At 43.3% G+C, this 121,896-nt stretch overlaps 17 protein-coding genes and 1 long non-coding RNA gene across 23 annotated transcripts; 10 read left to right on the top strand and 8 right to left on the bottom strand.

The window, feature by feature from the left end:
* Positions 1 to 1,266: 1,266 nt before the first annotated feature.
* LOC129596050 (uncharacterized) lies at positions 1,267 to 3,930 on the top strand. Its single transcript, XM_055493207.1, has 2 exons — positions 1,267 to 2,282; positions 3,145 to 3,930. Exons 1-2 carry the CDS (start codon positions 1,422 to 1,424, stop codon positions 3,766 to 3,768), a joined length of 1,485 nt encoding a protein of 494 aa, XP_055349182.1. The 5' UTR covers positions 1,267 to 1,421; the 3' UTR covers positions 3,769 to 3,930.
* Positions 3,931 to 19,225: 15,295 nt separating this feature from the next.
* LOC129595992 (uncharacterized) lies at positions 19,226 to 22,577 on the top strand. The gene is made up of 2 exons (XM_055493135.1): positions 19,226 to 20,232; positions 21,980 to 22,577. The coding sequence occupies exons 1-2, from the start codon at positions 19,581 to 19,583 to the stop codon at positions 22,420 to 22,422; spliced, it is 1,095 nt and encodes a 364-aa protein (XP_055349110.1). The 5' UTR covers positions 19,226 to 19,580; the 3' UTR covers positions 22,423 to 22,577.
* Positions 22,558 to 30,133, bottom strand: LOC129596026 (uncharacterized). The gene is given in 7 exon segments (XM_055493180.1): positions 22,558 to 23,059; positions 23,062 to 23,901; positions 23,982 to 23,999; positions 25,088 to 25,452; positions 25,511 to 25,994; positions 28,051 to 28,374; positions 28,949 to 30,133. Coding segments are annotated over 7 exon segments (3,129 nt in total). The 5' UTR covers positions 29,855 to 30,133; the 3' UTR covers positions 22,558 to 22,867.
* On the bottom strand, positions 23,914 to 26,472 carry LOC129595993 (uncharacterized). Of its 2 annotated transcripts, none has more exons than XM_055493137.1 (3): positions 25,511 to 26,277; positions 25,088 to 25,452; positions 23,914 to 24,645 (listed from the first exon to the last, which is right to left on the bottom strand). In XM_055493137.1, the coding sequence occupies exons 1-3, from the start codon at positions 26,082 to 26,084 to the stop codon at positions 24,598 to 24,600; spliced, it is 987 nt and encodes a 328-aa protein (XP_055349112.1). In that variant the 5' UTR covers positions 26,085 to 26,277; the 3' UTR covers positions 23,914 to 24,597. The 2 variants fall into 2 exon arrangements, with proteins under 2 accessions (XP_055349112.1, XP_055349111.1); XM_055493136.1 differs by lacking the exon at positions 23,914 to 24,645 and adding an exon at positions 26,287 to 26,472 and having other exon boundaries at positions 24,668 to 25,452; positions 25,511 to 26,154.
* Positions 30,134 to 30,292: 159 nt separating the features above from the next.
* On the top strand, positions 30,293 to 32,790 carry LOC129595991 (galactoside alpha-(1,2)-fucosyltransferase 1-like). The gene is made up of 2 exons (XM_055493133.1): positions 30,293 to 31,306; positions 31,887 to 32,790. Exons 1-2 carry the CDS (start codon positions 30,916 to 30,918, stop codon positions 32,630 to 32,632), a joined length of 1,137 nt encoding a protein of 378 aa, XP_055349108.1. The 5' UTR covers positions 30,293 to 30,915; the 3' UTR covers positions 32,633 to 32,790.
* A 543-nt stretch (positions 32,791 to 33,333) lies between these two features.
* LOC129595994 (uncharacterized) lies at positions 33,334 to 36,919 on the top strand. The gene is made up of 2 exons (XM_055493138.1): positions 33,334 to 33,447; positions 36,257 to 36,919. The coding sequence occupies exons 1-2, from the start codon at positions 33,342 to 33,344 to the stop codon at positions 36,658 to 36,660; spliced, it is 510 nt and encodes a 169-aa protein (XP_055349113.1). The 5' UTR covers positions 33,334 to 33,341; the 3' UTR covers positions 36,661 to 36,919.
* Positions 36,920 to 37,779: 860 nt separating this feature from the next.
* On the top strand, positions 37,780 to 47,465 carry LOC129596004 (DNA topoisomerase 2-binding protein 1-A-like). Its single transcript, XM_055493155.1, has 14 exons — positions 37,780 to 38,024; positions 38,085 to 38,210; positions 38,299 to 38,450; positions 38,792 to 38,930; positions 39,013 to 39,120; positions 39,565 to 39,744; positions 40,575 to 40,743; positions 40,817 to 40,942; positions 41,288 to 41,555; positions 42,351 to 42,596; positions 42,910 to 43,729; positions 45,106 to 45,381; positions 45,786 to 46,009; positions 46,931 to 47,465. The coding sequence occupies exons 1-14, from the start codon at positions 37,950 to 37,952 to the stop codon at positions 47,160 to 47,162; spliced, it is 3,141 nt and encodes a 1,046-aa protein (XP_055349130.1). The 5' UTR covers positions 37,780 to 37,949; the 3' UTR covers positions 47,163 to 47,465.
* Positions 47,466 to 48,853: 1,388 nt separating this feature from the next.
* On the top strand, positions 48,854 to 51,137 carry LOC129596057 (beta-1,4-galactosyltransferase 3-like). Of its 2 annotated transcripts, XM_055493214.1 has the most exons (4): positions 48,854 to 49,374; positions 49,631 to 49,729; positions 49,823 to 50,080; positions 50,251 to 51,137. In XM_055493214.1, exons 1-4 carry the CDS (start codon positions 49,053 to 49,055, stop codon positions 50,529 to 50,531), a joined length of 960 nt encoding a protein of 319 aa, XP_055349189.1. In that variant the 5' UTR covers positions 48,854 to 49,052; the 3' UTR covers positions 50,532 to 51,137. The 2 variants fall into 2 exon arrangements, with proteins under 2 accessions (XP_055349189.1, XP_055349190.1); XM_055493215.1 differs by lacking the exon at positions 49,823 to 50,080 and having other exon boundaries at positions 49,631 to 49,822.
* Positions 51,138 to 51,918: 781 nt separating this feature from the next.
* LOC129596013 (heat shock 70 kDa protein 1A-like) lies at positions 51,919 to 55,740 on the top strand. 3 transcript variants are annotated; one of them, XM_055493166.1, is made up of 3 exons: positions 51,919 to 52,058; positions 52,457 to 52,853; positions 53,257 to 55,740. In XM_055493166.1, the coding sequence occupies exons 2-3, from the start codon at positions 52,520 to 52,522 to the stop codon at positions 55,206 to 55,208; spliced, it is 2,286 nt and encodes a 761-aa protein (XP_055349141.1). In that variant the 5' UTR covers positions 51,919 to 52,058; positions 52,457 to 52,519; the 3' UTR covers positions 55,209 to 55,740. The 3 variants fall into 3 exon arrangements, with proteins under 3 accessions (XP_055349141.1, XP_055349139.1, XP_055349140.1); XM_055493164.1 differs by having other exon boundaries at positions 51,926 to 52,208; XM_055493165.1 differs by having other exon boundaries at positions 51,926 to 52,853.
* A 719-nt stretch (positions 55,741 to 56,459) lies between these two features.
* Positions 56,460 to 58,086, bottom strand: LOC129596044 (gluconokinase-like). The gene has a single exon (XM_055493200.1). The coding sequence runs from the start codon at positions 57,530 to 57,532 to the stop codon at positions 56,867 to 56,869; it is 666 nt and encodes a 221-aa protein (XP_055349175.1). The 5' UTR covers positions 57,533 to 58,086; the 3' UTR covers positions 56,460 to 56,866.
* Positions 58,087 to 58,750: 664 nt separating this feature from the next.
* On the bottom strand, positions 58,751 to 68,606 carry LOC129595984 (probable E3 ubiquitin-protein ligase HERC4). The gene is given in 19 exon segments (XM_055493123.1): positions 58,751 to 59,139; positions 59,273 to 59,428; positions 59,976 to 60,058; positions 60,061 to 60,308; positions 60,794 to 60,896; positions 61,090 to 61,249; positions 61,604 to 61,680; positions 61,814 to 61,985; positions 62,046 to 62,138; positions 62,482 to 62,736; positions 63,211 to 63,474; positions 63,958 to 64,471; positions 65,146 to 65,269; positions 65,593 to 65,691; positions 66,163 to 66,345; positions 66,810 to 66,845; positions 66,946 to 67,022; positions 67,252 to 67,411; positions 67,992 to 68,606. Coding segments are annotated over 19 exon segments (3,216 nt in total). The 5' UTR covers positions 68,248 to 68,606; the 3' UTR covers positions 58,751 to 58,983.
* A 220-nt stretch (positions 68,607 to 68,826) lies between these two features.
* On the top strand, positions 68,827 to 71,028 carry LOC129596054 (uncharacterized). Its single transcript, XM_055493211.1, has 4 exons — positions 68,827 to 69,382; positions 70,197 to 70,267; positions 70,399 to 70,488; positions 70,862 to 71,028. The coding sequence occupies exons 1-4, from the start codon at positions 69,138 to 69,140 to the stop codon at positions 70,990 to 70,992; spliced, it is 537 nt and encodes a 178-aa protein (XP_055349186.1). The 5' UTR covers positions 68,827 to 69,137; the 3' UTR covers positions 70,993 to 71,028.
* Positions 71,029 to 71,981: 953 nt separating this feature from the next.
* On the bottom strand, positions 71,982 to 73,892 carry LOC129596024 (uncharacterized). The gene is made up of 2 exons (XM_055493179.1): positions 73,194 to 73,892; positions 71,982 to 72,229 (listed from the first exon to the last, which is right to left on the bottom strand). The coding sequence occupies exons 1-2, from the start codon at positions 73,471 to 73,473 to the stop codon at positions 71,982 to 71,984; spliced, it is 528 nt and encodes a 175-aa protein (XP_055349154.1). The 5' UTR covers positions 73,474 to 73,892.
* Positions 73,893 to 74,564: 672 nt separating this feature from the next.
* Positions 74,565 to 75,991, top strand: LOC129595986 (mitogen-activated protein kinase kinase kinase A-like). 2 transcript variants are annotated; one of them, XM_055493126.1, is made up of 3 exons: positions 74,565 to 74,711; positions 74,798 to 74,972; positions 75,086 to 75,991. In XM_055493126.1, the coding sequence occupies exons 1-3, from the start codon at positions 74,682 to 74,684 to the stop codon at positions 75,736 to 75,738; spliced, it is 858 nt and encodes a 285-aa protein (XP_055349101.1). In that variant the 5' UTR covers positions 74,565 to 74,681; the 3' UTR covers positions 75,739 to 75,991. The 2 variants fall into 2 exon arrangements, with proteins under 2 accessions (XP_055349101.1, XP_055349100.1); XM_055493125.1 differs by having other exon boundaries at positions 74,570 to 74,972.
* On the bottom strand, positions 75,930 to 78,563 carry LOC129595985 (uncharacterized). The gene is made up of 3 exons (XM_055493124.1): positions 78,043 to 78,563; positions 77,312 to 77,974; positions 75,930 to 76,984 (listed from the first exon to the last, which is right to left on the bottom strand). Exons 1-3 carry the CDS (start codon positions 78,365 to 78,367, stop codon positions 76,149 to 76,151), a joined length of 1,824 nt encoding a protein of 607 aa, XP_055349099.1. The 5' UTR covers positions 78,368 to 78,563; the 3' UTR covers positions 75,930 to 76,148.
* Positions 78,564 to 79,039: 476 nt separating this feature from the next.
* Positions 79,040 to 82,543, bottom strand: LOC129596019 (uncharacterized). Its single transcript, XM_055493173.1, has 7 exons — positions 82,193 to 82,543; positions 81,823 to 82,076; positions 81,447 to 81,685; positions 80,904 to 80,983; positions 80,360 to 80,723; positions 79,877 to 80,279; positions 79,040 to 79,808 (listed from the first exon to the last, which is right to left on the bottom strand). Exons 1-7 carry the CDS (start codon positions 82,429 to 82,431, stop codon positions 79,141 to 79,143), a joined length of 2,247 nt encoding a protein of 748 aa, XP_055349148.1. The 5' UTR covers positions 82,432 to 82,543; the 3' UTR covers positions 79,040 to 79,140.
* A 22,072-nt stretch (positions 82,544 to 104,615) lies between these two features.
* Positions 104,616 to 106,129, top strand: LOC129596023 (probable G-protein coupled receptor B0563.6). Its single transcript, XM_055493178.1, has 4 exons — positions 104,616 to 104,761; positions 104,937 to 105,080; positions 105,169 to 105,403; positions 105,728 to 106,129. The coding sequence occupies exons 1-4, from the start codon at positions 104,616 to 104,618 to the stop codon at positions 106,127 to 106,129; spliced, it is 927 nt and encodes a 308-aa protein (XP_055349153.1).
* Positions 106,130 to 106,594: 465 nt separating this feature from the next.
* LOC129596063 (uncharacterized) lies at positions 106,595 to 107,527 on the bottom strand. The gene is made up of 2 exons (XR_008691380.1): positions 107,395 to 107,527; positions 106,595 to 107,214 (listed from the first exon to the last, which is right to left on the bottom strand). It is a non-coding gene; the product is annotated as an uncharacterized LOC129596063 (long non-coding RNA).
* Positions 107,528 to 121,896: the final 14,369 nt, after the last annotated feature.

The following is a 121,896-nucleotide window of genomic DNA, read 5'->3' as shown; positions in this document are numbered from 1 at the left end:
ACTGAGGATAATACAGGGGCTGCAGCAGTACAGGCCGAGCAGAGCAAGATCGAGAAATATCGTGATATCGGGCAGGACTACGTGTTTCGTGCTCTTGGATTTGAGACACTCGGACCACCCGGACCGGATGCTGTCCGCACGATAACGGAATTCGGCCAGATGATACGACAGGAAACCGGCGAAAAACGAGCCACGGAATTTCTTCGCCAGCGGATAAGCATCGAAATCCAACGAGGAAATGCGGCATCGATCTTAGCGACAGCACCACAAGGGGCAAATTTAGACCCAATTTTCTCTGTGATCAGGCCGCCTTTGTCGGTTGATGCTTAACGTGATCGTTTCTGAAGTTAATGTGAAATTTTTCTGTGAAATTGACAATAATAATAAATAGTCGCTACAGTAAAAAAACTAATACAGTAATAACAATGTCCATCGTATAGAAGTACGTATGCTAACAAACCGGAGACGGTTTTTACACGTACGACGTACTGTAAGTAAGTATTGTTAACTTTGTATCTGCAAAACAACCCCAGAAAATAAAAAGCTGTAAAGATTTTTGCCTGCATACAGGCAAAAAAACACCCTGTTCTTAAATCCCCGCCAGAATCCAGCTGATCAACAATAATAAAAAGTGGTCCTGACTAACTTCATCAGTCCCTACCAACAGTTTCTGACTAATTTTATTTTAAATATAAAAATTTTTAAACTATGTTTTTGGTTTTGACTCTGTTAAATAAAGTTAATGTTAGTTAATTAGGCACAGCCGCACATGCACTTAAGCATAATTAAGCATTTAATTCAGTAGCGTTTCCGCCTCTACTGCACGCCGCTGCTCCGGCTCGCGTGCAACACTAATTATGCGATGTACCGTCTTCTACGCAGCCCACGGATTAGGACATTCTTGCTGTCAGGTGAATAAGTAAATTAATGGCTGGAATCCGTTTTATTTACTGTCGAGGTGCGCAGAACTTTGAGTGTTTTAGAATTGTAAAGCAGAATGCCGAATGAGTTCGAGTTTGTATTAGTAGTTAGCCCATTCCATCGGCCGGAGCATATTTCGAGTAAGTATACGTAAGTTGTATAACTGCCGTATGTACCGCCAAAATTGTTGTTTCCAAGCTGCCAGTAAGCTGTAGCGGACCCGGTTCGGTGCGGCATATCACGGCACTAGATAACTGATTTAATATTTTAACGCTAATGGCATCTAGCGGTACTTCAGTACCACGCACTTAGAGCAACGCACATAAACAGGTACGGTGCCGTTTCTAGCCTTTTTGTACAATACTGAACTGCCGTATACCGACCCGCCATGCCTTCGCTCGGTTCAGTAAATTCATCTGATTATCGTTGACAGCTAGCTCCACTTAATTGTTGGCAGTCGCAACGTGCGTGGCAGTAGCAACGGTATAGCATCGCCGAACATGGCGTTTGTATCCAGCTCAGGAATAGCTCTATGGACAGTTGTGAAACAATCTCGGGCGTTTCAGATCATTCTCTTCATCCTGCTACCGTTACTGGTCATCCTGCAGTTCTCGTCGTATGACGTCACCGGTATTCGCAGCATTACGGTGCCGTTCTTCCAGTCCACTACCACCGTTAAAAACGCCGCGTACCAGCGCTTAATACAAGGGGATAGCGCAGCGGCAACCGGCTTCCAGGGCGACATGTCCCTGTATTCCTTGACGGTGTGCGCGATGGTACATAACGAGATTCCCTATCTCATCGAATGGATCGAGTTCCACCGTCTGCAGGGTGCAGATCATTTTGTTCTATACAACTATTTCAGCCGCGATCTCGTAGAGTACATTCCGTTGCTGTACGAATCCCGCAACGCTAACGTGACCATCCGGGTGCTACCGGCACGGTTTTTCGGGAAGAACCAGGAGAGTAGCGACTATTCAGGAACGTCCACATTAGCCATGGTCGACTGCTACATTCGCTATCGCAGCCAGTCGGATTGGCTGCTCTTCACGACCGCTGGACATTTTACTTATTCCAATAAGTATGACTCCATCGAGGAGTTTCTGGAGAAAGACGGTGCGGACGCCACAGCCATCCAGATCGCCAGCGTCAAGTTCGGCACTTCGGGTCAGCAAAATATCTTTCGCTCCTGGGTATCGCCCGATTCATATTCCGGGGGTGTGGATCTTTTATATGAGCCGTGGGGCAATTCTTCCGATACATATCCACTGGTTCTGACTACAAACACTCGGCGGGCACCGCATCGGAATCTGGATGATAAGTTCGAAGACGTGGAAGCGTGTAAAGACAGCGATAAAAAGGTACTGTCATACTGCCGGTTCCTTGATCGTGATGTAATGCAGGCCGCGAGCATGCACCGCTTACAAAGGGAATGCCACGCTACTGGGACGCAAATTCATGAGTATCTGCTAAAAATTTCACTTTGCGCACTTTGAAACACTTTTTTGTATCAGTGTAAAACCAAACGATTTGTTCACAACTTCACACTGATGGTGAAATATGGAGGATTAATTGGCAAACAGGTTTAACGCAGTGCTGTGCATCTGAATTCATGTATTATCCGATCCTTTTCGAACTTTGCTTCAATTAAAGGCACATAACAATGAGCTCAAATCACAACCAGAACCACATACAACTACATACAAGCACAGCGTTCTTCTAAAATGTAAAATGATTTTAAAATAGTATGAAGGCTGCTTTCAGATTTGAACCTTATTAAAAATACTTTTAAGCTGATTTCGATTCACATTTCAAGTGAAAGTGAAACGTCTGCTGTAGCAATTAAACATGAATTTGGTTATAATTTGTATGCACCGAACCTTTTCCCTTATTATCTTATTGACACTGGTATAAACCTCACCTTAATCGGTATAATTTTGACGATAAAGATCAAACTTGCACGAAAATAACATACGCGGTATGGCCTATACTTCCAACTTATGTGAAATTGAAGGACATGAAATTGAAGGACATCATCCGCAGTTTGAGGTTCAGTATAAAAAAGGCGCAGATACGATTCCCTGAATACTACGGTACACGTCCAGACTCCAGACCATACGTGGTATTGTCAACCTACCGCGAATGTATGAGGCTATAATACCAGGAAAAGCATTCCACTTTTAATTACATGAATATTTTTTGATGTTTTTTCTGTTTTGGCAGAGGCCCGTGGCATGTAGCGAATCGAGCAGTGTGACGTTGATTAGCGGTCGGCGCTACTGTGACCGCTCCAACATTACGGAATGCCTGTCGCCCCGGATGAATGTCCTCACTCCCAGCATGGACGCTCTGCGCGCCGACGATCACACATGGCGTTCCACCAGTCATGTCCAACGGTTGATCGAGCTGGGAGTGGCCACATCTAGCCAATCCCAAGTGCTGGACGACACCTGGTATTCTCGCATTCCCGACGGTCGAAAGAGTGAAAAATACGGCGCGAAGGTCGCCGAAGCTGTTCAAGCGTTGAAACCCAAAATCTTTCTGGAAGTAGGACGGGAGTGTGATGCCGGTGCCCTGCAGAGGGGTCAGCAGATGTTGTGCCCGGCGACACATCCCTTTCCTTACGGAATATTTGGTGTCCGGTACTTGCGGAACTGCTGTAAATTCGACAGGGATTGGGGAAACAATACCATGACCATACAGTCCGGAAGTTGCCTGAATGACTCACATATCGAGTGCAATGAGCCCGTGGGGACCACGCGGTGGCTGCATCGCAGTTGTTGTGTATATACCGAAAAGGATGCGCAGACACATCCCATCATCAGTGTTGAGAAAAAGACGCGCTGATGCCGCGCGATAATGCTAGCAATTAAGAGCATCTGATGACGAATTTTAACCCCGGTCTTCAGTAAACTGGTTTCGGGTTAGTTCATCTCTGCCCGGTTTGTCATAAAATATTTGTGAATACCCTTTACTTAGTTAGTAATTTTCTCCACATGGTAATTTAAGTACGCAGCTTTAAAATATAAATCCAACTGAATAAGCAACAGTTTCTATACCAGCCGATGTGCCCCCAATTTTCTAAAAATAACGTAAGTACAAATTATGCCATCATAAATATCATTCGGAATTATCTACGGAATTATCTATTTATTGATAATTACCAGTTTGTCATGGTAGCAGATAGCACTTGTACAGTTGTCGTGAGATCTGACTACAGTAACGTTTTATGTAACACTGTCTACCATAATATGTAATACTGTCTAAGTAAATCTATGTAGTCCAGAGTAAGTAGTACTAAGTACCACAAATCTGGAGTAGCTGAGTAAAGGAGATATTATGCGGAGCCCAAATACATAGTTATTGCAATACATCAGTCGGCGTTGTAGCTGAATCAGCCTGAATGGTAAGCATCACAAGTACACAGCATCAAAAATCACACACCTAAAGTGCATTACACCAAAGTTGATGTTTTAATAATAATAAAAATCAGACGCCGTTTGTAGAATCCACAAGCTACGAAATCGGCTGCAGTGGTTTTACTGCATAATGTACTCTATTTAAATAAGTGAATAATGATCAGGTGCATCTTCAACAAATGTTAATTCTTAAAATTCACGGAACACTCCGCAGCATACGAAGCGGTATGTGTACCTGGGGAAAAACTGTCATGCAATCCTTCTTATTTGGACGCGGTTTAAGGCACGGCCATTTTATAGCTGCCGCACCGTTTTTATACGCAGATCTTTCCGTTATTAATATCCCATAGCATAAATCCACATTTAATTACACCACACGCTGTATGCAGTCCACCACAATTATTTCCCGTTATTTTCACGCTTGCTTGTAAGGGTTCCCTTAGCCCTGTATCCGCTTCACTAGCGTCGGCGGAAGCGTCGTTGTAGCTATCCAGCAGCTTACGATTAGGATATTCATCCAATAATATCCGCAAGACTACTCGTATTTCTGCCGTTTTTCAAATTTTCTTTCCCACTTGCCACGGCCGCCCTCCTCCTCTAGATACACATTCCTGTAGAGCCCTCATGGGTGACGAAAATGGGAAATTAATTAATTTAGATAATTGGTTTTCATCTTCTTAACCTTCTACGTATCTGATCCGCGTAACCTTTCAAGACTCCGCGTCGTTTGCAGTATAAATTAGTGAGTTCCTTCGAGAAAGTAACGTAGCCTTCAGGTATCTGAAGTTTCTTGATAAGCGGTTATTCTTAATAATCTGGTCAATTCTTAATAATCTGGTTTCTTAATTTCTGCTGTTTCGAACAAACGCAGCCGGTTTGCATGTTTATGCGCAGTCTGTGTCCATCTGTCGTCAGCTTCTCCATTGTCGATGTACTGCATGTGCAACAGCGTTTTCACTGGTTCAGGTCTCCTTCTGGATTACTGCTGTCCGTTCGAAGGAGATTCCAGGAAAGTGCAATGATTTTATTTGGAGAGAAGTTACGTGTTGATGCAACAGCTATCAAGTCAACGGCATAGGGACGGCAAGATCAAGCTGCCGTATAACAGACTGGCCATAGTCCTTCCGAACTACCTTGTGGCTAATTAAGGATCGCGCGATACGCCTTCTTGCCCCCATGACTAGATAACAAAAGGACACTGCCGAAATCACCAAATTTTTATTGTTTTAGTTATCAGCCAGCGTTTTAAACATCACTTTCAAAAATACTATGAAACAAGGTAAACATTATTTAAAGTTAAAACTGCCAAAACGAGGAACAGTTGACGTCACAGAGAGCGTATTCCCCTGTTAAATTTCAGTGCTAAGACACTGCAGCAAGAACTCGAAAGATCGTCATTCTCCAGTAGCATCATTCGGTCGTGCACCCAGTTCATTTAAAAATTCCTTACATGCGGGGCCGGCAACACCGAAAATCTCAAAGCAAGGAATAAACCAAAACTCCAAAATATGTACATTTTGTTCTAACCACAAATCTTACGCTTGCATAAAGTTAGCGAAGTGTCGAAATTTACTGCAATGTTCTACCGGCAATAGTTTGATAATTTCTGCTACAGTTTATTATTCAAACAGAAAATTTCATGCTGCATTATCTTTAGATGCGTACATATTCTCTATCCGTAAAGTAAGTCTAAAAGTCTGATGGGTGTTAATTAAGCCTGCCGCCGAATGCAGGTATATGACCAAAGCCATAATAATCCTCTCCGTCTACAGATAGTACAGTATATAAATTTCCAGGAACACAAATGTTATATCACAGTCCCCAACCACAAGTAAGATAAATCGAATTTTACATTAGCCGGGTGGTGTACATGTACTGCTAATTTAGCTTAAAGATGCTACAGTGCCTTAACGAATGAGACCATCCACCATAGCAGAAAGATACAAATAACGTAAAAAGCTATACGGTAGGCAATCTGATCCGGACTTTCAGGATTTGCAAAGTCAAAGAGGCTATCAGACGTGCTGTTACCCCAGCGAGAATCGGAAGAATTCCAATCAAAATTCGTCAATTTTGTGTGATGGATGGTAGCCGTAGGAAAAGCATCCAATCTATCCAGTAATTCTTGGCGGTACGGCACCGTGGTATTATCCTCGAGAAAGGAAAACCATGCAGCATCAAAGTACCGGTACGCTGCGCCTTTAATCGCTCCCATCTGATTTTTCGGTTGATTCTCCATGTGCTCTCGCGAACGGAAAGCGTAGTGATTGATTCTGAGACCTTCCAACGGTGGATACACTGTCTTTCCAACTAAATCCGCTCCGCAATAATGAACACCGGCCATGCCGCATTTATCCGGCCGCCAGATCGATTTTCCGATTGCGTGCTGACAGTCAATGGCATTCTTGGTCGAGCCGCAAATTCTATCAAAGTGCTGCTGGAAATCCTTGTCAGCGTCGGGAAACGGCGCGCGCCTCGAGTTACGCGAGGTCAGCAATATATCCCCATTCAGAACGTCATTTGCAACAACAATCTGGTCTTCGAATGGGTCCAGCAGCAATCGCACCCGGTTCTCGTTCTGCACACCGCTTGTTCCAAAGCGGATGACCTTTGCACCAAACTGGCTGATTTCCTTGTCGGTTTGGCTGCGGAGAAATGCGGCGATGGTGTGGTGTTGCGGGGAGAACATGAACTCGTCCACATCGCAGACCAGCATCCACTCGCTGACACCGCGCATCCGGCTGTTACAGTGGTTCAACGCCTGCCACTGACCTTGGTCATGATCGGTGTAGGAGTGGTCGCCGGGCCGGCTGCGACGGCGAAAGTTCTGCGGGATAATCTCCACCAAATCGGGATAGCCCAGTGATTCGTACAACCGCGGCAGCAGATACACATCGTCGCTGCTCTCGTCTTCCACAAAGAAGAAGCGCTCAACCCCCTGAATGCGATGGAATTCAATCCATTCCAAAAGTACTTTCATCTCGTTCTTAATCATTGCACATGCAGTCAAGAAGTATTTCTTTTCTTCCGAGCCTGACAGGACCAGAGTACAAAAGGAAAGTAATAGCGTAACAGCAAGGAAAAGTTTTCGAATTTTGGTCCGAGCCATTTTCGAAAGATTCGGTATAGACAGACCACAATCAGTTCCTGCCTTGCGGCTGGTATGCCGGAGACGGTTCGGTTCAGTGTAGCGCGTTTAGTGGACGGATATTAATTATGCATATTGCAACATTGATGCAGGTTAAAACGCTAAGCAGGCAATATTGTGTAACGTTTTGCAGTGCACGTGGTAAGCAAGTAAGCATACCTTCTGTCTGCTTTTGAAGTGGTAAGAGATTTAAAATTGCATACGGTCACATGGGTTATAAAAATTTAATGCGGCGACGAACGCTTTCTGGATTGCTCAACTGCTAACAAATGTTTTAATCACGAAAAGCAGAGTCATCGATTTATTAATGAACATATAAGCGGCCTTCTTGAGGCAGCGTTTAAGATAGTGGAAAAAAATTTGAACTCTTGCTGGCGAATTAATTGTCATTCTAACGTAATTTATTATGACTCATGGTCAGTTTATGAGCGATGCTCGCCTAGGCTTACAGTGAATAACAGCGTGCAGCCTTGGTCCTTCGGCTGCAACTTTGTTCTGGGCGTTGCCTTTGGTTTTGTAACTTTAGTTTTGAACCACCTCATTTTGAGCAAAATTGCATACTGTCTAAACAGTTTCATTAGATATCTACCGCATTTTAATTAAACTGTAATCGGTCCTCCATACTTTACACCCTTCTAGGTGCAATGTTTTAGGGTAATGTTAATATTTTACTCTAGTACTAAAGAACTGCATTTATTCGGTAGCGGTCCGCTTCGGTGGAATATTTCCTGTTCTTCCAAACCTTTGTAATATATTTAGACAACTTTATTTATCTTTATTTCCTATTCTTCCAAACCTTTGTAATGACAACTTCTAAGCTGCCGCTAGTGGAGTGGGGTACACACGCGTACCACGTCGGTAAAAAGGCTCGATGATCCGTGGGTAATAACCCAGCTGATCTCAAGTACAATGGCAGAGTAGCACATAAACTCAAGGCGCGAATGCACGAACACAGGTTTAATCACCAGCGCAAGAGCTAGACTAAAAAAATTCCAACCATCTGCCGTTCGAGGCAGTACTGGGTCATCTCCTGATTTTACATCACAGAAATTTACAGAACATCTGAGGTACCTTCGTAACCAATTGGATTCAGGTTCCAATAGACTGTTCAGGATGTCTGTTTTGGTTGAGTTGTTACCAATGACAATCAGTAAGAATCAGATTCTACGGCGACACTACTGTCAAACTGTATGGTCGTATGGATATGGCTTCTTATTATTATTTCCCAACAGTCGTTTCGCATATGCCGTAGTGAAAATTGAGTTAATTATTTAAATAATGGAAATAATAAGGAAATGCTTGTGCAAAATAAAGACCGTCGGCCATAAAACGTACAAAGTTACGAACACGTCAGCGCATGAGGTACATAGTAGGGTAACTACTCGGTAGGGTTTGAGCAAAAACTCCGTTCTACTCGCAGTCGTAATAGAATGAATTATCATCTTCTGTTAAAGAGATTTTATTCGGCTTCGGCCAGCATACATAACAAATCGCCTGCGCAGGTTTACACTAATTAAAAGCATCAAATTTTTAAACATTAAAAAAACATCCAAAATCGTTATTGTCACTGTTAAAGATAAACAAAGCAGTAATGTCACTCTATGTTACGCTGACAAATGAATTTTGTTCCGCGCAGAATAGAGCCCACAAGTCGAGCCGGGGTTTCGCTACCCACAACGGCCACAAGTACTAGTATTGGATACAGCAGTGGACCACACGATTAAATGCAAGCATGTAAGCCACGGGGGTCAGTTATTAAAGGCTCGTACTGTTCTGGCTAGTTATATATACTCGTACATATGTACATATATTATATGTATTCGATTTGATGGGTTCGCAGTGTAGAATGGCAACGAACAGAAACAAAGTCTGCAATCTTGAAACAAATTTGTCTACAACGGATGAAGGACCGAATGCGGAATAGAAAACATTTGCGCACATTTGCTAAATAATGGATTTGGATATTAAATGAATAATGGACTGGATTTGAATACTTGCTGTTCAGGATGCCACGTGATCGGATAAAATTGTTCAGTAACTGGCCTTGGCTGCGGTATCCAGCATCCATCGAAGATATACATTCATGCAAAACTTTGGATGGATGCATATCGTCAATGGGCGCACTTGAAAGGATAGTACGCATATCTAAAGTAAAATTAAAAACAATTCGGCTGCCCTCCCACAAATTATACTACACAAAGAAATTTGTATTAAGGCGGGCTTTGCCATGGCAGTAATAAATACACGGGAAAATAGAGAGGCAAAGGAGCTGGACCTTCGAAACACCGAGCAGTAAAAACAGTAACAGTAAAAGTAACAGTAAAAACAGTAAAAGTAACGCCACACACTGGCTGGCAACAGTACATAAGAACCTAACAAGCATTGGTGTAATGCAAGCTGCTAGCTACCTGTTTAGTGCACATATTATGCTTAATCAGCTGTTGACCAAGGTTACATTTTTAACGGAGGAATGCCTTTGGCTCAAGTGCCTGATTTATTTCAGACCGTTAGAAGTACCTGTGACTGGTTTATTATACTGCTCATTATACGCTCAACACTTTGTCTGGTGCAGATGGAGTGAATTCATGAAGTTTATGACCGCGCATTATGTAATCCGCATCTCATAATATCAAAGGCACAGTCGTAGTCGTATTGCAACAGAGCGATAAATAATTATCGTAATTGTGGCACACGTACAATATGCGACTTAAAAATCGTGTGAATCAGGTAGGTACTTGCAAATCTGAGTTGTTTTTTACCTAATTTATATGCAAAACTGAAGTGGTTGCTCGACTGCCACATACACACCGTCCAACAGCGGTACGGTACGGGTATACAGTAGTGCTTACGTAAATTTACATCGCTTACAAGTCCTTGTAAATTTATCGCATCGCAGAATACTGGGCACTCAGTATTAGCTGACTACATCAGAATTAAAATCTCTCGTTTCTGAAATGGAGGATATTTTTCGCCTATAAGCGCAATGAGTACACGGCACAGCCTAATAATAATGCTCGAGCTCCACAACATTATACGTATAACGTTGCACCATAACCCTTGAACTTTTCTTGGGATCGAAAATCGGTCGGATCACCCCAGTGTAAAGGTTTGCCATGGTTTTTATTTCCGCAGACTGCGCAAGTGCGCTCAAGCTACGGTTATAAGCTACGATCTGCTCTACGGACCAAAAATGTATGTTTTGACCAGATACAATAAGTACAGAAGTATCGCAATTGTCTCCGACACCGTTGTGGCATTTATGATCGCTTCACTTAATAACGGAGATGCGGAAATTATCGCGCTTGGCATTCCAGCCACATCGGACTACAGGCATTCCATCCCAGTCCTCGACAACTCTACCGTGGTCGCTGCTTTATTCTCCGCCCATTTCTTACGCTTCTATGCGACATAGAAGCGCACGAAATGGACGGAAAATGCACTTCTCGCAACGATCAGGGTATCTGGCATCAGCCATAGCCTTAGCTCAAGCTGGATTCGTCGCCCACCACGTACAGTAAGTTTTACCGTCGATGGAGATGTAGAAGTGCATGTTACCTCAGAATACATGCAAAATGTATCATTGTAATCTTTTTTGAATTATGCACCCACGGCAAACCCAACACAGCTGCAGAAAATGCTGCAAATTTTTTTAAGAAAAGTGAACCTTCCCATCCATTCTTGACAGGTTTTACCTTCCGGCTATGATAAACTGATTAATATTATTAGTTTAAACTTAACAAACTTATTAATTTCAACAAATAACTATTCGGTGATGGAGCATGTGAAACAGAATACTTGTATTGTATACGGTTGTGCACTGTTTGCTAGAGTCTATTACTGTAGTTTTTATTTTTCCAGTTAGCCCATTTTGATGGCATGGATTTAGGACTGCATTAATCTGACTGACAAGTAACCATTGTCCGTTACAAGTACATCCAGACGGGCATGGGCCGCACCATGTGTCATCCAGAGATTGACACTGGACACCCGGAGAACAAGGATCTGTTGCACACTGATCCGGTTTATCCTCTACATCACACAACCAATTATTTTGGAAATACTCTTCCCGTTTTGGGTAGGGAAATGCCGAAGACTTGCTTCGTGTGGTTGATTTCTGTAGAAGCAATATGTCTGTACTTTAGTGCGCAGAGTATGCATTGCTCGATCATACAACGCAAATCCTGATATCTCCCTCAGAAGCAGCTTCATTTCGTGATGCAGATCGTTCGTATCCTTGTGCACAGCCTGCATTCCAAGGCGCGTTTCGGAAACTGTACTGGCCACTGGCCACTGATATAGAATATCAGTGGTTATATCGCAGCACAGTAAATCTTATTAATTTATTGACGTAAGGAAGTTCCAGTCGATTATGCGTATTTATTGCGAGTGCATTTTACCTTGCTCCACGCAATGGCAGTCAGTAAGTTAAAGATACGTATTACGAAAAAAATGTTATACGTAGTATGACAAAGCAACAAGTAACTTTTCCACATGAAATTGTAACTATTCCATTTTTTTCCTGGAAAATACAGCAGCACCAAAATACTATATCAAGCGTTCGCGTTGATATTTACATTCTGTAACGTACCCGCTCATTTTACATCCATTTTGGCCATGAGTGCGCCTCTGCCGAGTTCCGTTAGGATGGATACTGCATGGTCAACGGTGCAGTATACCAGAGGAAGTTGCGTGACGTCAATGTAATCGTTTACACTGTCGTCGTGCGGCTGGGATAAATCCTGGATGGTTCGAATGCTACCGTCTTTCTTTGGCCGTGCGTCGAGGGCGTTGCAGACAAAGTGCGGCAAGGGTGGGTCAGGAAAAGGACCGATGGTATGGCCAGCATCGACCTCTTTCCGTATGGTACGCGTAACCGCAGCGTGGTGCTTGCGTGTTGAGACGGCGTTTGGTGTGGAGCGTGCTTTCTGGGGACCGCTGTAGTAGATAGTGCAACCGTTTGTAAGTGTGGTGGATATAAATGACGTTAATGTGGAGTAAGGATGTTGAGCAAGCAGTCTGGCAAAGGCGCTAATTTGTAGCGGTGTGGTTGCCTTTGCCAGCACTGTTACTTCTTTATTTATCCAGCTTCGGGCAGGTGGCCGTCCGATGCTTGCGGTCATCACAGCTGGCGCAGGCGTGGACTCTCCCGGCGCGGCACGGTGTTGGGCAGTTTCCGTAATTATAGTTACGGCAGATTTCCCCGTCTGCGGCGGGAGCGGCACGAAAGGGCTGCCCGTATACCGGTTAACCTTTCCGCGGTGCGGGGCAGCTGCTGATGTAATGGTCTGTCCCTCCGCAGTTTCGGCAGCGATCGTCTTTCTGCTTCGGCTTTTCCGGGCGCGGGGACGGTTCGCGTTCGGCGTGCGATGCGTTCTGGATGCATTCAATGTACGTATCTTCGTGTTGATGGGTCCACTGGTCGAAATCGTACGGATGTCCAGTCATGTGCGCGCGGAACTGTCGATCGTACTCGAGCCAGTTGGCGGTCGGAACCCCACGCTCGACGTACGATGCAATTATGTCCATGTACTTGTAGAAGCGGGTGCTTAGTTCCGGTGCAATGTGAGAGCGGTAGCTGGCAAACACGCCGAAAGCGCGCATCCATGATGTGAAACAGGTAATCCGGACTTTCCCGTCCTCCGGCTTAATGGTGACCTTTCCGTTATCGAACACCATTGGCATTTTGTAATCCAGTTTCTTTGGTTTTTCGACGCGGTTCTTCAGCAGGAGTAAGTCCAGATCAATGTATTCAGTGTGGTCGAGCAGCTTCTTCACGAGCTTTTTGTCTTGCGACGGAAAATGGTGCGGAAAGGGGGGAATGGCTGCGTTTCCGGCGGCAGTTCCCCGCAGAGGCCCCAGTCGGCTGAAAACGTCTGGACGTCTCCCAAGGCGCTCGCCGGCCGGCAGACGTGCTGGTAGTGTGTCCGATAATTCACTGCTAACAGATGATTGCGAGCTGCTACGCTTACCTTTTTTTGGACTGCGTTTACGCTTGCGGTTAGTGGAGTGTCCGATGTGATCAGTCTGGTGCACGATTCTTTCGAAGTCGTCACCAATCTGGATCTGCAGGTTGGAGGATGGAGACAGTGTACGAGGTGCCGATGGATCTGGAACTTTCTCCGGTGCTGATGGCGGCAGAGCAGGTTCCGGTGCTGGTGGTGCTGGTGGTGCTGCCTGTGGCGGCTGTGGGGGTGGTGGTGCTAGGCGCTCCATTGCGGCGAGAATTTTATCCAGCTGTTCCTGATGCTTTTTCTGCTGCTGCGCGAGCGATTGCACCGTCGGTTCCGGAGCTTCCGCGTCGCTCGCTGTGGTGGGGGGCTTACTGGCGGCGGTAGTCCGTTTCGCTCTGTTGGATGTCCCGGGCGCGCTCTTCGCTGGCTGCCGTCCTCGGTTGCCACGTCCAGTCATTTTTGGGGTGTAAGAAATGACCGTTAAATTTGCTTGAGATAATCGGATGTGGGTTTGGGGATCAGAAGTTTTTTTCGCTGAAGGTCACTGAGTACTTGATTGATATGCTATTGCCTTAGGTGCGGTGTGCAAAACATCGAGCAATTAGTCAAGCAATCAGGTCGGAGGAAAATTTCGACTGAAAGTAATATCAATGGGGTTGTGAGCATTAGACAGTTGGCTGATGGATAGCTAGCGTGATACGTAAATAGGTCAAGACAAGGATCTGATCTGTTAAAGAATTGTTTGTCGCTGCCGAAATTGTTATATGTTCTTAGAACTTCTCCCTGCTGGCAGTATCCCGAAGAATTACGGAAATTCGACGATGTCATCCGATCTAAAGCGGAACAGCTGACCAATGTAGCAATTTCAGACACAGTATGGAACCAAGCATCGCTACCCACGAAATTCGGAGGCTTGGGACTAATCAGCGCAACGGAAGTGGCATTAGCTGCCTACACCTCATCAGCCCACGGTGCTGTCGACATGGTGTGTAATGTCACCCGCAACGAAGCCATCAGAGACCGGTGTAACCACCTGACAGACATATGGACATCCCGCTTCTCTACCGAACCCCCACGCACAGAAAGTCGCAGGTTCCAGTCCGCTTGGACTACACCACAACACACCCAGACAGCATCCCGCATGATGGAGAATGCCGACGTAATTACCTCTGCCCGCCTGTTGGCTGCATCCTCATCGGAGTCGCGCGCCTGGTTGTCAGCTTTGCCAGTATCACTCTTCGGAAACCTATTGGAGGAGGCCCACTTACGCATAGCCGTTGCGCGACGGTTGGGAGCCCCAGTCTGCCAACAGCACATATGCCGTTGCGGTAACGTAGTGGACAGCCTGGGACACCATGGCTTGGTGTTTAAGTTAGCGAAAGGACGACATGGCGTTCACGCCGTGTTGAATGATGTGACGAAGCGAGCCTTCAACTCTGCACGAATACCATCGTCCCTCGAGCCGCTGGGACTGGACAGAGGAGATGGAAAAGGACCAGATGGAGTTACCGCTTTCCCTTGGAAAAATGGGAAGCCGTTAGTATGGGATGTGACAGTGGCAGACACGTTCGCTCAAACGTACATCGCCCGGACGTCACGGGTGCCGGGAAGTGCAGCGGAAGCACGCGAAAACCATAAGCTGGGAAAGTACGATGGACTTGCAGACCGATATGTAGTACAGCCGATCGCTATCGAAACCACGGGCACATTTGGACCGCTCACAAAGAAATTCTTCAAGGAGCTGTCGCGAAAGATTTGCGATTGTACGGGTAATCCTCGGTCAGGAGAGTTTTTGCGCCAGAAAATCAGTATTGAGATACAACGGGGAAACGCGGTCTCCGTTCTTGGAACGTTTAATGACATGGTTTAATGACATGGTTGACAACGAGGATGTGTTCTTTGCTTTTAAGCTAGCTCAACGGGAGTAATTGTTCTGTTATTGCTTATGGATGTACTGTTGTCCAGCTGGAGCATGATATGATGATTAATGGAAGAATTGTAATAAAAATTCCGTGCTGCAGGATCTGATTACAATAGTGCAGTCTAGATAGAGAGGCCAAGTGATTGCGTCTACCTAATTTAACATCGATTAGCAAGCAAATCGTCCTTTAATTACACTCACCCCAGCAATTCTGAATGGCTGCAAATATTTTCGCTGTTTCATTGTTATTGTGCAACCTTGCTCATGTTATGCATCCTTTGTCTTTCCTGTCAGCACGGACTAGGAAAACGGGCTGGGATTAATGATATCTGGCTGGGGCTTCCCAACGTGTTTTACTCGGTTGTCATATCAATCACCATTATAAAATGACTGTGCGTGCAGTTGTTGATTGCATCATCTGCACTGACCGATAATTCCTCATAAATAAAGTTTCACCGGGTAATCTGTGCACCTGTACACTTTAATATCTCCGCCATTCTGGCTTGAAAATTACTTAAATGTTTTCCTCGCTTGTATTCATGAATGAATTACACATTTAGAATATATAACATATGCAAGAAGTGAAGCAGAAAAAATGCCGGAAAGCGTACCCGCCCAGAAACTATCCGCAGCAAAAAATAGAGAATTTCCTAGAGTAGTATAGACATTTCTTCTTTAGCTTGGACAAGAACCACAAAAATGCAACACTGCATACGATATAGACCGTGGCAATGTACACGCAACGAATCGAATTTCTGATGAGAACAACATTAAGCAGAAAACGTTTTTCCACATCAGCATTCCGCCCGAAGGGAAGCATTTCTCTGTGATACACTGCAGTTGTGGGTATGGCATTCAGTCTTTTGAGTAGTTCCTGCCGATACGGTTTGGTTGAGTTGTCATCGACGAGAGAAAACCATACGGAATCGAATGCTGCATACGCTGACCCTTTTATCGCTCCCATCTGGTGCTTGGGCTGGTTATCCATATGCTCTTTCGACCGGAACGCATAGTGATTAATTCGCAGAATGTCCAAAGCGGGATACGCTGTGCCTTCTAGCGGATCCACTCCGCAGGAATGCACGGACGCCAGTCCACAGTGATCCGCTCGCCAGATCGATTTCCCCACCGCATGCCCACACCCCTGACCTTTCCCTGTTGGAGCACAAATCTCGTCGAATCGCTGTGGAAAATCTGGGTCAACATCAGGAAACGGTGCCCGCTTGGGATTTCGTGACGTCAGCAGTATGTCTTCGTTGAAGATCTCGTGCACAACAGTGACGCGGCTGTTATACGCATTCAGTGACAAGCGGACGCGGTTCTCTCGCTGCACCTTATTGGACCCAAAGCGAATGACCTTTACGCTATACTGACTGACGTCGTCGGCTTGGCTGCGGAGGAAGGCAGCGATAGTGTAATGCCGGGGTGAGAACATGAACTCGTCCACATCGCTGACCAGTAACCACTCACTGACACCGCGCATACGACTGTTGCAGTGGTTCAACGCCTGCCATTGACCTTGGTCGTGGTCGGTGTAGGAGTGGTCGCCGGGGCGGCTGCGACGGCGAAAATTCTGCGGGATAATCTCCACCAAATCTGGATAGCCCAGTGATTCGTATAACCTTGGCAGAAGATACACATCATCACTGCTCTCGTCGTCGAAGAAGATGAAGTGTTCCACGCCTTGGATGCGATGGAATTCGATCCATTCCAACAGTACTTTCATTTCGTTCTTAATCATGGCACACGCCGTCAAGAAATATTTAGGTTTTATTTCCAGGGGCATTAGTTGTTTGCTGAAAGAGCTGCAAAGGTCAGCCATGCGCAATAACAGGTCGGCGGTAAATTGGCTGCCTGCCACTTGAACTTGTTGGGTTAAAACGGCATGCGAGCAGCTGATGTCGAGCTGTTTCAAGCAATGTCCGCTGTCGTTTAAGGCACTGTAAACAATTCTGTATTGCGAAGCATATTCTGACAAAAAAATACTTCTTTAATGTAAGCTAACAAATATTCCTCCAATTGTAACTGGGCGACATTTTAATAAACGAAAAGTAGACTTGGTTATTTACACCAATATGTGTACGTATCCACAAAAACGCGACATGATTACTGTACCGGCAAATTTTTCGCATGGGCAAATTTTTCGCGATTACTGTACCGGCAAATACGGTCGCGACCGTATGTCCTTTGTTCGTTCATCAGCCATGTCGGTAAGGCTTTGTTAGTTCCTCCTAGTCCTAACGATATTTGCTGCTCCAGTAAACCATCACACCGAGCCATGAGATCGCTGCATTGGTGGCAGAATACGGATGGTAAAACTATGCACATGAACATCCATTTACGAAGCGATAACGGGCCAGAACTGTTATGACTGTACAAATAGAGTCCGTCAATGAGTGTCCAGTGGAAGGTCATCCCGTGGGCAGCACTGATCTGGCAGCCACATGCGTATCACAGGATTAAGTTCCAAAAGTCTGCATGAAATCTAGGAAGATCGCCGACTCATGACGACAGCCAGCATAGCACAACAATACTTAAACTTTCCTTGATAACACATGCATTTCAGGCTTAATTTCAAGGATTGCTAAACGATGACCTTGAAGCAATTTTTCGGTGTTCCTGTCATACTCCTCCAGTGAACGGGAAAAATTAAGAACGGAAGTATGAACACACAGTCGTATGGAACGGATACCAAATCAACAGATTAATACGTCATAATGAACGGCACAGTGACTCACATTCACAAAGAGAATAACGGTCATATTCTAAACCATTGCAACTGAAATACGTTGAGTTATGTCCATTCAGTTATGTATAATATAATAATTATTATCAATTTAAATTATTTACAAAGACATGTATTTATAATTTGTACATGCAGACTACGGTAACAGGGCCACTTTGATGGACTGAACGTTGTTACACTTACTCCATACGTAGTAATGTTTGAAAGAATATTTACTAATCAAGGATCGGATTACCCCGTTCGTGATCTGAAGCGATCGAGGGGACAAAACAATCAGCGGCAGCAACGGCAGACTGAAGTGCAACCGCGCATAACGCACTCGTTAGTCTGATGTTCGCAGTACGAACTACGAACTAGAAGTCATTGGTACATATTACATATTATTGTGTGTAACACTTTAACAACGCACAGTGAGATTTCCGGAGTGCAATGTTTGATCTTCTTTGAAATGTCAAGGTACACTAATGGCTTCGTCGTCTCCGCTTGTTTATTTGCTCAATGGCATATGCCGTCGTGTAAATGAATGACCGATACCACGCTAAGTGGACAAGGGCGTGGCACTCTAGCAGTCTGCAATGTGTCATATTTGTTCACTGAACGCGTAAGCTAACAAAAACATTTACTGTATTACACTTCAGTGTAGTGTAACAGAAACATGCTAAGTCGGCACGACTTATACTTGTATATGCTCATTTTTTGATGTACCATGTGTACTCCGTGGTGGACGTTGTGGGCCAGCAGGGTAAAATGCCAATGCGCCGAATACAATTCGCAATCAACAGCCATGTAAACTGTTTGTACTAGCTTAAGGACACATGGTTACGCTACGATGTAGGCCATGCGGCATGCCGTATGCGGTCAGACGAGCGGCAAAGCTATGTCAACCATGTTCTGTTTGTTATATTTATGGAATGCCAATTCTTCACGCCACTATTGTTTGCGAGTAAACGAATTTAAAGGCAGTAAAAGTAGCGTCCATGTTTTACAAGCATGCGACGCGGTTTGGGCAAATTTGCCGCGATGTCCCAATTTGTGTAGTACTGCAGTTCAGGGTCGGCGTGCTTCATATTTACCGTTACTCCAGGGCATTTTACAATACCGGCAGTCGAGTAGCGGCGATTTGGCGCATTTAACTCCAATGATATGTCTTGGGCGTTAAATTATTTGGTACAGTTGGAGCTGTGATTGACCAAGATTTTTAGTATTATTTTTTTAACATTGATCTTAATTATCATATTTCATTTCCCAACGTATTACGCTACAGTTTATGGTTTTCCTGAGAAGATCTTAGTTATTCTAGTCATTCATACTAACAATAGGCGAATTTTCTTTGTACGTATGTACTTTTTAACTGATATACCAATCTTTGTGTTTGCAACCGTATATTATGCCTCAGTGCCGGTTCCCTGTTTGGATAAAGAGTCGCAACAAAATCTGTAACGTTTACAAAATGTTTATTCTGCTACTGGCCTGAATGCTAAAGCAGACAGCCAATATGCAGTCTAGCAACTGGATCGGTCATTTCATCAAAATAACCGCAGCACTCACTGCTGTGTTCATTCTGTGTGAAACCGTACTATACCTGACCAATCCGAATAATCGATGGACACTGGTCGCAAACACATCGCTGAAGGACGGAATTTCTAATTCCCTGGTGTACCCGGCATATGCCGTCGACGTGGCCTTCCAAGATGTGGAAGAGTATCCATTAACCGAGCCTCTCATCGTTAATCCTCTGCCCAACATTATTAACGACGTGGTTCTTCCGCAAAATGACACTTTCTTACCAGTACATCTGGTTCGCTTCTATTTTGGCCTGCCCCATGGTGACAGTCACAGTTTCTGTTGGATCGACTGCATTAGCATATTATCGATTATGCTGTACGTCAAACCGTCCAAGATTTACATCCATACCAATTACCCCGATTACTGGCCGTTCGGCCGTTGTGATATGATTACGGACTGGTCACTCATACAGCTGGTGTACACGAGACAGCGCTTCCATCTCAGTGGCCGGCGCATTACGTTCTACAAACACGAAGCGGATGTCACCAAATACAGTGTGGCGTATCAGTACGGCGGCATCGTGCAGGATAGTGACGTATTCCATTTGCCCAAGATGGTGGGTAAGTTGGGAAATGCTGTAAGTTGTTCAGTTACATTTTTCATAAAAATACATTATTTTTTTACTAGGAAAATGCACTTTGGCGTGCATTGGCAGACCGGAGCGCAGCTTAGTCGCTTAACCATTGTGTTTAAACTGATTTTATTATCCTTTTCCGTTATCCGTGAAAAAGTTCCGTCTTTTAATAAAAGTATTCTCATAGTGTCAAAACATTTATAAAGTTTCTAACTTCAGAAATGATTCCTAGTGATCATACATACTTTAATCTCAAAACTTAATTTTTCAAGGAAAAACCGTAATTTCTTACTAGTGCATGCTCAAGCAAAACGAAACCCTTTCATTTGTGCAAATTTCGAACACATTTCGACATACTCATGTGACCAGTAATAATGACCCCCCTCTTTAAAGAAAAAAGCTGCCGACCTGACATTTTCAACACGCTGCTCCTGTCACCATAAAAACAGTGACCTAACTTTTTTACCAGAGTGAAAATGCAGTTTCTCCCCAACGGAAATTACTTCTATTTATTCTAAATGAGATGCGCATTCATTTCACAAAAAGTCACTTCACAGCTTTTTTTTGAAAATAATTATTCTTTTAGTTTGGTGAAAGTTTAGAATTTTCTGAAATATGTAATTCCGAACTGTTATTGATTTTAGAAACTGTTATTCAAAAATTGTTCAGAATGGGGCGCAGAGACTTTTTGTACTACGCTTCCCTTTGGTCTAAGCGATTCTGCGCTTGTAGTGCCGCCACACTCATTGTGTGCACACAATAGCAAAAAATTGCGTTGTAATGCTACTGTAAGTATAAAAATGCGTTAAAACTTACTGCTTGGGTCGCCAACTCAAGCTGCTGTAATTTATTATATTACTCTTGGCAGCTTTGTCCCGTACGCCGAACATAGGAATAGAGGAGCAGGTAAACCTAGATTTTTCTGGGTCAAAGCTAAACAGGACCTACGATGTTTTTTCGGCAATAATATATCCACTGCCAGACTCATGCCCAACTTTTCAAAAGGGCAGGTAGCGGGACTAATAAGAAAGTGTATGCGGGAGATCACGAATTTTAAGGTGACTATTGCTCCTTTTTGGTTTGATGTGACCTTTCTGTGGAAATCATTTTTACTTCCTTATATGACGCAACTTCCGACTTCCTTATATGACATCATTTTACTTACTTCCTTATATGACGACATTACTTCCTTGTATGACGTCATTTCTTACTTCCGTAACGGACAGACAGACATCACCTTTTTAATTTTGTCTGAATTAGAGGACCTGAATTAGAGTTGTTCAGTTACATTTTTCATAAAAATACATTATTTTTTTATGATTATGAACATTTTGGACGGCTGTACCTGACGCTGTTTCCCGGATACTGAAACACAGAACACTTATGAAACATGCCCGTTTATCTTATAGTGTACGGTAGTTTGTTCTACTCTGTAAGAAACAAGACGTTATCGCAAACAAGTCGATTAAAAATAATCATATACATTGTAAAGTAAACAAAAAAATCATTTGAGTTTTTTAACGTTCAAAACGAACGCTAGTCTGAATTCAAAAACCACGAAAAGCATTTTTATTTTTACGGAAGCTACTGCCGATTGCCGAATAAAGGTTTAGACCAATATTCAATGAATTACGCGTACGCGGTTTGCTGCTTTTACGAAACTAAAGCGGATTGTTTTATATTACTGCAAAGTTTCCCTGAATATGGAATACAAAGGTCTCGTTTTTTCGCAGAACTGTTGCGGGACTGGAAAAACAAGAAGTACCAGTGCTTACTGACTCGCGAAGACCACTTCATGAACAGCGGATTCATCGCTTGCCCCAAAGGTCACCCGTATACCCATGACGTCCTTCTCCGCTATCGCGACGACTATCGTGACCCTCCTGTTCTGTACAACAGTGCGGATGTTCCGTGGGAGATTTATAACAAAAACAAGGACTATCAGAAGAACTTCTTTGTGGACTACCAGATGGGTAACCATTCCTGGGATTACAAGGGTCCTATACGCTACAAGGAAATACCGGCATGGCATGCGTATTGGCACGGCTGCGACGAAAATGAGAAAAATACGGTGCAGTTGGCCAAGAATTCCACTTACTGGGAGATGCTGCATTTCATTTTGGCAGAAGGCCGGAAGGCTTTGATCGCCGTATTCCCAACTACAGTTAAACCTTAATTCGAAAATATCTTGAAGTTGCAAACTTTGCCGATGACGTCGGTGTAAGAATATATATATTCAACGGGAATTCGGGTTATGTTTGCGCAAGTGCTACGCCTAATTTGATATATTTGTAGTTCACGAATTCTCTGGAATGTGGTTTTATTCATCGATCCCACTCAACAAAACACAGTTCAGTGCTAAATTATTTCAAGCATTTTTTGACAGTATCATGCACTATTCAACCTTTCTTGAGAGTACACTTGAAGGATTTTTTTTTGCCGTCGAGTTTTTACCGGGCCAATATCGTGTACATTGAGGGTAAGGGGCGGCAACGGATTTGGCGGTAGTGTCGTTAATGAATGACAATATGCTGGCCGCTGAAACGTACGAATATGGTCCGGGTCGGGTAGTACTATATGGCGCCGAAACGATAACCTTTAACCTTTTGATTCATCAGTCGTCAATCAATCACAGAAAAGTAGTACTGTAAATAAAACCACTCGTCTCCTCGACCGTCGAAATACGGCTTCGGGGTGATCATTTGGACGTTCTGCGGATAGCGCAGCGCTACAGCACTCATCACATTCTGGTCTTTTCCCGCGTTCAGGCCATGCTCTAGAAAGTACCTCTGCATTGCATAATAATGCTCAAAATCCATATCTCCCAGGCCGGTTTCGAGCCAGCAACGATGCCGCCACCGATGTGATTTCTTTGCCCTTTCTGCAGCATCGCCGACGGTACTCCGTTACCATCGACGTATTCCGTCCTGGCATTAAACGGACGCAGCATCAAGAGCGTGATTTTCTTCGGATCGGTCAATCGCGCCGCAACTACTTTTGGATCAGGAAAAGCGCGCAAGACGGGAAGATGCTCCGGCGCTCGAAACGATCCCACATCGCACCACAGAAAATACTCGGAGTGGAAGACGTTCTCTTGTATCGCACGTTGGACAAACCGCCATTTCTCATTCCACACTAGGTACAGCTCGGGCGTGTGGTAGGTCTCCGGATCGGTCCACTTAATACGCCGCCACATATCCATCTTGGAGTACTCCCGGAATTCGTGCAGCTCCATAATCAGCAGACGTGTGCGGTTCATATGGGGTGCGCGCAAGGTCAGCAATTCCGGCGCCGATTCGGCATCGGTGAAAATGTACAGAAAGCAGGGTATCTCCGGGAGGAAGTTGCGCATGTACTGCATGTACGTGGTCTTGTCCTTTTTGGAGGGTATGTGGTAGTAGGCCGTGACGACCGTTACCGGAGATGTCAAAGAAGTCACAAAGACGTCCGCGATGTTGGCACGGAATCGGCTGAGCGCTACCGCGAGAAGCGGGTCGGTCGGCTCGCTTTGGAAGTTGAGCAAACACAGGCAGAACATAGTTATCGCAATCAGCACCAATACAGTCAGCTTCTTTCCACGGACCAGCTCACAGAGTATTTGGCGGATGGTGTTGGGAAAATTCCGTTTATAACATGCCGCCGTCATTTCGGAAAAGGTTTACGAAGATAGCCGGTGTTTGAGAGCAGTGCACAAAATCACAAACTTCATGAGACGTTTATACGAATTCTGCGTACCTTTTCTGGTTCTCGTTTCTAGAAAGTTCAATCAATCGAATGAACGTTTAACGGTCTGTAGAGTAGTCCTTATGTGATTACAGCACGTACTGTTTAAATTACGCATGGATTCATATTGATACTCCACAGAGGACGGAAAGCGTAATAAGCATCCTTATCATAAACACAACGCTGGCAACAACTGCTAGAATAGTTGCCAGCGTCCCACTCGAGGATGTATCACCGGCAGACGGCTGCTTGTCTAAATTAAGGATGGAAAGCAGCTCAATGTATCCACCGCTCACACTCTCGCTACGATGTCTGCGTTGCGCGTTTTCAACGGGAACGCCCGTCGCCGGGTCTGATCACGAACGTACATCATCGCTTCCTGTCTGCTGTATTGATCCAGTACAAAAAAACCATGAGACCGTTACTAATTTTATGCGTTTTGCACGCTATAAATACATAGACGGAACTGACATCGTGCACGTTTGTCGTGAATGTGCTTGTACATTAAATTTTGTAATGTAATCATCCTGTATGTGAACTGGTTTATTCAAAATTCATGTCGGCGACCGCATGAAGATTTTCCAGAACGCTTTTCCCCGCCGCCCCAATCAGCATTCGGCGATGCGGTTTATACGCCACCGGTCTCTCCCACCCAATCTCCATCGAACCGTTTGGGCTGTAATTAAACAAGACTTGTAGTATTGTTCATAGTATTGTTTCCTAATTTATGATTATGTAACAGTTTGTGGTTCCCATTTACGGAATCAAAAGTTATCTTATTTGTTCATACAACGGGAATTTTCTTTGTACAAGTACGTGCAGTAGTCGTAGTATGTCGGCTCTTGGCGGTATAAGCTAGCACATGGAACAATCGTTACGTTCGCAACCGTAGTCACGGTACATGCCACTAATATGCCGGTTCCCTACTGGGATAAGGGCGCAATAAGATCTGAAATGTTTACAAAATGTCTACTCTGTTAGCGATTTAAATGTTTCGCAACAACTCTCAACCAAGTTTACACCACCGTAGTCTCTTAAACCCTGCTGATTTTCCTTTGACCGGCATCGTCTAGAATGGACACAAGCAACTCTGCAAAGCCTGTATCCATCTCCCTTGCCTTGGTAACGTTGTAAGCACAGTCATGAAGGAACGAATGAAATGCCGGCTTCATGCGCCAGTTAATCTTCAGTTGACCGCCGGTAAAGTGTTCTATAGTCTCCCAACCGGGATGGTTAGCAATTTCGTCGTCGACATAAACAGTTTGTTTGTACAATGGGCTTTCGCTGTGTATCCGCCAGGGAACCTCCCCGCTATTGTAAACCCATGCATCGGGATGGTAGTCTGTATTATAAGCCCGCAAAACATCAGCAACATACGACGCTCCGCGATGACAGGCAAGGAATCCAAGATTCATCTTCTTGACATGATCCTCCTCTTTTGAAACGATGCAGTCGTAACCATTCTTGAGCTTGTCTAGCAATTCTACAACAAAAAATCCTTTTACAAAGAAATTTTTTCAAACCCGTTTTACATCACTTACGGGTAACATTGGGCAAAAAGAAAACGTCAAAATCAACCGCGATTCCTCCAAACTTATACACCGACATGTATTTCACAATATCCGCTTCATGGGCAATGAACTTGTCACCCCGGTTCATGCGCACACCATTCAGAACGAATCTTCTCCGACTGTACACCAGCTTAACACTCCTCCAATCCTGAATCAATCCATCGCAAGTGTCAAACGGCCAAAAATCCGGGTAGTTAGTGTGGACGTAAATCGTGTATTGGGGAGCGTACAGCATAATCGATAGCAGCGCCACACACTCCAGCCAGCACAGACTGTGCTGGTGTTGCGTAGGGGTTTCCCTGTACAGGCGCACCATGTGAATGGAGTGGACATTTGGTATAACGACGTCGTCAACGTTGTTCTGGAGTATTTCGTCAAACGAGGTGTCCGAGGTATGGCTGCGTTCCGACCGGTTTAAGGGCTGTTCAACCATGTATCCCGAGGAAATTTCAGACTGGTTCAACGAAACACCGGTCAAGAAGGAATACGTCGCGACAAACACGATAACCAGTAGAAAAATCAGAGAAATTGATCGAGTGATCATTGTGGCAAATGCGCGCTTTCTTGTTGGCGGTTGAACGCTTTGTTAGGGAGATGTGACAGTGACCAGCTATCTGTATGGTAAGGACCGTAAGGTTTTGCTCGATACTTACGTATTCATACAGACTGATACACTAAACTAGCGCGCATCAGTCACTAACAAACATTTGTGAGACAGGCAAATTTGATTCCTTCTGATAACGTACCTTGCTTTAAAGTCTGCTTGACTGTAAGGAGAGATGCACATTTCCGTAGAGGACAGGTAGATGTCCGAGTACTTGCAGAAGTTTGCATAAATTCCAGGTCAATACCCGCTTCGCCCATAGTCGCGTTTATCTCGCTCGAGATAACATTATTCTACTTAATTGTTTACACAAATGAATGTCCTACTTATGTTGTTAGTAGTGCATACTTAACAGGTTTCTCGATGGAAAACTCAACGTGGCCCATGATGCCGCACTGTTCTGGTTGTGATTTGTGCGCTGCAAGTGCTCTTATCAGGAAGGGAGAATAGCCAACGCCAGCGCCTCATCACGACTCGTACATTAACGTAAGGTAAAACACATGCACAAGTACATGCACATTTCAATATAGATATTTGCAGTTTATCTACAGATACTAGTAGGCAGTTTATAAAAATCTTCGGCAGCCGATGTTTCGATCCAGTACTGGTACGAACAAGGTAACACCAGTACAATGCATCTTAATAACCGATAATATAAAACTGGACAGCCATTTCTGGAAAAACTTAAGTTTAAACTTACTTCCACGGCAGTTAAACTAGGTATCGTTTGGAGCTTTGGATGATACTATAAAGTATAAACTGCCGCATTGGCTATGCTATAATACTACCACGATATCATGCCATTCTGCACAACAGAAAAATCATGCCTTATACGTGCATAAACGAATTTGATAAAATTTATAAATTAACGCTATTGTGCAAAGTCACTGCTGTGCCGCATTTCTTCGTCGGACCTGGTGCAACTGGGTAGTAGCGTTAATTTAGGCGAGCGCATTGCAGAGTACGTTGCTAATTGCTGTAGAGTCGAACGCGGCAACCGACTAACAAAATTAACAAAGCATAACTATTCTGTCCCCGAAAGGTACCTCGAAGTGCTTTAAAAAATGCGCTGATCTTTAATTACAAATTAAAGTTCGTTGAATTCACCGAAAACGGGCTTGGCACTCTGATACGGGTATTAAGCTAGTTACTACCTAATAACGTTGGAAGGTTTTAAAAGTTTAGCATTTAGAGAAAGGAAGAGGCGCATATAATCGAGATTAAAATGCTACTTTGTGCGTAATGTAACTTTCCAAATAAAGCGAGAGTACTCTGTACCGAAATAATCGATTCAGGGTAATGTCACGACTTGAAGGTGGCGGTAATATCTTTAATACTAATCCGCCACTGAGGGCGCACAAGATCAACTAAAAATAATAATATCAATAACATGACAACACTTATATACTGCTACCGCAGGTGCCATGCTGGACACTCAGGAAACAGGATACAAAGGTCACCACAGACATTATATCTCGTGACATCTCATGCAATACGCCACACCCCCTTTACTTCTGAAGTACACACAAAGAAGAACAGAATCTTGATAGCACAGTAGCACTTGCCAGGTATAAAAGTATTTTTCAGATAAAACCACGTACAATTGTACAGGTACACGCACAGGTAACTTATTCGCCTGTTACATTGCCACGCGCCGACCACGCTATCCCATCCTGTTTATCTTTTCTTCCAGTCTACTTGTGCAGGGATGCCTTGATTGTTGAGACAATAAGCTGATTAAACAAATAAACAAACAATCTGCCAAGCAAAGTGTATATTGCGTATATCAGGAGCCGGTACTTGCCGTATGTATCAGATATCAGTCGATCACCCCGAAGCCGTATTTCGACGGTCGAGGGGACGAGTGGTTTTATTTACAGTACTACTTTTCTGTAATAATGTGAACATTCTGCGGATAGCGCAATGCCACAGCACTCATCACATTCTGGTCCTTCCCCGCGTTCAGGCCATGCTCTAGAAGGTACCTCTGCATTGCATAATAATGCTCAATCCATGTCTCCCAAGCCGGCTTTGAGCCAGCGACAATGCCGCCACCAATGTGATTCCTCTGCCCTTTCTGCGGCAGCTCCGACGGTACTCCCTGGTCGTCGACGTATTCCGTCCTGGCATTAAACGGACGCAGCATCAACACCGTCATTTTATTCGGGGCGGTCAGTCGCGCCGCAACTACTTTTGGATCAGGAAAAGCGCGCAAGACGGGAAGATTCTCCTGAGAGCGAAACGATCCCACATCGCACCACAGAATTACTCAGAGTGGAAGGCATTCTCCTGTATCGCACGTTGGGCAAACCGCCATTTCTCGTTCCACACCAGACACAGCTCGGGCGGGTGGTAGGTCTCCGGATCGGTTCGCTTAATCCGCCGCCACATATCCATCTTGGAGTACTCGCGGAATTCGTGCAGCTCCATAATCAGTAGACGCGTGCGGTTCATGTGGGGTGCGCGCAAGGTCAGCAGTTCCGCCGCCGATTTGAGTAAATAAATATAACCAGCTCAATAAAAATTAGTTTGAACTGGTTTATGCGCACCTTTTTTCTGCAGCTCGTACCTGACCGCGACTGGCAAAATGTACAGTACTGTAATTTCTGTGAACTGTACAACTGTACGGTTTATTTCTTCTTAAAAATCGTTAAATTTCTGGATGAACCAGAGTCAACAAAGCAGAATGCGAAGCATGCTAGAAAACATGACAGGCCGGCAACGCACTCTTACCCAACAAAAAATTACTACTAGTAAAACTGGTAAAACGCATACCAAACAGCCCGTAATCATGACGCCATCACAGAAAAATAGTACTGTAAATAAAACCATCCATCGCCTCGTCCGTCAAAATACGGTTTCGGCGTGATCATCTGCACATTCTGCGGATACCGCAGCACCACCGCGTTCATCACATTCTGCTCCTTCCCCGCGTTCAACCCGTGCTCCAGATAGATCTTTTGCATCTCGTAATAATGCTCAATCCAGATCTCCCACGCTGACTTCTGTCCCGCAACAATCCCCGCCCCGATATGATCAACCTGTCCTTTTTTCAGGACGTCCGAGGGTAAGCCCTTCTCGTCGACATATTCCGTCCTATCGAACGGACGCAACACCAACACCGTTATTTTCTTCGGATCGGTCAGCCGCGCCGCCACTACTTTAGGATCCGGGAAAGCGCGCAAGACGGGAAGATTCTCTGGCGAGCGGAACGATCCCACATCGCACCACAGAAAATACTCAGAGTGGAAGGCATTCTCCTGGATCGCGCGTTGGACGAACCGCCACTTCTCGTTCCACACCAGATATAATTCGGGACTGTGGTAGGATTCCGGATCGATCTTCTTCACCCGGCGCCACGCATCCATCCTGGAGTACTCCCGGAATTCTTCCAGCTCCATAATCATGAAGCGGGTACGGTTCAAATGTGGTGTGCGGAGTGCTCGCAACTCGGCCGCTGATTCGGCGTTGGTGAAGACGTACAGGAAGCAGGGTATATTCGGGAAGAAATTCTGGATGAAGTGCATGTACGCTTTCTTATCCTTCTTGGAGGAGACGTGGTAGTAGGCCGTGACGACCGTTACCGGGGATGTCAGTGCAGTGACAAAGACGTCGGAGATGTTGACGCTGAATCCGCTGATCGTGGCATCGATCAGCTCGTCAGGCTGCGCGGTTTGGATGTTCAGAAAATACAGGGAAAACACTGCCATCACGATCAGCAACAACCCAGTTAACTTTTTTCCTCGGCTGAGTTCACAGAGGTTCCGACGGACGGTATTGGGAGAATTAAGTTTATGATACGTAGCTGCCATTTCGAAGGCAAAAAGCAGAATCCAAGAAAAAAGCGCAGGAACGTGGACATCACATCAGTTAAATGAAATTCCACTACTGATATGAAAATTTGACGGTCTGTACGGTTTACGAGTACGACTGCTGTATATCGTACTTCCACTTGCCGCTGATAAGATAAATAAACGCTTATAAAAGCACAGCACGTACCGTATAAATTACGTATGCATCCAAAGTCCACAGAGGATATAAAAAGCGCAATCAGCATTCTTATCATAAACACACACAGACTTGCGATGATGCAACGCCGGTAGAAGGCAGCTCTTGTACTGTTACTCGTACACTTGTGTGGAGGATGTGAAGCAGCAGCTCATTGTGCCCACGCTCTCACTTGCAACTGCAGCTGTGTGTGCGGTTTAAACTTGAACCCGCGCTCGTCTGATCACGTTCGCTGGTTGGCTTTTCTGCCTTTCTGGACAACTACAGATTTTTATTGATCCATTTATTAAAATCCATCAGACCGTGATTATTTTGCCTGCGATGTGAACGCTGTTGTTTTTCGTCATATCGTTCCAAGATAAACCAGATCGAAATTTCTCCTTACGCTCTGGAACGTGCGAAAGCGATCTTGAACGTGGGCCGTTTTATTGGAAATTCATTGCCGTATTCTTTAAACAGGAATTTGGTGGAGTTGCTGCTTGTTTTATGATTTATCCATCGGCATAAATTTCTGTATCGCAACTAATAATTTATAAATGCGAGTCATCGACAGACCCGATTAGGACACTTCGGCGTGGTTTTGACGCTCTTTAATCTTGCAATCAGTTATGTAATCTCCGTATGCATTGACCGGTCTTTTCGCGTGATCATCACAGCTGATAAGCATGACGTAATCCCGGACAAACAATCGATATCAGTCATATTATCAGATGCTCCGCAGCGACGTTGCATTCCTTGCCAGTGATCTTTCCATTCCGTCAAAATGGTCTCCCGCGCATCCTGCAGTATCTCCTGGAACTACGTGATCAAAATCCTATTGGCCACCGGTGTCTTCTTCCTGTTCATCTTTATCATGCACGGCTACGGCGGGGAATCCGCGCCCGGTGCCGCCGCGCGGTTGTGTGCCAGCGCCGACGCCCGGCAGCGCTGTCGTTTCCATGATCCCGCCGCGCAGAAGACGGCGTTCCCCAGTCACATGTTTGACCGGCTGGAGCGGCGGGTGGAGGGACGGTTGCGTGCGCAGTGCGGGAGTGGATCGTGGAATCAGACGGCACGGGTGTTGGCGCATGATTACGGCAACTCGCGGGGATTGGGGAATTATATGTTTATGCTGGCGTCCACCATGGGACTGGCGGCCTCCAGCGGACGGACACGTGAGTGGAAAATGAAAATGTTTCATAAAAAATTATAATGTAGCGGTGCAGTGCGATAACGGTATAACGAATGATTTCTAATAATGTGATTTTTTCATCTTTTTGTTGATTAAAATTTAGTTACTTATTTATTTTAAATAAATTTAAATACTTATTTAATTTAATTATTTAGGATTCTTTATATAACTATAATTTTATTTCACGTTTTTTTTAATACATATTTATATAAACATTTACCGTTTTCACCGTAATAATGTTTGAACTTTGAACGAAATTTACCTTATGCGGCAGATTTTTAAGATAATAATTTTTTGCTTCCGGCCATTTGAAATTATAAGAAACACAACACACGAAAATTATTAGAAGTGTGTGTAGAATCATTTTTAGTATTACAGCATAGCGTTTCAATGATTCATGTTTAATGATTTTTAAACTATGCAATCTGCGGTTTGAAAAACACTGTCATCTAATCCAGATTTTCAGATTTGATTAGCCGCTATTTGCTTAATTATATGGCTACATAATGTCAGTAGATAAATGTGCTTTGGTCCCAAATTTATACGTTGCCGGTACTCTGCAGCGATTCTGGACGACGTGGGCGACCGGCTGAAGATGTTCAAGAACTTCTTTCCCCGCCGCACCACCCAGGACCGCAAGGCCGCCGCGTACGTCACCAACATGCCACTGTGCGGTTTCTACGACCCCGGGCTCTCCCCCCGCCTGGCCGCCAACACCACGCCCTCCCTCCTCCTCAGCGGCTACCTACAATCCTACAAATTCTTCCTCCCGATCCGCGACACCATCCGCTGCCACTTCACCTTCACCCCCTCCACCTACACGACCGCCGTCGCCGCGCTCAAAGCCCACCTGCAGCCCTTCCCCGTGGCGCTGTTAAATTCCCACCGCTTGATCGGCATGCATGTGCGCCGCGGGGATATCGTCCCCGGGACGGCGTCCCATAAACAAGGCCACACCCCGGCCTCCGACCAGTATCTCGTGGACAGCTACGACGCCCTGAAAGCGCAGTACCAATCCCGGACGATTTTCATCGTGTTGAGCAATGATGTGCGGTATTGTCAGCGGTTGTTCGACGGGAAGGGGAATATCGTGTACATGGAGGGGAATTCGGCGGAGGTGGATTTGGCGGTGCTGACGCTGATGGACGATATTGTGCTGACGGTGGGGACGTACGGGTGGTGGGGAGCGTACCTGAGTGATGCCGCCACGGTGCGCTATTATGATCTGTGGCCGCGGCCCGGCTCAGCGATTGCCGCGGAGTACAACCACACGGATTTCTTCCCGCCGCACTGGACGGCTGCTCATTGATGACTGATCAGTATACTAAATTTTTTTATTTTTTTATAATAATTTGTGTTTTATTGAAGTGGCGGAAACGCCGCACCTTGCTGATTGCGAATTTGTGACGATACTGATGATCCATGGGACCACGGTGTGCCAAAGAAGATGATAAACAAAAAGATTGAGCGGTTTGTGTGACCGGCTGTTCGTGGGTTTGCCCGAGGCGCTGTTCACTGATCATCACTGCAGTGTTGATTCTGTTGAAACAGTGTGTGCGGTATTAAAATAGACAGAAAAGACGCTTGATCAGACCGATTCAGACGGGCACCGGCGGAAAGTGTTCGCCAGAGAGAAGACGCTCTCTGGCCTGTGTCCACTGATCAACCGTCGGATGTTATTCTGGCTGGTGATATAATCGATATCCACTGGACCACTGTAATGTAACGGCTGCATGCTTTCACTCCAGTTCCCGTCCAAGCCACTTATATCGTGGAAGCATTTCTGATTTCTCTAATCAGAAAAATAGCACATGATTTTCTCTAATCAGCTTTTAAAGTTTAGTTTTAGTAATTTTCGCTGTTTGATAGCGCTTTTTACTGCTTACATACTACATCACATCACGTAAAAAAAATTGGCTTCCTTCGTAATTACTGTTTACTGACACAGTGCATATGCCATAGCGACCGGATTAACTGTTTTGTCAACGATAAACAATTAACTCTGGAGTCTACAAGAAATGGATAGCGAGAGGGATAAATTCGTCAGCGGTTCCAGGATCTTCATGGTATTCGGTGTCGTGGAAATTCTTTTTGGAATGTTCCTTGCCGCATTGACCGCAGTCTGTAAGCTTTTATACAATACAACTGGAGCTGTGAGGCATGCTCTGCTTGTAACACAATTTACCTGTACAACGTGCATACAAATAAGTAATCTTTTACTGGTTAGTAAATGCTGCATTTCATGGGCGGCAAGATTCGGGACATAGCGGGCGAAGCGCGTTCTATTGCTTTTCTCAAGAAGCGTTTTAGTTTGGCTGTTGTTAAAGGAAATGCTACGGCTGTTTTGAGTACATTGCCTTTTAATCCGAGAGAGGATAAGGATTTTAGTTGTTTTTTTAATGTTTAACTTTGAACTATTAAGTAGTGTACCAGCGCTTGCAATTATTGCTAGTTCAAGTTGGGTGGCTATTGCCAATAAACCAATAACTTAGTAAATATAGTCTATTATGCGTAATAGACTATTATGTATAATAGACACAATAATTGTGCATTAACCCACCAATCTAGAAAAAAGTAATTTTGGCTATTTCTGCGGTATTATGTATTGTCTGCAGTATTGTGTATGACTCTTTTTGGGCTGGACCCCCGTTTGTCTTAAGTCACTATACTACGATAATTCACGTATGCTGTCATTAATTTCTAACGGAGACGTTACGCCGGCTGGTATCCAAGATCGCCAGCAATAGGTGCGCTGAAGAAGCAGCCGGAATGTTCTCCCTGTGCAACTTGGGTTCGGCGTAAGAGGAGGTGCTGAAGCGGCCGCCCATGCTGTCAGAAGTTATGTTGAAGGTACCCATGCAGACGCACGAGTTATTGTGAAACTGGATTTTAGAAACGCCTTTAACACTCTGCGCCGGGATGTGTTATTGACAGCAGTGCGTGATAAATTCCCTGCATACTTCCGTTATTTTTGGCAATCCTATCGCTGTGCCTCTTATCTCTCGTGCGGCAAGATCCAGTTGTCATCAGATACCGGCGTACAGCAAGGTGATCCGGCCGGCCCTTTCGGTTATTGTCTTGGAACGCTGCCTTTATTCGAAAATTTAAGCTGCGATATAGCAGTGGGTTTCTTGGATGATGTCACCTTAGCAGGATACGCAGAAAAGTCATCGCAGCCATTCGTTTAATCATTGCACGTGGTTTTAGAATGGGACTAGAACTCAATCTGAATAAATGCGAAGTTTACGCCGTGGGTCAATTCACTGCTGATCGGTTGCATGCTGTTCAGATGGTGCTCGATGCCTTTCCCGAAATGGTGGTAACGAAAGAAGAAGAATTTGTACTCCTTGGTGCGCCATTGACAGCAAAAGCATGTGACGTTTTCCTGCGCAATAAATGTGAGCAACTGGAATTCTTCATATCCCGTCTTAAAATCATTCCAGCACATTACAGTCTATATCTCCTGAAAAACTGCTTGCTGATACCGAAGTTACTCTACGGGTTCCGCACAGGCAGATGTTATCAACATGTGGAATTGACCGAAACTATAGATAAGATCGTTCGTGGCGGTTTGCAATCCATTCTGAACATCCGCGTGAACGATGCACAGTGGAGCCAGATGACGCTTCCTATCAGGGACGGAGGAATGGGACTACGGAGTGCCAAGTCGCTAGTGTTTCCTGCCTTTTTGGCATCGGCGTACTCGGTGATCTCTTTGGTTTCAACAATCTATCGCCCTGCAACGGAAGAATCGCTCGATCCGATTGTGCAGCGCTGGATGGAAGAGACAGGCTGTGAACCCCCTGTTACAGAGCAAAGGAAATTCCAGTTTGCATGGGATCGGCCATGGATCGATAAAGAAGTGGTCTCAATGAGGCTGGCCATTACCGACCAAACGAATCGAGCGGTATTGTTAGCTGCGCAACACCGTGACTCGGGCGCATGGCTGAATGCGTTGCCTGCACCAAATTTGCGTACGTTTTGCGGGATGAAGAAGTTCGAATCGGTGTGGCACTTCGTTTCGGACTTCCAGTAGTAGAAGAACACGATTGCGTAAACTGCGGAAGCCATGTGGAGACGAATGGTCACCACGGTCTTTCTTGTACCAGCAGCAGAGGCAGATGGTCCAGACATACGGAACTAAATGCCGAAATAAAGCGGGCTTTGGAACATGCGGGGTATCCATGTCAAAGCGAGCCACTCGGACTGTCAGGCATAAACAACACGCGGCCAGACGGCATGACTCTCGTCCCGGTACGGGATGGTAAGGCGCTGGTATGGGACGCTACATGCTGGGACACGGTAGCCGCATCGCATGTCCGGGCAAGTGCGAGTGCATCCGGTAGTGTTGCGCATATGGCCGAAGACGTTAAACGCCGTAAATACGCTTACGTGGAAAGGATGGGTTACCTGTTTTACGCCCTGGCAGTCGAAACTTTTGGCACTTTTGGTTCTGATTTTATGGAGCTCATTCGTTTCGCTGGCAGAAAGATTCGCGACGTGACAGGGGAACCTCGTTCTACTGCGTTTTTGAAGCAGAGATTAAGTCTAGCTGTAGTGAAAGGAAATGCTGCTGCTGTTTTGGGCACCTTGAATATGCGTCCTAGGGTTTTTGATAGCAATAACGATTTTGGCTGTTTTTTTAACGTTTAAATTTGAATCATTTTAAGTAGTATTACGCGAATGCACTTTTTGTAACACTGATGGCCTTTGCCCAATAAACTTTCATTTCTAACGTAAGTACTGTGAGTGGCAGTGCTGTTTATCCGCAGACAGACGGCAGTCGACTCGTAATTCTGCACCTTGAAACTAAAAGCGGTCACTTACACGTATATACATGTAATTAATTATTGAAGCATTATTCACAAACATTCCCGTTAAAGTACGTACTGATAAAAAAAATTACTAATCAGCCTTTTTACTTCATACGCAGTACTAGTGCACATTCCCTACGGAAACAGCTGGATCCTGCACACCGTCTCACTGGTGGAGGCGGTGATGGTGGGGGCGGCCGGGATCTCCTCGCTGCTGGCCAGTCGCGGGCGTCACGCCCAGGCGTCCTGCTGGTGGTACTTGATTGTGCACACGGCCGTCGGGTGCGCCACGCTGATCATGCTGCTGCTGGACATGTGCCTGCTGTTCCCCGGCACCCTGCTGGACTTGGTTGCGGCGGCCGAGGGAGAAGAGAAGAACCCGATGGTCTCGGGACTGTACATCACCATCGTCACCCTGCACCTGCTGTCCTTCTGCGCCGTCCTCCTGACCGTGGCCGTGGGGGTCGCCAATGTATGGTGCCTGCGACGCGGTGTCTACCATCCACCCGCGCACTCGACGTAAAGGTGGCGGTGTATGGACTTCCGGCCGTTACTAATACGATAATGCTGAAGGGAATCAGTTACTAGCTTAATGGTTATTGCCTGTAAATTTATGATTTACCGTACGCGTTGGGTCGAGTGCAGTTGGTGTTACGAATGATAATTATGTTTTTGTACATGTACAAGTACAGCTGTATCCTGTATAATAATGCATGTGCCGACGAAAACTGTTACGATTAGTTGTGCCGTATGGGTTAACCGTTCTATTTACAGTGTATCGTTATTAATATCCGATATTTATTTCGCATCACAAGATTATGGTAACACTTCGAAGTACATTAATGTATTGTACAATACACACGATCATGTGCAGAATCTGATACCTGCATGTAAAATTTTTCTATAGATATCTACTCTGCAGTCTGTACTTACTCTTTTACGTGAACCTGGTTATGAACTTGAAATAATTAATATGCATTTTATACTCGGTGTATAATGTAAATTGTAGTGTTCATTTATTGACATCTTCTTTTGTTTGTTTGGGCGCCAAATAAACGTTTCGGTTCCCAAAATAGTGATTCTCCCGGTTCCTGCCAATTGATTATTATCACTTTTTAAAAAAAGGAATTCATTTTTATTCTAACCTAACACGATCGATGGGCATTTTCAGATGAACATAACTGGCAACAACTGACAACAATTAAGATGATTTATTTCGACATTCACATTCACGTTTTTGTTATCATTTATTATTAATTTTCACTTTTTCTGTTTTTCGTGTTCAAATTTATTCAGCGGCCTGCAGTGTGGCTGAGCTTCAGCAAAGATTATCAAACTGCAAACATTGAAGCTTTGTTTACGTATTTATTATTGCTGTCATACACAATTGTATCCACTTCAAGTTTAATAACTGTCAAGTGTCAACGCAGTTTGGACTCAGAAAAGTATACAAATAACTGAAATAAGAACAAAATTAAAATTAAAATAAATCCAAAAATTTTACAGCCACTTCCGGTAGTATTCTGTCGGTCGCAATGACAGCCACCTGCGGATGCGCTCTACCGCCCGAAATGTGTCAAATGAATGGCAGATTGTGTCAAAATTTGTGTGGTGTTTTCTTTTTCTTGTTTGAACATGAAAGTCCCGCTCGACTACTTTGTAGTTTTGAACACATTTTCGTGATTTTCCTCCTAAATTTTCTAGTTTTATCTTTTATTTTGAAGTTTTTTTGCCAGAGGATCAGGGTAATTTTGTCTGTACCTGGCACTGTGCCGCGGTTAAGGAACCACTCCATGGTGATTGTACGCGGAAATGGAAGTCGACATTAACCCCTTCTGCGACTACCGTAACGCAGCTCCCCCAACGGACAGTGGTAGCTGCACCTCTGTACGTTCCTCCCTCACTGAAATCCTCATTTCCATCTAGAAAACGATCTTTTTATCGTAGTCCCAACATGATCCACTGGAATGTCAGGATGAAGAGGACGAATCGAAGAAAATCACGGATATGCGGATTGTACAGCTGGAGAACCCGAGCATCGACGACAGACGGCTCCTCGATCAAGTTTACGAGGTAGCTTCATTATTATGCGTTGTCCTAAGGATTTCTGGGGCAATTTTGAAAATTCCGTGGAATTTTATGATTTCCGTGTACTGGGTAGGCTCTGCAACGTGGTAAAGTGTCGGGTGTACGCTGGATTCGTGAGCAGGATTTGTTGAGTGAACTGCAGAAACCCAATACGTTGAAGGCTGTTTTTGTCCTTCCGAAGTTCGAGGGGAATGCGTTCGATCTGATTCGGGGTAGAGGATGTTGGTGAGTGTTTTTGGAAAAATTTGGGGTTTTCGGTCCATCCAAATTGGCATTTGTTTATTTTTTCTTATTTTAAGAGGAAATAGAAAATTAGAATGTCGGTTTAAAATGACATTAATAATGATCTGTAATTTTTTTTTAGAATTTAAGTACTAAAAATTAGAATAAAATATTAGATTTATAATTACGGTAGTTGCTATAATTATTGTTAATTATTTTATTATCCGCATGCGAATGCATTTACTCTACTGTATATGAACGATCAGTTTTTCTGATTTAAATCAGTTAAATTTGATTTCTTATTTACTTGTTGGTGATGATTTTGTTATTTGTTTTTTATCCAGCAACATCTACGGTCCGCGCTGTATCTTGAGCTGTCTGGAGAACGAATGGCCCTTACCCATTATGGAGGGCTGGCCGGTAGCCAATATGGCGCTGCGCAAGGTGGAAGTGTGCTGTTCCAACATGGCTCCCGAAAAACGGGTTAGAATTTAGAGAGTCGAATAATCCTTTGCATCGCGGATGAATTGTTACGTAAATCATAACGGGGGTTTATTTGTGGCAGAATGTTGCGTACGCCAAAGTGGCGGCGATGGGGGGAAAGGCGCGGAAGCAGTTGGTGGATACGGTGACGCATCTGGTGACTCCCATTGTGGGCTCCCCGAAATATTTCGTAAGTTTCGATACGATCTGATGGTTTGTGAATCAGAATGTCGGGGGAATGCGAATTGAATTAAATATCCTTTATTTATTTTTTAAAGTCGCACTAATCAATCATGATGACTGCAGATACATAGATCAATATTCTGTCGACTCACAACGAAAAATTAAAGAAAGAATAATAAAGAAAAACTGCTGATTTAAAATTTGGTAATTTAACCATTGGTAATTTAAAAATCGGTATTTTGAAATTTAAACAATCGCCACCCGTTCAGAAAAATTCCTTATTAAAATTTTATACTTATACGATATACGGATTTTCTTGAAACATTATGAGTGCGTTCAGTGGATGTCAAATTATTTTAAACGCCGACGGAAATGAATGGATATTTAAGTTTTTGGATTTTAGAAGCTCGGTAATTCTAACAGGCACATTTCTGACGTTTGGGGGTTGCAGGCGGCATTGAGGAACGGGAAGTACGTCGTCCGTCCGGAATGGGTGGAAGAAATGTGGCGCTTATCCACGACGGGTGTTGAGACTTGTAATAAAATGGAAATTCTCTACAAACACCAGCTGGATATCTTCCAGGGTCTGGAGATCTCCGTTTCCCAGCTGGACACGGCGCAACGTTGTCGGGTAAGAATTATACTTACCGTCTTCAGAATTTCTGGTGAATTGATCGATAAAAGATTGACTGTTAATAACTGATCGTTAATAAATTTCCGCAAATCCCTGCGGATGCGTGCGTAACATGTCACTACGCGGGACAAAATACTTAAGCATGTCAACTGCTGCGCTGCTGTCGAACAGTCGAACAGTATTACAATTAAAATGAGAAACTTTTTTCGTTCAACATGAGGCAGTTACTGTGTGCTGTCCAAAAACGCTCGGGTGAATATTGCGCCTGAACTTCGTAATTCAAACGCTAAAATTAAAAACATAAAAAACAGCGACTTTCGCCAGACCTGGCAGGCTGGCATGCGATGTTTTACCAATTTTTGAAAAAAAAATGACTCACGCATTATCACATTAAATTCGATAGTGTCGCATGCAGTCGGCAGAAAAACGCAGCGATCAGCCATTCAGTTGTAACTCCGTTTTTGAATGGGAACACATAATTTTCAGCAGCGTCCGCGCACAGGTGATTAACATTTATTCCTAGCAGCAGCGAAGAGTTTTAACAGTTTAAAAAAATTGGCAAGTATTTCGGCTACGATCTGTCATTTTATGTCGGGTTCGTTGTGGCAGAACCAATAATCTCCGTCGTTTTGCCACTGTTCTACGCCTATTCGGTACTTATTTACTCGGCTCTGGGCGACGGGCGTATAAATTGATGAATTACGGTACAGGTTTATGCGAAGGAATAAGGATCAAAGAAATTTATGGAAATTGACGGAAAAAATGTGACAGTTTTACACTGATTTCCACTTGTACGTATTTCCTGTTTAATGGGGTTTATGTTATAGATCAAACGAGCGGTAACGGAGAATGGTGGTACTTTCACCAGCATGCTGAACCGGAAATCAACAAAAATCCTCCTTTCCACTTCGAATTTGGGTGATAAATGTCAGGCGGCGAGGAAATGGAAAATCGCCATCGTCAACCCGAAATGGGTCGATGATTCCGTTGGGAAAGGTATGTTTCCACAATTCCACTCATTCACTTTGGGCTTCAACAAGAAATGTGCTGCTACATTGTTTTTGATTAGGTTATTGCTTGGATTGGGCTAAATACCTCGTGGAACCGACGCCGCCCGCTCCCAAAACGCCGGAGCATGTCAAACAAGGTTCGAATGGGCTACGCGCCACCTCCACGCCCAACCACGGAGCAAAAGGTGGACATTAATGAATTTTTAATTGAAATCTTATTTAATTGTTCAATCTGAATTAGTCTAATTTTTTAAAAAATTTATTATGATTTTTTAAAATTTGTTTTTATAAATACTATTTACCGTGGAGCAGAAGATACGCAGTGATTAAATAAGCTTTTTATTCTAATTAAAATCATATTAAATTTTCTTTTAAACCTGTGGAACTGCTTGACGAAGATTTTGCATAGTAGACTGCGGGTCTTTTTTTGAAAAAGGAGACAAAAAATCCAGACCTTAGCTTTGTGGCCCTCACCGAACTTTCGGCGACGAATCCAAATCTTGTGTAAAAATGTTTTTGTGTTTGTGCAGGTACGCTGAACCATTCTCTGGACATTTCGGCGATTCCCCAGAAATCGGAGGACAAATCCCGCCTGTCACCCATCCCGGAAGGCGTGCTAAACGCTATCATTTTGGCGGAGGATACCGTGCAGCCGGGTCCGGGCACGCAGGCGGTGATGCGCCGACAGGCATCCGACGAGGAGAATATGGTCGTCAATGAGACCGCCGTCAAGCCGGCGGCCTCCGGGTCAGCTCCGTCCAATCCTGCCACCACGGCGCCGGAAGAGAAAGGCAGCAAGTAAGTTTAACTGTCAGAGTGTTATTAGCAGGCGGAGTGAGAGTCGATTAATCCATGGCTGTACGCTCAACAATTCAAAATAAGCAGTACAATAAAAACTTGCACCAACGCATTAGGGGAAAACCTAAGAAAGCTGAAATTACAAATCTCCTAGGTAAAAAGAAGATAATTAGTTTTTTAGTGTTTAAACTTTTAATTATCAATCAGTGCGACGGTGCCTTCTTTTTCGTTAACGGAGGTGAGTAGATTTTTAAACATAATTAATTTATTTAAAATTTTGTTTACGTATGTTAACTGTGTAACAGTGTGTCCGCGTTTGCACTTATTATTACATATTTTATGGCTATCGATACTAAAATCCTGGTAATACAGACAATACGTGATGTTATGTTCTTAAACAGCTAATGTTTTTGTCAAAACTTGCTATCAAGGATGTAACAAGTAATAAGTTAGCAAGCGGAGATTAGTGGAAGGGAATCGTAGTGTTGTGGCGCTTGGTCGTCGGGTGAAATTAAATAACGTACCCGTTAAGTATCGTATATAATTATGGAATGCGTTAACGTAAAATTTGTTGCATTGCGGTTAAAGTTTTTCCTTTGGGAGCTGATGATTTAATTCATTAATATTAGCGTGAATTTACATTTATAGACCAGAATTTGGTTAACGCGGATGAAAATGATATTACCTTCTTCCGTAATTGTGATTGTCAGTTGTTTCATACTGGCGACTGGACTGACTGGTCAACAAACTGGGCCGTTTCGATGCACTCTGAGAATAACTATTCGTCTTTGGCAGGCCAGCCAGCGTCCGTCTTCCTGTCGCCGGCGCTAAACCCGGCGTGCTGCCGCTGTCGAAGCGCATTCTCAATCTGGAACCCGATCTGTCGCCCGTGGCGCCCAAGACCCTCAAGAGCGTCACCAATGAGCTGCGCGATCTCATCTACCGCGAGAAACCCGTCAAGCCCGCGCCCCGCCTCCCCAAGGTCTTCATCAAACCCCGCTCGATTAAACGCCGCGGCCGGTTGGTGTGGAGTCAGGCCGAGTACGTTTTATTTTCTAAAAAAAACGCTATAACCTGGTAAAAAAAAATTTACTGTAAATTCTTTCAAATTTTGTAAGTAAACTCAATTTTTAATAATTGTGCTTTTTTTAAACAATTTTTAGTAATAATAAATTGATGATTGATGAAAATAGTTGAATCTGGTTATTCGGCAGGCCGATCCCGTAAAAACATTATTGTAAATTTATTCTGAATTTAAGTATTTTAATGACTTTAAAATTTGTGTAGTTATGATTATTATTTTTAATGATAATTCATTGACGAAGATTAAATGATATTCTGATTGATTTGGTAGGCCGAACCCGTTTAAACATCCTCGCCCGCGGGATGATGAATCCGATCTGGAAAGTGACGAAGGCGACGACCGACAGGAGAACAGCGATGGGGAAATAGACGAGGTGGCCGACGACGACGTCCAACCGGAAACCCCGGCCGCTGTCAAAACCGAACCGTCGGAACCGGTTCCGATCGAATCCGGGACCTCCGCGCCCGTCCCCACCAAACAGGATCCTTCCGAGCCCACTTCCGGTAAATCCAGCAGCTCCGGAACGGTTACTTCTGGATCCTCCGTCACGCGGAGCTCGGCGTCGACGTCGACCAAGTCCGGGACGTCCAGCGGTGCCTTCGGTCCGTCGGGATCGCGCTCGGCGTCCTCCGGGGCCATTTCCGGGCCGTCCACCCGCTCCGGGACCTCTGCGTCGACCAAATCCGGGTCGTCGGACGCCATTTCGTCCAAAAGCGGTTCCACGCGTTCCGGGATGATCAATCTGGGGGTGGCTCCCTCCCTGCTCCCCGCCGCGCAGGGTGCGACGAATTTGCTGGTGGGGAAGCAGAAATCTGCGGAGGAGATGAAGGAGAAGACCGCCACCGGGTTGATGTCGAAGTTTAAATCGGCTGATCAGCTGCCGAAGGTGGGCGCGGCGCCAGGAGCGCCTAACAGCCGCAGTGTGCCGGTGGTGCCGCAGCGGAATGTCGCGGAGAAGCCGGCGATGTTGGTGGGGAAGAATGTGGAGAAGAAGCCCGGGACGGAGGATTGGGATAGTCTGGAGATGGATAGTGCGCTGCTGGAGGGACTCCAGGCCGCCGAGAACGTGGTGAAATCGCCGGCCGCGAAGGTAACAGTTTCCCATAGTTCGAGTTTATTCATAAGCATAAGTTTTGATTTTTTAAAAGTCTCGGAAAGACCATGCATGGGTGGAAGATGACCATGGTATAATATTATCGCAGTGGGTGTCATATTTTCAGATCTGAAAGATCGGTAATTACTGACCGCATTTTAGGCGGTAAATTTGATTATGTTTTGAACTCCTTATTTAAGGTATCACGAGTCTACGACTGATGCGGTAGTTATTACGGCCGTTGAATCCAGATCGGTTTGGAGATAGTTCTTGTTTTGCTGTAATCAGCGAATGAGAGAAAGTGTAGTGCGGTGGCTAACCTGTAGTATCTCCTCTAACTTCCACAATATGGATGGGCGTTATGTCAAAAGCTGTGTTGAAGGCGGTTCAAGTGTGGTACAAGTATTCGTGATATCATTTTTTTGATGTGATGGATATTGTTGGTCTTGTGCGCCGTTCTCTCTGGAATCAGAGTGGGATGAGATGCCTGTGTTAGAAAATTTAGTTAAGAGATGCCTTACAAACCGGACTGAAACTAACAGAAACAGTTGAAGCGAACACGCGCGGACGTACTCGTACTACCTATTATAGAGATGTTCTCTGCTCTCTTAGTATTGAAATTATGACCTAATAACGGTCTGCCACTTTTTTTGCACGATTGAGGAAACACATTTTATCAGCGCCGTTAATCGTTATCCACAAGATCCGGGAGTAGGTTAAAGCAGCAGCACAGAAATGGATTGCTTAAATATTTTGCTTTGTGCCTTTGATGCACAGCATATATAAAAAACGATCAGTCGTAGAACATACCGTAATTATCGAATTTGAAGCCCCCCCCCGTAATTAGAGCCCACCCCCAAGGTTGTTTGAAAGTTATAAGCCCCCCCCCCCCCGAAATAGAGGCCCATGGGCTTAATTAAATACCGTAAAGCCCATATTAAAAAATGCCAAAAAGCTGGTTTGAAAAATGGCTGGCCCCCCCCCTAAATACAAGCCCATGCCCGTAATTGGAGCCCACCCCGTGGGTCATTTGAAATATTTGTAACCCTGGGCTTCTAATTCGATAATTACGGTAGTCACATACTATGATCTGGAATCTACAGTAGTGTATGAGTTTACGAGTCTTTTTCCACTGAGAATCTGGGAGATTGTAGACTGGCCTTATTATAGTAAGTCATTTTTTCCTACACGTAATTGGGTAGTTTTGGGTAGTTATAAAGTGGTGCAGATTGGAAGCGCCAAGTTTTAGTTGGCTTGAGTGTTATCGGTATTTTGTTTCGTTGTTATTCTATATTACGACGCAGGGCTGTTTTCTTATTGTATCTGTACGGCTGCAAATATAAATCGGCATTTAAAAGGGTTTCTTTGTACAGCCAATGACCGTGAATGTGCCACCACCTCCCCCGCCGGAGCCGGTGTTCTGCTTCTCCGGCCTGTCCACGGAAGCCGAGAAGCGGACGCTGATCGCCGCGGTGATGAAGCTCGGAGGGAAATACATCGATTCCGTCCAGTATGAGCCAGGCTGTACGCACCTCCTCATCAAGGTCCCCACGCGCAATGAGAAGTTTCTGGCGTACGCGGCGGCCGGTCGATGGATACTGCACATGCAGTACATTCAGGATTCCCTCACCACCGGACACTTCCTACCGGTACCATATCTTTTTTATAAAATACTCATTACCAGTAATTTTAAAAATTATTTTATAACTGATAAAAGAAATTTATTTTCACTGTTGTGTGTCCTCTGAACTTAATTCTTAAACGATCAAAAACTGGAAAAAACTACATAAAATTGAAAAAAGAGCAAAATAATTTTTTCATTAAATATTTCCTTTGTGCGGAAATTTGTTATTTGTTGTGGAGATAATTGTGGAAATTTTTACAATGCGAAGTACAGTATAGGCCGCAGTTTGTAATCTCTTTATTTCATGCATCAACAAATATTAAACCAAATAAAACCATGAGAACAGGCAAAAATAATTTAAAAAGTTATTGCAGCTGCGCGAAATGATGTTGGTATATATAATTGTTTGGATAAATTTGCGCATGGTAGGAGGAAATGTATGAATGGGGCAACATGGAGAAAGCGGCCAGCATCAACACCGCCATCAAAGCCAACGATTTGGCCGCGGCGGGATGCCACTGGCGGCGACATGTCAAGCGCACCGGCCAGGGCGCCTTCGCCGGCTGGAAAGTGGTCCTGGTGGCCGAGGCCGCCCGCGCCAAAGGCTACGCCCGCGTCCTGCAGGCCGGCGGCGCCGTCGTCCTAACCGACAAGTAAGCTCACCATAACGACGAAGAACATTGACTATAAAACATTCCACCGGTGGGATTAGTTTAATTTTCATGAATTTACCCATCTAACTTATTTGTTGTGAAATGTGAATAAACTAATTTCTTTCAACATTTGTTTTGGTAATTTATCCACCTTATTTATTTGCGGTTCAGGTTTTTCTTTTATCCAATCAACGATTAAAAAATTTCGATGTATTTATTTTGAACATTGTACAACGATTTCGCATAAAGTTTAAATTTCAACCAGTGCGTTCTTTGTTGGCAGATCAAACGTGCTGCACGGCATTGCTACTTGTCTACAACTTTCGCACGTTCTTGTTGTATTGTATCATTACGACAATTTTATTTTTATCGTCATTTCCGTTACTCGGCATGCCGTTTCTGTTTCATGTTGTCAATTTTCATTACTAGTACTTTTATCCACAAATATTTTATCTTCATCATTTCATTCCGCTCACGCATTACTTGCTTATTACAAATTTGTTTGCTTAGCAGTCGAATTAATTTGTATTCCGGGTACCTCGTATTTGTCTATAGTTTTTTACTCTTTGACAATTGCTTTATTTGTGTCTCCATTTCATTCACCTATCTCATTTAATTTTGCTAAGTATTTAATACAAAAATTTACTATGAAATATACATATTCTTATATTTTAAAGTTTGCTTTAAAATATGCGTGAGATGTTTTATATTTTAAAAATCTGCTGTAAATTAGCCGAAAGATGTTTTTAATATTTCATAAATTCGCTATACACTATACGTAAGATATTTTTATATATTTAAAAATTCGTGGAAGAAATTAACGACATGAAAGATGCTTTTTTTGAGCATAGGCTACAAAATTATGCGTTTATTTATTTTCATGTATTTTTTTATGTTATTGCATCCCATTTTTTGCTGCAGAGCGCCGTATGCTCCCTTCGCCAGCACGGCCACGCATCTCCTGCAGGAAACCAAGGGTCCGACGATGGATCCGGCGGAATTGGCGCGCTACAAGGCGGCCGGCGTGTCCTGTCACGCGGCGGATTATTTGGCGCATTTTCTCTGCAATCCCAACGGGGACGTCGCCAAAGGGACCAAAAGTCGCCCGGCTCCGCAGGACGAGGCGCCCAGTGCCAAACGGATGCGCCGCTGATGTTAACGATTGTTGTACTCCGTCCGCTCAGTTTTTGTAGCGTTTTTTTCTGTCCATTTGTGTATGCCATGTCTTTTTTGGTCCTTTCAAGTTTTGTAGTTTTCTCGTGGCTTTTCTTTATTCCTGTCAACCGTTGTGAGCCCTTTTGCTGGTAGTTTTTTTGGGGGAATTATAATATTACTTTTTGGATGGTTTTCCTCATCTTATATGAACTCCTGTGTAATATATTACAGTATGCAAAATATATTGGCTAAATTTGTTGTATTTTGTTTTTATGTCCAATTTAATAAAAAACTTATTTGAGATTTATTTTACAGCCATACTGCATGAAATTTCGCAATTTATCGAACCCTTTTTGAAGGCCCATGGATGCACTGCCACTTGTCTACGAATTTCTGATTGTCCATGCTGTCATGAAGACAAAAACTGAAACGAGAAATCCAATGCCGCATTTTAAATTATTTTCGTTAACCTAAGGGCAAACACCGACTGAAATAAAATCTGCTGGCATTTTTTTAGGGAAATTTTACTGTAATTAGTGTAATATTACTTTCTGGGTTTTTTCGTTCCTCTATAAACTTCTATGTATGTTACATTATACAAAATATATTGGCTGAATTTGTTGCACTTTGTTTTTGTTAATTTAATGGAAAAAACTTTAAAATTTTATATGGAGCAATATTTCATGAAATTTTTCGATTGAACGAAGATTAATGCGTTCGTTCTCGCAACACCAATGCGTGAATGCGGGATGACACTGACACTTGTCTACGACTTTCTCAGCATGTCGATGCAGTTGCCAGAAAAACACGAGTGTAAAAGAAGTCAGGTAGCAGCCCTGCAGTTTATGCATTTCAATTCATTTCGTTTAGAAACACACTAACTATAGTGAAATATAGAATATGACTGCATATAAAATAAAAAAAAATTGTAAAAATTAAAATAATTTTATACGAATTAAATGTTACACTACTGGGCATCTCCCTAAAATAAAAAATTGTGAGTAGGGTCAAATTCAGAGCACTGAGCACGATAATAACCAAAATACGTTTTAACACCGCTCGGCAAAGTGAACCGCGATAAGCCAGATCATCTATCGGACACTAACAATGTGAAACGCAGTACTGTAATTACCGGACACGTAACGAAATAAAGTTACCCAAGGACGCATACAGGACAATCGGCTATTTCCAAACCTCTCTGGATTCCCTCAAATGGAAGGATCTAAATTGGACTAAACGTTTTTTGCATATTGATCACCATAAATTGTTGTAAAATTTGAATTGAATATTTGTTTTACTTTGCGAAGTCTCGATCTTATCTTGGCTTACGGTAGTCTACCACCTAATGCAGGAACTTATCCTGATCGTTGTAGACGTTAAGCTGAATAAACAAACAAACAACAAACGTGGAAAATTTAAAGCATCATTAAAAACTGATGACGGGCAGCAGACCGTATATGTAGCAGAGAAATCAGCGGTGAAAAATAATTATGTTAAATAAAAAGGATTGTTGCTGACCATCTGCGAAATCTGTTACGGGGTAAGTGGGGTTCTGCTGACGACGTTGAACGGGTACAAAAAGACATGATTCGCCGTTTTGTCTGGTGAAATCATTTGCAACATACAGCCCGGTTCACTGCAGTAGAAGACCGGAAATAGGCTACAATGTATCCATTTTGTTGTCGCCAGAGCGCGAAGCCGTCATATTTTTAGTAATCGTTATTTTAGTATTTAAATAACCGTATTATTGTGTATCGATCATGATAAAAGTTATCATAAATCCTAATTGTAATAAGCATAATATTGTAATATTTTTAAATATTTTCAAATACTTTTATGTTTTATAGATATTTTTTAAATAATTATTTAGAAATAATAAATTCACAAAATGTTTTCGTCCTTTGAGCCAACGAAATATATTGGTTGGAAAGAGATCTCGCCTTTCGGCATTCTGATCGGACTGTTTGCGGCATCGTATTGGCTTCTGCTGATTATGACCCCTTCTTCGACCTTTGTACTGCCATTGTGCCCCTTCTCATCCCCTCATTTAAAAGGGCCTATCAAACCGTTATTGACAGTTTTATCGGACGAACAAATTATGTCCGCCAATCCGGCAGTGCAGCGCGGTGGCCGCTTCCGGCCAGCGGACTGCGAGGCGAGGTCCCGCGCGGCGGTTGTGGTGGCCTACCGGGATCGGGCTGCACATTTGCGTAAGCTTTTGTTTTCTTTTATTGATACAAGAAATATATTTTATTAGCATTAATAATTCTGTATATATATTGTAATTCTGTATATTAGCATTAGCTAGCAATTATTGCAATTAGCATGTACTCTGCATACATATAGTATACGATGAAAAATGAACTTTATATTAACCGATTTGTTAATTAATGTGCGAGCAATAATAAGTAATTTAAGCATTAACATTTACATTACCGTGTAACGTAAGATTGGCCGATCTGACAGAAATGCTTCTCAGCAATCTCCATCCAGTTATGCAACGGCAGCAACTGGACTATACAATTTTTGTTGTGGAACAAGCGGGAACCGGCATATTTAACAAAGGTACTTCCGCTTTTACGGTGGAATTGCGTGCATATGTATATATCTGTAGATACACTGGAGAAAAAGCTAGTACGGAAACCCGCGGTTTCTTAGGTACGCTGTTTAATGCGGCTTTCATGGAGATCAACGCCACTGGACGCTTCGATTGTTTTGTCTTTCATGACGTGGATGTGTATCCGGAGAACGACAGTAACTCGTACGGCTGCCGAGCGGAACCGACGCTTTTAGCGACCGCCATGAATAAATTCCGCTATAAACCGTTGTATGACCATTTTTTCGGGGCGGCGGTTTCGCTATCGGCGCGGCACTTTACCGAGATAAATGGGTACCCGAATGTGTATTGGGGCTGGGGTACGTAATCGCCATCGCGTCGGGTTTCAAATAAAAAACTCCACAACTCGAGTTACGAACACCTCACGGATCACATATCAGTTTTCTTTTATAATTATTTTACAATTTTGTTTGCAATTATGCTGTATGTGACATACATTGTACTGACCACTAGTGTGACCTTTTGGTAGGTGGGGAAGATGACGACATTGGACGTCGCGTACAGAGAAAATTCGGCAGTATTTCTCGATCACCTTTAAGTATCGGTCGCTACACAATGGCAACGCACAAAAGTGACGAAGGAAATCCGAAGAATAAACGGCGCTTCGATCTGGTCAATACGGCGCAGCGGCGCTTCGACAGTGATGGTCTGAACAGTCTGAATTATACGCTGCTCACGAAACAGTTCCGACCGCTTTACACGTGGTTCTTTGTGGATGTTGGATACCCGGTGGATTTCGAAGCCGATTAACTTAAAAATTTGCTTAGAGAACATACCATTAAAATACCAATCGGCCAATGTATCGTATAATCGCGCAATCGTATAAGTAAGGTACTTTATATCTTCAAAAGGCTACAATTATGACCGATGGGCACTATTACGGTAATTGGTCTTTCAGTGAAGATACAGCGGGAATTTTCGCGGCCTCAATTATGGTTACTAACGGCAATGCAGAGAGCGAAAAAGCTAAATGAACTTTTGCTGCAAATGACGTGATGAATGCACACTGCGCACTGGATGTGATCATTTTTAAAACTTTTTTTATAGAACCCTGGCTATTCCCACCACCTCACACCACCTTTTGGCTATTCGCACCACCTTTTTTAAATAATTTGCCAACAAAAGATTTCGTGACTGAAGGTCAAAGCTTCGCCGTTAGCAGCGCTCTTTCTTTACGGTTGGGGCCGCCGCCGGCCAGAAAAGTATCGAAGGAGGTGTAAAAAGGTGGTGTCAATAGCCAAAGTTGGTGCAAAAATATTTTTAAAAAAGGGGTGCAAATAGTCAAAACGTGGTGAAAGATCGTGAGAATAGCCAATTGCAAGGGAGGTGCTTGGGTGGCGAAAATAGCCATTCCTTTTTAATAAATCTTTAAACAGCGACCGACTGGCCGATTCCTCTTTTTTTGTCATACCTTGTAGGCTGTCCACTGGTGGTAAAATAAAAGACTGGGAACAGACCGTGGATCGTTGGTGTTTTACAATATATGGTCTTGTTGAAAGTGAGACTATTAAGCTGGGGCGGGACTTGTGGAGGAATATGAGGTCATATGATACAGCGATGATTTCAGATACAGTCATAATAATTATGGTATGGTGTCATCCGGCCGACCTAAATTACATGATGTTCGTTGGTCGGTTTCCGGTGGAAATGATGGTAACAATGCTGTTGTTACAAATACCTAGCATAATGCCAAAGTTACTATGAATTATTTGTTAACTGATAATAATGGCAAAATATGCAGTCTTTTAGGCCACAAGCTACATACCTGAAGAGATAAAGCACGGAACTAACGTAAACTATTCGCTGACTATCGTATCGTGGCTGATTGTGCTCCCTGACAAAAGCGTTCTGTGACGGTTGAGCTGCACGGTTGCACCACGGAGAGCATGGTTTACGGGAAAGTAATGCACGCTGCTCGATGTTCGGTGCGGCGTATGCGATGCCCGGCAAGGGGAAGGCATGGGCATGGTTTGGCAGCGGTGCAACGTGATTTTACGGATACAGTATTGGTGTAAAACTGCCGGGGCCGGGTTTATACAGGTGTCGCAAGATCGGCGATGAAGTCATTGTAAAATTACTTGTAGATTACGGATTAATAGGCAATGGAATGCAGAACATTACAGTAATATTCTGATTCCTCAATCGTAGTGTTGTTCTACAGTACCTCCTAGTAGCCTGCTAGTATAACAGCAATCTTTTGGGATTCTATGCTTTGCTTATTCTCGATGCTGTTTTCAGCATAATATTCGACAGAAAAATTATAAAACGCACGAAAAGGTACTGTAAACTTAGGCTGTAATATTATTAACAAAGACTGGGCAGACAGTACGGTAGGTACAGATGTACAGTCTACATGCCGTCCACATGTACTCTGTATTGTACAAGCCGGTCCGGATAAGCCTCTATGAGCAGTTTGAGCCCGTAAAGGTACGTACAGCAGCCACTACAGCTATAATTTCAGATTGAGCGCGCTATTTTGCGCTTAATAGCATGATGGCCACTACTGTGAGTCTGTGACTATACGACGTTCTGGCGTAACCCATTAATTTACATTTTTCGCTATATTTTATCTTAGTGCATATGAATAGCCGCGTATCACATACTTGTCTCTAGACAAGTATGTAATACGCGGCTTCATATGCACTACGATTTTATCGTGCTCATCATCCGGATAGGAATCTGACCACTGCATTAGATAGTACGGCGGTTCAGCAGAGGTGTGTGTTCCTTATTCCTGGATGGAATCTACGGATACAGAATCAATCTCATTTGGTGCCACGTGCGAATATCAGTACGAAATTCAGGGGCATATCGCTGGAGGAGCCTTTGGAAATGTATACGAAGCTTATGTTACAAAAAAGGGAAGTTTCGATGGTCCAGCAAAGGTGGCAGTAAAAGTGATCGTCAACACGCTTGACGAATCGCGTATTTTATCCGACGTCAAAAGTGTGGAAGATTGTCACACGCAATTACTGAGTCTAAAACACTGCAACCTTGTGACATTTTATAAATCCACAATTTTCCAAACACCAGGAGGACAGTCCGTTGAATTCATGATGGAATATTGTGGCGGTACGTACTGCCTAACTACGCAAAAAATCTAAGTTATTCTGAAAAACAAATATGAAATTGCTTTAAAAAGAGATTATACCGATTTTGGCCTCGTTTGACCATTCTCGTTGGCACAATGCGTGCGCGTTTGCTGCATCATTACACAATGATATTTTCACTATAGGTTTGAAAGTTTGAAAACGGGAAAACGAAACGGCAACGAAAAAACTTGAATAACTTATTTTGTTGCCACCTAATTTCGGCGAACTTCCGCCCGCTGTACTGTAGATTTCGCTTACCCTTCTTATGGTTAGTACAACTGTAGAATTTTGAAAATCTCGTTTTCGATCTTGCTACCAAGCTGTAAATTCTCCTCACTCTGTTTTGGGCACTAATGCTTATTTAAGCATAATTAAATTTGTAGATGGAAATTTGGCGGCCTTAATTCAGAAAGTGCGCAACGGTACGCTCAACCTTGGGATAACCTCGATTGTTCGTTGCTCTGTTCATATTGGCAATGGACTCAGCTTCCTCCATTCCAAGCAGATCATCCACGGGGACTTAAAACCGGCCAACGTTGTCATTAATTATTTGCATACCAAGCGGGAAATCGTCAAAATATGTGATCTTGACAGCTGTGTGCAAATGCGACAAAACGCAACTGTTTCTCAGGATATCACACACGGAATCGGCACTGTCCGGTATATGTCGCCTGAAATGCTGAGAAAACATCTTGGCCTGAGAGATGATGGCGAAGTCATTGGAAGAAAAACGGATATCTGGAGTCTCGGTTGCATTATAACCGAACTACTAAACTGCAGTGCTGCTCTCCAAGACCGGTTAATCAGCAGCACTGAGGAGGTCATGGACATTCCAGCTAAAATGTCGGGCGTGGTATTTGCAGGACTGATAGTGAATGGATGGATACCATTTGTACAGTGTGCAGATCCACCCTGTAACCGGGATACTTTAAGTGCCTGTATACGGCGCTGTCTCACGCCCATCCATGAGAGAATTTCAGCGGGTGACCTTACCAAACAGTTACAGGAACACTTTTTTGCTATCCAACACTTGTACAACTACGACAATCAGGTTGCCTTTCAAAGCGCATGGGAAAAACACTGTGCCAATTTTCGTATTAACGGCGTGGGTTGTCGCGCGTCATACGATCTTACAAATCCTAGTCTGCCGAAGCGGCTTCCCGTAGGCATCAGCATGGGCGCGACGTACAGTTGTATAGCGGTTTATCGGGAGGGAAATGGATGCGTGGAGGTCATTGAGAACGACCGTGGACAGCGGTTAACACGGAGCGCCGTAAGATTTGACGGAGAAGATAACCTGGTAGGCACGGCGGCTACCGAACACCGACGCATCTATCCAGATAACACTGTGGATGGCGTAAAGCGCATACTGGGGCGCAGCTTCCACGACCCGCTGGTGCAGTCTGATATGCTTAGATGGCGCTTTACTGTGGTCGATGACAATGGCAAGCCCTGCATACGTATAGTTGATGCTGGCAGTACGACGTTAGTCACACCGGAGAAAATAATAGAAATTCTCTTAAAATATTTGAAAAACGCCGCCAAAGACTTTCTGCACTCGGAGGTATTTGACACAGTTTTAACTGTGCCGGCTTATTTTACCGACTATCAGCGCCAGGCAATGGTTGATGCCGCGAAAGGTGCAGAATGGAATGTCACGCGGATAATTAGCGAACCGGTAGCAGCCGCTACTGCGTGCGCGATGGCGATGTCGATAACTTATCCAGTTGGACAGAAAATATTGGTTTTTGATTTGGGCAGCAGTACACTGGACATATCCATTTTGTCTGCCGCGCCGAGCATGGAGTTTAGAATACTGAGTGCGTACACGGATCCGCAACTCGGAGGTCAAAAATTCAATGATGCCCTAGCGGAGTTTTTGTTAACAGAATTCACCGGGAATAACCACCTTCAGAAAACGGACCTGCAATCAGATTCTGTCCTACAATTAAACAGGGCTGTTCAATTATGTAAAAGAACTTTAAGCTTTCGTGAGGAATACTTGATCCAGGTACCCAAATTTCATGGAAATCAGTTATACCAACGAAACGTACACCGCGCAGATTTCGACCACATCTGTCGAAACATTTTTGACCGCATTATTTCGGCAGTGGGAGCCGCACTAGCGAAATCCGGTGACGCTGCTTCCAGTATCGACAATATCGTGTTGGTGGGTGGATCAAGCGTAATTCCTAAAATCAAAGCACTGCTCAAGTGCTTTTTCCCGGGCAAACCTATTTTGCAAGAAATATACCCTGCTGAATCGGTGGCTCGTGGAGCAGCAATTTATGCGGCTGGAATTAATGGCCAAAGTGCGCTAGCACCTGTTTTTTAAAAAAATTCTTTTCGCCGAGAAAAACCGGTATTTTGAATGCTACGAGTTGGTGTGCGGTTGCGAGCCGTCGCGCCATCGGACGCTCACAATATGGAAACGGGACTGGCGGAATTTCCAATTCGGAAGTATGCATTTTTGAAAAGTGGATACCTTTCCATACTGCATGGTTGAAAAGTTGGAAGTTACTGACTCGGCTCGGCTTTCCATTCGTCGTTAAATTCGAGCGTTAACTGGAAACGAGTGTTTTTCTGCTTTTCATAAGTAGCGTTATATTCTCCTCTACTCTAGCTGACAGTAGCTGTTATTAAAGCAAATGCTGCAATGCCACAGCTGCTTTGTTATGTTACTTTTACCCCCACTGGCCCCGAAGATAGAAGACGTTGGTTATTTGTTATTGTTAAAATTTTAATAATTATCAAGTAGTTCACAAGCGCTCGCAGTTTTACTTACTTTTACCATTATCGTTCTTATCTATACATGTATTTCGCATCCTGATTCAAGGCTGTATATTCTGACAGCACTAGTACGGAGAATAAGGACTCTAAACACGATGTTTGCAAAAATAATGCGATGTAAAAACCGAGAACGACCGTCCGCTTGCCCTTAGGGCGTCTCTACTATAGTTGTCTAATTAATTGTGCAGCTGTCACTCTGCCTGTCAGCAGTAAAGTCTGACTATCTTGAATATTAAAATCACACCACTTACTTTGGTAAGCTTTATAGCTGCGCAATTCAAGCTAACGACTCAACAAAAGGTCACTTCACAGTCTTGCAGCCAAAATAATTTATGTACTTCAGAAGTATAAAATATTTTCGATGTGGCACGGTTCGTACACGTGAAGTTTTTCAGGGCATGTTTTTTGTTTTGTATGATTGCATCCATGTTGTATTGGTATCCATTCCGCAGTATCCTTTATTTCCCCCCTGTAAAATTATCCGGATGCTTGAAAGACACGGATACGGTAGGAATACGTTTAGATGCGTTGGGATGCTGCAGACTGCAGTTAATTGTGACTTCAAAGCTATATATAGCAGGATACATGGAGGATATGTCAAAGATACTGTGAAATGTGAGAAAACGATGTGATTCTGTTGCTTTCAAAGGTGGTACACATGTAAACATCTCTTGCTATCCTGGTACTTACATTGTTATTGTGGTCGTTCTTTTTAGTTTCCGACGTTTTCCTCGTTTCCTTGCGAGTAGATTTTCTAAGCCACAGTATCCTTCCTGTACACTTTATATGTCCTGCCAATTTCTTAGGTTTTCTTAGTTTTTCTTACAAAGTACTACGCAGTTCTTCTTAGTGGAATACATATGGGACACGTAAAAGATACTGTACAGAAGCATTAGAATACGGCAGCGAACAAATGGAAATCGTGAGTACATGGGGGATGCCGGATACGCGAAGGATACCTTGTGGTAAGGAAGGATACTGCGGATATAATTAAGCAAACATGCCTCAAAGATTTAACGTGTAAAGTCGTACGTATCTACTGTACGAAGTCGTACGTCTCTACTCGTATATGTCGTTTTCGCCCAGAGTTTGCACTTTACAATCTATTTGTAAATCCGTTAACGAATTCCCCATTCTAATGTGCGCATACAAATAAGGCAGCGAAATTTCAGACGTCCAAGGTGGAGCAAAGTACAAAAAAAACTACGAACAAGGTACTGCAGGCTCTTTCAGTTTACGGACAATCTCATCAACCGTTTGCTCCACCGGCCCATCATCCACCCTCACCACCACTGCGCCCTCATCGGCACCCGGCTCCTCCAGTGTCGCCAACTGACTATCCAGCAACCTGGCCGGCATGAAATGCCCCTTCCTCCTGCCCATCCGTCCTTCCAGCAACTGCCTCTCCGCCTGCAAATACACCAGCCGCACATTCTTTCGTTCTCCCACAATCAGCTCCCGGTAGGACCGCTTCAACGCCGAGCATGTGACGACACCGTACGGATGGGTATCGATCCACTCGGCGATTTTCTGCAGCCAGGGAAGGCGGTCCGCGTCCGTCAGGGGGGTACCGGACTGCATTTTGGCGTGGTTGGCAGGTGAATGGAGATCATCGCCTTCTTGGAACGGCCACTGTAGACGATTCGCTAGGGCGGAGGCGATAGTGGATTTGCCGGAGCCGGAGACGCCCATGATGACAATGACACAAGGAAGGAGCTCCATAGGAAGGGGATCAAGTGGGGAAGACATTGTACACGTACCGTCCAAATGTGTGTCAATAAATATCCCTATGCGATGTTTTCCTAAAGGCTCTTCATCCGTTCGCAGAATACGAGTTAACGCTTTTCCACGGCTAACAACCAACTTCATAATCCTCCGGTTGGACCAACGGAGATGTTAATTACTTGCGTAGAAAAAAATTATTACGGGCGGGTTGAAGAGTTCTGAAATCGCAGGGAATGCTCTTCCATGCAAACCTAAAGAAGCACCATAAAATTTGCTAGCGATCGTGGTCGTAATAACTCCTTTGAGTCTTGTTATGCAGTACAGCTGGAGTTCTACGTAGATGTTGCTGGTGAATGGTGCTCGGTAATCTTGACCGTTGTGGCTGGGGTTCTGCTATCAGATGTCATGGGAATCAAAATGGATCATGACAACAAAACTTTATTAAATTTTACTACACAGTTAGTCGAGTACTTACTTAACTGAACTGACTGCAAAGAGAAAAGGCACATGTCAATCGTCGACAATCGATACGAGTACAGAGTACTGTACACCTGAATGATTTCTCGTGCATTACTGTACATACTTATCTACAGGCTACAGTATGTATCGTACAGTATTGTATACTGTGCAGTAGCCGGTAAATCATAATATGGGCAGTAATAAGAAACAGGTCTGGTACACGGCAGCAACAGCTGTTCGCCTGCTCCATTTTCGCACACTTTGCAATTAAAAATTAATAAGTCTCATGGTCGTGAAATTCCTTCTCATCAGCTGAAATTACTGATAACGCTAGACGGACGGTTATCGGCTTTATAAACACGGCTGTACAAACTGCTTATGTAACTGGTACAGTAACCGCATGTACAATTTAAAGTACTCGTACTGTCGTACAGGCTGACAAAACTGGAACTAACAATTATTGTTGTTAATAGTTTAGCGGTGATTTATGTACTGGCAGAAAACAGAATCTCACGATTATCACCGCATTGTTCATCCACTGCAGACAAAAAAAAAACAGTGTATACCAAAATTTGATGATTGTTATAAGTCACGCTGGGATTTTAGTGATTTCGAACAGCCATGCTATCAGTCTTTGATTTATGATGCAGTTCGCTAGCGAGCTTGTTCAGATGCTCCTGTTAACTGCACAGTGCAGTTAACACTTTAAACAGCATTGATTTTATACTTCGCACCAGCGTAAGTCAAGAGTCTCCAACTGCCACACGCATGTTTCGATAAGGACGGTTTCACTTACTTTGACCTGTTCGCTTAATTTCTTGCCGTTTTTATTTTGTTGTGCTCACCACATATATTTTCTCGGCCATTTCTTGCATTCGTTAATTTTACATTTTGTTTTCTACAAAATTCTTTTATTATATCCCTTTACGATAGGACAATTCCACATCACCGAATCACGAAGAAAGAACACATAAATTTGCACCCTCAAAAAAGGTTCAGCCTGTCCAAGTGGGCCGGTAAATAACTATCGGTACAAACAAACGGGTCAAAGAAACAGAAATCTGTAAAACTAGGTAAAAGTTTTCTTATCATAGAAAAGTAATCCGGCTTTTTTATCACTCATTCCGATCAACAGTCTAAGCCAAGGCGAATCCCTGCGTCTGCTGCATGGCCAGCAGCAGTTTGTCCCGCAACGCCCGCTCACTGGTGTACTTGGGCAGATCGAGGATGTTGAAGCAGGTGTGCGCTACCGGCAGGTAATTCTCCCCGCCCCCCGCCGGCTGGATGATGATCTAAGCAAAAAAGCCAGAAGTTCAATATTAACAAGGAAAATTTGCTAAAAATACTACAACTACATACGAAAAACACACTAAAAGGAAAAATCAAACATTCTTCCTATTCGAATTACGTAAGCAATTGACGTACGCGGACGGCTTTCATTCCCAAGATGGGTATGCGATCACAGCCGGTGAGGAACAAGAGGAACTTTTTCTTCTGCTCCAGCTCCAACGAATGGAAGACGCGCCAGAACATCTTGATGGTCGGGTGTTCGGCGGTGAAGTCACCTTTGTACACGGCAGCCTGCACAACACCGAGAAACCACGGTCAACCACGCACACCAACGGTTATTCAATGCAAGATAATAAAACATGCGTCAACATGCTTTTAAAAAAAGCTAATCCGGTCGGTGTTTTTATTTTGGTAAACCCTGTTAACCGCTGTTTAGCGTACGATCAAATATCTTCAGATCCCAAGGAAGCTCGATGTTTGACCGCTACACTACGATATTTACCCTAATGGCACGTTAATAAAAGCGCGCCAAGCTTGTATACTGACGAAAACTATTCGGCATTCGAAAACAAGCATGCAGAAATGGAAATCGCAACATCTAAATTCCAAATCCAATAGTGGCGTGTAGCGATGCACTACTATGTACTTACTACTTACGAACCAACTTACGAACCAAATAATTATAATTTTCTAAATATTTTTCCAACTCATGTATTACAAGAAGATCCCATAAGCCTCCAAAACCCAACATTACCGCTCATCGTTAATAAAACGAGTTGCAGGAGAATTTTTAGTATTAGTTGATTCATACAACGGTCAACGGGGCACGTTTGGTTACCTCCTGTAGTTCTTTCCAGTCGTAATTCTCATTGCCGCACACCATGGCCATGAGCTCCTGTGGATGGAACAACTCGAGGATCTTCCACCGCAGACGCGATGAAACCCTTCGTAGAACGCCGCGAATTGTCCCTCCACGGCTTTGTTCAGCACATAATCCACGTACAAATCCACATACTCCTGCCGGTTGTCCTTTGTAACGGCAATATCCTCCCCGTTCGGCTTCAGCGGCACGATCGCCGTCTCCCCGAAGGATTCCTGAGAGATGGTGAAGTTCAACGCGAAGATCTCTTCCCACCGTTGCCTTCGTCTGCAGTTCAGCTGTTCCAATATATATCAACGACATCGGTACTTGACGGCATTGAGAAAGAAACATAGAAAACTCGGAAACAAAACCGAACAGCCGACTGCCATATGGCGCCTTAGTCGTTATACAAGCCAACCATCATCTCACATCAAATTCAATTTCCTCAACATATACAAATTACAGATACCTGCATTCTAACGTTTTACTGCACTTAAAAAACAAACCACCTAACCCATAGCGAAATTCAGATAAATAAGAACACATGGATGAAATCACGCAAGTCTTGGGGTTTGCCACAACACTACGGTATCAACAAAAATGTGGGTACACAACGGTCAACGAGTTCCGTAATCTCACCGAAGACGCGTTTCAAAAGCTAGCAACGCCCGACAGCCAATACGGCAGTGAAATATCACAAAACAAATTTTCTGTCCTCGTACTGAAGAATTTTAAAGAAACCACAAATCCTAACATTACATAAACTAAACATTAATATCGCTTATTAGCCTTACCGGCGCACAGTGGGCATGAGGCCGTCGAGATCCTGCAGAATAGGCTTAATATTCAGTAGCTTCTTATACAGCACCAGCGGGAAATTCACATCCACAATCGTCGCTGCAAATTAATCGTTAAACCTTTACTGCTGCAGTACTGCTGTTCGAGTTGTACAAAAAATTGAATTCTTATTTCGCGGCAGGCAGTGATTTTTAACAGCCGGAAATCAATGCGACTGCACAATCGTAAGAAAGATCCAATAAGTTACTAGCGTGCCTTTATACTACAACATTCCCATATCGGAAGAACATACCGTTATAAATGGCCAATCCGCAAATAATGCCGACCATATAAAAGCGATCTTTGCTCTCGAAACTGTTGCCGTTGAAGTAAATACTCCGTGACTCTTCGTAGTAGGTGAACATGCCGTATTTCGGGTCGAGCAATTCGCGCATCAGAAGCATAAAAAATTCCTGTAAAGATTGTCAATGAAATATCAGGACAGCGTAGTAAATCATACGTCCAATGCGCGGTGAACAAAAAATGTTATGCGGAATATTACACGAGTAACAACCACGCAATAAATTCGAAATTAAAATACATTTTTATGCAGCTATATCCTCGTTAAAAATCGTCATTCACTAGTACAAGGCCATAAAAATAATGTAAAAATGTTCGCAAGGTACATCGATTCGCCAATACATAACAAAATACATCCTTATGTTTTCTATATGGTTCAAAAACAGCGCAATAACCCATTAATGGTTAAAAGTGGGTGAAATATGATAAAAACGCAAAACGTTTGTAAATCAGGCAGAAATTCGCACCTTTTTAACACCGCCGGCATCCTCCGCGTCTTCACCGGTAAACCACACCTTCAGCGGACGTTTCAGGTCGCCTCGTTCTAAAAACAGAACAACCTAATTAATAAAATCGGTTTAAAGTCAAATTCACCTGATATCAGCACAAAAACAAATTCATTAACGAAACCGCTTTTGTCAAATGCAACCACGCTACAGCAAACTGCATTAACACACCTTTGAAACTCCAGATCTGGTCCAGCGTGTCCTTGAGCAAATCATTGCGGGAGACGTACAGATTGAGAAAGACCACCTGTTGCGGATGCATGGCCGCGCCGCTGGTGCCCTGCGCCGCCGCCCGGATGAAGTTCATCATGAAATCCGAATGGTTCATCGAGTTCACCGCTTCCTGTAAAAAACAACCCCGATAAACCGCACACTTCTCGCCAATTCCACAAAAATTGCTCACCTCCATCTGCAGCATGGAATCAGCCTGCAGCAGCATCGTTTTGGCTTGCGGATCAAAAGTGAAGGCGTAATTACAAAACGATAGTGTCATTAACTGAAAAACAACAACAAAGGAAGATAAAGAATGGCTTAATATGTTCTCTGCGACGAAGATACACTAGCAGAGAAATTCTTTCTCCGTCGAGTTTTATCGTAATGATCTATGCCTTATACTAATATAAAAGCCAGCAATTTTAGTAAGTTTTTATTGCAGTTTATTAAATTTTTTATCGATAGGCACGACTGGAATAAACGAACAAAAATTTCCAAATATTATTGACTGATGCGTTAATTTAGCACACGGTAATTAAATAAAATTATTTTTTTTAAATGAATAAAAATTGGTATTTATTTGTAATTCAGCAACCGCCGAAGGCCTGTATCCAAACCATCCTCACCCGTGTTCGTTGATCGGCATGGTACCAGTTCTTGTAGTCCATCATGATGTTGACCTTATCCGTGATCTCCGGTATGTAGAATTTCTCGTACATCAGCGCGCCGAACTCGTTGACGGCTCGCAGACGATTATTGGCTTCGTACAGCACCGTCAAGGCGTCGAGAAGACTGTGCATGCCCCGCCAGTAGCGCTCCTTCTGGATCAACTCGCCCACTTTCGGCATCAGCAAGATCACCACTACACTGTCTTTGTACAACTACAAACAACCAGCCAACACGGGTGTTCATAAAAAATCCAGCCGCATTTTGATGGATAACAAGCTCTGAATAGGGCTACTACCCGGTTCGCAATAAACAGCACTTTTACGATTTTTCCATCCAGTAAGAACAGCGTAGAGCGGTGGATACATACTTGAACGCAATTCTTTGCATCTACAGAGTACTACAAACTGCACCCACAGAACAAAAGAAAAGTTACTAAAAAATCACTTTTTATATTTTTCGTCTCTAATCCACCGTATCTTCCAGGAGAACTCGTTTCTCACATTGCACATTTCAAATTTTACGAAAAAAAACCTAGCCCGCTATTGATTAACCGAAAAAATTTATTTGTGTACAACCACTTCGCGGTCAACTTGAAGCATCAGTCAGGCAGAAAACCTGTTGAGTGTCTCCTTTTGCAAGAACCGCTGAAAATCCTGCCAACACAGAAAAGGAAAGCAGTGCCTTACCTGGACGTATTTTTCGAAAATTCCTAGCGGAACAATGGACATCCAGGAACGCACGACGCCTTTGGGTATGTCGCCGAGACTGGCGAGGGCATGGGCAAAGGGGACGATGTACTCCAGGACACGGTCGACGCTGAGGGAGGCCGTGAAGACGGGGAAGAGCGGCAGCAAAAGGAACACGCGCAGGCACTCCATGTTGGCCGGATTAGTCGACAAGTTTGGCAGGACTTTACTGCGGATCTTGTCCATAATACTGTCGCGCACAATCTACAAACAGAAACAGAAGCATCGACCGCCAAATGCGCCACTCAAGCTCATTCCCCACATCAAATTCGGTTTATTAGGGAATCGCGTTCCATGTTCCCACTTGCAACAACAAAATTTAAAGAATACTCGCTTTTCAAAAAAGAAAGCCATGCAATTATTTCACAAGTTTGTATCATTATCAGTAACTGAATCTCGCTCAAAGTATCGAGACAGCCCCTCCACTACGTTCGCCATCGATATAAAAAAAAGCTTTCTCCAAGCATGCATTTCAACCATCTCGCAGCGGAAACTTGCAGATACCAGTGAAACTAAAATCTACATTTTCCGTAAATAAATAAATTCAGCGAAGCACTTCAGTACAATTAATTTAGTACAATAATTAAAAAACTGTAAATCCATTTAAATCTGGTAAACTGTAAATTAAGATTCGTCCATGAATAAATAATTTCCTCAGTCAAAGTGGCGCATACCACCCCCACCCACCGGTTTCATGGCGGCGGCCAGCTCCTCCAACGCTCTCTCCGCCACGCTCATCGCCACGCCGCAGTTTTTACTAGATAAAAAGTAGTGCTCCTCCCCCGGACCGAGGAAGGCCCCGTTCCAGGCCGCCACACTGCCGCACATCACCTCCAACTCGCGCTGCTCCGTCTCCTCCAGCATCTCGTCCTCGCCGGATAACAAGCTCAACGCTTTCACCAGCCGCTCCACCACCGTCTCCGTCAAGACTAATAGACCGCGCGGCGGACGCTCCTCGCGGAAGTCGACGGGCGGGAGGGGCGCGGTGCCCATGGTGACGCTGGCGAAGGACTGGTCGCCACCGGCGAAGAGTTCATGTAACGTTAATCCCGAATTGCGCATCAGGTCGAAGGCGCCGTGGCAGATGACTGGGTGCTGGTGGTTGACGCGACTGCCAGTGCCCATGCCTAATTGGCCGGAACCGCCTTTCCCGAATACGAAGATCTTGCCGGTGGCCGCCACGTACGTCATCGTGTGGAATCTACAGTCACAGATTCAATAAAAAAACTCAATGCTCCAGAAATCTAGTTAACTCAATGCTCCAGAAATCTAGAGAAATCTAGTTAACTGGATGTACATATCATAAATAAGATTAGTGCACTACCAGACACTAGAACTGGGCTATAGTACGAGTACAGTAATTTCCTTGTGGGCATAGGTGACACTGCACTAAAAAAATTCCCATAGTGACGGATTTTTAAAAAATCATGAAAGGCGCTACCACGTCCCAGTGGCAGATGAGCAGATGCTGATTATTTTGACAAAAAACACAATTATCCCGTCGTTGAGATCTGAAATGGTGTTCTTAACTTGAACATTCTTAAAGCAGAGTTTAAGGCCAAACGATCTTAGGGTAATTGCACGCAGTTGACACTGTACTACGAAAAGTCCCTGAAACAACCTGACGATTTAGCAATTAATTTGTGCATGACAAGGGGATTAAATAACGCGAACATAATCAGCCCGACGGCACGCTATCAGCCTCTCCCAAGTACATTCGCAAAAAAATTTCCAAATTATGCGGTTTCCGGGGAAAACCCCATTCACTCAGCTATTACATCAACCGCTGAATTCTCCGCAGACAAAGCAACCTTAACTTGGAAAGGCGACAGGAAATCAACCCATTCGTTCCACAATTTAATGCGACCAACGTACCTGCCAACGCAGATCTGCGTGACGTTACTGCCCATCAGCTCGAAGACTTTGCGCGGATTGACCTCGCTGTGCGTGGGTCCGTGGCCCAACTGCCCGTGACCGCCGGCGCCAAAGGTAAACACACCTGCATGACACAGCGGTTCTAAATTGTACGGCTGTTAACCTTACTTCCAATAATACGCGAATTAATCCAACGCATTCGTTGCCCAATTGTATCCAGCAAAGTGCCAAATACCAAACGTGTTGAAAACGTAAAGGCGAAAAAAAAACACCAAAAAAGACAATGAATTAAATTGGTTTGGTGCATCACGAAATAAATTAGATACTCGTATAAATTTACTTATTCGCTAACTGCTACTACCAAATTTTATTTACAAAATACAAAATAAGCTTGTATTTTTTGCGGACACTTTAAATAAAAATAATACAGTCGGCAAGATAACCAACCTCCATCGGCTGTCAGCGCCACAGAATGCTCTTCACCGCAAGCCAGATAGCAGACGCGCTGATTCTTGAATGACTTAATTTGCGAATAATTGTTCCGATCTGAAAACACACAAACGCTAGTGCAACCAACCAGCTTTCGACAACATACTGTACCTACAGTACTAAGCAACAAACCGAGAAAAGCAAACCCCAAGATTCTACCATACAGTGAGTTCGCTTTCTAGCCGCATTTCGAAAAATACGCAAGTTCACATCCGGATGTCAAAAATCTACTCAATGCCAAGACGGTCACAGAAAAATGCAAAAAATGTTTTACGTTCAACAAATCTAACCGAATTACAGTCGTCCTTGCTACTGCCGCTGTTACGGCATTAACCGCCAACCCACTATTAAGCCAGCACACTACGATTCAACTCCACAGCGATACCGTAGATCACACTAACATACAGTACAGTCATACACATTTCCTACATTAAATCGACAAGCGCGCGTCAGATGTCGCTTTGTCAGATATTAGAGACAGACACCATTAACTTCCGTTCAGTTTCGCTGAATAATAATGCCGCTTACCATGCTGATCGCCGATGCCCAGCTGTCCAAAATCGTTTTTCCCCGTGGAGTATGCCGAGCCGGATTTCGATAGGACGACGGCATGGGAGGCACCGGCGGAGATCTGCTGTATCGGCAGACCGACCAGGGATTTCATGGTCTGTGGTGTTGTTACGCTGTCCTTATGTCCAATGCCTAGTTGACCTACTCGTACGACAGAGAAGTGGGGAAAACGTCAGCACCAATAAATGCACCGCATCTCAAAGTTTTTCTTACAGTGTAAATAGGGCTTATTTTGTTAAATCAAATTTATCGTTGACCAAATTAGATTTCATTTATCCTTTTTGATTCCTCGCGGTTTTAAAAGAAAAAGAAATCCCAATGAGCCGAAAGTGACAGCATCGACGTGGCCAAAATATATCCATTATCGATACAAAAAAGATGAATAAAAATCATCGGTACAAGAAATTTCATCAACCATTGAAAAAACGGCGAAAATAACAGCTTGTAACTAACGCAAAACTGAATAGCTTATCAAAAGACAAAAAGCAACATTCTGAAGCATCAAAATAATGTGACAATCGCAGCTACAAAACAATGTACCTAATTAATAAATAATTATGTATATAATGGATATGGATATGCTCCTATAATTATTAGTCTCTCACCAAAGACATTCTTCCCCCAAACGTAGATATTTCCCGCTGCAAAACGAAGGTTCGATAACAAAAAACGCGGTGGATGTTCGAATTTTTTATAGACAAACGTAGTTTGTCTCATCATTAGTACAAACGTAGTTTGTACCATCATCCAGTGCCATGGAAAATTCGTCTCCGCAGCAAATTTGCACGATGTATTCATGGGCCAGATACCGTATCAATCTGCGAGAAAACACTCAGAAAATTAATCATCCGGTCTATACGCATAAATCGACGCTACCCGAGCAATAAATAACAAAGCACAAACTGCAACTTCAATTAAACAAAACTGAATCCAATAAAAGCCCGATACAATCAAGCAAAATGAACGACACAATTTTTCACAATTAGCCGGAATGAGCCACACATATACAAGTCCGTGAAGGATTAACATTCAGTGTACCAAACTCACTTGGGAGTGCGTAGTGCGTCGGGATCACTGTCGCGGCCACACTGACCGGAAGCGTTCCAGCCCCAGCTGAAGATCTGGCCGCCGTCGCTCAGGGCCAACGAATGGCCCACGCCCGCCGCTGCCTGTACAATGTTGTGATGCTTCAGATTCTCAATCTGACCTAGAAAATTGAAAAAGAGAATCATCCACCGCTTGGCTAAAAGGCCAAAGAAAAAAGCGGATTGGATGGTGCATCATGATTTTAATCTTTCAAACCGCAATTAATCACGTACTAACCCAGTACAACTGAAAACAGCCAGAAACGCACAAATTTCCATGAGGAATTTAAAATAAAACAAAAAAGAAAATTCAATATTTCACATTTTACTGTTTTCGATTTCAGTACTAATTCTGAATTAAAATATTTACGCTTATCAGACTGCTATCAGCAACAATTTCACAGATTCTGGAAAGCGTTAAATGGTAAATTTTTAAAAAATGGTAAATTTTTTAAAAACGTGGTAACGTGGTGAATTTTTAAAAAATAACTGTACAATAATCACAGCAAACTATTATTTTAATTTCTACGGTTTAACCAATTTTCCACCGTTGTTGAAATTATAATTATTGTACTGGGAAATGGGAAGTACAGACTGTACTCCTCGCGATTCTTGTTATCACAGGTAAAAAAATCGTTTAAATTAATGGACAACAAAGCAACAACGTAAATAACATCCCTGCAGAGAACGGATCAGTCTTACCAGGTTTCTTGAGCGTTCCCCCGTTGTACTCGCGTCCCAGCTGGCCGTGCTCGTTCGTCCCGCACGACCACACACTGCCGTCCACCAGCACGAACAGCGTGTGCTTCTGGCCGCAGGCGATCTGGCTGACCTGTAGATTCTGCCGCTGGAAGCAGTCCAGCACGCGCGGCCCATTGTCGTCCACCTCGGTGGAGGCGCCCAGTCCCAGCTGGCCCTCCTGATTGTTACCCCACGCCAACACCGTCGTTCGCTCCATCGAAAATATCACAGTCAAAACATACACATATCACGGCGATAAATTTTCCGGAGGTAGCGGATAATCACAGCATCACAATGAGTCCATCAGACAGAGCGATAAAATCCCAATAAAATTATCAAGGAACGATCGAGGTAGGGTCCCTCAAAAAAATTAAAATACATACTACTTTTCCCCGAATCTGGTATCACAGAACGGCTAAGACACTCCTGTCGTGATTGGCACAACGTTTCTACTGGTTTTTAGGAAAAAGTCGGGAATCCAGAAATTTCTTTTCTTTTAATTTAAAGGCGCTTAACTGTGATGAATAAGACGACTGACTGATCATCCCGTTTTGACGTAATCGCTGCAGATGCGTTTGTAAGATTGTTTGCAAAACATGAAAACAAGTCATGAAATTTTGCCCATTCATTCGCGATGTGAGCGGAGTGACGGGCGGCTGTCCCTGTCTGACGGTATCCGCGGGCGGTCGAGCTAAGTATTACTGTAGATATGGTGAGCCGCCGAGCAGCAGTTGACAAACCGGAAGACGAAACTTGAAACAAACGGCAAAACTAAAAGCTCAAAATTTCGAAACTCCTGCTCGAAAACAGAAAACCAGATAAATGATTTATAAACTAATAAACATTTGTTTTTTGGTGTTCTGATATACCTACGTGTAGTTTTTTTTATTCCATTTTAATTTTTACGATGCAGAATTTATAATTGCATGATGGTTACAGGGTAGCTAGCGTCTCTGCAGAACTGTGAAGCCATTGGATATTTTGTCATTTGGATTTAAACTGCTTTTTGTTAATTTATATCTCGCTTCGGAGCGTTTGTCTGGGAAGCCCTGAGCGCCCCCGAATTGTGCCAGCTGGATTGGGATCGATGAAGTAGGAATTGTCGATATGATGTCTGCCAAACGGCATTCTCTGACGGAGACGAACGCGCCCGACAGCAGTCCCTCGCGATCACGCAAGCGCCACGGTTCCCGCGACAGCTCCGCCGAACGCGAACGCGACGACGATGACGACCACGACGAGCACGCCGCGCATGCTAAACACCACAAAAAGGAACACCGTCCTTCCTCCCGCAAAGAGGCATCGCCCGATAAGGAAGCACAGCAGATACCCGTCAGCGACAAGGAGAAACAGTCAGTATTGCATTTTAGCCTGGAATCAGTGGAATGCCCTGCGTTTTAATTAATTTCCTTACTGTCGTTGCTAGTCTTTTATTGGCTTTATCAAAAGTTTGAGAAAGATACGGTCCTTGATGATAAAAATAATTTTTTCGAAGTAATAGGGTTCCTTACGAGTAAATTAATAATATGGTTCTTTACTTCTTTTGAAAATTAGTGTTTCACTTTATTCTTTAATGTAAAGAATTACTGTTTCACGCGAATATGCGAATGATTATGTATGTTAATAATTATGTATACGCGAATGCGTAGCCTTCAAGAATCATGAGAGCGAAATCGCTATATAAATAAATTCGCCTGCGCAGGTTTACGCTAATTAAAAGCATCAAACTTTTAAACACTGAAAAAACATCCAAAATCGTTAGTGTCACGCATGATCTTAGGACGTGTGGTAAGTGTACATAAATTAACATAATAAATTATTATCTTGAATAGAAGGAACAGCACGTATGACGTATGTATTCGTGCGAGAGACGATTGTCGACGAAACGTAGTGAGGTGGCACATTCCAATGTAGAAAGCATTTTAGCGATCATAAGCAGCAAGCAGTACGAACAGAATATTATATTCAGTAGTTGTAATATATCCATTGTAATTCGTTCGGTTTTTATTTTTAGTTTTTATTATTCAGTATTTCTGTGGCGGCTTTGGATGCGTTTTCGTTTTGTTAGAGTCTTATTATCCAAACTCCCGGGTTCGATGGAAATATGTGTTTTTGATTGACAGTCATGCCGGCATAGTGGTCACGATTTTGCTGTTGTTTTTGTAGATTGGTTGACTGGGTGTCATCGCGTCTGGAAGAGCATGCTTGGTATTCCACAGTCAAAGATGCATTTAAAAGTAAGTTGCAAATTGCTCTGAAATTCTGAGGGCAATCTCCGAATGTTGTCTGATCTCTTGCAACATTGTTGGAACGTCTGCGTATTATTTTCTCTCGATTGCAACCATTAAAATTATGTTTTATTTGGCAGATAAACTAGCCACTTATCAGAGCGGGCAGCTGCTGCGACCGGATCGAGTGGCGAAGGATCTCATCGAAGAAATTGGGAACGGTCTCCGTTGTAAGTGAATTTTCGTACTGGTATATCGCGTTCCGCGCGATATTGTCCTTTTATCGTAATAAACTCATTTTAATTTTCCCACGTTTTTATTATGCCACCAGTTTTTGTTGTACGTTTCTTATTACGCTGCTTTTTTTGGCGAGAGCGTTTTTTTTGCCACCGGAGCAGTTATTTTTTGGAACTTGAGATGCACATTTGGGATGGAAATCTTTTATAATGCATTTTCATTGGTTGTTTCTAATCTCTAAGCGTGGATTTCTGAAAATGTGGCGTGCTTTCTTAAAAGCATGCACGTGATTTAAAATTTGGATGCCATAGTTTTATTACCGTGATATTCTCGCTGGCTTACAATGATTCGATGTTTCTCATGTAGCTTCGGTTCCGGATAAAATCAAAAAAGACTTGTTGGATGCGGTGAAGGATTATCTGCAAACGCAGCCGGATAAAGTGCTCCGCCAACTGGATGAGACGAAACGGCGCACGGTTTCCGCAATTAAGCAGTGAACTCTTGTTGTTTATCTCGACTCTCGACCATGTCATAATGTGACTTTTGAGGGGGGTTGTATAAAATTAAAACTGATTCTGGCTTGTGGGTTGGGGGAATGGTTGATTGTGAAGCAGCGAAACTATCCGAAAATTGACCCGCTGGGGGGACAGAGATTTTGGTTGTTTTTTCAATGTTAAATTTTAACTGTGAAGTAGTGTGCCCGCGCTTGCGAAACTGTTTAACAAATATACCGATGCGATCAGTGTCTAGCCGACTCTAGCGTTACGAATGCACTGTAGTGTAATGGCTTTCCCAATTGTAAGTCCGTATACGCGTAGAAACGCCAGGCAAACGATGATCTACGATAATATCTCGAGACTCCAAATTTTTCTATTTCTCCATCGTAATGCTGGACGATCCAGGATGGCAGTTTGTACAGCAGGTGTCGTGCGGATATTAAATGACATTTTTTTAAGAACCCAGCACTAATAAATATGAATAAAAACCATAAATGCAGAAATACCATTATCCAAAATAAATAAATATCATACATGATAGCACTTACCAAATAATAATTTAAATAAAATCCGCTTGTGAGTAATAATTAAGTTTCAAGTTTTTCATCAGACTGAATGCAGATTTTGGTATCGCACCGGAAGCAACAGAACAACACAGTACAACATCGAATCTGTGGATTTTAATCAAATTTTATTAACCACACCAATCTGTTGGTATTCCCACTGCAGCTGTCAGTTACTGCATCATTCAGCATTTTTTCCAGATCATACAACGCACAACCACCTAACGGCACTTGAATTAAACACGACCTTACAAGCCAACCTGAATGCACCGATAAGTTGCAAAATCTGTTACCGAACGACCAACCACATCACTCATTAATTAACGGCCCTCGAGGGTGATATTAATCGGAATGATATATAATCTGTCATGTCAACGCCAATCCTGTCAATCTCCGGCATTGTTCGGCGGAAAGGCCGAACGCCGTTCAAGCAGTATCGCCGTGTCCCTGCTCGACCAGCGGCGTCGTCAACGGCGCGCTGTCCGCCATCTTCTCGTCGCAGGACTCTCCGCGGGACGCCGAGCGCTCCTTCTGCAGGGTCAGCAGGAGATCCTGGGCCTGGGCGCGCAGCGTATCCAGACGGCCCTCGAAGTCCGACATGGCGTTCTCGATGGCGCTCAACTCCAACTCCAGCTTGTCGAAGTACACACCGTTCAGGATCTCCCCATCCAGCCCTGTTGCCAGAAGAAAATTAATAAACCTCTGTGTTCTTGTATAACAGTGCTAACCCGCCTACATGTAGGCGGAAGAACAGGATTAAAATTTTTAACATTGAAATTGTTATCAATGTTCCAACCGGAAATACCACAATACCTCTACATTACTAGTTGCCACTATAATTTTGCAAATACTACCATGTAATTACGAATTTTACGTAAATTATTACGTAGAACTGTAAAAACTTTATTAATTCCTGCCTGAACAATTTGCTTAATATTCTTGCTAGTAAAAATCAATAGTAAAAAACGAAATATAAACGAATCAAGGAGGCTATTACTGCGGTACAAAACCAGTGCAGTCCCGAGTTACCGAGTATGACAACGGTAGCGTAGTGGATGGGCCACCAGTCTGGTCTGGTGAGCGTTCGTAGAAACGGGCGCCCGTCCGTACGTCAATTAAATGAGCCCCGGCAGTTCAGTTTTCAACTTTTTAGTACAGTATCACATTCGTGTGACGACACCATAAGTTTTTGCCAAATGATTTTTACTTTTAGTGGTCTGGTTACAGCTAACGAAATAATTCTACTCATTTTCATTTCCAAAGCTAAGAAAACAGGACAAATAGTATTAAATTAGAATATTAGATTATTTTTTTTCAAAGCAGCCGAACAAGAAAACGTGTTCAGTGTTGGCCAAAATTCGTAAAACAGCAAAAAAATTAAATAAAAAAATACACCGTTCACACAAAAAAACAAGCAAAAATTCCCCAAAAATAACCGAATAACGCCACACGGTGACCCAGGCAAGTCAGAAAAAAACAGTGCCCACAACTCACAACGAGAAAACAAATCGAAAACTGAAATCGCTAAATAAAACGAAAGAATCTCTAATAAATGCTATATAACCTAGGTATGCGAAATTTACAAATTAATGATATAAATCTGGCAGAAAATTCACGGGGAAAAAACCCACAGCTCACCTTCGGCTGAGAATTCCTCGGATGTCTCGGCTAAACTGCTGCTAGACAGCATATCGTACTCCTTCTGCAGCAGCTCCAGATCATCCGTCCCGCCCGTGGAGAAGGACTGCAGGAGGTTGTCGGGCAGCTCCCCACCCTCACCCTCCTCACTGCTCTCCTCCGTACTGGAGGAGCCCTGTCGCGCCAACTCCTCGTTGCGCAGGGATAAGCCCTGGAAGGCGCTGTTCAGGACCGGATCACGGGATTGCTCGCGACGCTCCGCGTTCTTCTCCTCCTCCATCCTGCGCTCCACGATGTAACGAAACGCTTATTACACAACAAGCTGCTGTTGCACGTGATGCGTGCAGCGATGGGGTTTTCACACGGTGAGAGATCAGGTGATGTTGACACTTGGCAGTGATATTACGCGCAATGAGATCGCTTGAGAAAACGCAGATTCCGATTGGTAAAATACGGTATTGCGGTAGACTGATAGGTAAAATACTGTTAGCTGCTCAATAAATATTTTAAACTAGATCTATAAAATAAATGGCTGACTATGCCCAGGAGATCAAAAATGGAGTTTCACTGTTTCGAAAACTAAATTGTCTAAATAGGAAAGAATACATAGAACGGAAACTATGCTGTTTGGATTTTTAGTTTACCAAGCAACGAAGCCAGTTCGATAAACAGAACGAACATAGTGGGGGCGCGTCACTGGTACGGTAACGTAAAGTCGTTCTACCGGAAATTCATTGTAATTATACATGCAGCAATCACCGCTCTGGTGGCGGTGGCATATGCGTTGTAACTTGTAACTACCAGTGCGACGCAAAATTACTGATGTAGCACGACTGTACGAGTACTCTGTACAGCGTAAAAATTACAAGTGTATTAACTGTTTTCAATATTTTGCCACACAATTAAATAACTTTATCGGCTTGCTGCAATACTCGTAACATTACTGGTGAAATTTTATAATCGCGTTCATGTTGCTGATAAACCGGGATTCATTCATAATTATAGTGCTGTACTTATGAAAATCGCTTTGTGCATTGAATTATAGCACACCCCAATTAATTACTTGCCGCTGCGGCATCGTCGCGCAAGATAAAAAGCAACAGATAATCAATTATGTTTTGAAGGTGGTTTCATAATTAGTGAGTATGTATTTATTTGAAGGCAGCAGGTACTGCGCAGACTGTACCCAAACCCAGAAGAAAATATAGAAGTATTCACAGATAACGAATATGTACATATGCAGTGCTGTATGTAGATATACTATATAATGCAATACTAATGTATCTGTATCTAGAAATTAGCCGATAAACGGGTGTAAGCGATAACACCCCAAATACTGAAATTATCGAACAGTGTGCAGTGTTCGCTAACTTAAGCAGTATTTCACGAAGTAGATGAAGGTTCGCGTTACAAAAGTGGATTATTTGCGTTGTGTACACTGTACTGAAATGGGCCGCCAGGTATCTGACAATTACACTCTCGACGGAAATGTCTTCACACCGGAAAAGATACTTGGAGGTGGGGCTTTCGGAACCGCCTACCTGGCATCGAGGAACGACAATCCCAACGACAAATACGTTCTGAAACGGATTGTCTTTTTCCAGAACAACGCGGATCCCGCTACGCAGAACCAGGTGGCTGTCAAGTTAGTAGCGCAGTGGAGGAAAGCGCTTACATTCCATCATGTCAACTTAGTTCGCTATTTCCATGCCAAGGAACACGATAACGAGTTCATACCGACTCAAAAAGAAGGAATACTCATCCTGGAGTTTTGCGAAAGTATGTTACTGAAAAAGCCACCATAAACGAAACATAAATACGTGTAAAGCATATTCGGTCTAAGATAACCAAGATAACCGTAACTAAGATAACCGTGACCTTTGTACACATAGTGGGAAATCTGGAGGCATATTTGGCGAATAAGCGGCAGCAAAACGTGACGCCTCCGCTGCCACTTGTCGCTGTGAAATCCTGCGTACACGATATCCTGCAAGGACTGAGTTATCTTCATGCCGACGAGAACAAGGTCGCCCACACCGATTTAAAACCGGCGAACATTCTCTTAACAGTGAGGGATGGCGTGATCGTCACCAAGATCGCCGACATCGATGATCACGTCGCGATCATTGCCACGATGACCCGCTCCGAAGTGAAGGACACCCGAGGAACGGAAAGGTATCAGTCGCCGGAAATCCTCCAGGCCAAATATGACTTACTGCGTGTAGGACGCAAAACCGATATCTGGAGTGTGGGAGTTATCGTTGTCGAATTAGGACGGGGGAGTTTGCCGTTTAAATTAATCAAGATGGATGGGGTACGCCCAGTGAGGACGGATTATATGATTGTTGAACAGCGGTCGCTGCCGATGCAGGTGCGCGATTTCATCGTGCAGAACGGAGTACCGGATATTCCGCAGACGGAAATTTTGAAAGGATTCACTAAACTGGAGCAATGTTTTAAACGATCTGGGATGGATAGGCCGAAAGCGGTGGAGCTGCTGCAGGATCCGTGGTTTAAGGGCGGGCCTTGGCAGTGGCGTGCTTAGCCACTTGATACTGCCGTTTTTTATATGTAATTCTGCCGATGAAATATGTTTTTCTATACCAATCATAAACCGGATTACCGGGAGCCTTGAGTTACTCGAAGGCGTACCACAGTTGCATGATGCTCTAGGTAAAATAATAGGTTGCATGTTAGACGAATAATTATGAATTCTTGCGGGTCGTTTATGTGCACGACAGCTGATAGACAACATGTTAATAATGTTCTATTCAATTAAAGCTTAGGTGTACTGGCAATCTGCTTCAAGGTTCAGGCGTAAAGCGTAAAGATCAACCAAACGCAAATCAGAACTATGATTTTTAATGTCACTGCTTATCTTATCGCTGTAGGTTAATGTAATTAAAGAGCATGAAGACCTCTCATAATTAGCGTTATCAGGATAAGCTCGTACTGCTATTCCGGTTTCTCATCGATCAGAACTCCCTTCTTAACACGATAGATAATCTGCCCCGGTTCGTAGCCAGACAAATCGAATGCTTCTTTTGTCAGCGGATGAGAAGATTCCCAGTTAGCACACTTTTTAAACCGCGCATACGACATCTCTGTATTCTCTCCGTCAGGATATGTCATCCACAACCTATCGGGTTCTCCGTTAGGCTTCGCACCTGTGTACCCGCGCAGAACGACCGCATGGAAATTGGGGAAAGTCGTTGGGCACATCGCTTGGTAGCCGGTCAGGGCGGCTGCCTGCCTGATCGTATCGCTAAACTCCAGATCACCCAACGACATTTGTGCGATAACCGGTTCATGACGATCCAGCAGCTGCTTAATATCTGACCAAGTAGCGCGACCTTTGCACACGTACTGGTACTCTTTCGTGTATCGGTTCATCCATCTGGCCACATCGGGAAACGACGGTCCGATCGTCGGCAGCATCAGCGTGATCAGCGCTGTCAGGCGCGGTGAGTCAACGGACAAAAGGAATGACCCCAAGGTATTAGCCAGCGTCGCCCAGGGATTCTGCTGAATGGCTGTCGGTGCCTGACTCTGCTGCAGCCATTTCAGAAGTAACCGACGATACTTCTCGTCCACTGGCTGACCGGGGTCGATGTTCTTCTTCACTTGTGCCACTTCGGTGGCGTAGCAATGGTAGGGAAAATGCGTGTGGGGAGTATGGTGCATCAGCACTCGCGCGGCACAATTAACGCCACAGTCCCATATCATCTCGCGACTGGGTTTGGGGATGAAGGCTTTATTCCTCAGGTCAAATTCATTTCCCCCGTTCACTTCTGTAAGCGAAAAAACAATTGTTTGTGTCGTCATGCTGATACTGACGCTTAAGGTTGGCGTAATGTACGTGCGCATTTTTCACTTCATTAGACTCTCACGTGTAGTAACAGTACAAGTATCGAAGAAACTCAAGAAACCCTAAGAAAACCTTCGGGATGCGTGCACTTTATAATTACGTGTTTTTAAACTTTAACATGCTAACGGTACCACTGATATGATTTATGTACAGTATACAGAGTACGAGTACACCCTCGATTATGCAGATCGATAAAAAAGTTTTATCTTTTTACGCTTGCTTTGCATAAAATCTGCTAATACTAGCTTACCTCCTCTAACGGTACCAGGTTTTGGAACATACGGAGCATCTGCATTCTCGAACCACACACTATGCAACATATCCACTGGGCTCATCCGTTTAGCCGGATCTCTTTCGAAACACTTCTCCATCATCGTTCTAGCCACATCTGGTATTTCCAGGGGAAGCTCGGGGATTCCACCACTGCGTACAAAATTTTCGATGGCGCTCGGTAGATTAACTTCGTCAACCAGCAAAACGGTTGCGGGATTTGGCATTCCATTTATCGTCTGGACGAAGCGAAAGGGTTGGTTATTACGGTACAGTTCCACGATTATGCAGCCCATACTCCACATGTCGGTCATCCTCCCGATCTGGTACTGACCCTTTCCCAGCTCCAGCATTTCGGGCGACATAAAGTGCGTCGTGCCCTTTAGGTTGCTGGTCACTTCCTTACTTTTTGTAACACTGGCTTGCAGGGCATAATGGTCATCAAGGTCGGTTATTTTGGCCACCAAGCCATATCGTGAATGCCGGTCATCGTGAGCGAGGACAATGTTAGCCGTCTTCAAATCCATATGGATCACATTATGGGAGTGAATGGCTACTAGGCCGGTTAAAATTTGTCGTATAATGTCTTTGATCTCGTTGTTTGATAACATGGTTAGCTTGGCGTAGGTTTCCAAATCTCCAACTGTACAGATAAGTATCAACTAATACACATAGTGTATGTATGTTTATTTTGGTTTGCCAGTGACTTACGTGGGCAGTACTCCATCACCACCACTGTTTGTACAGAAGTCTCTATACCGTACACGAACTTATCCACCTTAGCGTGATAGTACTCGGTAACATTGGGGCTTTTAATCCGGCAAATACGCCGCAGTTTTTTCTCTATGGTTTCCAGTACTTCGTCACTCGTGTTGGCGCAAAGACTTTCTTTTACCACCACCGGCCGCTTGGACACTTCCCCATCAATGATCTCTGTCGCTTCCGATACGGTCCCACCGCCACCACGCCCGATATGGCGGATAATGTCGTAGTTGAAGGTTCGCGGTCCATCGGCAAACTGGTATGATTTTGACATTCCTAACACTGATATTGTAACAGTCAACAGACTAACAGTACAAAACCTGGAATATAACACGGCATAACTATAGAACAAAATCGAAACACAAAACTGGAATCTGTTGTTGCAGCGGGCACTCCAAGGGGACGCTTAACCAAGGCCTTAACCAGCAGCAGCAGTCATTGCATGGACTGTCGCTACGAAAGCTAAAGAGCGTTTGTTCTGCAAGGTGTGCAGTGTTTCTTTTAGATGATAGCTGTAAAATTAGTAAGATAGGCAGAATAACGAGAACAATCGATAATCAGCTCTGATTACCAGACCATTCAAGGCATTTGCAGTGCAAATTTTGCACTCAGTTTTAAAGTGTGAGTTAACGTAATCTTGCCGATTGTAGGTTTAATCGTTGCGTGAACGCCAACACTAACGGTTATCTGTCAGGTTGAATTCCTGTTGTTGCTCGTAAACTTTGCCTTGTTTGCGTGAGAACGAACTGCTCTCTTAATGACCTACATGTAATACAACAAATGTAGTTGCCCACCACCTCACTGCATATCTGCAAGTGTACGAGTAGTAAAAATGCAGGAATCGGCTGCTCCTCTTGGCATCTACTCGGGTAGCCTTGTGAAAGCGTTTCAACTTCCGTTACGACAAAAAAATTGTAATACAGTCATTTTTGTTTCTGGAGTTTTATTAGGAAGCGTGCGGGCAGACCCGCTTTGCAGAAGAAAACAGCAACAACTTTCTGTAGGCCCTGTACGCTAATTATTGTACTTAATCTAGGCAAACAAATATTATGTGTGACCAGACAACGCAGAAACTCTGAAATAAGGAGACTGTCTGACAGTCGAAGCATCATTCCGATAAGCTGGATCAAAAGAGAAGCATTTATCTAGGATTTCGCGCAGGCGTGGACTGTCAATAGCGTCATAATCCAGATGACCTTTTGCCATGACAATCTCGGGAACACCTCCAGGGCTACAAACGACACAATCTTTGCCGTTTTTTATGAACTTGATCCGAAAGTTTCGGCGGCTGTGTTTTCTGTCGAAACTGTATCGGAATGTGTCTGTCAACAGATAAACCATGATACACCCGAAGCTCCACATATCGGTTTTGCAGGGGACGGCTTGCCGGTCAGCGGCATCGGGCTGTTTAAAATCGAGAAGGCTTTCCGGTGACATAAAGGCTTGCCACAGAACTGGATCCATTTTGTAGGTTACTCCGAGTATATTGCGCTGGACACTGTCTAAGTACCCAAAAATTTTGATCTCGTGAGCATCATTAACGAACACTGTTGTCAGATCCAGTGCGCCGTGAACGATTCCTTTGGTATGCAAGTACGCTAGTCCGTCCAGTATCTGGCTACCGTAACGAATGACAACGCTTTTTCCCGGTTGGTTCGCTATTCCCGCGTCCGTCAATGCATGCTTTGTTCCCATCGGCACAAATTGCATAGATTCTACAAAACGTTAATGCAAACAATTACCGGCACGATAAATACACAGCGACCCAAATAAAGCGGCATACCGTTCCATTTGTTGGTTGAAAACCGTAAGATGGACTGTCCTAGCACTGCCGTTTTGAAAAGAAATTCATCTTTTAGCATGACGACATGTTGACAGCTTCTGTCGTTAAACATTGCTGCAAATTCCCTCAGGCGGTCGACATACACGATGACCTTGTCACGATGGCTCGTTATATCGATCTCCTCGATGGTATGGTTGGCTGAAGTCACGTTCCACGTACGACTTCCTGAATTTGGATTATTGTGAAAAATCTGCTTGTCTTTCTCCAGCAATTTTACAGATGCATATTTGGCGGCCAGTACGAGAATTTCAGTGATAAAGCATACGAACAAATTGGCCAATCGTCCAGATTCCTCCCAAAACGACGGATTAATTTTAATGCACAAAGCGTAAATTGCCGATAGCTGAAAGTAAACTCCAGCGTTAAGAAACCACGTGTCGAACACGAAAACCAACAAATAATAATGTAATGTTCATTGCTAACCTTTAGTACTATCCAAGCAGTCGCATAATACAAAGTGCTTTTTGTAACGCCACCCGCTGATACACTGAGCCATTTCGACCACCACTGTTTTGACAGAAAATGGATGTCTTGTTGCTTGCTCGGCACTGCCAAAATGGCCAATAGGAACAAGACGGAGATTGGTGCATAGACGCTCTCCAGCACTTTCATCCAGTCAATGGCATAGAAGACGAAATGTTGCACTGGCGCAGTGTCCACTAAAGTCTCATTCCTCATACCGAAAATGTCCAAGCCACCACTCGCTTGTATGATCCCAGCAATCCATTCCTTGTAATACGTGATATTCACGTTAATTCCGGGACTATTCCTATCGCCGGACGTTCCACTACAATTTAGCCAAACTGTGTAAAACAGCGGGCCTTTTGTTCGAAGGTTGTGCCCTTATATTATCATCGAGCTGTCTCTTTGTAGCAAAGGCTTGAAAATGTCGTGCGACCATAGGTCATGTCTATGCGGAAACCGAATACGTACGTACGTATTGTACTCGAACTCGTAGTAACCTTACTTGAAACTACTGGAAATAACTCCTATCAAAACTGGTTCTTGTCCAGGAACTCTCAATATGACCGGGCCGCCACTGTCACCCTGCAAAAAACGTGTCAGTTAAAATTTTTGTGATTACAATTTATGCAAACATCTTGATCACAATTGGTTAGCTGTCAGAGGGCCATCTGAGCGGATATTTGTATTGTCATGCAACTAGGACGTCCGGATCCATGCCACCCCAAATGTTGCGCTATTATTAATGCTATTTACCTTACCGGCCGGAAGATTGTTTTAAACGCGGTAATTAATGATTGTTTTATGCTAGGCTATACATAAAAGCATGAAATGATTAGATTACGTAACATCAATGTATCTCTCTATGGTTTTGATTAAAAACATGGTACAGATAGTCATTATCCTTCCTCTACAGGTTTGCCTGCGCAAACAGACCCAGATATCGCCTTCTCCAGATAGAGCTGAGCCCGTTGACTGGGCACCAAAGGAGAAAGCGTAACTTGTAGTGATAGTTATTACAGGTACGTGTTTAAAATAGCAACCGTACTTTCGCGGAATCAGCGGGATGGTTGTTCACAAAGCCTTTGGTGCAAAGTTGTCTTTCCTCGTAATACTTCAGTGTGTCGGCAAATGTTTTGTGGTCATCGTCGCCGGCGACCTCGCCGTCCCTCCCTGGACTGGACGTTAAGTTCTGGTACGCATGAACTGCATCGCGGCACTCGTTCGGCGGCACCACTTCCGTCTCTACTGTACGCAGAATAGTGCTCATACTTTTGCCACCGGGAACTGCAAACCATTCGCAGATTATGTATAAAGTTGCCCGGCCAGCCGGCCTTATCACTGTCCACAACAGTAAAAATGCTTTATATCTTTCACACGACTGATAACCGAGATACTGCCAGTCTGCCACTGCTGTACTGTACCCGTTGCACCCCATCCGACCAACTCCACGCGCTGACTGGCCCGTTCCTCCCAAGGTATGGAGCGCAGGCTAATGGGTTTCACTGGAAGTGGAGTGTAGAGCTCTAACAGTGCAACATCATCGTTGGGTATTGCATAAGCGAAATTTTTGCAACTGAATTCGGGATGGACATATACGTTCAAGACCGGCTGGAGATGGGAGAATGCTTTTTCAGACCAAATCCGTGCATGCTCGGCGGTAACTACGGTAGTTGGACTGGGACAAAAAGAACACGAAAGCGTCAAATTGACAAGATATTTCACGGGAACTCGTATTTGGTGCAACCTGCAGCACCGGTAGCGTAACACCAAAGGCGTACATCCAGTACTTACCACGTGTCGATGAATTCGTCTTCCTCACAGAAACAATGTGCAGCCGTTAAGACAAACCAGGGACTGATCACCGTACCGCCGCAATGCAGTTCGGATTTCCGCTTTACCAGAGCCACCAGAAACGAGTGTTGTTGTACTGACTCCACATCGGATCCACCGATTATGCATTCGCAGCTTGGAAAGGAAACATAAACCATCCAGAACACATATACTGTATAAACACGCGCATGAAAAGTCATCTTTCTCGTTTTTTATGACATTTATGAGTTCATATCAACACCGTAACGGAATTATGGAAGCAGTTCAAGATGGTGAAGTTAAAATATCAAATCAACCAACCGTAAACTTACCACAGTAATAATTATTACTCTGGTATTTGTAGACTTGTAGTCACTGTTGTATGGATATCTTATCTTCAGCCGAGTGATGAATCGCGAAAACGGGAACGGTTAGCTGTTAGAACTGTGCATCGATCGTTTGCTTTGACTAATACTGATGAAATGGTGTTTCTTATCACTTCGTTATCGTTATGTTGATGACGACTGGTGATCGGTGGTGAGTTCGATCTTGGCCTAACCCAAGACTGTCCAGTACCCAAATGAGTGGATATTGTGCTGCGAAATGCACATTAGATTTGTGGTTATCCACAGGGCCCGGAAAATTTTCTAAAGAAGGTTTGCTTCTAAGGAACACAGGTTTGCTTCTACATACTAAGTATTATGGTGATACCAGCCATACCGGCGCGGCATTGGGAATGCACTTAACAGAAAATAAGTTCCCTGGATCGGTTCATCTGTACATTTTCAGTGCTGAACGTGGGCGTCAGACGCGCACGCGGGTTACTCTTACTGTAATAGTAACACGATTATGTCCTGACGATTATGTTGTCAGATAGCGTAAAGCTACTGATGGTTTATGGTGGCGAATGACCTTTACTGAATAGCTAACTCAGATGCGACGCTAACCCAATCGACCTGACCACGTTGACCTTTATTAGTTAATCAAAACACAGTCATCACTGGACTACTATTAGACTATAGAAAAGCTTCCATAGAAAATATTCCACTATCCAACAGTTGAAGGTGATAACTAACTCTCTTCAGACTTGCTCTTCTTCCATCACACTCAACAGTGATCTTTCATGCATTTTACAAAACACACAAATGACACGCCTCTAAAATAATATGTACTCATAGACAAAACATTGGACAAGCTTTTATCGACCACTTTTAGAGATTAAAGTCCACTTAACACGATGTTAATTGGTTGACACTTTCTGGCCACTTCCTTGGTCTTTTCCTGTGGTTCTCATAGGACAATCTCAGCACCCATACATATGTACTCCGATTATTGCTGTCTGTTGTCTGTCCACAATGTACTTATACAAATCGATAAGGCAATGATTCATACACACTGATCCTTCCGGTAATATCACGATATGACTGTCCATACAAACTGTACTTCAACCAGTCATACTCGTGACACGCTCCTTCTCTGGACTGTGACGTCCTCGGCACAACAATCCACATACGATGCATCCAAGGAAATACAATGAGCAATAAGAATGAGCACATTACTCGTACCAGAAGTCAATCGTGACGGTGCATCGTGCGCCGGTAACCAACACGATGTGCCACAACCAACTTTTGAAACATCAGGCGCCGGCAGCCAACCTGATATTTCTCCAAATTAACTTCTAACTTTATCCTCGATCCAAGCGGGCGCTTGAACCAACCCGCTACTGTCCAACGGGCGCTAAATTACCAACCCGTTAATCGAATTCCAGTCCCATCTTGGCGTCCTGTATCTCCTTCCACTCCGCGTCCGCGTCGGTCCAATCCAAAGTCTCCAGTGTCGCACTCTCCTTCCCAGTTTCTTCTCCCTCTCCCTTAACGGCGCTGAAGAGTGCAGTAAGACGCTGCTCGTCCATGGGAGGGTAATGGCATTCCCCTGGGATATTCCAGTCCTCACGCGACAACCTTTCAGTAAACCAGCGATACGGAAAAAAGTACCGTGGATACTCCGGCACTGGACGAAACTGATCCTTTCCCATATCGCGATAAACAAATCCACGCCAACATTCGCGACGCATGACTCCATCAGAACCCGTGTATGAAATGTAATGCTGATCTTGGAATTTATCGAAATCTTCAAAGAAGATGTATTTGATTTCCCACACATTTGGCCATCCATCCTGACGAAATACCGCTCCCTCAGGCATAAACATTTTGGCATCTTCTCGCGTTGAACGTATCACTCCCAACATACTGAGAATTGACTTCCGACGAGGCCTCATCTCTTCCGTCCGAATGCCACGCTTGAGGATAGCTTCTGCCTTCGCCAGCAGGTGTATAACTGCATCACTGTCAGTGATTGTACCCACAGACGCTGCACCAGACTGCGCTAAATCACTAACAGTTACTAGCATCGATCCGTCCTTTTCCTTGACCCCTCGACGCCCGTCCAACCCAAATTGTAGGAGGCTACTCCAATCGGGAATAGTCACAACGCTCCGCACCTGAACAACCTGCTGCTCTGGATGCTGCTGCATGAACTCTTGAGACGTGACCCAATGTGGTCGTCGCCTCGCCGTCCTAGCTGCCCGCTTCTGCTCACGTGGAGTCATCTGATGAGACTACAAAGAAATCCACCCAACCTTGGCGCTTCGTCCCGCACAAGGCGCTTACCAGTACAAGTGAGATCACAGAAAGCCGTTCGCGCAGAGAAAAATGAGTAATAATAAAATTTAAGCAAAACAAAAGTAAATTGTAATAACTGTTACTTCTGAAAATTCCAACACAATACAAAATAAAATTTGTAAACAAAAACAAAAATGATCCCTGAAAGTTCCATAACTAGTATGCACGAGCTAGCATGCAAACTTAAAACGTAAATAAAAGATAAGGGCAAGACGGTCTGACTAGAGCAACTCCAAATTTCATATGGCAGCTAAATATTATAAGTAGTAGTTTTTTTTTAAGATTTAGTGGTTTAATAAGTTTGATATAATTTTGTTCATACAAAGTACAACCTTGGACGTACCTATAAAATATATAGCTTTGTACATATTTACATATTCATTTCCATTGAGCTATCCCTCAGAGCGAAGTCGCACGCCGCACTTCATTTAGTGCACCGTGACTCATACCCTGGGTGCTATCACCCTTCTGATCCTCCATGACCACCTCAACGTGGTCACACTCTGGTGACTTCCGCTTTTTGCACATGATACGTGCACAACAACGACAACAAAGTCTCACCAGTAAACAAATTGCTCTGGCGGTGCACTGAAAAAACGGAGTGTACTTAAACAAGAAGAATGCCAACCCAGCTATCAGACTACAGCTGACAAACGCGCTCAACGTTGCCTGCACTCTAGATAATATCGAGTGACGTTCCTTGACCTCCGTCGTGTTAAAAGCGTTCCCAAAATAGTTAGCAACCGACTCACTTCCGGATTCGATAACAAGCCCATTAAGTTCACCCATAAGCTGAACTAACTCCATGGGATCGGCTCTAAGACCGTGAGAAAAAATGCTATTGCTGTTATCCTGAACTGCCATAAATTTTGACCGAACATGGAGAAACTGAGACTGGCGAGTTGGCTCCACTCGCTGCCACCTGCCATTACGGTATGTATGAATGATTCCACCAAAATTTACAAAAGAGTCGCGGAACACGCAAACCCCACGTTTTGTTAAAGTTACACCATCCTGGCTTAAAGTGAAATTTTTCCACACTGGCTGATGACCACAATGCGGGTTACGAGTAGCCGAAAAGTTAGCTCTCACTTCTTTACACTTTGCCAGGATACCAGTAGGGCCGTAAGAGCGCAAAGAGTAGCACGGCGGATAATTTAAAAATTTTGCGGCTAACACTGAGCTGAATTTCGAAAGTAACATTACAAACTGCATTCTCATCATATCTACCACACAGTCAATCTCCTTGATCTCATCTTGTACATGATTTAAATGTTTCACAGTTTGGTCTTCATAAAAATTAAAGTGTGCTGCTAGATATGCGGCAATTGATGGCAATGAATCATTACTTTTGCTAGTAAAAGGTTTAGACGCAACTTGAATGTACACATGCGGCTCAGACTCAACTGGGAAAACTGTTTCTTGACATTTAATTAATTCGGGAAGCAGCTTGAAATCCATTTGTCCTCTTGCGTCATGCAAGTAACTTGCATTATGACTGTCAGTATGCAGCTTCCCAACCCCTTGATACACGGTTTGCAAATTGCAGTAGCTACTGCCATGATCTGACGTTTTCGGCCAAACAAATGTTGTGCCGTGCTGCACTGCGAAACCTTGCAATCTATGACTTGCCAATTTACCGGTGGGACTCATTATGGACAAGTCATTGTAATGCTGCTCGAAAGTCATTTTTTCATAGAAGCAACACGTTACTTCCGTTTGAATAGTTCGAAGATAACTTGACTGCGCCACCGGCGTTATGCAAAATTTATGCACTTCATTTTCTATCGTCATCGACTGGCCTTTACAGCGATTTGTAAAAACCATATTCCAGCAGTCGCCTGCACTAACCTTGAGTTGGACCTCTTTACCTACTGTGTCAGTGCCGCCCGTCCAGAAAGACGAAACAGTTACCACCTTCAGGGTCATCCGACATGCATACCCATGAATTAGTTCCGCCTCTGGTTTGTACTCTATAAGTCTATAATGGACTAAGGACGCGTTTAACCTGGGTTTTGGAATCCCACAACTGTGAAAATTATTTAGCTGAACTGTGCCTTTGTATTCTGGATTGCGGCAGTCACATGCCGTCATCAAAACTGCTTGACAATCCGGAGGCAACATAGCCATTAGAAGGCCTAAAGTAAACATAGCCGCCAACCTCTTTCCTTTACCAGCAGGAGCTGGTTTAGGCGGCAACTCATCTTCCGAAGAGGACTCTGAAGATGACTCTAGAAAAGGCGGCGCTGTAGGTACGACCCCTCCTGACTTTTCCTCAGACCATTTACAACCGGTCTGACATGCGCAAACGGAAGTATGCGAAACCAAAACCGCCAACCGTGCAATAGCGCGTTGTTCCTGCACCGGTAATTCAACAAACTTCCCTTCCCGATCATTCAGACAACTGCAGGCCTGTTTAGCTGCAATATGATGCTTTTCATCTGTACAGTACAGAGATATTTTCCGACACTCTGGGCAGCGAAAATAATGCGAGGTGTAAAAGTTCTGTCGCCGCAACTCTTCGATGTTCGCCAAATCAGCACGGACAACTGTACATTTTAGAATAAATGCTTCTTTCCCACGATTATTACATGGGTAATGCGGACAGCTATTAAAGCAACGCTTATGATACGCGTGATACAACTTATCACAATAGGTGACATCGTCCTCTGTCACCCATGCGTTCATCTGCATTATCCCGCAAGGACATGTTGTATGATAATGAAGCGCACACACATGCTCTGGGCAGAAGTACTGCTTATACTTCAATTCTCCCACATAATTCGGAATTCTGGTATACATAGCTACCTGCGAAGCCTCAGATGTACATTCCTGGTTTTCACTACGTGCATTGCACTTTAAAGGAGGACCGAACCGCAAAGTTATTACATTCCCATGAGGTGATATCATACGCCTCCTGGAAAACGCCGCACGGGCAAGCAGGGGCAGCTAATGCCTGTACACGAAGTCGTTCCGCTACATCAGAGACACCCGGCTCTCGTACAGTTTTCTGAAGTGCATAAATAGCTAGCAAACCTTCCAACGTCTTCTGACTGTCTTCTGTAAAAAACTGCTTGAGATATCGCCGAAATTATTAGCATTGCCAACTCATCTGATTCTAGAACAGCTTCCATCTGATTTTTAAAAAGATTATTTTTAAAATCAGAATAATTCAAAATATTCCGAATTACTTGAATTAACTGATCGTGATTATTGATCTCGTGCACGACGGTTATTTCTATCGTGTCCTCACTTGTCCTGTTCACTTCTCTCACTTGGTTGAAATGAATACGAACGGTTTGATGAGCTCCGGCCGGTGCGAGCGCCTCCGAAGAAGCTTGACTGTCAGCATCCATGTTCTACAATATTTGTTATCAATGTTACTGATCCTGCATCATGCTGCATATATATAGATAGCCCGTCACCGGAAGAAAAAACTACTACAAACGATTATAAGTCCGTCACCAAAATAAATGACAGCAGCATGCAATTTTTTTTTTTTTTTACGCTTTGTACTGTGTTACTGAATAATTTTGTTTCTACAAATACACGAAGTTGTTTTATCACTGCCAAAAACTACCGGTCTGACATGTCCTCACCGAAATATTATATTTCTACTGGCTGTATGGAACCAGTCACTACCGGCTATGAAGTTTGGCAAATTCAAACGTGCAATCGCATACGATGCCCGCCATGGGGTATTGTCGAAGAGCGCAGCAGCTGCGCGGCAACGGTCGGCTGCTTCCACCGCGCTGCGCATGCTGGTTGGCTGGAAAGTATAGCACTGTCGTTCCGGCTGACTTCCACAGCATGCCCCACGGTATAACAATCACAGCCCTACAGGCACGGTGCCATACACTACAGTATTTCTGTATTAGCCGCCGATAAACTTCGCCTTTTAGTCAACCACTCCATGTACCGCAGCACGACTTCGCCAGCAGTTTCATTTTTATTTTTGCTTTCTGCAAGGAATTCGTGTCTGTAGACTCAAAACCGAACCCTGGTTTTTGACGATGTCGGCATGAAGATACGTCATTGACTATCAGGGTTTCGGGCATCCCCCACTTGCAGCCCGTCTGTCATGGACTCTTGCGAAGGGGTAGCGAGTTTACTGGGCACCGCGCGACGGTGTTCCTGCCATCCCGAGTATAGAAATTGCCAGTCAAGCTGCGCCCCGGCGCCATTAGCTTCTGGCTTTTCATACTGGCAGTCGTTTTCCTGGGCAGTTACTAGTGTTGACAACGAGTTTTGCGGACTCTTATACCTGGTACAGAAGTTAGTACAGCTTTGCTCTACACTTCTAGCACTTTTGTGCACAGGGATAAGATAACCTGAACTCGGACAAAACACGACGCCGACACGTTTGTCACGTCAACACTAGGCACATAACTGTCAGTGATAAATACTTCAAAATCTAGTATATATTCTCTGTTAACGGTCCAAGCATATTACGACACCAAGGACGGCTCCTTTATTGTGTCGAAACACTCCACGAAGAAAAGCTCTCATTCGGTTTGTACTCGATTGACTGTTCGGAATGTTATTTACCGTTTGCATAATGGTGTTTATACCGTAACATTTCGAAATTCATCTTATGTATATTGGTAAGTACTTGCCTTCGTATCAACGATGTAATGTACCTTCTGGTTCATACTTTTAATCAGCCGGCTTTATAATACGTTTGATACGGGTATCTTACTCACGCTTGGCATTGTGAATTCAAGTACAGTAACATATAACATAAACTCAGTAAACTTGAATTGAGTAAACAGATAACTATGTACTGTACATGTTATGCAGTCGCAGATAGGTATTACATGGCGTACTTATACACCAACACCTGCTTACAGTCTTTCATTTAATTTGCTAGTACTTAGTTTATTGGACAATGTCATGCGTCGATAGATTAACTAGTTCCTATACTGAGGCGATCAAGAATTCTCAATCGAACAACAACGTTTTATTCTAGGTATTGTATATGGGACTAGTTTCAGCGCTGTATTTATATACTGGACTGAATAAGCTTTGTATAATGGTAAGTACGGACAGTGTACCTTGCAGATTGGACACCATACGGTTTTAGCACACTGCTCATGGAAAGCCGTATTTCTCCACTCTTTTTACATTCCTTCGCGGTCTAGATAACTCAGCCTCAGGTTGATTTTTTAGTAGTGTAGCATTCTTTTGAGCTGGTATTTCTGCCTCATCAAATAAACCACGCACTGCTGAATCGTTCTCTTCAGTATTGACAACTGGCTCTAATAACTCCGGATCACTTTTCTCATTTTCATCCCGGGAGTGAAATAGTTTTAGCTTTTCAATGTGAGCTATAAATGTTTTCTTTTTGTTACCAAGTTGTTGTAATTCATAATTCACATCGGAAATTTTATTTACAATTTTAAACGGACCTTTCCATTTAGCAATAAGTTTGTGTGCCACGCCTTTTACCGGTACACGCTTATTTATTAATACTAAATCACCTATGTCCAAAGACTGATCTGATCGTTTACTGTTAAAGCGCATAACTTCATGTTCATATAAGTCATTCGACCTGATTTGAGCAATCTCCCGGGCTTTTACTATCCAGTCCTGTTTCAGATCTATGTAGTCTTTCAAGTTTTCTAGATCTTCTACTGAATTATAGTTTAACGCTATGTCCAACGGTGACTGAGGTGATCGCCCATAAACGAGCTCAAACGGCGTATATTTTGAAGTTTCATTTCTAGACGTGTTCATGATAAATTCTATAGGTGCCACCAAACGGTCCCAGTTTTTTTGATTGTCACTAACATAATGAGACAGAATTTGTTTGAAAGTTTTGACAGCTCTCTCTGCTAAGCCATTGCTCTGATGGTGAGCGGTCGTGCATAGCATATGGTTTATACCAAATAACTTAAAATTTCTTGAGTGAGGGATCCTGTAAAACAGGTACCTCTGTCAGTTACCACTTCCGCACAGCACCGTGTACTAACAATATTTTCTCGACGACAAAATGAGCAACATGAGCCGCTGTCGCAGCTGGTATAGCCCTCAGCATGACAAACTTTGTGACCTGTTCTACGGCTAACACTAAATACACGTTTCTACGTTTCGTTATGGGAAACGGCCCTGCGAGGTCAATGTGGACCCGCTGGAAAGGCCCTGCAATATCCATGGGCTGAAGATACCCTTTCAACTTGCCTGTTGGGTCTTTTATTGCCTGGCAGCCCGGACAAGAAGCTACATACCTAGCTACTTGTTCTAGGCAACCCGGCCAATAAAACTTATTTTTTATTTTGTCGTATGTTCTACTAATACCCAAGTGGCCTCCCCCAATAATACTGTCATGAGCTTGACGAAGAATATCACGTTGAATGCTTAGAGGAGCAACTAACAACAACACTTGAGTGCTTTCTCTTATAACACGCCGGTGTAAGACTCCGTTTTTAAGTACGTAATGCAAAATCTTTTCCCGATACACTAATGACGTGGGATCACCCTGTAGAATATCGATCAGTTTTTTACAGTACATGTCTTTTTGTTGCAGTGCTTTTATGTCATATTCCTCTCGAAGAAAAAAAGCATCTACAGGATGTCTTGACAGACAATCTGCTACTACATTTTCTTTTCCCTTACGGTATTTAACTTCGAACTGATATGGTGCTAGTCTGAGTAGCCATCTGGCTAACCTTCCGTTTAAATCTTTTGCTTTAATTAAGTAACCGATTGCTGAGCAGTCCGTTATCACTGTAAACGGGAGACCGCCTGCTAAGTAAGTATGAAACTTTTCAATAGCATATACGATCGCTAGCAGCTCTAAATGCGTGGCGGCATAATTCCTTTCACACTTGCTGAGAGTTCTGCTACCATAAGCAATTACTTTAAGGGTACCTTCTTGTAGCTGCATTAGTACCGCACCCAATCCCACGCAACTTGCGTCCGTATGCAGCTCTAGAGGCAACGTAGGGTTGAAAAAGGCTAATATTGGTGCTTGCACTAATCGATTTTTAAGAGCCTCAAAAGCCGCTAACGCGCTTTCACCAATAACAAATTTTTCGTCTTTACATAAGAGCCGCGTTAACGGGTCGGCAATAGTGGCATAATCCTGTATAAATCTACGGTAATAACCGGTTAGACCTAGAAAGCTTTTGAGTTTTCGAACAGTATTAGGAACCTGCAACTCCTTAATAGCTTTTACCCTGTCCGTGTTTGGCTTTATACCGTCGCCGGAGATTTCATGACCTAGAAAATTTAACCTAAAATATCCAAATGAGCATTTTTCTATCTTCAGTTTCATTCCTGCCACCGCAACGCGCTTTATTACTTCCTCCAAATGCTCAAAATGATTTTCCAGTTGTCTATCATATATCGTAAAGTCATCAAAATAGGGTAAGACAAAACTTCCCGCTATATCCGCAAACATGGCGTCAACGACGCGTGCAAAGGTGCCGGGAGCCCCTTGTAGACCAAAAGGCATTCGTTTGAACTGGAATACCCCGCCTTCCGGTCCAGGAACCCGGAAAGCGGTTTTTGGTCTGTCTTCTTGTTTTACCAGAATGTTCCAATAACCACTGCATAAGTCAAGTCCAGAAAAAACTTTAGCCCCTAACAATTTGTCAAATAAAGACTGGGCATTTGGAACTGGATACTTGCATGGTTTCGTTATTGAATTTAACGGTTTATAATTAATTGCCATCCGCCAACTCAGTGGCTGGCCCGGTACTGGTTTTTTCTTAACCAGTACTATGTTGGAGCTCCACTCTGAATTAGATGGCTCCACTACATCCAACTTCAACATTTCTTTTACCTGTTTGGTAATTTCGGCTAGTTCCCAATTAGAATACCCCCTTACAGGAGATGTTACTGGTAGACTATTTCCTGTGTCAATTTCATGAAATATATTAAGCTTGCAGCAGCCCAAAGTGTCTTCCCCAATTGGAAGAACAGAGCGATATTTATTAAGAATCGACTTAATTCGCTGTTGTTGCTTCTCGGTCAATTCATTATTAATATTAACCACCTGCCATACCCTGGCATCTGATTTGGGCTCGTCACCGTTATCGACCGGCCAATACATCTCGGGTTTATCTTCCTCTTCGTTCAGGTTTTCATCAAATTTTATTAATTCCTTTGATTCCGTTCTTTTATTCCCTTCAGTAACTTTATTGTCAGTTACTTCAACCATTTGGATTTCTTTGACTTTGCTGGCTTTTCCCGGTACCTCCTGACAAAGATCAATCACAGGCGTCCCCATGATAAATCTGTCTTGAGAACTGGTGGCACTAGATATTATCTGGTTGACAGGCGTCCCCATCCACCAGTTTCTTACCACATCGTCCTTTGAAGGTCCAATCGTGGTTACTAAACCATTAAGGTCACTTAAAAAATTTTTATTTAAATCTTGTGAAATAATATTAGTTGGGTCTTCTGCGTTGACGATAATTGCCCGATCGAAGCACACCCAAAAAGGCGTTGTTGACAAAAAGTCAACACCCAGTAAAAGGTCATGCGGAAAGCTATCCAATACCACACATCGACCAACAAATTCACATCCTAACATATTGATTACCAACTCACACTTTTTTGTAGCCGATAACACGGCTCCGTTTACCATTTTCAGCGCAGGGCCCTCGCTGTCAACAGTATCTATCTCATTTTTGCTAACAAATTCGCCGCTAACTACTGAAATGCTGCTACCGGTATCAATAACAGCCTCTGCTACTATATTAGCATTTACTTTAACATTACAACATACGACACCTCGCAGTAAGTAAATGGGCAAAAAATCGTCCTCGCGCCAACTGCCTGCCCCCCAATTGGGCGCTTCTAGTTTAACGGAACTTGTGCCGAACTAGCCGGCACATTAGTCTGAGTAGGTTGCGGCTGTATATCCTGCACATATTGGATAGGTAAAGCCGGTCTATTCATTGTTGGTCGTGCCGATTGCTCATACGACATTGGCATATACCTTGGCTGTTGGTACGAATAAAGGGTGGCTGATTTCCATATCTACCCTGCTGTCCCCACTGAGGCCTCGGTCTATAATTATGTTGAAAACTGTTACCCGCCATAAATTGCCTGTTTACAGTATTATTCATTCTGCAATTTCTCATTAAATGCCCCTGCCTTCCGCAAAGATAACAAGACCTTTGGTCAAATACAGCTCTGCTATTGCCGAAGTCATTACGGTTTGGTCCATTACCTCTGCGACCAAAATTATTGTTTCTAGGTTCGAACCGTTCCTGTACCGGTCGCCTATCCTCTAGTCGCTTATTCATGTCACTGAGTTCTTGGCCCATGCGATTCACTTTTGCCGCCAGTTGACTGTTATCTTCTTGAGACTGAAAGTAAATCTCGTTTTTACCACTGCTTTGCAAAGATTTTTCCAGCTTATTAGTAAAATTCTTATCAGCAACTGACAAATATTGCTGTTTTCTTTTGACGTCCTTTAATTTTTCAATAAATTCATCTACAGTGTCCGGCTTATTCTCAATTACTGCAGCTTTAAGCTCTGGTGGAAGATGTTCGAAAATCACTCGAACTTTCTCCTGCTCAGTAGCTGTAGGATTGGTAATGTTTATATAATCCAGAATTTCAAAATATAACCCAAAGGGTTTTGGTTGGGTTTTAGAAATATCCAACTTTTGTAAATCTAGATCGTATGCGCTTTTTCCAAATGCTTTGATGAATTCTGATTTCATATCATTCCAACTTCGCAGTTTATTTTTTATTAGTGGTAAACCACTTTATAGCATCTTTGTTCAAGCACATCGGAAATATTTCCTTAAACTTGTCATCATCCCATTCTAAGTATTCTCCAAATAGATTATACTTAATTAGGAATTCTTCTGCAGATTCGTGGGATTGACCCGAGAATGTAGGTAAATCTTTTAGATGAAACTTTTTCTCCACATCTTTGGGCTCTAATTTTACTAAAGCATCCGCCAATTTTTTTACCGCCTCTGCATCCATTTTAATTTTGTACGTCTCTATTTCACCGTTTAATGCTTCTTCATTAGCCTTATTATCCGCCACATTAACTACATCTATCTTTCGCAGCTGAAAATCTTGAGTTTGCAAATTAAAAAAATCTGATTGAGCATCCAGAAAAGTGCTATTTAAATCTTTTGTGTCCGATTTAGAAGAACTTGCTGGTTCAGATGTGCTTCCTGGTTTAATCTTATTCTTTCTCTTAATAGCTGCTTCAGATTTATCAATAAGTTCTCTGTGACTTACGTGTGTTAAAGGCGCTATCTTTCTTGTATCTGGCATAGCCTTTGATAATACACATTGTATCTTCGATATCAGCAAATAGAAGAGAAATTATTTATAAGACTATTTACTGACTTGTAATCAGCATTGTAATTAATTAGTCTTGCCGCAACTTAATTTCCGCCGCTGTTTTCATGATCTCCATAATTACTCTTTTTTTTTAAAATCGGAATCACAAAAGCTGTTGACAAATACGAAATATGCCGGTCAAGATCATGGTTACGAAAGCAATTAAAATGCCACAGTTTCAAGAATAATATTCATGATTGAGACAGAACTTCTAAACGTTATGCCTGCATGACTTCCTGATTCAGTGGATACATTGTTCTTACTGTTCCATCTGAACTGACAACTTCTACTCTACTCACACGAAAAATATGCACACACACTGCTCACATAACGCACTAACTGTTGCGGTCCGTTGCAGCTCACTTCAGTTTCTATCTTATCACGCCACTCGCCGTTATTAAGAAAAACCTCAATTTGTACAGCACTCGCTGGCGTGCCATTGAATGTCACGTAAAACCAAAGATAAAAGTGAGAATCTTCATGCAGAAAATAAAGCAACATGCAAAACAACACGACCCGGCTCCTCACAGACAGAATGACTCATTTGACTCCGAAACGTGAGAGCATGCTGGCTAGACGACAAGTATTGATTTCTGACTTACACCATCCATCATGGCTGACGCTTTTCTTCAAACAAAGAACCCAACTTGTTTGCTTTGCTGCGATCCAAACCGAGACCGTCACACTGAGAAAACCCAGTGGTCAACCGAATCTCGCTCGCTGACGTGTGAAACAACCCGGTCCGACGTACGGTGGTATCCAACCGAACACCAATGTGCAACAATATGGCAAAGGTCACCCACAAAACATTGAATCACGTCGAATTAAAACAAATAAAATTTGCGACTCTAGCAAGGAACCATGCCACAACTTCACCACCAAATGCCCTCCATGTCAGATAGCGTAAAGCTACTGATGGTTTATGGTGGCGAATGACCTTTACTGAATAGCTAACTCAGATGCGACGCTAACCCAATCGACCTGACCACGTTGACCTTTATTAGTTAATCAAAACACAGTCATCACTGGACTACTATTAGACTATAGAAAAGCTTCCATAGAAAATATTCCACTATCCAACAGTTGAAAGGTGATAACTAACTCTCTTCAGACTTGCTCTTCTTCCATCACACTCAACAGTGATCTTTCATGCATTTTACAAAACACACAAATGACACGCCTCTAAAATAATATGTACTCATAGACAAAACATTGGACAAGCTTTTATCGACCACTTTTTTAGAGATTAAAGTCCACTTAACACGATGTTAATTGGTTGACACTTTCTGGCCACTTCCTTGGTCTTTTTCCTGTGGTTCTCATAGGACAATCTCAGCACCCATACATATGTACTCCGATTATTGCTGTCTGTTGTCTGTCCACAATGTACTTATACAAATCGATAAGGCAATGATTCATACACTGATCCTTCCGGTAATATCACGATATGACTGTCCATACAAACTGTACTTCAACCAGTCATACTCGTGACACATGTTACCAACCTTCTGGAATATGCACATTCAACGTCCAACCCAGTTTAACGGCAAACAAATTTTTAACCTGCGTTATACTTCGTCGGATCACAACACGCCGTCTTCAGAACGGCATGTTTCAGTGTACAATAAATATGGAGTCCATTTTCAAGGGCATTTTCACGTTTAAAGTACATGGTTACGGAACTATATAAGGTCCTTTTAAATAGTACTTATTTAGCTTAAAAAACACCTTTTGGATGAACACCTGAAACATCTTTTGGATGAAGAAAATATGAACGTTATAGTTTGACTGGACTGTTGCTTTACAATTTTGAAAGTAAAATTAGTAAGCACTAACAATTTCAGAACCTTGTAGTAATCTGGAGTTTTGCAAACAAAACATATGTATTCATCGCACATTACCTAGAAATACGTACAACATTAAAAATTATGAAATAATTATATTTGTAAGGGCATTGGGTGCTAGATTAACAAATCTGCATTGCCTTAACAAATTTCGGCGACGAATTTCCGGGCGCATAGCAAATCGACTACGCGCCAAGAAATTTCGGGGCGCATATCAAATTAACTATGCGCCCGGAAACTTTCCGGGCGCATAGAAGTGACCATTTTTAAAATGTAAATATATTTCTAGATACTCAGAAAATATTAATTGGTATTTTCGATAGGTTCTGATATATATAATTATTTCTTGATACAATGCTGAATGTTTCATAAATATACTAATTATGTTAATAATTATGGCATGTCCAATTTTATCTAACCAGAACCTCTACGTTTCTACCCTGCTGATTTTGTTCAGCAAATTACTTTGTGTAATGCTACTGCAGAAATAAATTCGAACACCACTTTCAGAATAAATTTCTGGCAAAGTATAAGTCAACATGAGTGGGTCGCCGTTAGGCGCTACCTTCGTATCCGCGTAAAATAACTGAATAGATATTCGGAAAGGTTCGCGGGTAAAAATCCTGGCACCCACACGCATACGCCGCTTGCCTCACCATTTCGCTGATCTCGACATCTCCCAGGCAGACTTGCGCAATAACCGGCTCCCGGCGATCTAACTGCTTCTTAATCGTCGGCCAGGTGGCGCGTCCTTCACACACGTATTCGTATTCATGGGTGTACTTATTCATCCATGCAGCGACATCAGGATACGACGGCCCGATGATCGGTAGGAAGAGGGTAAGGAGTGAGGACATCCGGGGCGCTGCAGGTGCTGCCAACAAGAATGTGCCAACAGAGCTCACCAAGGCTGCAAGAGGATTCTGTTGGGCCGTTGCTTGGCCTTGCTGCAACCACTTCAGCAGCATGCGGCGGTACTTCTCGTCCAGCGGCTGACCGGGATCGATGTTCTTCTTGACCTGGACCACTTCAGTAGCGTAGAGGTGATACGGGAAATGCGTGTGCGTGTGTGGTGCACTAGGACCGCGCGGCACAGTTTACACCACAGTCCCATTTCATTTCGTAGTTAGGTCGTGGAATTGATTCTCCACATCGCAAACTCTACATTCACTGCTGTTGTAGCTGTAAATGATAATAATACGGTATGTCAGCATGGGCACAATGACACCTCACATAAAGTAAGTATGTACTCATGTAACAATATTAGTGATTTGTTGTAATCAGTGCTGTCTAATCGGTTTATCATGTAGTGACTAGGTGGCTGCCTATTTAGGCCAGCTTGCCGCGGATTAAGCGTAGGATGGTCAGAACATGACTCTAGAGTAGTTATTATGCTTGCCTTTCCTACGTACGGGGCAACCAGAACGCGTAATAGACAAAAGCGCGCTCTAAAGTAGTTTCTCGATCCTGGTACATAACTGCAAAATTCACAACTATTGCTGCTTTTGTGACCCACATCGCTTCAGTCGTCGGATTTTACTCGAAGAGCTTAATAAGCAATTCGAGCTGGGATGCTCTATCAGCTTTGCTTCTGTATTGTAGTGAATCTTTAAATTTCAGGTAATATTTTACGTAAGTAACCGACCTTGGCGGGTGTCGGTTCCCCTGCCTCTCGAAGGGAATTTTCGTTTTGAAACAGCTCCATGTAGTAAATCCGTGCGCTAGGCCGCTTACGAGGATCCTTCTGGAAACAGTTTTCAATTGTTGTCCTAACTACATCGGCAAGCTCCCAGGGATTTCGGGAACTCCTCCTCAGCGACAAACGCCTTGATCGTTTCCGGGTGAGCTCTATCCACTAACAGCATATCGGCCGGATTCGATCTTCCGTCAATGATCTTGAAAAAGCGGAAAGGCGCCTGCTTTCTGTACAGTTCCACAATGATACATCCCATACTCCAGATGTCGGTCTTCTTTCCGATGGCGTAACCGTTTGTACCACCGGTTATCATCTCAGGTGACATGAACATAACTGTACCTCTGCAAATACCGGCTGCTTCGTTAGTCTTCGTTATGGTTGCCATCAGAGCAAAATGATCGTCCACGTCGGTGATTTTGGCGGTTATTCCATATAGAGCACCACTGTCACTTGTCAACACGATTGCGGTTTTCAGATCGGTGTGGATGACCTTATGGTTGTGAATGTCCATTAAGCCGTTGAGAATTTGCTGGATTAGATCTTTGATTTGGTCATCTGGCAAGTTTGGATTTGCTTTGATATATGATTCCAAGCTGCCGACAAAAACATGCAGGGCATTGTGACCTTTCAAAAATACAACTACTGTTTTCTGTTATTCTGTCTGTGTATAGCAGTTTGCTTTTACATTTTCCGGCAACTCAATCTTACCATTACAACTACCGTAGCACGTAACACTTTTCACAGTATTCCATGACTATGACTGTTCGGATGAAAGGTTGCATATCAGTCGTCAACTGCTCTAATTTGGCTTTGATACACTGTAACGTTTCGGCTTTTAATAAGACGAATATTTCGCAGTTCTCTGATACGCTTCCCAAAATGCTTCCTGTTTCCGGCTCTTTGTGAGTGTTTCCTTAACGGCAATACGTCGGTTTGTAGAAGCGCCATTTTTAAGTTCGGTGGCTTCCGACACTGTACCAAATCCTCCTCGACCAATTTCACGAACTATACTGTACGTATAGGTATGCGGACCCTCAGTGAAGGCGTAATTACGTATCATTATTAGAAACTGAAACTGCAGAGGCTCGAACGACAGTCCACTACGCACAACCGCAGACAAAGAGCAGTCTCAGACTGGAATTCGGTAATTAAAGCTTTACCTTATACTCTAAAGAATGCATCTTTACTTGTGCGAAGTTGTTTGATCAGTAAGTTTTACCAATGGTCGCGTTGGCATGGTTGCTCTTACGGTATCGATAACTGTTTATACAGTACGTAGATTACAGGAATATGGTTGGAATACCTCCGTTGAATGAAGGTCGTATCGCTTTTTCGCTGCGCTTTAGCTTGTTATTGCACGCACATAAAGCAATCTTATCAGAGCGTGGTTAACTAAGGTGACGCTGAGGAGTTTTGTGCTGATGATACAATGGCACAGCTACGACTCTTGCGATAAGACAGACCATATCATTTTTACCTAAAGGATCACGGAAAGAATTATAGTAGGCGACGGTACTTCTTACTTACTTCTTACTTGTAAAAAGCATGGAGACTGCTTACGATTAATTACCGAAATAATACTACAGCATGAGCAGAACAGCAGGTAATAAATTCCAATTTTAAATCGTTTGTAGTAATCGTTGGAAATTGTTTTGGTGCGCGCTCGTCAGCACGGTTTGTGGTCAAATTAAAAGTATTATTTTATGAACAAACCAAAAGATAGAACCTTAAAGCTAAACAATCTGATACACCTATCCGATTCTTGCGGCTCAGTCCTAAAAGCCCTTGCATTTCATGCGCTTCACAGGCTTCTTTTCCTGTAAATTTGGCTGGACGCGGAGCACCGTCGTGAACATCGCCCACTTCGTTTTCCATGACGATACTGGTTTGTAATGGCATTGACGTAGTATAATGGGGCATGGTTTCTGAAACACCTATAAACGGATCACTGAGCAAAGCATCCGCAGTCGGCCGTTGATTCTTGTCCCGCACCAGACATTTGCTTATAAATGTCTTGAGGTTGCCCATATCCGTATTCGCTAACACGGTGTAATCCGGCGAAAGTCCATTCGTTACATCGTTTCTCACCGGTAGAATCAAATCCATGAGGTCATATCTGTTACCCCTTCAACGGAACCGGCGCCTTTGCAAGATCACTGAAATCCCGCAAACGCTGGACTTCACCTCTGCAGGCCGCTGATAAAAGCAGTACCCCAAAGCTCCAGATGTCAGTGCTCTACCCACTTCCACATCGGATTCGAAGTACTTTGCACCATCTCCGGGAGCGGTATAAACTGGCACTCCGCTGACTGGAAGGAAATATCGTGTACGTTGGTTTGTTTGTCCAGCAACTGCTTTGCGGTTCCGAAGCCGATAATCTTGACATTTGATATCCGCTGGTGAGGTTCGCTTGGTCACCGGTAATGACGATATGGGTGTCGTCGAGGTTTCGATGGACGTACTGTTGCTGGTAAAGAAACGACAGTCCACGAAGGATCTGTCGACCGATTTCGCCAGTTCCATTTCTGTCAGCGGCCGTCCATTTGCGATGGTTTGCAAGGTGCTGCCTGGATTGCAGAAAAATCTCAAATAATGAAGTATCGTACGATTTAAATAAATATTTAACCAATCGAAAATTCTGTCAAATCATAAATTTCTTTGGATTTGATTTAATACATTTTGCAAAGTTTTTTTTTTAAAGATTTTCCATTAGTCTCATTTTTATGTTTCAAAATAAAACCTCGAAAAGTTTGCGCGATATTTGGTATATGACCTTTAAGACATGCCCAACTGTTTCACGTAGGGTTTGATGGCACTCGCATCTAAGTAGCAGCATGAAAAAACTACAGCTAATGTATGCATACCTGTTAAGTATTCCATTCTGATAGAAACTGCGGTTCTTCCAGGCGTGTCCCTTCGACGACCTCAACACCATAATGCTTAACGATGTTCTCGTGGAATCGCCGCATGCCGCCGGCAGCAATTGCCCTTCTTGCAACTCTCCCGGATCTTCCTCAACTAGTGGATCCCCTGGCTCTTGGTTACATTGCACAAGCACCCTTTCTTGGTTTCTTCTGGGTCCGGGAATCAGCGCCATAAAACGAAGGTTGAGCTGGTTGATGAGTGCGTTCGAGTGTTCTTCCATTGGTAGCTTAATCTGCTTCAACGCCACGTTTCTTGTTATCCAGTAATTCTGCGGCGTAAACAGCACTGGATTATTTGGAGCTAACGAGCTGTGTTAGCGCGTAGTTTCCCTTGAAAGCTGTGATTCCTTCCAGTCGGAAATCGCTACACGCCCATCATTGACCGTTGTAATCATTGACTCATTATAAGCAAAACTACGCTTTTGCCTGTGTCGCAGCACTTGAAAACTGACCGTGCACGAAAGCAGATTATTAACCGTCGGTAATTTCTCAAAGCCAGTACCAAAGTAATGAGCAGATCGTAAATAAACGGTAAATATTATAAGAGTTAACCGTTTACATACAGCAGGACCAATGAAACGCTAATCAGTGAAAATAGAGACTCATATCGATTACTGAGCCCTTTATCAGCGGCATAATTACCAACGATCCAACCCTACACCTGCACGGATTTTGCACCGTACTGACCCATTCAAATTAATCATTACAAATGCGTCCAAAATTTACTTTGCTGGTTATCAGTGTCACAGATAATCGCTGTTGTTATTTGTAATGCCTTTACATATATTTGTGTATAAGGTATCTCTCGTAGCTGTGTGAACAAATACCGTCAATCTCGCAAATACTGAACACATACTGCCGTCTCGCAGTTCGATGATCATCTTATACGACTGCTGAACGATAATACGAGTAATTATTACACCGTTCTCGCATTGCAGTAAAAAAAGGGCGCAAATGCAGTCTAAACGGCTAATGCTTAGTGCACCCTACAACCTTTTTTTAGCATTTCATAAACTCTCAAAAGTTGGACATGTGCATTATTTATTAGATCTGCACGAGGACGACTATCGGTTGACCTGACAGCGTTACTGAATGAAACTGGTCGTAATACAGTTCATAGTGCAAAATAATTACGCCAGACAGAGAGGTTTTGAAATAGATACCCAAGTTCCCTTTAATGTTGATCAATACGTATTGAACAAAGTAATGCAAGGGGACCAGTTTACAAAAACTAAGATAATAGAATTATAGAAGTACACATTTCGTCTGCTGCCTGACACAAATCATATCTCATAAGAAATTATGATACTGTTTGGTTTTAGAGTGGTACACGCAAAACCCTTACATACATTGTTGCAGTGGCGCTACCGGAAACAATTTTACAAGTATGTCAGGGCGATGAAAACGAATCTTTAGACATTTCATTTTATGTCCGATACGAGGTTTCTTTCTGAAATCTTAAACACATAAACTGCACAGCCATAAAGGCTGATTAGAGATCATCACATTTCCCTGGATTCGGCCTACATCCGCACTGTAATACGCCTCTGTAGCTTCAAGAGGCCTGGAAGTGGCGGATAACTATGTCTCTGTATTTACAGATGACGGGTGGGGTACCTTGCACAGTATCCCGGAAGAACAACAAATAAAACACGAGCAGCCAGTGATGAATTTTCTAGTTAAGTCCGGGTATGTATCTTTGCATGCAGCCACTAATTATCCATGCACCACGTACAGGATGCGAAAGCAAGCGTTACTGAGAGCAGATTAATCTTACCTTTCTGCCACAATGCAGCCTACCGAATTACTCTGAAATATTGTTCAAATTTTTCTGCTTCGACGGTGATTGTGCATTGCAGGTATCCTGAAAATCCTCATTTAAACTTTGCGCTGTCTTAATTTCTCTGTATTTATACATCTGCGATGCACTGCGACTACCGTTTTTATCAGTAGAAGTACAGGCATCGGCGCGTTAGAACGTTTTTCCATATATCTTACTAAGTTATTAACTGCCGGCTGCGGCGTTGGTAATACACGGTTCCTCGAAATAATCAGAAAATCAATACCGGCGCTCTCTGTTGCCTGAAATGGATGTTTGGTATTGCAGTTACGTTAGTCAGTTCTTCCAATAAAACAGTAGAATATTATCGCTTTATATACTGTTTCATTTTGCCGTTTCAAATCCATGTCTGAAAATTATAAGCTGAATTGCTTGAATATAACTCGGCACAGAGCCAGGTAGTATCCTTGTCACTCTGCCCAAACCGCAACTTTTCACTGCAGCCTCCCGGACTGTGGTTCCGCGTAGTACGCACATTTCTGTTGGGTTAATGGGACTAATGATGCTATTACATATTTAACATTTCCGGAAGCCAAAACTTCCACTTACTCATGGTTGTGCAACCACTTACGCTTTCTAGAATTTAACGGGATAAATTGATGCTGTAAAGCAATGTGTTTGTAAATGACTTATTTCCCCGCTGAGTTTTCCGCGTCAACATGCGCTTAACTTTATGGTTTGGTGAGAATCTCCGCTGGACACTTGTTACGTATTCTACTATGCGTTTAATGAGCCTCGTTTACGCCTTACGTTGGTCGTAACGTATATACAAAAAAAGTAAATCGTTGTGGTGTATGCGCACATCCAGCCGGTGGATACAACCCCTTGTTTTGGATTATTAATGACCTTCTGAAGTCATGCGACGATTGTTCTGACGGGATAAAAGCCGCGTCTGCCGTATAAGCCGTTACTTTAGCTTACGTTCTGGAAGAACTGTTCTGGATAAATTTACAAGAATGTTCATTAACGCGAGTGATCCTTCTGCAGTCGATTTTGTGCATAATTTGTCCAAAGAAGTTAGAGGAAACGCGGAAGCGTGGCGGCAAAACGTTTCCTGGTCTGGAAATTTTACCGTGGCGCAACGAAATGGAGCGAATATCATGTTCAGTGTCTTGTACCCGCTGTTATTAACGGCTTGTACCATTGGCAACGTACTGAACTTGGTTTTGTTGATTTCCACCAAACGCCAGAAGACCACGAATGCGTACATGATCGCTGTAGCCATTGCCGATATAATTGTACTCAGGTATGCTTACGAAACTTCTTAAGATTGTACCTGTACGTTTTGCATCATCAATTTGTTTCTTTAATATTTGCAGCAGGCATAGAGGTGTGCACACTGCACACCTGGTACCTGTTTCTTACTGAGGGACTTCAATGCTTCTCGTACTATATGTGTAATGCCTTTTTGTTTAAATCAGTTGGACATTCTTTCCACCCTATCTGTGGAACACCAGCGCCACCCTCCACCTTCCGTACAAGAACAGGCACAATTGGGCTATTGTGTCAGCAGCGCTGCCGTACACAATATGGATCCAAGAAACTTTCATTCAGATGTGTGACTGGTACGTATTGCGACGATTTTACGCATTTGCGAAGGTGCCGGTTAATTTGGGTCACTAGCAATGGATGCGTGCCTTGATATGACATTAGGGTGTTAACTGCATTTTCCCTGGAACGCTTACTGGCCATCGCACGACCATTCACCTTTAAATGGGTTCAGCGTGCCACCACCGCGCGGATTGTCATCATAGTGCTGCTGCTGTTCTCCATAGTATTTAATTCTGGCAACTTCCTCCGTGAATGGTATTTGTGGCGCTACACTCTGACAATCGGGACGCTGCCGGCTTGGTTGAAGGACTGGACGAAGGCACAAGACGCCGCAGAGGTGCGACCAAACAAATTTACGCTTTTTTGAATGTGATGGCTTGTAGTAGGTATGGTAGCCGTATTTGCCTGGTTGTACGTGAAAGAATAACTATTAGGGTACGAGCAGTCGCTGGACTGTGCAATTAAATTCATTACGTTCATAGATGAAAACACTTGCCTTTACAATTTCAGTCAAAAACCGTGCATTCTAATTACATTGTAAGTACAATGTATCAAATTAGTACCTACACTTTATCGTTGCAAATTCGTTAGCAAACGCTTTTAGTATAGTTGTATCTCCTACTGCCTTCGTCGTTTACTTATGAGACCTGGATGGTTATAGGTAGTTGTGTCTTTTCTGAAGTTCTTCGGGCTTCTGTGCATTAACGTGCTGGTTATCGGCGCTCTCAACCGCCAACAACGTTCTGACATCGGTCAACAGCGTTCAGCCCAAGCAGTGACATCTCTTAGGCGTTCTAAAAGTAGCAACCATTTGCTGCTGGGCAGTGTGGCCTTATACCTGACCACTTTGCTCCCCAGCATGGTGTACAAATTCCTAGAAATGGCCGACACATACAAGGTCTACAACTTTGACCCTTCGGCCAAGCTGTTCGCGACGCCGTTCTGCGACGTGACTATGCTGACCAATTACTCCGTCAATTTTTTCCTGTACTTGACCGTCAGCGAGAATTACCGAGTGCAGTTCATGCGGCTGTTTGGGGAGTGCTGTGCCCGACGTGGTTGAAGAGGAACTGGAGCAAGTACGCGGATAGCAGCTGGAACAGCAATCATCAACGATCATGGTTGCACGGGAATGTTAAAGAAACTGAATAGTCGTTCCACTGTTAGAAGCTAATAAAAGCACTCTTAATAGTTTTCGGAGCATGATTTATACAGAATGTACTTCGTATATCTAAACTACTACTTTGTACTAGCGCTCTTCGATGGCATACTATATGTAATATATACATTTCAACAGAAACAAATTTTACCACTTCAACTTTGCTACTACTCTGTGCGATGTATCGTTTTGTATAATGACGATAAGTGTGGCCAGCTGTTTTAACCGCGACGATTCGTATATTCGACCAGAAGGAAGTACCTACCCCGTTCTACCGATCCCCTATAGTTTTCCGCTTCTGTGTGCGCGCAGTCAAAAACTAATAAATTTTTCCTCCGTTCAGGTTTGCAAAAAAAGGCGCCGCCAGTATAAGCGAAAAAGCGTGTTTAACCTGTATTTTGGCTAATAGTAAAAACGAAAAATTGTTGAATAAAACAGAAGTGATCTGGAGTCACTCCATTACGTATACGAGTATTAAAAACTTCACACGGAACGCAAATAGTATGTACTCGTAACTGCACACTGCAGAGCCTACAGCATTAGGAAACCACTACAATAAAAATAAAAAATTCTAGCGGATATGACATTCCATAATAATGATGCCGGACCAATCATGGCTGCAGTTCACTTATCTGCCGGTGGCTTCTTGCTTTCTCTTGGCTCCCGATCAGCGACGTTCTGCAACCCCCCACCTGGAGGATTACCAAGACGCTCCGCCAGCAATTCCTGCTTCTTGTCGTCGGCGAGTTTTGCGTAAACAGCAACGCATTAGTGTCTTTACCTGAAGTTCTTTGATGTTTCGTAAAATTCTTCCCGTCCAGATTCTCTGGCATCGGCAACGGTTGATACGAATGCAGGACGACCAGGATGTTTTTGTGCGGCAGGCTTCCCTTCAGGCATGCTTTCGGGAGACTTCTGTTCGGACATGTTCGCGGCCACGGGAGGCTTCTTTTCGGACATGCTGTGCACGTGTCGGTCAATCACTCAAACTGCAGTCGAACGAACATTTAACATTTCACAATCAACTTACTTGACCGCAAATAATATCGATAATTTTCTTTACTAAGCATTTCTTTATGCTGTTAGCAAGTCGCACAGATCTATACTCTCTTATTGCTATAGACAGTTAATATCATTATAAACAATTAACGGCAACACTCGTATTTTACCTTCCAGAAATAAAGCGACTAAGTCTGTCTGTTGAGAATCCTTGAAGCGTTTTCACTTTCCACCAAGAAATTTAATTACAGAACGATTATATATTTACACTACGGTAACGTATAGGATGGGCCAACTTCAGCTGTCTCATCGCTTTGGGGAAATGCCGATGACGTTATCAACAAAAATCAGTACCCGTTTATGAGTGAGGGTATGATGTCAAAACCAGTATAAATAATATAACTGACATTGCAATTTGCAAGCACCGTATCATTCATTACGATCGCGGTAAAACAATTATAACAAAGCCAAGTTGACTAATGGTAAGTACATCGTTTCTGAATCTACTTACCGCATCATGATCACCGTATTCATGTGCCTTGTTCTCAACTTCTCTTGAATATTACAGTATCCTACAGTAGCTAATACAGAGCGCAATAAAATCTGCGAAACACAATTGTTTATTTTTTCTTCCTGTACAATAGCGGAAATTGATTTACTACGTCCATAAGTTCCTAAAAAACTTCAAAATCCATCTCTTCTACAGATTTACTTTTGCCCCCGGAAAAGAGCCTAAAACTGCGGCTGTTTCCTTTCTTCATATCGCTAAGCAAATGCGATGCTGATATGGTGACCCGCCCGTTAGTCGACGGAAATTCGCCGACCGTCGCTACGCTCGTACAGACGGCAATACCGAAGTAGACTTAATATTTAGCTAATCCGTCGTAATTTTCTTAGCTTCTAGGTTTCTTAGTTTCTTAGATTTATTTTGTTTTTTTTTATTGGTGACGGTCGACGAAGTGTTAGCCGCGATAATGTGGGTGCCGGTGGCTCTTTTCGCCGGCTATTTGATCCAAATTGCAGACTATACGGTATGCCTTTCAGTAAGTAAATTAAGATCTACTGTTGTCAGCCGCGGTATACTTAGAACAATTACTGCAAGGCGCAAGCCGTCTTGTAGTTGACACACCGGAAACAATTTCCCATGTGGATCAGGGCGTAAGAGCCATAATGGTTAGACACTTCATGTCTGATACGCGGTTCCATTTTCCGCCTCTGACAACAAGTAAACAGCAACCAATAAAGGCTGTTTAAAAATCATCATCTCCCACTGGTTTCGCTGGTTTCGGGATACATCCGCACTATAATACTCCCTTGGAGCTGTAAAAAGTCTTGAAGTGGTGTATAATTAGGTCTCTGCAATTACTGATGACTGATTGTCTTGTCGACTTGAACTGTACTCTTAATAGCCCGGAAGCAACAAATAAAGAAAAAGCATCTAACGTTGGTTTCCGGTAAAGTCAGGATATTTTTACTTTGCGGCTTGCAGGCGTCCATCAGTTACGTATCCATGGATCACCTACAGGATTCTGGAGAAAACAAGCGTTTCTCGAGGCAACATAATCTTACCCTCCTGGTACAACGCAGCATACCGATTTACTCTGAATTATTATTCACATTTTTTCAGCACCGACAAAGATTACGCGTTTTACGGGATTATGTGTGTTAATTATCGGCTGCGGCGTTCGTGAAATGGCTGCCCCATTCGATGCTATTCATCTAGCAATCAGTAATCGATAGCGAGTCATTACCGACGCTTTAATCTTTATGTTGTCTGTCTGTACGCTGTAAGTGAATTCTGCACGAAAAATGTTATCAGGACCGAAAATTGTTATCGTTACTATTCCATTTTTACTGCTTTTACTGTATATTTATATTGAAATAAGCGGAACTGTGTAAATGTGACCCTTGAATTCAGTGTCAGAAACTATTAGGAGCAGGGTCACTGGGCACAACTGTAACGTTTCAATGCTGTTTTCATCTTGCGATTGTGGCTGCGCGTAGTAAGTACTTACATCTCGTTCGTGTTAACGGGGTTATTGCTGTTATTTAGGCACCCATTTAACGTTTCCAAAAGTGATACTTCCCGCTGAGACACGACTGTGCAACCACTTGCGTTTACCAGAAATCACCGGGATAAATTGTTGGTGCTGTAAAGTAATGTGTTGGTAAATGACCACTTCATGGCTTGATGCATACCTCCGTTGGGCGCAGCCGCTTCTCTTTACGCTAAGTTAGAGATCCCTTTATGCTTCACGCTGGCACACATTACCTGGACGCAATGGCCGTCAAAAAAATTAATCTCTGCTCTGTCTACGCACGCGGCACATCCGGACCGGTAGATAGAAATCCCTGCCTTGCATTACCAGTGACCTATCATAAACGCCACGCTGTGATTGTTTGGACGGGATAAAGCGGTGTCTGTTTCTGCGGCAAACGTTATTGCAGGAATATCCCGGATACATTTACAACGATGTTCTTCAACGCAAACGATTCGCTTAAAATTAGCATAGTGCACATTTTTTCCATGGAAGCGCAAACCCCTATGATCCGGATATATGGCGCCAAAGCGTTCCATGGTCTCGAAATTTCACCCTCATGCGCAACGAGTTCAAGCAACTTTCGTGTTCATTGCCTTATACCCGGTTTTATTAGCGGCTTGTACCATCGGCAACGTCCTGAATTTAATTGTGCTGATCTCCGCCAAACGGCAAAATACCACAAATTCGTACATGATCGCCGTAGCCGTTGCCGATTTAGTTGTACTGTAAGCACGTGACGTAACCTTTGAATACGGTATCGGTATATGTGTTGCCTTAAGAATTGGTTTTAATTTTCGACGTTTCCATTCATTATTTTTCAGATTTGACCTTATCAAAGCTTGAAGAGTTCTACGCTATTTTCGCAAAGCTGTGTAATTCCAATTTTACTGAATCAGGTGGGTGTTCTTTCCGCCATATCTCTGGAACACCAGCGCCACCCTCCATCTTCCCTATTATAAAAAAAAAATTACGCTACTACGTTAGCGGTGCGCGCATATGATTTCGATCCAAGACATCTTCATTCAAATGTGTGATTGGTACGTATTACGTATGTATTACAACTAAGAGAATGTAAAACATTGCTGATGGCGCCGGTTATTTTGTGTCACCACTAAAATGTTAATGTCCCCTGTGACATAGGGTGTTGTTTGCCTTTTCCTTGGAATCGCTTTGTTGGCCATCTCGCGACTGCTCACTTTTAAATGGGTACAACGTGCCACGACAGCGCGGATTGTCATCGTGCTGCTGCTGTTGTTCTCCATAGTCTTCAATTCTGGCAATCTCGTCAGTAACTGGTATCTGTGGCGCTACCAGTTGACACCCGCGGCATTGCCAATTTGGCTGAAACACTGGGCGGAGACGCAAAATGTCGCCGAGGTAAAAGAACAAGCAAACAAATTGCTGAGTCAAGCCGCTTATGGAGTAGCCGTATTTCGTAGTTAAATTTGCCTTTAAAGCGATAGGTCGGACGTACAGTCACGTACTCATACTAAACAAAATACTGTAAGTACTTACTTTAAACAAATTAATTATATTTCTAATTTCATACTAATTCACTTCAAATATTGGCTAATCTTACTTAACGGTTATCGCATGACAAAGTTTTGTATTTTATATAAATTCGGCACCGAACGCTTTCTGGTTTTTGCATGTCTCATTTTTTTCGGTTTCCTATAAGGCCTGGGCGCTTACAGGTGGTCATATCTTTTCTGAAATTCTTCGGACTCCTTTGCATCAACGTACTCGTTATTAACGCTCTACGCCGCCAACAATGCTCCGATATAGGTCAGCAGCGGGTCGCCCAAGCCAAGACCTCCGTCAAGCGGTCTAAAAGCTGCAACTACCTACTGCTGGGCAGCGTGTTCTTGTATCTCATTACTGTGATCCCCGTCTTGATATTCAAATTCTTGGAACTGGCCGACACCTTCCAGGTCTACAACTTTGATGAATCGGCTAGACTCTTCGTTAACCCGTTCTGCGATGTGGCTATGCTGACTAATTATTCCGTCAATTTTTTCCTGTACTTGACGGTCAGCGAGAAGTATCGGGCGCAGTTCATGCGGGTGTTCGGTGGAGTGATGTGTCCGATATGGCTAAAGAGGAACTGGCGCATGTGGACCGATAACGGTTGGAGCTGGAATCAGCAGCGATCCCGGCTGCATGGGAACGTTAAAGAGGAGCTCAACAATCGGCCCACTGTGAAAAGCTGTTAAGGGCCTTAAAGCTTAAAGCATAAAGCACTCTTGCAAAGCTGAATTTGTTGTGCAAGCCTTGCACGGTATAGATATTGACTCCATTATCTGGACTCATGCTGTAAATATTTGTAGCTGCTTGTTATGATTATTTTTAACGTAGGTATAAAGGCACCAAATTCCATACTTTATCCATACTGACTAACAAACAAGATACTGGCAAGTGTCTTGTCATTTGTTGTGGAAACTTTGTATCAAATCCTTCTAATAACATTTGTCATTAAATCAAAAATATAAAAGAATTCAAACACTTGTTGTCTTATCACTTGTTTCTTATAAACCACGGAATCTTTTTTGTGTATACGGTGTATTTGAAAGAAAAATTATTAGTAGACCAGAAAATCGCCTGAAGTATTTAACTTGGTTAACACAGGTACTTATCTTGTGCCCGAGTAACTGTAGAGCAGCATTCCAGGACGAGAGATTCTGCAAAGCAGTTGCAAGTTGCAATTATGAGATGCAATTGCAAGATCATAGCGCCGAATGGCAATAGTCTACCGAAGCATAATATTAGCGTAAACACGAGAAACGAAACACTGTTCACGGAAACGGAAGTGATTTGGATTTCACATCAAAAACATGTGCAAGAGCATAAGCAAACACTTGGTACGTAGTATAACGAAACAAAAAAATTCTGAGACACGCCATTACGAGGACGGTGGCAATGACCGAATGTTTAGCCAGTAAAGCGAACGACCAGTAGATTGGCTTAGGTTGACTTATCCGCCGCCGGTTTCTTGCTTTCTCGACGACTCCCGATTAGCGACCTTATCTGAACCTCCAGGTCTTGGAAGATTACTCGCACGCTCCGCCAACAGTTCCTGCTTTTTGTCGTCGGGAACTTTTGCGTGGATGATACGTATGCAGGACAACCAGGATGCTTTTGTACGGCAGGTTGCTCTTCCGGCAAGCTCTCAGGAGGCATCTCTTCAGGCACGCTGTGCACATTTTAACAGGAGTACATTACACCTCAGTTTGAAGGAAGCATTCACAGCTGTTGGTTGACTTAATTGACCGCACGTACATATCGATCATTTACTTTATATGTACATACAATTTTTTAGTTGTTTCTTCGCGTGCAACAGCATTGGTAATTTTACTAGCGCTAATAAATTCCAAGAACAGCCGAAAACGTTCCGTTCAACAAATTATTTACTTTTGCTCGAAAAACTGCAGCTGTGCTTCCCTTCGTTATCGTTAAACTAATGCGCTACTTAAGAAAAGCGGGATCGGCTTTCTCTAGAATTTTATAAGGAGATTAAAAGTTGGATGCGTGTGTGAGTCTGTTATGGAATCCGCACGATAGATGGTAGACTATAATATCGATAGACCTGAAAGCGTGTTATAAGAGTTTCCGAATAAACGAGTTGCAGCTACAGTACGAGATCACACCGCAAGACTACCAGAAGGCGAGATAATCATAGCACCAGAAAGTGAGATAATCAATCTTACAGAGGTACGTATTTCGTCGGCTATCTGATCTGGAAATGCCTTATAAGAAAATATCATCATCACATTATCGCTTTCATCCGCGGCATATTTACAGGAAATGGCTATAGGGCACCATCCTTCGCACCCACTTAGACTATAGGCACTCTTCGCGCACCCCGTCGCACACGAAACAGTACACGACCAAGTATGATAAAGTGGAGCGAGGTAAAAAGAACAGAACAAAGGATGTTCAATCATACTAAACGAAATTCATAAGAAAGATGCCGGGGCGTTTATAAATATCGTGATGTCCGTACCCAAAAGGTCACAATCATTACCACCATAACCTCAGGAATGCCAGAAAATTATTAAAGCACTAAAGCAGCCAAATCATTTTCAAATCAGTCAAACCGGCACATTGTCGGATGAAGTGCCTAGTACGCATTTGTATGTAAATGACCTAGTCATGTCAGATCGTCAAAAAATCTTTGTCAACCAAAAACCCTGTTAGAAAATCTGTTAGGCTTCTGGGAAAAAAAACGGAGAACAGGAAACAGGTGCCTATAGTCCGAGGAAAACACGGGGTGAGATTTATATATGTATAGAAAAGGGTGCAAAAAGGTGCCTGTAGCAACTGGGGTGAAGCAAGCCTATAGTCTCACCCATATTTGAAACCCTTACTGTAAGGCAGTCTTGCAGTGGAGATACCGAAAATAATTTCCCTTGTAGGTCAGGGGGTTGATAGAGCTATAATTGTTCGACATTTCACTACTTCATGTCTAATACGAGCTTCTCCTTTCCGACTCTGAAACAAGTAAATAACAACCAATCAAGACCGATTAGAGATCATCACGTTCCGCTGGTTTCGGCATACATCCGCACTATAGTACGCCCTTGAAGCTGTAAGGTCTTGAAGTGGCGTATAATAAGGTCTCCGCAATGTACCTACAGATGACGGGCGTCTTGCAGACTTACACAACATTATCACAGAAAACAAAAATAAAGCAAAAGCGCCCAACGGCAGCTAACTTTAATTTCCAGTACAGTCCGGAAGTAATAACCTTCCGTGCGCCCACTAATTATGTACCCAGGCATCACGTTCAGGATTCTGGAGAAAGGAACCATTTCTCGAAGCAGATTAATCTTACCCTCTTGGCACAATGCAGCACCAAATTACTTAGAAATATTATTCAAATTTTCTAGCTTGATGGTGATTATGCACTGCAGCGTTCCTATAAACCTTTAATTCACAGCTGTCCTAATTTTTCTTGGTTAGGTACCTGCATTGCGAGCACCACTTTCATGTTATCTACCGGTGCGACAGAGCGTTCTTTCCATGTGCTTTAATTACCGGTTGCAACTTTCAGAAACATGGCTGCCACATCCGATGCTACAAGGATTTAAACTACTCAGAAAAAGTTGATAGCGGCGCTCCTATTGTCCGTACGTATATTATTGAGTAAATATTATGTGTTGCAGTCCATTTCTAAATTAGAACAAAAATTTATCTGCGTTTATGCTGCCATTTTAATTTTACTGTTTCTTTTACGTCAAAAATAACCAATGCAAACTGTGTATATGCAACCACTTACGTTTTCCAGAAATTATATAATAAACTGCTCGCGTTGCAAAGTGTAAGGAGGAGTGGTTTCTCCGTTCACTCATGCACAGGCGGCTGCTAGGTTGTTTTGCTGTTTTTGCCGTGTTTTTCTCTATCTACCAGATTCTAAATCTGGTAGATTCTTGAGTTGCTAGATTTCGTCGTCTGAGCTGGATGCTTTTTCCTTTTTGCCGCGCAGCAAGGTGCTGCGGTGGCCTTTGATGTGTTGTATGAGAGAGAGATAAAGTGTGCAGTGTGTTGGCGTTCAGTTTCCGTTTCTGTTCGCGCACAGGGGTGAACTAGCCGTTCATCCCCTGTTAGAAAAGTAATGTTTTGGTATATGTCCGACTTCCAAGCTGAATCCTCCGCGTCATCGCCCTTTAAACTCTATGGCTTGATGTGCATCTGTGTTGGGCACTGGTTAGTCATTTCTCTTTTAAGCTTTATGTTACCCATTTACGCTTTATGTTGGTCCACATTACCTGGACGCAATGGCCTTCGAAAACGTTAATTTCTATTTTGTATGCACACATCCAACCGATGGATAAAATTACTGCCATGCATTATTAATGAGCTTTCCTGAACGTCATGTGATGTTTTGTTTTAACGGGATAGAAGCCGTGTCCGCTGTCTTTTGGAAACGTTATTGCAGAAATTGGCTGGATACATTTGAATGCTCTTAAATGCTGTGTACATACAATACTCATGATTCATGAACGCAAGCGATTCAGTTGAAATTAACACGATGTATAATTTTTCCGTGGGAACGCAAAACGCCTTCCTGGACGACGATCCTCAGGCGTGGCGTCGAAGCGTTCCGTGGTCTGGAAATTTCACAAGGGCGCAGCGAGATCAAGCAAATTTGGTGTTCATCACTTTATACCCGGTGTTGTTAGCGGCTTGCACTATCGGCAACGTGCTGAATTTAATTTTGCTGATCTCCGCCAAACGGCAAACGACCACGAATTTGTACATGATCGCCGCAGCCGTTGCCGATTTGGTTGTATTGTAAGCATGCCACGTAACCTCTCAAAATATATAGAGGTATATTTCCTTAAAAACTGGTCTTGCAATTTTTCCGCTTACAATGTAATCTTCGAGCGGTTCACCATGTCATATACTTCTACATCAGTTCTGCCAACATACCATGAGCATACCTTGCGTCCTTTCCAAACTGAGCAGATTGCTGCATTCTCGAAACGCTGAATAAGCAATTCGACTGGACATATTTTAAAATCTAAAGCATCGTTTTATTATCCAGACAGTACGCATGCATCCGTGACTACTGACTGGTACAATATTTTTCGAAATGCTAATCTAAAACATGTTTTTTGCTAAATCAGGTGGATGTTCCTTCCACCATATCTCTGGAACACCAGTGTCATCTTCCATCTTCCCTACTATAACAAAAAAAATTTCGCTATTTTGTCAGCGGTGCTGCCGCACATAATTTTGATCCAAGACATCTTCGTTCATATGTGTGACTGGTACGTACTACCATAATATTACTAAACTGACAGGTATCCAATCGAGCTTGCACCGTGTACGATGACGTCACGGTAGATAACCTGCACCATGCGTCGGAGTGAGCAACCCCTGCGGGTTTGGTACTTTTCAAAACTCTCAAATTCATACAACTTGTTCGTACTATGGCTCAAAAAATGGAGGAAAAAATTTTAAGTTTGTCAATGCGAAAGCTGGCGAGTAGAAAGTTATCAAGAAAGCGAAAACTTTGCGATTATGTAATTCTCGTTTAGCATTGAGGTCTACGAGGCAGCTTGCTATAGACATCAATGCTAAACAAAAACTACTTCAGTTGATCAAAAATCTAACTGTTTGGTTGTTTTAATTGACTGATTAGAGTTCTGGATGTTTTGTTTTGATTAAGTGATTACATTTTAATTGTTTTGTTTTGATCACAATGAAAAAAATCAATATTTTTGTTCATCGTAGAGGTCTATGGCAAACAGCCTCATAGACCTCATTGCTAAACCTGAATCACATAAATCGCAAACTTTTCGTTTCCCTGATAACTTTTTACTAGCCAACTTTCGCTTCACAAACTTGAATTTTTTTCCTCCATTTTTTGAGCCATAGTACGAACAAGTTGTATGAATTGGGGAGTTTCGAAAAGTGCCAAACCCGCAGGGGTTGCCCACTCCGACGCACAGTGCAGGTGCGCTGCCGTGACGTCATGTTAATCGATTGGATACCTCTGTGTTTAGTAATATTATGGTACTACATACTTATTATAACTACGAGTAAGTACTTAGTCTTACACGTTGGTAACGGCGTCGGTTAATTTGGGTTACTAAAAATTTAAAGTTCACTGTTGTAACACAGGGTGTTAATTGCCTTTTCCTTGGAACGCTTGTTGGCCATCTCCCGACCATTCACCTTTAAACGGGCTAAGCGTGCCACAACCGCGCAGGTTGTCATCGTGCTGTTGCTGTTGTTCTCCATAGTCTTCAATTCTGGCAGTATTCGTCGTGAATGGTATCTGTGGCGCTACAACCTGACACCCGCGATGTTGCCAACTTGGTTAAAACAGTGGACGGAGTCGCAAAATATCGCAGAGGTCCAAGAACATATAGACCTTTAATGGTGATCGATACGTATCTGTACTGAAAAATGTAATGCAGGACTATCAGTTAACAAGAACTCTTAACTTCATTTCTGTTCAGCTAACTCTGAACTTCTTGTGATAATTTCGCAAAACAATTCGCCTATAATAACGATACGGTCGTATGTATATATAAATTCGATAGTAAATCTATTTAGTTTTTGCATGTCTCATCGCTTATTTCGGTTTCATATACTGTGTGGACGATTATAGGTGGCCGCAACTTTTGTGAAATTCTTCGGGCTTCTGTGCATTAACGTACTCGCTATCAACGCTCTATACCGTCAACAACGGTCCGATATAGGTCAACAACGGACCGCCCAAGGAAAGACCTCTGCCAAGCGTTCTAAGACCAGCAACTACCTACTGCTGGGCAGTGTGTTCTTCTACCTGATTACTTTGTCCCCACCATGGTATTCAGATTCTTGAAATAGCCGAAACGTACAATGTCTACCACTTTGAGAAATCAGCTAAATTGTTCGCAACGCCGTTTTGCACCGTGGCTATCCTGACCAATTACTCCGTTAATTTTTCCTGTACTTAACTGCCAGCGAGAATTACCGTGCAGTTCAGGCGACTGTTCGGTGGAGTAACGTGCCCAATGTGGCTAAGGAGGAGATGGGGTACATTGGCCAAAAATAGCTGGAGCTGCAACCAGCATCGATCTGGTGTGCCACAGAACGTGAAAGAGAAATTCAAGAGTCGACCCGCCTTGAAAAGCTAGTGTTACTGTTAAGGTGCTCTTGCATTTGTGGTGCAAGCCTTGCACGGGACGGGGATTTAATAGGCAAACATATAAACTGAACATTGACCTTCGTCCCGGTACGGGATGGTAAGGCGCTAGGGTATGAGACGCTACATCCTGGGACACGGTAGCCGCAAGTGCGAGCGCATCCGGTAGTGTTGCACATTTGGCCGAAGTCAATAAACGCCGTAAATACGCCTACGTGGAAAGGATGGGTTATCTGTTTTTCCCCCTGGCAGTCGAAACCTTTGGCACATTTGGCTCTGTTTTTATGGAGCTTATTCGTTTTGCTGGCAGAAAGATTTGCGAAGTGACAGGGGAACCTCGTTGTACTGCATTTTTGAAGCAGAGATTTAGTCTAGCTGTAGTGAAAGGAAATGCTGCTGCTGTTTGGGCACCTTGAATACGCGACCATGGATTTTTGATGGCGATAACGATTTTGGCTGTTTAAATTTGTATCATTTTAAGTAGTATTACGCGAATGGATTACCGGTAGTGGTGGCACACAATTGCATCGCGTGCGGTACGCAAGTTGAAACCAATGGTCACCATGGGCTATCATGCAACAAATCAACCAAAGGACGATGGGCGCGGCATAAAGAAATGAACAGCATCGCCAAGAATTGTTGCGAAAGCGCTGGTTTTCCTTGTCAGCTGGAACCGAATGGACTATCCAGCACAGACGGGAAAAGACCTGACGGAATGACGCTGATACCAGTTCGCCAAGGCAGACCGCTTGTTTGGGATGTAACAAGTTGGTGTACTGTTGCGGATTCCCACGTCACCGCAAGCTCGAAGAAATCCGGAAGTGTGTCCAAACTGGCGGAAAATTCAAGCGCCGCACATATTCTTTTTGAATACGGTTACTCTTTTATCCCCTGGTTATTGAGACACTGGGAGTTTTGGCCCTGCCTTCAGTGAAATGCTGCATTTCATGGCCGCAAGATTCGTGACATAACGGGCGAAGCGTTCTACTGCTTTTCTCAGTCAGCGTTTTAACCTTGCTGTTGTTAAAGGAAATGCTACGGCTGTTTTGAGTACACTGCCTTTTAATCCGAGAGAGGATAAGGATTTTGGTTGTTTTTTTAATGTTTAATTTTTAACTATCAAGTAGTGTACCAGCGCTTGCATTTATTGCTATTTGGGTGGCTATTGCCAATAAATCGTATTACGCGAATGCACTTTTTGTAACACTGATGGCCTTTGCCAAATAAAAGTTTACTAGCTGTTAATTGACTAACTTCTAAAGTTCTCCTGCTTCATTAATGAACACATACAGAGTGCATACTGTACCTCGGTAATCGCACTGTTTGCAACACGTACAAGGACAGGATTGCGAGTGAAATTAGTTCATTTGGGTTACAATTGTGCATTTTGGGTTGTAACCCTATTTTGGGTTACACCGAGACGTGACCGAGTTACCTCCAAAACAGAAATCGCTTACCGCAAATTTGTAAGAATGAGAAAACAAGAATTCTAGTTCAAAGTGAATCGACTTCTCTCAAAAAATAGGATGGGTGCATTCGTTTCTGCTCATGTACGTTTAACAATGTACGTTATCGGAGGGTGGACTATGAAATGCGGCTAAAGCGTCTTCTTGATAAAATTTTGCTGTCAATCCTAAAATTCTCGAAGCCAGTTCTGTACCTTCTTTCAAATTTGTACTCAGATCTGTTAATCTGTCCTAAATGTTTTGTTAGCAGGAAATTGTTTTTGTTCGACCAGACTTGAAGTCCTTTGGGGTTGTCTGCTCTGTGCCGCAATAATAATAATAATAATAATAACAATAATAATAATACAATAATAATAATAATAATAATAACAATAAATAATAATAATAACAATAATAACAATAATAATCCAACAATAACAATAACAATAATAATAACAGTAACAATAAATAACAATAATAACAACAATAACAATAAAATAATAACAATAACAATACAATAATAAATAACAATAATAACAATAATACAACAAATAACAATACCAATAATAATAATAATAACAACAATAATAACAATAACAATAACAATAACAATAATAGTAATAAAACAATAACAAAATAAATAATAACAATAAATAACAATAATGTAACAATAATAAATAATATCACAATAAAAATAACAATAATAACAATAACAATAATAAATAATACAATATAATAATAATAATAATAACAATAATAATACAATAATAATAATAATAATAATAATAATAATGATAATGATAATAACAATAATACATAATAATAATAATAATAATAATAATAATAATAATCCCTAATAAAAAATTTCGGCTAATTAAAAAAATATCAACATAATGTAGAATTTATCCCGATTATAAAAGAGAAACGAGATACAGTACGAGTACAGCGCGAGTAAGTACTTATTTTAATTAGCACACCCTTGCAGATACTAGTACTGTTATCGAGGGTAATCGGCAAATCCATATCGGGAAAGATTATGGCAATAATCTGTATATTATTGGACCTGGTGACGGTGGGCGGAACGCAGTGGTCTGTTCGGTCTGTTAGTATTCTGATGGTCAGCGTGCGGTATATGGTACGAGTATATATAGCAGCCGTTCGCAGTGTATGCGCTCACGCTTGGCACTGCGTCCGGCAACGATCGGGATTTGAAATGATTTTCGACACTTCGAGGTCAAAGGTCACTTCGACCGCAAAGCGGTCAATCTTCCCCGCAGCAGTGGTACCGCGGTTGAGTATGATAATCTGAAGCCATCATGCTTAGACCGCCCTGTTTCTGTCATTTCAATTGAAGGTGATAAGTCAGAATTTATGGCCAAAAGTTTTAACTGTTTCCCAACGGAAGCACGTAAACTGCAGAGGCCGCACGAGCTAGCGTGCCCTAAACCAGGGTCGAAAAGCAAGCACGTTTCTCCTCTTGATCTTTCACTCGACGAGTTTTCTGTTCATAGTTGGCGCACAGCAGTTAAATTGTGCAAAACTGTGTCTGGGCAGTATGCAGAGACGCTCCTGGAGCATCTCGAATATAATGAGTATTTGGCTTCTATGCGTTGTAATTTTACGGATGATGCTGTGCTTGAATTCGACACCGATTTTCGACATTCCGCTGAAAATGAAGGGTTTTCGTTATGCGACTACCAAGCACGAAATACTATCAGTTCTAAGCATTTGCATGCGATTAATCGCCGAACAGAGTATGGTGAAGGTAAATACGATAAAGGTCAGCCTTTTCGCGGACGCAGCGGCGCCAAAATGGGCCGCTACAAGTTTGCTTGTTGCTTTGCCTTTCAAGAAGGCAACTGCTCTCGCTCGGCTGCTTCCTGTCATTATTCGCACGTGTGTGGCGAATGCGGGAAACGCGGACATGGCTATCATGACCACCGAGACGCCGGAGACGCAAGCCTCCTGACGATAATAATTAATTTAACTTGTCTTATCGGAATTGGCAGCACAGACTCAACGGGTCTGCGTCGCCCTTTATTTTGCTCTTGTATAGTGGTTTGACCAGAAATTTCATTACTGGGTCATGGTGATATTGAGCGCTAGTAGCGCATATTGTAATTTGCAGTGTCTGCAAACGATTGTCTTGTGTTTCTGAAAGTTTAATTATTGCATTGCTTCGGCGACGCATTGTTGCATTGCTTCGGCGACGCATTATGTCTTATCGCTTATTCTGAATGCAAGTTAGCAGGATTTTTGCTTTGTTGTGTGATTTGACATGAGAGGCAAACCCTGTTTTACAGGCTTCTCTCTGGTAAGTGGGACAACTCCGCTTACTCGCAGAGAAAGACCTCTTTATGTGTCAGCAGTGAAGGGATGCCAGAATAATGAAAGCAGAATTAATGTAATAATAATAACTGGTTTATTGTCCTTTGCTACGAGGCTTCGCCTCCTTTTAAGCTAAGACAGAAAATTCTAAATAAGTAGAGAAAACAAAAAGCGTGATATCATGACAGCAACCAAGGATGCGAATTTAAGAGCTTATGG

This window comes from Paramacrobiotus metropolitanus, unplaced genomic scaffold (genome assembly GCF_019649055.1).
Source record: "Paramacrobiotus metropolitanus isolate TYO unplaced genomic scaffold, Prichtersi_v1.0 Parri_scaffold0000085, whole genome shotgun sequence".
Lineage (NCBI taxonomy): Eukaryota > Metazoa > Tardigrada > Eutardigrada > Parachela > Macrobiotidae > Paramacrobiotus > Paramacrobiotus metropolitanus.
The sequence above is the reverse complement of the archived record's forward strand: the minus strand, read 5'-3'. Positions and strand labels throughout refer to the sequence as shown.

Bases quoted from the DNA above. Each gene is read 5' to 3' on its own strand.
- LOC129595992 (XM_055493135.1), top strand. From the start codon at position 19,581: ATGCTAAAGCAGACAGCCAATATGCAGTCTAGCAACTGGATCGGTCAT. The intron at 20,233-21,979 runs GTAAGTTGGGAA...GTTTTTTCGCAG, and splicing joins CCATTTGCCCAAGATGGTGG to AACTGTTGCGGGACTGGAAA.
- LOC129596024 (XM_055493179.1), bottom strand. From the start codon at position 73,473: ATGGAGGAGGAGAAGAACGCGGAGCGTCGCGAGCAATCCCGTGATCCG. The intron at 72,230-73,193 runs GTGAGCTGTGGG...TTCTGGCAACAG, and splicing joins CGAGGAATTCTCAGCCGAAG to GGCTGGATGGGGAGATCCTG.
- LOC129595991 (XM_055493133.1), top strand. From the start codon at position 30,916: ATGGTCTCCCGCGCATCCTGCAGTATCTCCTGGAACTACGTGATCAAA. The intron at 31,307-31,886 runs GTGAGTGGAAAA...GGTACTCTGCAG, and splicing joins GGCCTCCAGCGGACGGACAC to CGATTCTGGACGACGTGGGC.
- LOC129596050 (XM_055493207.1), top strand. From the start codon at position 1,422: ATGGCGTTTGTATCCAGCTCAGGAATAGCTCTATGGACAGTTGTGAAA. The intron at 2,283-3,144 runs GTACTGTCATAC...CTGTTTTGGCAG, and splicing joins GTAAAGACAGCGATAAAAAG to AGGCCCGTGGCATGTAGCGA.
- LOC129596019 (XM_055493173.1), bottom strand. From the start codon at position 82,431: ATGACTTTTCATGCGCGTGTTTATACAGTATATGTGTTCTGGATGGTT. The intron at 80,984-81,446 runs GTACGGTTGCTA...CGTTTTTTGCAG, and splicing joins ATCCCGCTGATTCCGCGAAA to GGTGACAGTGGCGGCCCGGT. The intron at 79,809-79,876 runs GTATGCCGCTTT...AACGTTTTGTAG, and splicing joins TTCAACCAACAAATGGAACG to AATCTATGCAATTTGTGCCG.
- LOC129595986 (XM_055493125.1), top strand. From the start codon at position 74,588: ATGAAGGTTCGCGTTACAAAAGTGGATTATTTGCGTTGTGTACACTGT. The intron at 74,973-75,085 runs GTATGTTACTGA...TTGTACACATAG, and splicing joins CATCCTGGAGTTTTGCGAAA to TGGGAAATCTGGAGGCATAT.
- LOC129595993 (XM_055493136.1), bottom strand. From the start codon at position 26,084: ATGATCACTCGATCAATTTCTCTGATTTTTCTACTGGTTATCGTGTTT. The intron at 25,453-25,510 runs GTAAGTGATGTA...TTTTTGTTGTAG, and splicing joins CTTTTTGCCCAATGTTACCC to AATTGCTAGACAAGCTCAAG.
- LOC129595985 (XM_055493124.1), bottom strand. From the start codon at position 78,367: ATGTCAAAATCATACCAGTTTGCCGATGGACCGCGAACCTTCAACTAC. The intron at 77,975-78,042 runs GTAAGTCACTGG...TTATCTGTACAG, and splicing joins GGTGATGGAGTACTGCCCAC to TTGGAGATTTGGAAACCTAC. The intron at 76,985-77,311 runs GTAAGCTAGTAT...TTTCGCTTACAG, and splicing joins ACCTGGTACCGTTAGAGGAG to AAGTGAACGGGGGAAATGAA.
- LOC129596054 (XM_055493211.1), top strand. From the start codon at position 69,138: ATGATGTCTGCCAAACGGCATTCTCTGACGGAGACGAACGCGCCCGAC. The intron at 70,268-70,398 runs GTAAGTTGCAAA...TTTATTTGGCAG, and splicing joins AGTCAAAGATGCATTTAAAA to ATAAACTAGCCACTTATCAG. The intron at 70,489-70,861 runs GTAAGTGAATTT...TTTCTCATGTAG, and splicing joins AATTGGGAACGGTCTCCGTT to CTTCGGTTCCGGATAAAATC.
- LOC129596023 (XM_055493178.1), top strand. From the start codon at position 104,616: ATGTTCAGTGTCTTGTACCCGCTGTTATTAACGGCTTGTACCATTGGC. The intron at 104,762-104,936 runs GTATGCTTACGA...TGTTTAAATCAG, and splicing joins GCCGATATAATTGTACTCAG to TTGGACATTCTTTCCACCCT. The intron at 105,081-105,168 runs GTACGTATTGCG...ATATGACATTAG, and splicing joins TTCATTCAGATGTGTGACTG to GGTGTTAACTGCATTTTCCC.
- LOC129595994 (XM_055493138.1), top strand. From the start codon at position 33,342: ATGGATAGCGAGAGGGATAAATTCGTCAGCGGTTCCAGGATCTTCATG. The intron at 33,448-36,256 runs GTAAGCTTTTAT...CTTCATACGCAG, and splicing joins TGCCGCATTGACCGCAGTCT to TACTAGTGCACATTCCCTAC.
- LOC129596044 (XM_055493200.1), bottom strand. From the start codon at position 57,532: ATGAAGTTGGTTGTTAGCCGTGGAAAAGCGTTAACTCGTATTCTGCGA.
- LOC129596013 (XM_055493166.1), top strand. From the start codon at position 52,520: ATGGAATCTACGGATACAGAATCAATCTCATTTGGTGCCACGTGCGAA. The intron at 52,854-53,256 runs GTACGTACTGCC...TTAAATTTGTAG, and splicing joins CATGATGGAATATTGTGGCG to ATGGAAATTTGGCGGCCTTA.
- LOC129596004 (XM_055493155.1), top strand. From the start codon at position 37,950: ATGGAAGTCGACATTAACCCCTTCTGCGACTACCGTAACGCAGCTCCC. The intron at 38,931-39,012 runs GTTAGAATTTAG...TATTTGTGGCAG, and splicing joins ACATGGCTCCCGAAAAACGG to AATGTTGCGTACGCCAAAGT. The intron at 40,744-40,816 runs GTATGTTTCCAC...GTTTTTGATTAG, and splicing joins CGATGATTCCGTTGGGAAAG to GTTATTGCTTGGATTGGGCT.
- LOC129596057 (XM_055493214.1), top strand. From the start codon at position 49,053: ATGTTTTCGTCCTTTGAGCCAACGAAATATATTGGTTGGAAAGAGATC. The intron at 49,375-49,630 runs GTAAGCTTTTGT...CCGATCTGACAG, and splicing joins GGATCGGGCTGCACATTTGC to AAATGCTTCTCAGCAATCTC. The intron at 49,730-49,822 runs GTACTTCCGCTT...GCGGTTTCTTAG, and splicing joins AACCGGCATATTTAACAAAG to GTACGCTGTTTAATGCGGCT.